The 121,051-nt window shown below is 40.7% G+C and overlaps 1 protein-coding gene, 1 long non-coding RNA gene and 1 pseudogene across 5 annotated transcripts; 2 read left to right on the top strand and 1 right to left on the bottom strand.

The window, feature by feature from the left end:
• Nucleotides 1-5,733: 5,733 nt before the first annotated feature.
• CUL1 (cullin 1) lies at nt 5,734-112,004 on the bottom strand. Of its 4 annotated transcripts, none has more exons than XM_020289679.2 (22): nt 111,987-112,004; nt 76,516-76,816; nt 53,278-53,452; nt 51,070-51,237; nt 47,199-47,249; nt 46,867-46,957; nt 45,815-45,978; nt 41,589-41,751; nt 40,378-40,508; nt 23,644-23,751; nt 23,458-23,564; nt 20,137-20,185; nt 19,610-19,741; nt 18,341-18,458; nt 16,457-16,533; nt 15,737-15,868; nt 13,615-13,707; nt 8,791-8,838; nt 8,629-8,711; nt 7,945-8,050; nt 7,275-7,388; nt 5,734-6,280 (listed from the first exon to the last, which is right to left on the bottom strand). In XM_020289679.2, the coding sequence occupies exons 2-22, from the start codon at nt 76,653-76,655 to the stop codon at nt 6,200-6,202; spliced, it is 2,331 nt and encodes a 776-aa protein (XP_020145268.1). In that variant the 5' UTR covers nt 76,656-76,816; nt 111,987-112,004; the 3' UTR covers nt 5,734-6,199. The 4 variants fall into 4 exon arrangements, with proteins under 4 accessions (XP_020145268.1, XP_012623598.1, XP_020145269.1 ...); XM_012768144.3 differs by lacking the exon at nt 111,987-112,004 and adding an exon at nt 111,360-111,529; XM_020289680.2 differs by lacking the exon at nt 111,987-112,004 and adding an exon at nt 110,490-110,510.
• Nucleotides 16,797-26,541, top strand: LOC105873324 (uncharacterized). The gene is made up of 3 exons (XR_012921047.1): nt 16,797-16,938; nt 26,226-26,316; nt 26,456-26,541. It is a non-coding gene; the product is annotated as an uncharacterized LOC105873324 (long non-coding RNA).
• On the top strand, nt 86,068-86,172 carry LOC142873217 (uncharacterized; annotated as a pseudogene).
• Nucleotides 112,005-121,051: the final 9,047 nt, after the last annotated feature.

Genomic DNA, 121,051 nt, shown 5'->3' with positions numbered 1-121,051 from the left:
CTACTTGGGAGGCTGAGGCAGGAGGATCACTTGAGCCCAGGAGTTGGAGGTTTCTGTAAGCTAGGCTGACACTATGGCACTCTAGCCTGGGCAACAGAGTGAGACTCTTGTCTCAAAAAAAAAAAGAAAAGGACAGGAAAACAAACTCTGAAATTTAACTCCGTTTTGTCTTTGTATGAATCTTGATTTAAGTAATACTGCCTATTAGTATTAATTTGTGTAGTTATAATCATATAAATATTTGTATATTAAATACAAAATTTACCTAATAAGTAGAAGATATCCTTATGTGACTAACACTACCACACAAGCCCTTTACCAAGTAAAGGGCTTGATCTTGCAGACAAGGGTTGGGGTATGTTACAATTAGCTGTGTGACCTTGGAAAAAGTAGTTTAACCTTGAAGTCTCTGTTCTCCATACATAAAATGACAGCGTGAACTAGGTTATATCTAGCTCTTAACTGCATTAGTCTAGATGTAGTTCTTCAGCAATACAACAGTGTGAATTGGGATTCCTTACTTACCTGCAGACGCTCACAGGTACAACCATACTGGAGTTTTATATCTTCTCAAGGGGTTAAAGAAAAAAACCCTGACAAGATATTGGGGAAATGCGGTGCTTGCACATTGTACTCTTCATGACAACGTGCAGTCTGTCTCAGTGGTAACTTTCCAGCACCCTCCCAGATACCCCTGCAACAGCTATAAATCAGTCCACAATGTGTAGTTACTTGGTAGTTACCTTTTCTACAGTTAATTAAAACTATCACTTATAAGTTTATCTAAGTTTCACATTAAATAACTAACTCACCTTGCTTTCCAATTCCATTAACTTTTATAAGACTTTCTCTGGTTTCTATCATATCAGTGCAACTTGTTCTAAAGTTAATTTGCCACTTAATTTTGGCAATGAGGAGACCTTGCCCTAGACTCTACTTCATGTGTTGTTCTTGTAGTCCAATCCACAGTTTAGTGACAGTGCTGTTATAATTTATGTCTCTCAATAACTGTCCCCACTCTCCATACACTTAGCACTTTGTTGTTGACTGGTTCAAGTAGAATAAGAACTCCAGGGCTTGCCCTTGATTACCTTGTGTCCACTTTGGCACTCAGCATGGCCCTGGGCAGAGTGGCAGCCACTGAAGAGTACTTTGATTGTTCGGGTCATTTCTCCTTTCGGTAGCCTAATGTCCTTGTTTAGACATAGGCACATAGAGCCCGTTCATTATCGCCTGTGGGCCTGTTCAGGAAACCCCAAGGGTTACACAGGCCAGTATTGTCTGGGGACATGGCTCATTCCAGCCACAGTTCCTACGCCTTCCCCAGAGGTGAACAGCTGGGAGGTGGGTCCTTAAGTCCAGTGAGCTGCTCAATACGCCAGCGCCCAGCTGCATCAGGAAGACAAAGTACAAGGTGCGCTGACAGAAAGCAGTGATGCTGAGCACCGGCTGCTATGTTCTTAATGCACAGCACACTTTCTTCCATGACTTGAAATGTACTTTTCTAAATGTCCTCTTGGATCACTGCCATGAACACTTAAGATTTTTCTGACCAGAAATACTTGACATATACCTATTTGATATATCCTATACGATAAAGGTCATCTTTAAATCAGATCTGGTCAGCTTTAGTTTTTATTTTTTAGGAGGTTATTGCTCTTGTCACCCAGGCTGGAGTGCAGTGGCCTGATCATAGCTCACTGTATCCTCAAACTCCTGGGCTCCAGTGATCCTCCTGAGTAGCTAGGACTATACACACGTGCCACCTTGCCTAGCTAATTTTTAATTTTGTTGCAGAGACAGGGTCTTGCTATGTTGCCCAGGCTGATCTTGAACTCCTGACCTCAAGCAATCCTGCCTTGGCCTCCCAAAGTGCTGAGATTATAGGTGTGAGCGTTAGCCTTAGATTTAGCGGTGCCTTAGAGTTTTCTTTATTCACAGAATAAAAGAAAGCAGAGCTTGACATTGGCACACAGGTACCACCTCACCCACTAACTGATGCAGGCAAGGTTAAAAGCACCATAAAATAACATTGTTCTGCTTGTCAAGATTCTTTTTTTCATATATATATATATTTTTTATTTCAACTTTCATTAAAAACAAACCAAATCCAGTAACCTTTCCAATGCCTTACTAGAGGGTTGCCTCACAACTGAACCATCATTTCTGGAGGCGAAGATACTTTTCAATCAATCAATAATGTTTTATATAGTAAGTTATAAAAAAATCAATTATAATCACTTACCTGGAAGCTGCTCTTATTTTTCAATACCAGCTGCCTCATCCAGTCTCTTGCCTTTATTGTAGCCAGAGTCCTGACTTTCCACATCTGCCAAAGGTATTTAGCAACTGCTACCAAAAGTCAGTCGTATGTAACAGCTCATGTAATTTAAGCTTATAGATCGATCAAGACAAGGATCTGAATGTAAACATTGTGAAAGGATCCAAGTATTCTATGAAGTCAATGTTACTGGAATTAGTTGGAATGAATGCTTAGTCCCGCAGCCCTCTGTTAGAAACCGGTCCAGTGCGGGCTGTACCTGGATACCTGGTACTCACCTGTTGCGATGAAGCCACCGGTCTGCCACTCTACAGGTGTGCTAACTGGAAAGATGAGATAAGGTATAAAAAATGAACCCAAACGGCCAAGGTGCTGTGATTCCTAAAAAACAGGAAGCTGTCTTCATCAGAAGGGGATTTAATTCAAATATAAACAAAAGGAAGTATGTTTTCCGCCTGGGTGTGGTAAATTTAAATTTCTTTCAAAGGAAAATTAGGTACCAATGTTCAGCAAGGGGCAATTATCTCGAAATGCTCAGTCAGTAAAAAGATCTTAAATTCCAGGTACCTGCTGGTCCTGTAGCTATTGTTCCCTTAGCTGTTATGTGGGGATCTTGCATTCCTGTATTCTAGTGCTCCTGGCTGCTTTCTCACAAAGACAGTGACAGAGACTGGCTGGCAGTCTAGGTCCACACCAGGATCGTGTTTGACAACAGAGTCCAAACCAAGGGAATCTTCTACCCTTCTAGTTGTTGAGAGGAAGGTCCTATCTGACCTTGTCTCCTCCCTAGGTAAGAGGTGCTTCCCTCAGGCCACAGTCCCCAGTGGTACATACTCAGCCTGTTCATCTGCTCAGTGCAAAGCCCAGCTCTGATAAGACCACATCGAGTTTTTCTACAGCCCAGAGGGCAGAATATTGATTTTATAAAAGAGGCAGTTTAAAGTCATTGACAGATTAAAGGGTAAACTTTTGTTGCTGTGATACTTTGTTTCCAACCTTTCCAACCTCCTTGGCCATGATTCCAAGGTAAGCAATATTAAGAGTGGGTGACAGCAGACTGCAAACTCCCGCTGGAGAATTCAGCAGCAAGTATCACTGCCCAAGATGTGTGCTGGCTTTATAAAGAGGCTCCCCTATACTCTCAAAAATGGGTAAAGGCAAGAGTGATTGTCTGGGCACTTCTGAGATTGGATTAGTTTAGTAATACTTGGGCTTAGGTAAGTCTATGTAAAAGTACAGCTGGCAATAGTAACTCAACAAAAAGCCAAACTGCGTATCTTGTCTAAGGAGAAGTAGTAAGAGGGGTTGAGGATGGGAGGACTCCTGGGTTGTAACAGAGCTGCAGTCCTCAGGGCTCAGACTCCTGCAGCAGGGAGTTACTAAGCAGTCCCGAAAACTCACAGAATGTCCCTTTTCCCATTTCCTCCAAGAGACGTGCAGTTAATCTGCACGTGAGGGACGTTTGGGCCTAAATATGACTCAGTGAAACTCAATTCTCTTGGCCTGCTTTTAGAAGCTCAGGACATGATACGGTTGGAGGAATAAAGGCGAGAAAGGTCTGGAGTTGCCTTCTCACACCCATCGACACAGTGGTTTATCTGCAGCGAAGGGGGCGGTACAAGGTAGTGACTTTGCAGATAGGGGGTGAACTGCCGACTGGCCTGTCCCTCGGTGCACCTGTGTGCCACTGTCAATTTCCACAGTCCCGAGTACTTACCTAAGGACATGCTTGCTCCTGGAGGAACTGAAGAGAGACCAGCAAAACCTTGTTAAAATAGTTCCTATCCACGGGACTCACACAGAGGGGTCTGAAAGAGGGCCCATGGTGTTTCTTTGTACATACTTTCCCAGGGGCAGAAAAACGCAAGCAGGAGCTGCACTCCCAGCGGGGCAGTTCTGCAGCCGTCCTGGTCCCTGGGGCCCTGAGGGTGGAGGGAAGCAGGGTCTGGGGAGGGACTCCGCCTGCTTTTCATGCTGGCAGTCTTCACTAAGTCATTTGAAAACGGGGATATACTAAAAAGGTGTGGGAGGCTATTAAGTAAACTTTTTAACCACTTCGGCACAGCGCTCACCGGCCGCGACGCCTCGCCCACAGCCGGCACGCAGTCCGCACGGCACGGTGCGTGCGCTGTGCATTGGCGGCGAATGCGTTTTGCCCTGTGTGATGAGGAAAGCTTGAAAGCACTGAAAGCTTGTTTTACTTTACGGGCAGCTTTAGGAAAATAACCATAATAACTCCTACTAAGGACTAGTTAAAAGGTCACAGATTCGTAGTAACTTATTAGCTGAACGTGCACACTGCCACTGCGGAGATAAAAAAAGCAAAAGCTTTTGCCTGTCGACAAGTCGCCGCTCGCACCTAAGTGGTCAACTCACCTGCTGAGCGCCAGATTGTGCCGCGAAACCCCAGCGCCGCTGCCGGCGTCCGCGACGCCTTCCTCCACTCTGCGGGAGCGTGGACCCCGGCGTAGCTGTGCGCCAAGAGGTTCAGGTATCCACTGTGTGAGACACCGGTGAGGAACTTTTAAGCTTCTGTGAGGAAAATGGAAGCGAACAGGAGCGCCCCAGTGCTGTGAGGGGAAAATTCTCTGCCGGCAGCTCCGGTCTCCTGCCCTTTAACAGGAAATGACTGCAAAGAGGGGCCCAGAAGGGAGTGGCACGCGACCGAGAACAAAGAAAGAAGCCAGGCACAGGAGTGGCGCCCAGGTCCCCAGGACTGGGCGGGACGCGACTCCCCTGGCCTTGGGCCTCCTCTCCTGGGCACAAATTGGGGCAAACACTCCGTTCTCCCAGGAGGAACAACTTTTCTAACAGCCAAGAACACCGGCCAGTCTACCAGTAGGTGCCTGAAAACCCAGAGATCCTCAGCTCTGCCCGGCACAGGGCCACTGTCCCCTAGTGCAGGGAGCTTTGCCAGTAAAGAGCTGATGTTTCACACTGTTGGCTCCTTTTCACAAGCAGCCAGAACCAGAGGGCGTGACGGAGGCTCCACGTCACCTCCTGCCATGCGGCCCTTCGGGAGGGACGCGGGCAGCAGAGCCCGGTAGAGACCAGGACCCCGGCCACCCACCTTCAATCCTAGCTCCGCTCCTAACTCCTGACCCTTCCCCCATCTTGCCTCAGTTTCCCCACCTGTACAAAAGAAGGGGGATACTAGCTGGGTTGTCCGAGGATTAACTCATTTAGTCCTTACAAGTAGTGTGAAACAGAAATCAAAACGTGGTCACGGAACCTCATGCTGTATTCCAGCCGCTGGAGTAAATCTCAGAAATAAGCAGAAGTGTTTTTAAAAAGATTACAAGGGGGCTTAAAATTTTGAGATTGTAAACATTTTTCAATCAAAAGAATGCAGCCCTTTTAAACTACAGGAAGACACTGGGAATATAAATTTGCACAATCATTATATCTTTTATTTACATATAGAAATTAGTAAAACTTAAAACAAAACCAAATGCGACTTGTACAGAAATCCTTTAATTTTCTTTATTTTCACACATTAAAAAATGAAACACACTATACAAATGGTTTTTCATAGCAGATTACACGTGGGTCCATTCAGACTTGCTCTCAAAGTGCTGCCAACATTACAAGTGCTGCCTGAGACGACAGCTGTTAACCAGGTAGCCAATGTATTGATTTAAATGCAGTAGCATGCAGCCCTCAGCGTGGAAGGTTCAATTGCCCTCTGTTCTTAAGTTAGGTTAAATGGCGTTGGTGTCCATATTTACAGACTTGAAATGTATCGATCCTGAGCAGTTCCGATGTAAATCTGAGACCACGTGATGGGAGTCTTGGTCTCAGTTTTAAAAAGGGAGGTCCAAATGGCGGCAGGCTGGCTGCTATGAACTTGAATTGTTTTCATTCTTTACATCATGAACTATTTGCTGCGGGTCACACAGTCAGACCCTTCTAGAAGGGTTAAGCCAAGTAACTGTAGGTGTCCTTTTCACCATCCACTCGCTCCAAATATTCTTTCTCAATTAGAATGTCAATGCATTTCTGGGTGTTATTTTAAAAAAGGAAAAGGCAGTGAAAGGGGAAGAAAAACAGATTATCATCAGAACAGAGACAGGCCACCCTCCCCACAGCTATCCCCCCACTCTTGAGAGCTCAGGGGGAAAGATGCCTGAGACATGTGTTGAGCATGTGGCTTTACCTCTCGGGCACACACCCTGGCAACTGGAGTCACGTGCTGGAGAATCCCTTTGGGCCAGAACCTCTCTGTCTACCACAGTCGACTGCCTCCTCTTCCCAGAGCTGCCATCAGCATGGGAACGAGGTGGTGGACAACCCCTGGGCAGCCATTAGCAAACTGGCACCTGTGCTAAGTGTGACCCCAGGAGCCAAACTGTGGCCTCCTAACTCCTCTGAAGAGTCGCCTGTCAGCCACCACCCTCTGAGGCTCTCCACTGGCTGTGATTTACCCTCGTGCTTCCAGAAAGGAAGGGCCTGCTTATAGTTACTGTTCTAAACTCCAATCAGAAATAAGCCAAATGTCAATTAACAGTAAACTAGATACGCTGTGTGTTCATACAGAATGCCTATATAACAATAAAAATGAACAAACGACTGCTAGATTCTACTACGCAGACTAATCTCCCAAATCTAATGTTGAAAAATTCTTATCAGGCATGGGAGAGCATGCACTCTATAATCCATTTATACACCGTTCAAAGGCAGGCGAACTGCTCTACGGTGCCAGAGGTCATGGGAGAGGCTTTCTGCAGGAGCACAGGTAGTGGCCACGGGGCGGGGGGCCAGTAATGGCTCAGTCCTCGTCTGCGGGTTGATTACACCAGTGTGCTTAGGGTCTGTGCACTATCTCTGTATACACATTTCAATAAAAAGTTAAAATTAAGCCTATTTTCTTTGGTAGAAATCTACTACATATGCACAAGCCAGTTCCCTTCTTCATGATACAGCAATCAATCTACTTTTTGTCCTTACTCCTCTAAAATAAGAATGGAATGTAACTGCTACGTAAGCCTGGTACCTTGATCACTGGGACCCGAGGTTTGAACCTGGACGACAGCTGAGTGAGGACTTCTCCAAGTAACTGCTGGTGTTTCAGAACCTTCCGCATTTTCATGATCCTCACGATGGCCGCCTACACGACAGGCAGAGAAATGCAGTGTGCTCAGAGCCGTAGCAGCTGGCCTTCACAGGTAAGGACAATCAGCGCAAAGGCCACTGAGGTTCTTATTTCTGCGCAGAGAACTACACTTTTGTAGCAGGGAACAAGCATCCTGCAGGTGACGGAGCGAGCAGGGAGCCAATTCTCCCTGTCTACGTCTCCGCTCCAATGTGGCAAATATTAAAATGTTTGGTCTTATGAGCAATTTTAATAATAAGCATTAAAAAATGAGAAAAAATTAAATCTTGAAGGACGTGGAAGCTCCCATCCTCTCCATTAACAACTCTCCTTCACTCATTTTAGTTTGACTTGCCACAATTATATGCTCCCAGCGTTTAGGGCAAGAGGGCTACTCTATTCTGCCTGGAGACGTGAAGGACTGATCCCTTCAGACAAGGCCCTGGCTCCAGGCCACGCCTCTTCTGCCACCACAGCCCCTTGTCACGGAGCAACCACTCGGCAGTCCCCCCGCCACGGCCGTCCCCCAGGAGGGAGGACACACACAGCACAGGCACACGGTGACAGTCACCTGAATCAGTAGTTTTCGATCCTCCTCGATATTTTTGTGTGTGGTTTCTTGTTCCTGCTTCTGTTCCGTTTTCATTGGCACGTTAATGTTAACCCTTAATTTCTTACTGTCAAAAAAGTTGAGGAAACCAGTCACTATTGTTTTAATAGGTAGGCAATAACCGCTGCTTTCTGATTTTCAACCTTTAAGAAGGGCTTTGTATCCCAGACAGATGGTAGAGAACACAGTGCATCTTTCCCCTCTGCGGAATAATTTCTACCGACTCTCTGACAATGTCCCCTAACCAAACACTGGGTCGTTTTATCACAGAGTGGAGTTTCCCATTTTGCCATTAATAGCAACATCTGCATTCCAGGAAATCCAGGTCCTTAACCTGCTTCCCCAAATTTTGTCAAGTGAAATAAAATCAAGACACCTGGACATAAAGGTGCAAACTTTCCAGGTGAGCCATTTAAGCCATTCTTTGTCAAATAAAGAAAAAACCATCAACTCACAGTCCACTGGAGAAATGCCCAGGATCACCAAATGGAACCAAAGGCCAACCTCACACCCTGCAAGCTAGCACCCCTAGTCTTGTGCTGAGTTCCCAACTGCCCTCAGTTTGTGATGATACCACAAACTCACTGCAGGTCCCCGGGGATATGTCTACGGTCTGTGACCATCTATTTAATAAAATTTTCTTACTTTTTATAACCAAGATATAATTTTATTAAGGTATCTGGCTTCAATTCCACCTCATCAACATTTGCATTTTCATCCTCCAAGACCTGTAAGAAAGCAACTGTTACTACACTGTCTCAAGAAAAGGCCTTCTTCTAGTACGACATCAAAAGTACGCAGACCTACCAACAACTTTGACTTCAATAAAATCTGTAGGACTTGTGCCAAAATGTCCTGCAATTAAAGAGAAAAAAAGATTAAGTTAATGGGAAAATGCATTTTCCTTTGCAATAAGAGCCACTAATGGACTATGGGCAACCCCATAGTCCATTTTTCCATAGAAAAACAATAATCACCCAAAATAAGAGGAAAATGAAAGATGTGCTTCCTAACCTAGAGGTTCTCTAAATTCATTTCGTCCCACCCTGACTTCTAACAGTAGAATCAACCCCTTTCTGGTCCAGACCACCCAGTAACAAAAATGGACAATTCTGTTACACTTAAATACAAGTTGAATATCAGTTATCTAAAATGCTTGATGCCAGAAGTATTTGGGATTTTGGAATATTTGCATTATACTTACCAGTTCAGCATCCCTAACCTAAAAAATCTGCAATCTGAATGCTCCAATGAGCATTTTCTTCCAGTGTCATGTTGGCACTTTAAAAAGCTTCAGATTTTGAATTTCCAGATTAGGGATGCTGAACCTTTATTAGAAACCACGCACAACTGATTTCTTCAATTAAACCTACTGGAACCTATTCACTTCTTAAATGCCTGATCGTTCATGTTGGACACTGATCGTTGCAGAAGAAATATTAAAGAGCTTCAGTAGCACTGGAAATAATGTTCTGTTCTTGAACACAATGGAGCTTGGTTGCAGGTACTTTGTCCACTTGGCTTGGGCGCACTCAAGCATACCGTGCAGCCGCTCGTCTGCCAACAGTGGGTGGTCTGAGCACTTCTCAGCCCTCCGGCTTCACAGCTCTACCATGCCATGAACTCCAAAGGGCACCGTCAGTCAGCCGAAGGGCACTCAAAGGCTCGTGGGCTCCTACCAACAATGGACAGGAAGGTCCTGCCTTTGTCGTAACGGGTACCCATTCTGATCCAAGGGTATGTGGTTAAAGCTGGCAGAGTGAGAAGCCTCTACTCTAGTCGCTGGCTCAGAACTCCACAGCAGCAATTCGAATGCTGCCAGCTGCATCTAGGGAAGGGATACCACGAGATGGGGAGGGCCTCACTTCATGGGCCAGGCCTGATGGGCAGCGTATGCCACAGGCAGACAGGAGAGAGCGGCCGTGGCCTCATGAGGCAGTCCTAACACCGAGAGCGAGTCGAGAGGCTGGTGTGCAGTCCTGATCAGAAGCCAAGCAAAGACCAGACAGACACACCTGTCAGCCCCCTGTCCTGCAGGGACCAGTGGGCAAAGCCTTCCCCACGGTCTGAGAGGCAACTAAATCTTCCACCAAATTTTGGTCTCCTTATGCTGAAGTGGTGGAGGGAGGAATGAGAAAAGATGCCTACATACAAAGGAGCAAACTCACCTTGTTATTAGAATTTGAAGATATATTTGGGACTAACTTCAAGACTGATTACAAAATAAAGGACTTTCCTAACTCACATTCTATGAAGCTAGTATTAATCTGACAACAAAACCAGACAAGCATCACAAGAAAACAACAGCTTAATATCCCTTTTGAACATAAATGCAAGACACCTCAAGAAAATACCGAACCCAGCGAGCATATACAAAAGGATTACATATGATGACCAAGTGGGACTCACTCCAAGAATGCAAAGGTAGTTCGACATAGGAAACAAAGCAATGTAGTATACCATATTAGCAGACAAAAAGCAGTTACCTCAACAGAACAGAAAAAGCATTTTGACAAAAAAACAAAAACCCTTTTCATAATTAAAAAAGAAAAAATTCAAAAAACTAAGAATAAAAGGGAAACTCTCCAATCTGACAAAGAGCATCTAGGAAAAGCTCGCAGATGACATCATACTTGACAGTGAGGGACTGAGAGCTTTCCCGCTAAGAGAAGACAAGGATCCAGTCCCCACCACTTCTATACTTCTATTCGATGCTGTACGGCAAGTTCTAGCCAAAGGAATCCGAAAGAAAAAAGAATGAAAAGAAAGAAAAGGCATCCCAAATATGAAAAGAAGTAAAACTATCTGTATTTGTAGATGATATACTTGTATATTTAAAAAAAAAAACCTGAAGAACCCCCCTAAAAAACCATTAGAGCTAATAAATGAGTTTAGCAAGGTAATAGGATACAAAATCAAAATACAGTAAGCTGTATTTCTACAGAGTAGTAATCAGCAACCAGAAAGTGAAATTAACAATTACATTTATAATAGCATCAAAAATAATAAGATAATAATAAAATTTAACCAAAGAAGTTCAAGACTCATACAACACTGAAAACTATAAAACAAAGTTGAGAGAAATTACAGACAACCCAAATAAATGGGAAGACATCCCATGTTCATGGATTGGAAGACTTAACATTGTTAAGATAATAGTCAGCTGGTGAGTTCTCTTTATTAAAAAAATAAAATAAAATAAAAAAAAAACAAAAAAAAAAAAACATTGTTAAGATGATAACACTACCCAAATCGATCTAGAGATTCAATACAATCCCTATCAAAATCTCTATTGTGTTTTTTTGCAGAAATGGGCAAGCTGATCCTGAAATTCATCTGACAATGTAAAGTACCCAGAATAGCCAATACAATCTTGAGAAAAAGGAACCAAGTTGGAAGTTTCAATTTCAAATCTCACTATGAAACAACAGTACTCAAGACTGGATAGTGCTGGCATAAGGACAGACATAAAGATTACTAGGAAATAACTGAGAATCCAGAAATTAAAATAGATTTATGGCCAACTGACTTTTGACAAGGTTGCCAGCACCAACCAACAGGGAAAGAACAATCTTTGTCCTTTAGACTAGGTAACAATTCCTTAGATAGAACACCAAAATCACAAGCAACAAAAGAAAAACCAAAGTGAACGTCATTAAAAGTAAAAATGTGTGTGTATAAAAAAGGAAGTGAAAAGACAATCCATAAAATGGGAGAAAATATTTAAAAACCATCCATCTGATAAGGGTCTACTATATAAAGAATTCTGACAACTCAACAATAAAAAGACAAATAACCCAATCAAAAAATGGGCAAAGAATTTGAGCAGAAATTTCTCCAAAGAAGATATACAAATGACCAAGTATAAGATTCTAAACATCATTAGAATGTTTAAAATTAGAGAAATGCAAATCAATACCACAGTATTACTTCACGCCCACTGGGATGATTATAATTTTATTTCAAAGAGATGGACATGTCTTGTTATGTTGCCCAGGCTGGAGTGCAGTGGCTATTCATAGGTGCGATCTCACTACTGATCATCACAGGAGTTATGTCCTGCTCCATTTTCTGACCTGGGCCAGCAGTTGACCCCTCCTCAGGCAACCTGCTGGTCCCCTGCTCCCAGGAGATCACCACATTGATGCCGAACTTAGTGTGGACACCTGATTGCCACAGAGCACTACAGCCCAGAACTCCCAGGCTCAAGTGATCCTCTCACCTCAGCCTCCAGAGTAGCTGGGACTACAGGCGCAGGCCACCACGCCTGGCAATGACTGCAATTTTTTTAAAAAAGGAAAACAACAAATGTTGGTGAGGATGTGGAGAAATTGGAATCCTCACACACACTGCTGGGGAGAACATGAAATGGTATGACTACTGTGGGACAGTTTGCAGTTTCCTCAACAAGTTAAATACATCGTTGTTACATGACCCAGCAATTCTGCACCAAGGTATAGATCCAGGAAAACTGAAAACATATCCACAGCAGTTTTATTCAGAATAACCAAAAGGCAGAAACAACTAAAATGCCCATCAACCTATGAATGGACAAATGTGGTCCCATCCAGACACTGGAATATTAATCATAAAAAAGAATGAAGTGCGGATACATGCTACAACAAGGATAAACTCGGGAAACAATACACTACTGCAAGAAGGCAGAAACAAAACATCACATGTTATGTGATTTCACTGATATGAAAGGTCCGCTGTAGGCAAATCCATGGTGACAGAGAGTGGATTAATGGTTGTCAGGGCTGGGCTGGGGAGTGGGGGTAAAAGGTCGTTACTACAAATGGGAGCAGGTTTCTTTCTGGGGTGATGAAAGCGTGCTAGAATTGGACAGTGGTGGTGGCTGTGTTAACTTGTGACTATACTAAGAACCACTAAGTTGTACACTTTAAAATGGTGAATTTTTATGTTATATGAAATTTTATGTTATCTGAAATATATCTCAATAAAAATTTGACTAATAAGAAAAATACAGCCGGGTGCGGTGGCTCACGTCTGTAATCCTAGCACTCTGGGAGGCTGAGGCAGGCAGATAGCTCAAGGTCAGGAGTTCAAAACCAGCCTGAGCAAGAGCCAGACCCCGTCTCTACTATAAATAGAAAGAAATTAATTGGCCAACTAATATATATATAGAAAAAATTAGCCGGGCATGGTGGTGCATGCCTGTAGTCCCAGCTACTCGGGAGGCTGAGGCAGCAGGATCGCTTGAGCCCAGGAGTTTAAGGTTGCTGTGAGCCAGGCTGACGCCACGGCACTCACTCTAGCCTGGGCAACAAAGCGAGACTCTGTCTCAAAAAAAAAAAAAAAAAAAAGAAAAAGAAAAATACTACTAAAATTAAGTGAAAATTTAAGTTAAAGAAAAGCCTAGCTGGAAAAGAACTGGTTAAGTGAATGAGAGAAAAGCATGTCATGGTGGATGTGTCACACTGAGTTTTTAAGTTTTTGGTAACATGTACTAAATACCTGGAATAAGAGCATGTTCATATTCATGAGGCAAATATGTATTTCAATCAAAGACACCCATATCCTCTCTCCCCATATCTCCCCTACAATATCCACAAGAACAAGAAAATGGCAACTTGCTATGCTAAAGAAGTTGCAAAATGACACAAATACCATTTTAATCTGCGTGCTGTCAGTCAACTGCTGCACGGTGTAGGCATCTTCCGTGTTGTACTGAAGCAGGATTGCCATCTGGAACGTAGATGCCTTTGAGGCCCCCCATGTAAAAGAAAGAGAAGAAAAATTTAAATGCACAGAAAAAAACTCCCAAAATATATCGCCTATGTTTAAAGAACTTATTTATGAAACAAATTCTTCAAACAGATGCAAGAATGAAGCAGATCTTCATTCATAAAAGGGAATACAAAGTTTAGCAATGCCGTTATGACAAAACATTTTCCCCAAAAGACAAGTCATTTTCTACCTTTTCAAACATTAAAATAATTTGGAATTTTCTTCTAAAATGTATTGTCTATATAAACATACACTATATATGCATCCGCACTCATTTATATAAACACATTCATGCACACGTGGTATATATACAGACACATTAAGCATCAAACTTCAAATTTGTTTTTGCAAACACGTTAAGGGAAATAATCTTTTTCGTACATTATTGATAGAAAACAGCCTGCCTATTGAATTATATTATTAATATATTTGTTTTTTAACCCTAAGTATTTTACTATGGAAGTATGAAAAGTAAAGTATGAAATGGTTTATAGTAAACCACAACTGCTCTAAGGTATCTTTTATTTTTAATACTAGAGAGTACACTACGCACCAGGTAGCACGGGCAGGTTCCTAATCCTCCCCACCCCCACTTCCCGCTTTTTTTCTTTGAGACAGGGTCTTGCTCTGTCACCAGGCTAGAATGCAGTGGTGTAATCATAGCTCACTGCAGCCTTAAACACCTGCTCTCAAGTTATCCTCCTTGTCTTAGCCTCCTGAGTAGCTAGGACTCCAGGAGTGAACCACCACACCTGGCTAATTTTTTAAATTCTTGTAGACACGGGGTCTCACTATGTTGCTCAGACTGCTGCTCTTGAACTCCTGGCCTCAAGCAATCCTCTCACTTTAGCATCCCAAAGTGCTGGGATTACAGGTGTGAACCACCATGACCAGCCTGGTTCAAATTTCTGAGTGTGTGCAGCAATTGAACACCCCGTGAACAATCCCTCCTCACTTCTCCCCTCTTCTCTTACATAATCCACAGGAACAAGCTGTGTGCCAGACCACCACTGTCTGCCTAGGCAGAATCTTGGTTAATGAAAAGAGAACAATGACGCGTGTGCCTGTTTTGGGGCAGACCACAGACAACAGTGCTTCTGGGCCTTCTGTAAAAACACAAGGGCAGGCCGAGCACAATGCTAGTGTTTTATATTGTGCCTTAACACGGCAGACACACCCCATGCAAGGCCTCTGCCTGGTCAAAAATGGGGTACTAAAATTTTAGGTACCATAGTATAAGCAAATGGATTCCTCTGTGTATATCTGGGGATAAATAAAACAAAATTTCAACTGTACAGTAATATACATTCAAGTTGATGAAGGTATTTGGAACCAGCATACCAGAATATTACACATTTTAACTATCTTATCAGAGTAAAATCATTGAAAGTTTAAATTAACATGCAACTTGTGTCTGCAGAACCCATTCTGAAGTTTCTTGACCCTTAAACACAGACTTGTAATTGTTCTCTCAAGCTAACCAGTGAAATCTTCTCAGAGATTAAAATAAGCGATTACTTGTGAGGCCCACCCTCTACTAAAGTTAAAGTAGGAAGAGCCTGGACTTTTTTTTTTTAATCAGATAGCTCTTCAACCAGAGCAGGTTCAGAGAGACTCCTAAGCCTGGACTTTTTAAAGAGAAAAGACCTTCACTGAAATTTTGGGTTGGTCACATATAAGCTAGCATCCAGAAAGAGTCACTTAAATTAAACTGAGCCTCAGGTTTTATCATTTACAAAATGGAAACATGTTTGGTTGCATAATCATTATTATTTAATACTCACTATTGCTGTAAGCACTGAAGGGTATTATTAATGTGAAACTGCTTTGGGTAAGAGCTGCTATCATAATTAAACACGTGTAGCTCCAGCTTCTTAAGCCTGAGCCACCTGAACACTTTTTGTGTGCCGGGCAGGAGCTGTGCCAAACACTAAATCTCTACATTTCATCTTATTTTCATTTAGAATTCAAAGAATATTTTACGATTAAGAGGTGATCTTACCTGCAAAGTATACCTGTTTTTGAAGCAGTTAGTTACCAGCTCTCCTTTCGACAACTGATACAACCACGTCAGTTTGCGGCCGCTGTGCCGGCTGGCGTAGAAGGCGGTGAACCGCTGGTAGCTGCGCTCCAGCTGCGGGGGACAGCACGGCGGCCGTGAATCCCCGCCCGGCCCGCACGGTCCCGCCCCGCGCACAGGACGGGCGAGGGCGGCTCCTCTCCCGTACAGTGCTCTAGAGCACCAGGAGGGGCAACGACAAGAGGCGTCTACGTCGAGAACCCGAGGCACCGCCACGCCGCGCCGCACGCCCGCCCGGGCTCCACCTACGCGCAAACACGCACGCGCTGCGGAGCCGGACACGGACGCCACGGTTCCCCGCCACCCGATGCGGTTCCCCGCCACCCGCTGCGGTTCCCAGCCACACCGCCGCCGGCCGTCCCGGGCTGCCCCGCCACACCCGCAGTTCCCCGCCACACCGCCACGGCCCGGTGCAGAGCGTGCGGGGCGGCCGCCCTTGCCCACAGCCGCTCGCCCTTGCCCACAGCCGCTCGCCCTTGCCCACAGCCGCTCGCCCTTGCCCACAGCCGCTCGCCCTTGCCCACAGCCGCTCGCCCTTGCCCACAGCCGCTCGCCCTTGCCCACAGCCGCTCGCCCTTGCCCACAGCCGCTCGCCCTTGCCCACAGCCGCTCGGCACTGCAGCAGCACGCAGACCGGCTCACCTCGGACGGCAGGGCGAACGTGCACGACTGCTGGAACGGCCACGACCCCGAGCTCAGAACCTGGATGCTGAAGTCCACTGCGGAGGGAAACGCAGGCAGAGTTTAGTGCGCCTCATCGGCTGAAAGGGCAATCATTTCACACCGGCACGGGCTGCTCTTTAGTAAAGGAAAGTACAGTAAATGAGAAAGCCTGCCTGAATATAACATTAAGAATTGAACATACATGGTTTCGACCCATTTTACTCAGTTAAAATTAGTAAAAGGTGGAGGCGCCAGAAATTCTTTCTCTGCGAGAGTGACAGTTTTCCATTTAACTTCCAGCCCAGCATCATGTCGTCACGTGCCTGTTCTGCTGCATCTGCTCCTCGTGTCTGCCACAAAGGACTTCGTCCACTCGCGCCACACCCTGCCTACCACGCACGGCGTCGCGGCCGAACCCATGGAGACTGAAAACCCAGAAGTCAGCAACTGTCCTCATTACGGTTTGTCTATTACTTAGTGCTGTGAAAAGACACGCACTATGTACATGCAGAATCTACTAATTATAACAACTTCATTTTCACAGATAGCTGAGAAGTCCATGGGTAAAACTGTCAAGTTCAACAATGGAGCAGTAATTTTTTTTTTTTTTTTTTTTTTTTTGAGACAGAGTCTCGCTTTGTTGTCCAGGCTAGAGTGAGTGCCGTGGCGTCAGCCTAGCTCACAGCAACCTCAAACTCCTGGGCTCGAGCAATCCTTCTGCCTCAGCCTCCCGAGTAGCTGGGACTACAGGCATGCGCCACCATGCCCGGCTAATTTTTTATATATATATCAGTTGGCCAATTAATTTCTTTCTATTTATAGTAGAGACGGGGTCTCACTCTTGCTCAGGCTGGTTTTGAACTCCTGACCTTGAGCAATCCGCCCGCCTCGGCCTCCCAAGAGCTAGGATTACAGGCGTGAGCCACAGCGCCCGGCCAGTAATTTTTTTTTAAAGACAGAGTCTCACTCTGTTGCCCAGGCTGGAGTGCCGTGGCATCAGTCTAGCTCACAGCAACCTCAAACTCCTGGGCTCAAGCAATCCCGAGTGGCTGGGACTAGAGGCGCTCACCATGATGCCCGACTAATTTTTTGTTTCTACTGTTATTTGGCTGGCTAATTTTTTTTTCTATAGAGACGGGGTCTCGCTCTTGCTCAGGCTGGTCACAAACTCCTCCCCTCAAGAGATCCTCCCACTTTGGCCTCCCAGAGTGCTAGGATTACAGGTGTGAGCCACTGTGCCTGGCATGGAGTAGTATTTTTGATTTAGGAAAAATAACATTAGTCACTTTTCATTTAAAAAGACAAAACTTATATGATGCTGTAGCATAAGTCTGCCCGCCTACCACTACAGCAACACCCTAACATGGGCCCAGCCGCCTCTCCTGGGGAAATGAATTACCTGCGCCAGCCTGCACTAGTCCCCAATGCAAATCTGAAGCCACAGTCTGTATGTGACTCTGTTATCTACATAGGCCAAGTGAGTTTCTTATAATTTAAAAAAAAAAATGCTACAATGGATCATCCAAACTAAGGTTTAAAACAAGATAAAACAAATCCTTGGCCTGTGTGTCGGGCGAACAAGTCAGCCAGCAGAAGAGGAGGGGCTTGGGACCTGGGTACAGGTCAGCTGGACGCCCGGGGCTCTCAGCCAGCAGCAGCACTGACAGGGCTGCCGTGGCGGCCATCTCCTACTGTCACACGGGAGCCAGGAGGAAGACGGTAGGACACCTGGGGAAACGTCCTGCTTCTAAGTCCTTGAATTTCTAACAAAGTATCTGCCATGCTTACTTAATATTCGGTCACTTCTCATTTGCGACAAGAACACTGCCTGTGAAAGCAGCTTATAAACACACAAATACTCACAGTCTAGTGGTTCTGAATTCGTCAGGTGCTTTTTGAATTGCTCATTCAAATCTTTGCTTACACCAATGTCTTGAAACATCCGCTGAAGTTTAGAGGTATACTCAAAACCACAAGCTTGCTGAAATGAACCCAGATAACTGTCTTATTAATTTGTATAAAAATATAAACGCATGCAAGGAAATTTAGACAAATTACAGTACATGACACATCCTTAATTGTACAAAACTACCAGTAAAGCTAATAACATTTAATTATACTTTCTGGCATAACTATGCATGGATTAAAATTAATAAATACACTGTCAAAAATAACACAACTACAAGCTGAACAGTTAAGTCTTCATATACACAACCACCATTATTTGAGCATCAAAGTAAGATATTGCTGACACCATGGTATAATACAAAGATGAAATAATTGGCTCTTATCCTACTACTATGAACTAAACCATGTCCCCTCCCTCTAAAATTCATATGTTGAAGCATGAACCCCCAAGGTGACGGAATTTGGAGATGGTACCTCTGGGAGGTAATTAGGCTTAGATGAGGGCTTGAGGCGGGGCCCTCACTAAGGGACTGGTGTCCTCACATAAGGAGAGACACGAGAGAGATCTGCCCTCCCTCCCTCCGCCAGGTGAGGACACAGCGAGAGGGCAGCTGCTTGCAAACCAGGAACCGAATCAGCTGGCACCTTCATCTTGGAATTCTCAGCCTCCAAAACAGTGAGAATCAATTTTGGTTATTTAAGCCTCCGGTCTATGGTATTTTGTCATCACAGCCCGAGCACACAAAAACACCCATGTAACTAAAATTTGATGTCAAAGTAAAATATGTTCTAAGACGTGTACAAGCCGCCTGGCAAGCCCTGAAATGGCAAAGGAGGCGGAATAAGGAAGAACTGCTCGATAGCAAAGTAACACTGATACCTCCTGCCTTTCTGTAGCTATGGGGATATAGAGAGTTAACCAAGCCCAGAGCCAAGCAAAATATCCAATCAGCTCAAAGCCAACTAAATGTGAATGTGGTCCAAGGCCAAAGGTGTGGGAAACAGGAGACGGGGCCCGGGTGGTGGGCAGAAGGGCCCAAAGAGTGGGGAAGGGCCGGGAGAGCAGAACGCTGGCCACGACAGGTGTCCAGCAGCGGAGCAGCTGAGCTCACACTTTGCAAAGTGCTGCACAAGCTCCTTCGCCCGCTTGGTGACTGGGAGAGATCAAGAACTATTTTAACAATGACCCCAAAGCCGGGGTTTTCCAGAGGAGCCGAAACCCACCTTCAGCTTGGATATCATGCTCGCCTCGGCATCATCGCTTGCGCTGTTCTGATGCACGAGCCTCTTGGCCAGCATCTTCGCGTAGAACTTCTGAAACACGTCCTTGTCCTCTATGTACTTGAAGACGACCATCTGGCCAAGCCGCCAAGAGAACACACGTAATGAACACTCAGGAGCTGACTGTGCAAAGCCCACTGTGGCCAGCCAATCGCCAGGAGCCTCGACTTGTGCTTGGTTTTGGCTTGGCCCTATGCCAACATTTATGATGGCAAAAAACCTGCCCTGGAGTCTAATGTAAATACTTTCATCAATCCCTTTCAATCACATTAAGGTGTACTAGATTTAGTACTAATGAAAAAGAACAAATGCTAAAAGTAATGACTTAGTTAGGGAGTAAAACCATAGATTTTAAATAAAATCAACGATTATTATTTTTTTACATCCCAGATGCCCTATAAAAATAATCTTACAAACAACTTGTGAAATAAACAGCTATTGAAAATGGATGTGATTATGAAGCACCTTACCACTTGATTGAGTGTGTCTTCCAGCTCTGCCTCTTCTGGGTTCTTGGAACTGAAATTTTTAAAAAGGCATCATGTTTTAAAACAAATCGGAAAACATTTAAACAAGCACCACTAAGCCAAATTACCTTATCAGTATGTGGTTCCACGCACTCAAATGATCAGTTCTCTTCAGATCAGTACATGGGGTAAGGGACAGTTAACTTTCCTTACCTATAGCAATTTAGCAATCTCATACTGTAACCCCATCATGGAAGAACAGAAACAATCACTTAGAACATCCAAGATGAAAATCAACAGAAGATATTTACTAAAAGTTTCCAAAAACACCGTGAATGAAGTTTTCCTTTCAGATAATCCACTTAAATCTAAGTAAAGGAACTTTACTTTTGCAATTTTTATCTACATTCTGCTGTAATTTAACTTTAGAAAAAAACAAAAAGACAGCTTCCTTTTAATGGCCTAATAATTTAAGATAATGAAAGTGTTTAAATCACTACTAAAGTGATGCTTTCCATTCAAAGAGGTGTCTTTAACTTAAGAATAGTTGGAGCTGGGCACGGTGGCTCACACCTGTAATCCTAGCACTCTGTGAGGCCGAGGAGGGAGGATTGCTTGAGCTCAGGAGTTCGAGACCAGCCCAAGCAAGAGTGAGACCCCATCTCTAACCATAAATAGAAAGAAATTAACCAAGCAACTAAAAATATAAAAAATTAGCCGGGCACGGTGGCGTGTGCCTGTAGTCCCAGCTACTCAGGAGGCTGAGGCAGGAGGATCACTTGAGCCCAAGAGTCTGAGGTTGCTGTGAGCTAGGTTGATGCCAAGGCACTCTAGCCCAGGCAAGAGAGTGAGACTCTGTCTCAAAAAAACAAAAAAAGAATAGTTGGTTCAGGCCAGGTGTGGTGGCTCATGCCTGTAATCCTAGCACTCTGGGAGGCCAAAGCAGGTGGATAGCTCGAGGTTAGTAGTTCAAAACCAGCCTGAGCAAAAGCGAGACCCTGTCGCTACCAAAAAATAGAAAGAAATTGGACAACTAAAAATATATATAGAAAAAATTAGCCGGGCATGGTGGCGCATGCCTGTAGTCCCAGCTACTCGGGAGGCTGAGGCAGGAGGATTGCTTGAGCCTATGAGTTGGAGGTTGCTGTGAGCTAGGCTGACGCTATGGCACTCTAGCCCGGGCAATAGAGTGAGACTGTGTCTCAAAAAAAAAAAAAAAGAAAAAGAAAAAGAATAGTTGGCTCAGAAAAACCAATCCTATTCTTCCCACTAATAGGTCACAGCTGTTTCTCTTTCCTGGGAACAGTTTAACTTAGGACCTACTAGACTCTCTTCTCTAATACATTTAGACAAGCTTGTTAAAGAGCAGCTTTGGAAATATCTCTGCCAGTCTGTCTGCTTCAGTAGCCCTAATCAATAAGGCCCATATCAACAGACTTGATGAGGGCCATTTACAAAAAGACAAGAGATACAAAGGACACTGTGTGTTTTGTGAAACCAAACTGAAGACCTAACAGAGGATCTCCATATTTACATCACTTAAATTCATCATATTACATAGCCTGAAAACAAATGAAATCAACTCATCAGAGGCATTCCGATTTAAAGTCCCTTTTAATTCCTGTAGAGGATACATTGGAGGATCTGACTAGAATTGCCAAATTATACATTAGACCAGCAGTGCAATAAACAGGGAAAAAAATCAGAAACTCAGTTTCTCACTGGCCTCCAACAAATGGCTTTCTGGCGAAGTTAAAAGCAACAGTTATTGACCTTTATCAAATGTTTTCCCACCATCTACCAAGAAGACCACACAAGTTTTTCCCATACTTGTCTGTTCACAAAGCACATTAGATTTGCTGCTGTGAAGCATTCTTACGTCCCTAGAAAGTGATGCTGTGTTTTGAAGAATTATTCTTTAGTTAACTGATAAATTTGGTTTGCTAATATTTTACTTAAGATTTCTGCACCTCTATTCTTGAGTCTTATTTGTAGTCTGTTTATTCTGGTACGTGTAAGTATTCTCAGTCTTTTTTATATTGGGGTTATGCTAGCCTTAGAGAGCTACTTAAAATATAACTTGTTAATATTAAAACCTGTATAGGCCAGATGCGGTGGCTCACGCCTATAATCCTAGCACTCTGGGAGACCGAGGTGGGAGGATAGCTTGAACTCAGGAGTTCGAGACCAGCCTGAGCAAAAGCAAGACCCCGTTCTCTACTAAAAATAGAAAAATTTAGCCGGGCATGGTGGCGCATGCCTGTAGTCCCAGCTACTCAGGAGGCTGAGGCTGGAGGAACGCCTGAGCCCAGGAGTTTGAGGTTGCTGTGAGCTAGGCTGACGCCACGGCACTCTACCCAGGGCCACAGAATGAGATGCTGTCTCAAACAAAACGAAACCACAAAACTCCCCCCAAAACCAGTATAATTTGGGGACATGGAAAACTATTGCAACAGAAAGCCAGAAGGGAATTATCTTCCTTCATTAAAATCTTTAACACTTGCTGATGTGATACTTGGAATAGTAAAATAAAACTTGAATATTTCTAAAGTGAAAGAAACTGTTACAATGAAAGAGGAGCTCAGAAAACCAAAACAAGCACACAAACAAAAAAATCAGTGAGGACTGAGGAGGGAACTGTATTATAATATATTGCTTCAGCTCTTAATACACAAACTGATTAGGAAATACACTAGTTGAGAAATAAGATGATTAAAAAGTAAAGAATATGAAATAATAAAACAAACTTGATGAACAAAAATAACTTTCAAAAGACAAAGAATAGGCCGGGTGCGGTGGCTCATGCCTGTAATCCTAGCACTCTGGGAGGCCGAGGTGGGCGGATTGCTCGAGGTTGGGAGTTCGAAACCATCCTGAGCGAGACCCCGTCTCTACTAAAAATAGAAAGAAATTAATTGACCAACTAAAAATATATATACAAAAAATTAGCCAGGCATGGTGGTGCATGCCTGTAGTCCCAGGTACTCGGGAGGCTGAGGCAGAAGGATTGCTTGAGCCCAGGAGTTTGAGGTTGCTGTGAGCTAGGCTGACGCCACGGCACTCACTCTAGCCTGGGCAACAAAAGTGAGACTCTGTCTCAAAAAAAATAAAAAATAAAAATAACAAAAGCCCTATAGTATACGGAGAGTCTTCTATTTTAGAAACAGCCAGTAGGAGCTAATACAGATTTTCAACTGGAAAGATGATGTATGCTGTTTGAAAATTTATAATTTAAGGTATGTAAAATGGAAGATAAATTTAAATTCCTTATGTAAAAGCTGAGATTTTAAACAGGCTAAGAAAAAACACACAGTTATCTGATACCTCTTCTTCAGCAAGGAGTCGCAGTACCGGGCCAGCAGCTCAGGGGACTTGCTGGACGACTGGGCCATCTTGGTGACGGCGTTGTTGTTGATGAAGCGACCGCAGGCCTGCGTTGCGCAGAACACAGTTAGAGAAAAGCGCCCCATCCGCCCACACGTGGGGACGTTAGGACAGTGACGCGCCTACCTTATCCAGAGCAGCCACAAAGCCAGCGTCGTTGTTAAATGCAGACATGACCAGGGCGTTGTATTTTTTATGAACATCTAGCACTGTCTGTACATACATTTTGGGGTCCTTAAGTAGGGGAAAGAGAAACAAAAGTTGGTCACTGGGGATTAAATTGTATGTTAATGTATACATTGCTTCATAAAATATTCTAAAAACTATACATACTTCTCCAAAGAAGTTAAAAAAGTAAGATCAAGAAATACTTTTGGTTCTATCACTGAAATACACAAGACATTTTGTTCACGTACATAATAAAAGACAACATATTAGCCACACTCAAATTACTGATTTTTTTTTTTTTTTTTGAGACAGGTTCTCACTCTGTTGCCGGTCTATAATGTAGTGGCGCGATCATGGGTCACCTGGGGCTCCTGTGATCCCCCTGCCTCAGCCTCCTGAGCAGCTGGGACTTTAGGCGCCCACACCACCACGACTGGCTAATTTTTCTATTTTTTGGTAGAGACAGGTCTTGCTATCTCACTCAGGCTGGTCCTTGAACTCCCAGCCTCCAGCAATCCTCGAGCCTTGGCCTCCCCAAGTGCGGGGATGACAGGCGTGAGCCACTGCATCTGACCAAAATTACTGACTTCGAGCTCCTATTACAAGCACTAAAACCTTAACGGGATCATGGAAACAAACTTTTCAGTGTGACAGCTTTGCTTAACCAATTTTTTGTTGTTAAAAGTTCGCTTTCTGGACTTTGTTTCAGCCGGAGAAACCAATCAGCCAGGGAGATTGATGATCAGCCAATAGCTTAGAATGCAGCCGGCCAGGTGATTACGAAAAAACCACATGGAGCTCAGGTGCAAGGAAGAGCAGGGGCTGGGAGGGGGTCCACACGCAGGCAGCAAACCGGAAGGTTCGTGTGGACACCAACGGGGAGTGAGGTGGCGAGGCCGGGCTGACCACATGGGGAGTCCGGCCTCGCGGGGGAGTCCCCAGACAAAGGAACGTGATGGAAATGAAATGGGAAGAGCAGCCCTGCGAGGCTCAGGTAGTGAAAGACAACAGGAATGATGGGAGGCAACGGAGACAGAGCCTTGCGATAAAAAATAGATCTCGGTTGCTGCCGGGTACTCTGCACGCAAGACACTGCCGAGCCCTTCCTGGGGACTGTCACAACGACGCAGTGAGGTGGCACTATTTTAATCCCCATCTGACAGATGAAGACACTGAGCCACAGTTAAGCACCTGGCCGAGGGTAAGTGGTGGCAGAGTGGGGCTGGGCCCGCCAGGCAGCCCGACCTCAAGCTGGGCATCTCCTCATGGCTCTGAAAAGGCAAGTGCAGGTGCCAGGTCACACAGAGGCAACCGAGGCCGAGCCTGGGCTTGGTGGCCCGGGCTCACGGACGGCGGGCGCAGAGAGAGGAAGGTGGTCAAGGAGGAGGGTGTCATGCGTGAGCCAGGAGAGCTCCTGACTGTCCCCTCACCCAGGCAGACTGAGGTTCAGGGGCCTTAAGAGACCTGCTAATGTTTCCAGATCCCTGCCGTGTTAATGTGCAGGATTCAAGCGCCAGAAACCAGAGTCCTCCGAGTTCTAATTATTCTGTATTTTTTGTAACATTTGATTTACTTCTTTTTAAATAATAATGAATAACCAGTAAAAATGAATAATTTTTCTGTAATAGGGTTATACTAAGAGTTTAAGAGGTTTCCTACACAAAATAAATGCAAGATTTACTATTATGAACAAACAAACAGATTGTGGTAAGATTAGAATTTCAATAAGACATACATATGGTCTCTACCCAATATAAACATTTGATAAACTAAACAGGAACTTAATGCAACATAACTGCCAAATAAAAATCACGTAAAATACTGAAAGGTAATACCAGAGACACTTAATATTTTAAAGTTACCATCTTCAAATGTTAAAACACACAGAGCATCAACTGCCCCATCAGACAATCCCCTCTCTGTTTCGGGACAGCTGCTCCAGGTGCAGAGACGCTGCCCTGCCTGCTCTGATGGTCCCGCTCTGAGTGCAGCCGAAAGCACCAGCGGGCCAGCGCACGCCTCACGCCCTGTGAGCTGCTGCTTTTTTTTTTTTTTTTTGAGACAGAGTCTCGCTTTGTTGTCCAGGCTAGAGTGAGTGCCGTGGCGTCAGCCTAGCTCACAGCAACCTCAATCTCCTGGGCTCGAGTGATCCTTCTGCCTCAGCCTCCCGAGTAGCTGGGACTACAGGCATGCGCCACCATGCCCGGCTAATTTTTTATATATATATATCAGTTGGCCAATTGATTTCTTTCTATTTATAGTAGAGACGGGGTCTCGCTCTTGTTCAGGCTGGTTTTGAACTCCTGACCTTGAGCAATCCGCCCGCCTCGGCCTCCCAAGAGCTAGGATTACAGGCGTGAGCCACAGCGCCCGGCCTTGCTGCTTTTTAAACAATGCAAATATCTTTGTTTGACCTAATTTTGGTTTTGACACCGAAATCAACATTGCTTCTGCTGATTTTGACTGCAGGTTGCTTTTTGATTTCATGTCAGATTACTCCACAACATTAGTATTTTCCTCTCATATTCCTTTTGTTACAGTATTTGCAAAGAACTCTAGCCTGCAGTGAGGATCCGAGCACTGGGAAATGCCAGCACACTCTATTCAAATAAGGAGCATTCAGACCTCCTGGTAAGGTTAACAGTATTACAAAGAATTGCATTTCAAAAGTGCCAATTTAAGGACTTATTTTGCTTCCAAAACTTGCAATTTTTGGAACACCAGAGGATTTACAGAAAGTATATTACATATAAAAATGTACTTATTTCAGTTGCAGGAATGGTCCACACTTAGCAGCAGAGGAGCCTCAGACCCACGCGAGCGGCAAGGCCTCACCCACCTGGCAGCCAGCACAGCTGCCCTGCCACAAGTTCTCGTCCAGGTTCCTGAGCATGCCAACCTTGACCTTCAACTCCACGCCATCAGGGAGCCCTGCTCTTGCTTGTGACTTGTCATTGATGGATGTCTTTCAACCAGTAATGTCTCTATATTGACTATAATGTTTCAGAATCATAATACTTTTCCCATTTTCTTGACTTTTTGGACCAATTTTTCTCAGAAGCAGAATTGGAAAAATATAAATTTCTCAAGGAATGCCAGGAAGGAATTCCCATTTGGAAAGACATGTTTCAAGAGCAAAGAAGTCTTCAGACTCCAATTCCAAGATTCCTTCTACTACAGAAGACCCAGACGGGAGTCCGGCTAGTGCAAAGGGAGGGTTTGAACAGAACTCACGAAGGGCAGAGTGCACCAAAACACTGTGCCTGGGAAATTTGAATTTAGCATCTGAGGTCCAGAGAAAAGCCATTTAGAAACCTGGCAAGGGCCAGGCAAAGAGGCACACGCTGGAATAATACAGAAAGAATTTTAAGGGAGGAGGAGTCGGCAGTGTCAAACAGAGAAAAGACATTCAAAACGTGAGTGGACTTAGCAATCAGGAGGCAAGGGACTGTCCTTAAGGGGCAGGGAGAGGCCAGGTTATAAAAGCAACAGACATAAGGGGAGAGAAAAGATCAGCTGGATCAACTGCATGTTTATTCAAGAAAACGAAGAATGGATTTTTGAGGTTTAAAAAAGGGAAGGAAGTAGTAACTTGCCTGATTCCTGACTGTTTACTCGGTGGCACAGGAGAGCCTTTTGCATGTAAGAAATCCGACATCTCTCAGGTTTTGTCTCACTCCCACATGATTTCGATCGTTGCTCTTTCGCCAACAATCAACATACTTATATCTCTAGACCCAACTTCCCCACTGAGCTCGCACAACCTGCCGTTGGACGTCTCATGGGATTCCCAAACTCCGGGACAGAGATGACCCGATCCCCTGCCCCACCAGCCTGCGTCCTCTGGAGCTCTCTCTCTGAACGCCACCACTCAGCCCAGCGGGTCCAGCCAGGCACCCAGGAAGCACAACTCCTCCTTTCCAACATCTATGCCATCAACACAACCTGTCCATTTTTCATGCAATGTTCTATTGTATAAAAATTCAAATACATTCAAAATTAGAAAGAATAATAAAATCTACCCCATGAACTCATCATCCAGCCTCAATAATGATGAAAGTGCAAAACCTGTCCGTTGTGAAGTCTCTTTCTTCTCTCTGTCCCCACATAACAACCCAGTGTCTGGTAGGCCACTATCATAATGGTTTGATCTGAACCACTATAACAAACCTAACTGGTACGCTTACAACAACTCTTCTTCCTTTTAATCCATTTCCACTTGCTAGCAAGCAATTTTTTTCAAATAAAAATTCTGATCTTATCAATTCCATGCTTATTGTAACACCTTTGACTGGTTTCCTCTTGCCTGTAAGATTAAGCCAATAACCAGCATGGCTTTCGGGGGGCCTCCTAAACATCAGCACTGGGTCTTTGGAGTAAAATTTCCACACAAAACAGAGAAGCAAAAGTTTCAGGGAGAAAAAAAATGTAAACCATTAACTGAAGAGAAAAACAGATAATTTGTCTGCATGTAGATGACCCACTTTGACAATTACCTGTGAAAATGTTTAACCCCAGAATGGCTTTCCCTAACACCTAGTGTATTTCTGAGGTTCCCCCTCCACTGGCACTTTGTGTGTGCTCAGGGAATAAATTTTTTTTTTTTTTTTGGAGACAGAGTCTCGCTTTGTTACCCAGGCTAGAGTGAGCGCCGTGGCGTCAGCCTAGCTCACAGCAACCTCAAACTCCTGGGCTCAAGCAATCCTACTGCCTCAGCCTCCCAAGTAGCTGGGACTACAGGCACGCGCCACCATGCTTGGTTAATTTTATATATACATATATATATTAGTATATATATATAATTACATATATATTAGTATATATATGATTACTATATTATAATTAGTATATATATAATTATTAGTATATATATAATTACATATATATTAGTATATATATATATTAGTTGGCCAATTAATTTCTTTCCATTTTTTAGAGTAGAGACAGGGTCTCGCTCAGGCTGGTTTTGAACTCCTGACCTTGAGCAATCCGCCCGCCTCGGCCTCCCAGAGTGCTAGGATTACAAACGTGAGCCACCGCGCCCGGCTGGGAATAAAATTTTGATATTAACTAATAAGATAAAAAAATTGGGAGATAAATATGAGATCTCAAAAATCATTTAGTAATAAAATAGTCTTGCATTTTCTTAATAGGGTTTTTCTTTTCTTTTTTTTTTTTTTGAGACAGAATCTCGCTTTGTCGCCCAGGCTAGAGTGAGTGCCGTGGCGTCTGCCTAGCTCACAGCAACCTCAATCTCCTGGGCTCAAGCAATCCTGCTGCCTCAGCCTCCCGAGTAGCTGGGACTACAGGCATGTGCCACCATGCCCGGCTAATTTTTTCTATATATATGTTAGTTGGCCAATTAATTTCTTTCTATTTATAGTACAGACGGCATCTCGCTCTTGCTCAGGCTGGTTTTGAATTCCTGACCTCGAGCGATCTGCCCGCCCCGGCCTCCCAGAGAGCTAGGATTACAGGCGTGAGCCACCGCGCCCAGCCAATAGGGTTTTTCTATTCCATCATCTAAGCTCTTTCAATAAGCAGAAATCAACAGTTATTCAGATAAGCATGGTTTAAAGTTTAAAATATGGAGACAAAGCCATTATCAATTTCACAAGTGCTTTCTATTCTCATTATTTTAACCCGCCTACCTGCTACTTTTTGCTCCAGCCATTTAATATCTGTCTTGTGATCATGGCTCTTAGTCTTTGACCTCAATAAATCTTCAATCTATCATTACCTCTCAGTTCTGATCAACTACCTACAAAATCCTGGTCCCAGCTATGTGGCTGGTGGGCTTGCGCTCTGACCCTGGGCCTCGTCACACCCTGGCTCTTCTCCTAGTTCTGGCTCATGCCTTCATCTTGCCTTTAGTCCAAGGTAAGCCTGACGTCCTTGTCTGCCCGTTTGGGAATTACCATGTAAATGCCAAGGCTCTGAGTTGACTAGATTTAGGGGCGGAGGGACCAGAGATGAAAATATCAGATTTGATAAGCAGAACTAAGTTAGACTTACCAGGAAGAACTGACCTCTCTGAAGAGGAATGATTACGATTCACCAGAGAGAAGAATGTTTCAGAAAGGAATAATTAAATTAGTTCAGAAATAGGAATAGTGTGTAGGAAGATAAGGAACAGGGCTGTCTATCTCAATAAGGAGAGATGGGGGATGGTGAAATTCATGGGCAGGGACTCTAACTGGCCTTGAACCAATCAGAGGTCACTTCAGAACTTATATAGAAAGGTTTAAACTAGAATTTCATCTGAAGTGAGTATAAAGTCAGATTGTGGTAGGGACATGTTTCCATAAAGGGTTTGCTTGTGAAATGATTAAAGTATTCCCTGCAGTTGAAAGAAGAAGGGTGTAGCTTGGGTCTAAAAATGATAGCCTGGTTATCCTAGAGTCGAAAAGGATAACTGTGTATTTTTTCTTTTAGAGAAAATGATTATTTTCTTTATCCCATGGCAAATAAAATAAATCCAAACTATCCTTGTGTCCCTGAGGTTATATACCTATAATTCACAAATTTAGCTATTTGGCTACTATCTGAACCAATTTATATTTTAAGCATGTACCAGTTCTTTGTGTAAATTTGTTAGTCTGACTTACTTTCCAAAACTGTGCTCTTCCTTTTGTCCTAAAACAACTCCTCTATATTTCTTTTTGCTTTTTAAAAAGTTTTAACATGGAAAATTTTCAAACATGTTCAAAATGAGAAAGAATAGAAAAATCAATCCCCATAAACCATCAGCCAGCTTTAAGGGACAGCTTATGGCTCTATCAGTCCAGGATTTTCTTATCCTATCCTCTTTCTACACTTTAAGATCGTACGGATGTGCATCTCATCTCGTTTGACCAAACCAAGCCAGGTCAGACTCCAAATCTAGGGTCCCCTAGCTAATCTTAGCACTGATTAGATAATTTTCTTCTTACCATACACAGAATGTTTACATTAGCTCTCAGCTGTTTAATCATGCATCTGACTGCAGAAGAGAAAGCAGATCTTGGATGTATAGACTAAACCCAAATCTACCAGAAGTACCCAGTACTGTTAGTCTGTTCACTCTGGGCTAAGTTCATACATAATTGGTTTTCTAATAATTATTTCTAACTCAACTTCTCAATCCAAACCATAGAACTTTTTCATAATTCTGCTAAGGTCCTAGGATCCACTCCTTAGTCTTATTCTGAAAAAATGTGCTTGTCAGAGCTACCTGATTTTATTTCTGCCTATAAAATTCTCCATGTGCCCCTTTTATTTATTTATTTTTTATTTTTTTGAGACAGAGTCTCGCTTTGTTGCCCAGGCTAGAGTGAGTGCCATGGCGTCAGCCTAGCTCACAGCAACCTCAAACTCCTGGGCTCAAGCAATCCTCCTGCCTCAGCCTCCCGAGTAGCTGGGACTACAGGCATGCGCCACCATGCCCGGCTAATTTTTTCTATATATATTAGTTGGCCAATTAATTTGTTTCTATTTATAGTAGAGACGGGGTCTCGCTCTTGCTCAGGGTGGTTTCAAACTCCTGACCTCGAGCAATCCGCCCGCCTCGACCTCCCAGAGTGCTAGGATTACAGGCGTGAGCCACCGCACCCGGCCTTAGTGCCCCTTTTATAAGCACTATCATCCCAATCCTGGAGCCAGCTGCTCTGAGCAGCTCCTGAACATTCCTCCTCTGTTTCAATACAGTTTCTCTCAAAGCTGCAAACAACTTTCACTACTTTGTCCCCAGTCAGTGCCTGTGGCCCAGTACCCCAAGGTTAGACCCAACAGCCCCATAGGCATCAAAGTTCCTACACACCCATCTCTGTTGGATCACATTTCAATGACAGTTGGACTGAGGATAGGAAATCAAGGCATGGTTTCAAAGAGGACTTGGTTCTTTATTGTTAGCCTTTCTGCCTAAAGATAGAGAGTAATGAAACATTCTCTTATAACCTGATTCATATTCATTTATGACACTGTCTTTGTAGAGGAGTACAATAGCTCCCAGATTATTGAGGAATGTGTTAATTAAAAATTCAAAATGGAACCAACTGTATCATCAAGCATTAATTAATAAGTCATCATTATTTGATTCTTCTCCAGAATTTTATTTTGGCATTTTGCTATGAGTTGGTGGTGTCAAGAAAAATTACCAAACCACCCAATGACTTCACATTGTATTTCCTTGTAAGTGTATTTTTGGTCATTCTGTCCACAGTATTAGTGTTTTCTTTAGGAGGAGCCCCTGGAGAACTGACTACCAAGAAAAATTGTTCTTCTGTATCACCAGGTGACTGTCCTTCACGGTACTCCTTACTGGCAATCTCTCTGAGCTGACTGCGAACATTCAGAGGCAAATCCAGGACCCACCTCTGATGGGAGCACTACTTGCACTGCACGCGCTTGGTGCACTAACTTACACTAAGCTGTGTTTGGTGTTTCATTTCCTATCTTGCTGCTCTCTGGTTTATTTCATTTATCCTGTTCCATTTTATGTCTTACGCAAGCAGCTCCAAATCCTTTGGGGGAACAATGGATTAAAACGTAACTACACTGAAACCCTATTCTGTACAAGGCATTGTGCTAAGCTCTGAGGACACAAAGTAGAAAAAGCCACCCCTGCTGGAAGACACTTACACATCTGAAATACAAAGCCTCGAACGTCACAAACAGTCCGATGTGCCATTATTTTGAGGGAGGGATTCCTACCAGTCTAAAGCGATTGGGAAAGGCTTTAGTGGAAGAAAATGGCATCCGAACTGGGTTTTGAAAGACAGGTGGTCAAAAGGTAGAAAAAGGAAGACCTGTGTCTAAGCAGAGACGACAGAAGAACCAGGGCGGTAGAGTGAGGCGTATTCACAGAACGGAGAGAACTCCAGCGCAGACGCGGTCTGCGACCAGGGATAAACCCCAGTTGTGGAAACCGGGTGGTGGCCACGTAGCAGCTGGCTCCTGTGCAGCGCCATCGTCATCGATGGGTCCCTGCTGGGGAAGAGTCCAGGCACTACAGCTCTGAAGAGTACAAACCATGAGGCATGAGCTTTACTCTCAAGGGATTTACCACCTATGGTGGAGTAACAGGAAACGCAGAAGTTATAAACAAATATAAAGTGGTGATGAGGAAGTTTTATCAGTGTCATAAGGACTTAGGATGGAACAGCTGAAGGAGACCTCTTTCTAGAAGGACGATTTGAACTGGCCTGAAGAGCAGGACCGAGCCAAGCAGAAAGCAGAGACGACGGTGTCACAAGTAGAGACAGTGGTGTGATTACAAACAGGGAGGGACTTGGGGCTGGGGGATGATGATACATAATAGTTTCGCTGAAAGATGAAGTTCATGAAATGAGGGCAAATTAGGCCAGATGTGGTGGTTCATGCCTATAATATCAGCACTTTGGGAGGTCGAGGTGGGAGGACTGTTTGAGCCCAGGAGTTCAAGTGCAGCTTGGGCATCATAGAGAGACCCCACCTCTACAAAAAGAAAAATTAGCCAGATGTGGTGGCATGCATCTGGAGTTCCAGCTACTCAGCAGGCGGAGGCAGGGGGATCACTTGAGCCCAGGAGTTTGAGGGTACAATGAGCTGTGATTGCACCAACGCTCTCCACCCTGGGCAACAAAGTGAGATCCATCTCTATAAAAAATTTTTTAACTTAGCTGGACGTGGTGGTGCGTGCCTGTAGTCCCAGCCATCGGGGAGGCTGAGGTGGGAAGACTGCTCGAGCCCAGAAGTGGGCAAATTAGACAAAGATTTTAATTTAGTATAATATTGTGATTTTAAACATCATCATCCAGCCTAAGCAAGAGCAAGAGCGAGACTCCATCTCTACAAAAAATAGAAAAATTATCTGGGCATGGTGGCGCATGCCTGTAGTTCCAGCTACTCAGGAGGCTGAGGCAGGGGGATAGCTTGAGTCCAAGAATTTGAGGATGTAGTGAGCTATGATGATGCTACGGCACTCTAGCCGAGGTGACAGAGAGAGACCCTGTCTCAAAAAAAAAAAAAAAAAAAAAAGAAAAGGAAAAAATCCTTGTAAGGAAGTTTTATTTTGCTTTGTTTAAAACAAAGGATGGGCTGGGCGTGGTGGCTCATGCCTATAATCCTAGCACTCTGGGAGGCCGAGGCGGGCAGATTGTTCGAGGAGTTCGAAACCAGCCTGAGCAAGAGCGAGACCCCGTCTCTACTATAAATAGAAAGAAATTAATTGGCCAACTAATATATATAGAAAAAATTAGCTGGGCATGGTGGTGCATGCCTGTAGTCCCAGCTACTCAGGAGGCTGAGGCAGAAGGATTGCTTGAGCCCAGGAATTTGAGGTTGCTGTGAGCTAGGCTGACGCCACAGCACTCACTCTAGCCTGGGCAACAAAGTGAGACTCTGTCTCAAAAAAAAACCAAAAAACAAACAAACAAAAAAAAAACAACAACAAAGGATGAAGAATGCAGAGTGAACCTGTGAATGTACTGTGTAGTAGTTTTGAAAGATGAAACTGCTAATTATTATGAAGAATGAACAAGAGGGGGAGGAATAAGACCATTTGGGAGGTGAAGCGATGGGGCCCAGATCAAGAAGGTGGCCTTGGGACCAAAGAGAAATGCCCAGAACAGTAAGAGCCAAGGAAAGAGGAACTGCCGCACTTCATTGACTAATCCGAGAGGACGCGGGGGAGACAGCTCACTGCCGAGATGGGGAGACTTGCAGGCTGAGGCCAGGTAGTAACTCAGCAGGAAATGACAACCTATGAGATTACTAATGCTTGACATGTGCAAAGCATGAGGGCAGGGTAGCCCATGCTGCACAGCTGCCACCTCTGTGCTCAGGATGGGAGAAGGAAGAGGTGAGTTTCAGAGTGGACGTGCAGTAGTCACTGAGCTAGGCAGACGAAGTCATGGAGTTTTGGTCTGAGAGAGGAGAAAGGAAAACCATTTTAATTCAGAATTCTTATATCAAGTCTGTTGTAAGAAAGACCTAAATGCTTGCTGAATGAATGAATTGGAATGGAATATCATGCTACTACAGGTGCTCTTTGACTGACTGGGGGTTACATCTTGATAAACTCAACATAAATTGAAAATACTGTAGTCAAACGTGCACTTTTCACCTTACATTTTCAATTTACATAACCCCATTGTTAAGTTGAAGAGTGTAATAAATGCATATTGCTTTTGCACCGTTTTAAGGTTGAAAAATCGTCAAGTTAAACCATGGTAAGTAACTCTGGTAAAGAAAACTAAGAGCCTGGCACACAGCCAGGCAGAGTAGGTATCCAATTCTTTTTTCAGCGACTACACGAAGGTATGTATGGTCTCTGCTTTCAAGACACTCCCCTTAAAAACTTACTAAGTGGATGGGGCCCATCCTGCTATAATCTAATACAGGTTATTCTTCTATAATCGCTTGTCACATTGCCAACTACTGAGCACATCTGTGCCTTGGCCCAACTATTCAAACACGCAAGGTCTTCCCATTTTCTGACTTCAACAATTTAAATGCCATTTAAAGGTCCCGCTTTACAAGCTGCCCCAACCTCTTCCCAGTCCAGCAGTCATGCACCGGGTAACCTCCTATTCCACAGGTTTCTCTCCCATCCTTGGCCGGGCTCTAAACTGGGCTCTTATCCTGTCCTTGAGTATTCTGCTGTGTATGGCCCTCCCGGAGCCCCAGTGCAACAGGCTAGCAGATCCTCCAGCACAGCAGGTGGGCGTGAGCGTCCTCCATCGCCAGGCTCTCTGAGGCTGGAGAGATGCTTCCCACCAACCCGGAATCTTGCAGGACGGGGCGGACCTACTTCCAGTTATGCAGCCTGGACCCCACCCAGCACATACCCCGGGAGGAGCCCGGATGGAGACCTGTGTTCCCGGGGCTGGCAGGGGTGTCCGGCAGCGCACAAGGAACAGCACATCTAAAAATAGCATGTCTCAGTGACACTTCACTCAGGACTGCCAGTTTCCACTTAGGTACAGAGAGGGAGATACCATGAGGGAAATTCCTTGAGCCAGATTTTCAGGAATAGCCTTCAATTTTTAAATTGGCTTTAGCTATGGGAAAAAAAAACACCTTAAGAAAAATTCACAAGTAGGTTTTGACCTACTGAATACAAAATATATTTGAATTACATTATGAATTTGAAACTTGTAACAATTTCGATCTAAGCCAGACATCAGCAGTATAGCTGGTTTCTAACCAAATGAATGGTGTAAATGGAATAACAGAAGGACTAGATAGACAGGAACTGTTCTTATTTGGTCTCTCAAAGTTGTTTATTTTAAATAAAGAACAGTTTGGATGTAACAAAGTATTATATAGTCCAGAGCAACACACGGAACTGAAATACTAAGAAACCTTTTTGCCCTTAAAAACTCATTTACATTCTGCCTTTTGTGGAATTTAATATGCTAATTATAAATGATTCTCATACACTATAATTCAACTCAATTAGGCAAAAAATTTCAAACTTCCAAAAAATTGTGTTCTTATGATAGTTAAATCCCACTCAAAATCATGTATAATAAATGTAATTTTTACTAATTCAAACCACCTTTTTCTTCTGCTTTTTTCATTAACAGTGGGTTATAGAAAACAACAGTTTTCTAATTCTGTGGCTTGAGTTACATTATATTTTAAATTTACCACATGTGATAAAAACTAATACCTATTTAAAATCTACTTTTTTTAGAACCTGTATTTATTTTTTTCTTACAAGTATTTAAGCACCTACTGTGTACCAGGCTGCACAGTGGGTACACATGCTCTTCTTTGAGCTTCTTCAAGTTTTATGGGCTTTCCCATCACTAGCAAACAGAGGTGGCAAGTATGAACCTCGACCAGGGACAGTGTGTGAGAAACCAGTTACATGGCACTGCAAACTTAGCAGTCAACTGAACTTTACAAAGAGAATAAAACTAAAATTCAGGAAAAACTATTACAGAAAATATGAAAAGTGTATTTGCTTTCTTAAACATCTTTCTTCACAACAGTTATTTTGAAAACCAGTTTAGTGAGTTTAATATAAAAATAGTTCTTATGAAAATATTAATTATAATCAATAACAAAAAATTAATGTCTGACTTTTGAAAGTGAAAGCAGATGTAACAGATTTCCTAAGCTATAACTCTTTTTCACTAGGGAAATTATGTTTTGGTTGTATAATTCAGGTTAATCAGTGCCTAACACTTAAGTAATTCAAGTACTTAAAAGCTTAATTTCTAGTAAAATATAACTGCTGGATATGAAATGATTTTTACATAGAAACTGTATTTTTGCTTTAACTGCCCAGGAATAAGTAAATGTCAGATTCAAGACTCACTGACTAAGTGAATCGGGCAGCATTATTCAGTGCCCAAAACCTCAGGCAGCTGACTGTAACCGAAAGAAAGATAAAACAAAGGGCTTGAGAATTATAGTTAGTTATCTCTCCAATTTAGAACCTTTGTTTAGGAAAAGATGGACATTAAAAGTATTATTCCCATCATTTCTAAGAAAATGAGAAAACAACTTATAATGTTTACCTTTTTGGAAGAAGGGGTGGTCTCCACTATGTTGCCCAGGCTGGGCTCAAGTGATCTTCCTGCCTCTGCCTCCCTAGTAGCTGGGACTACAGGGACACGCCACCACATCCGGCTATGATGTTTATTCTTAATCTAACTTTATTTACATAGAACACAAGTGCCCTAAGTAACAGACTTATCACTTAACTCATTTCAAGGGGAATCAAATCATTTCGCTGGCTCTGCTGTCCATAAAGCTAAACTGAGTTTTGAATTAAGAACTGGGAAAACACCTTATATTACTGAAAAGATGTCTCCATCAAGTTGGTCTCTTTTGAATCACAGGTATGTGCACATGTGTGTGTGTGTGTCTAGTATATGTCTATCAGGTCTTTTTAAAAAGGAACATTTAGTCTGCAAATAAGTCATCAAAATGTAAGGATAATTTTAATGAGTTTTTTAAATTAAAAAAATTGTGAATGCTCTTAAGAACAGTAGTCACTTATCTCCAGTAAGAACGGCCTTTATCTAAAAGTCCCCAAACAATAGATGCTGGTGTGGATGTGGAGAGAGAGGAACACTCCTACACTGCTGGTGGGACTGCAAACTAGTTCAACCTCTGTGGAAAGCAATATGGAGATACCTTAAAGCGATACAAGTAGATCTACCATTTGATCCAGCAATTCCACTACTGGGCATCTACCCAAAAGATCAAAAGTCACTTTATGAAAAAGACACCTGCACTCAAATGTTTATAGCAGCATAATTCACAATTACAAAGTTGTGGAAACAACCCAAGTGCCCATCAATACATGAGTGGATTAATAAAATGTGTATATGTATACCATGGAGTACTATTCAGCCTTAAGAAACAATGGTGGCCAGGCCAGTGGCTCACGCCTATAATCCTAGCACTCTGGGAGGCTGAGGCAGGCAGATGGCTCAAGGTCAGGAGTTCGAAACCAGCCTGAGCAAAAGCGAGACCCTGTCTCTACTATAAATAGAAAGAAATTAATTGGCTAACTAATATATATAGAAAAAATTAGCCAGGCATGGTGACGCATGCTGGTAGTCCCAGCTACTTGGGAGGCTGAGGCAGTAGGATTGCTTGAGCCCAGGAGTTTGAGGTTGCTGTGAGCCAGGCTGACGCCACGGCACTCACTCTAGCCTGGGCAACAAAGCGAGACTCTGTCTCCAAAAAAAAAAAAAAAAAAAGGAAACAATGGTGATATAGCACCTCTTGTATTTTCCTGGATAGAGCTGGAACCTATTCTACTAAGTATCTCAAGAATGAAAAAACAAGCACCACATGTATTCACCAGCAAATTGGTATTAACGGATGAACACCTAAGTGGACATATAGGAATAACATTTATTGGGTGTCAGGCAGGTGGGAGGGGGATAGGTATACACAAACATAATGAGTGAGATGTGCAACGTTTGGGGGATGGTCACTCTTGAAGCTCTGACTTGAGTGGGGAGGGAAGGCATGGGCAATATACGTAACCTTAACATTCGCACCCTCATAATATGCTGAATGAAATTAAAAAAAAAGAACAGTAGTCATCACTGCTGAGCACTTATGTGCCCTGATTAAGCACTTGGCATGCCTTATTTATTCACAAAAAGCATATGAAGTAGGAACCATCATTATTTTATTTTTTCCCCCAAAATAAATGACATAGGAGAAGCAGGTCCCAAAGGTGACAGCTGTAAATGGTGGCGCTGGGATCTGAACCTGAGCAGACGGGTCAGGGGTCTGCAGTCAGTCACTGCACTGTAATGACTATATGTCCCAGCACTGGGGACTTCATACTCAAGCTTATTATACCAAAATCTGGAGATCTTTTCCCAAAAACCCTCTACTAAGCCAGTTCCCTCCCATCTTGTGAGCATAAATTAATTGTTTTACAAACTTAAAGGAAAAGCTTTTTTTCATGCCTCTAATAATTCAGATGAGGCAGAGTGTGAGGCAGCAACCCCCATAATTAAACATGGAAAAGAAACCTTCCAAAGGCAGCAGGAAATAAGGATTTTAAAAACATACTGAAGCCGGGCGCGGTGGCTCACGCCTGTAATCCTAGCTCTCTGGGAGGCTGAGATGGGCGGATTGCTCAAGGTCAGGAGTTCGAAACCAGCCTGAGCAAGAGCGAGACCTCGTCTCTACTATAAATAGAAAGAAATTAATTGGCCAACTAATATATATAGAAAAAATTAGCCGGGCATGGTGGCGCATGCCTGTAGTCCCAGCTACTCGGGAGGCTGAGGCAATAGGATTGCTTGAGCCCAGGAGTTTGAGGTTGCTGTGAGCTAGGCTGACGCCACGGCACTCACTCTAGCCTGGGCAACAAGTGAGACTCTGTCTCAAAAAAAAAAAAAACATACTGAAGATGGTATTGTCAAAACTAATTAACATTAAGCATGATAAGGTCAGAAATAAATAAAAGTTTTCTGAATTCAGACATAAGAACTAAATGTGTTTTAGAAGCTTTTCTTCTCCATTACTTCTCCCAAACACTATTAAAATTAAAGTTCACAACAGGAATAAAACTGAAGGCAACTGACCTATGTCTTAGAAACATGTGATGCTTCCTATGTAAAATTATCACCTGAAGTACAGATAACCCAGCAGGAATATTCTATGTAGCTCCTGGGTGGGGGGAGTAGGAGCAAATGTGAACTGCAGGGCCTGGCCAGTGCATGCAGCCTATGATTTCAGCCGCAGGGCACTGCTCAGAGCCAAGTTCCTGAAAGGCAAACCTGTGGACTGTAGGTGGCAGAGCAAAAGCTCCTAGGAGCCTTTTCCTTCTAAAGAAGCATCTTCTCTCTTTTAGTGCAAGGAATGTAACAGTGAGAAGGAAAAGAAACTGTAACAGCCTTAATTCCTAAAAAGTACCAGAAAATAATTTATAGAGGTATTTACTAAACAAAGATATTTGTGAACTTTCTACTTAAGAAGGCCAAGGCCTGGTGAGGTGGTACCTGTCTGAAGTCCCAGCTACTTGGGAGGCTGAGACAGAAGGAATGTTGAAGCCCAGGAATTCAAGATTAACCTGGACAACAAAGTAAGACGCCATCTCTTTAAAAAAAAAAAAAGAATAAAAACCCAAACAAGGGAGAATTCTAGTGAAAATCTTACCATTTGGATTTGTCAATGGAGATGTACAATACAAGCCTGCAGTTCACATGTGAAAATTAAGCCTGTTGATTAAATATTACTTACATTTAAAGCAGCTTCTCCACACTTTTCAATGGCTGCAAGACCCTGGTTATGAATGTGTGTCTCCAGCAGCTTTTTCAATTCTCCTAGGCCATCTTGGATTCTAGATACAAGATTATACATGCGCCCCAAGTCTGAAAGAAGAAGGAGCCACCTTTATGTGTGGAAGAAACTTTGCATAACCATTCCACTAATTATGTATTTATATTGAGATGAAAGATATTCTGAGATAAAATAACCATGTTTTTAGGCCCTAATAATTAAAAGCACTTAATTATCACCAAATATTTTCTATTTAGTAGATGTATATTTTGCTTAAAAAATGAAATTATGCTATTATAAAAGTATATTTTCCCCTTACTATGAGAACCACTAACATAATAGAGAAAAAAAATTTTTTATCAGAAACTACATCTAATGATTTCTAAAATTCTTGCAATAGTATTTATGCCTGACACATAATAGGCACTCAAATATTTGTTTTTTAAAAATGAATACATTTTCATCAAATTAATATTAATTGATCAACACTTATGTGCACATAGGGTAGTAACATTCATCAGGTGTCAGGCAGGTGGGCGGGGAGGAGGGGATGGGTATATTCACACCTAATGAGTGCAGTACGCACCGTCTGGGGGATGGACACGCTTGAAGCTCTGACTCGGGGGACAGGGTGCATCGGGGGAGAGGGGAGGCAAGGGCAATATACGTAACCTAAACATTTGTACCCCCATAATACACTGAAGAAGAAAAGAAATACATTTAAAGGAGAATATAGATATCTTCCTCAATTATACAAATGAGCCACAAAAGGGTCCCCCCATCCTTCACTCCGTATGTGTATGGCATATAGTTAATTTATGAGGGCCAAAGAGGAAAAATCCTAAATCCAAACATTAATCTTTCACTAAGCCCCCAATATGCCCCGGTAAGAAATGAAAGTGGCCAAGGGAAGTAGGAGTGGTATCATTTAATGCTGACACATACAGAACAAGTCACACCCAAATTAAACTGAAAAGATGCTTTTCCCTCCAAGTCACAATGAAATGCTCTGCAGAGGTCTGAAATCAATACACAACAACGTACAGTGTGAGCATCATTTAAAAAATGACTGACGTGGATAAGTAATGCTGTTGACGCAGAGTCCAGAACTTCAACCAATTTTAAAACTGCAGATAATAAGCACCTACATTTCATGAGAGTTAGCGGCTTACCTTCATTTTTGTCAGCATCCAATAAATTCTGAAATTCTGTGTGGAAAATTTCCAAGTGTTTTTCAATGAGGACCTGCTCACATTTCCTTGCTAATTCATCTTGTGTGCTTTCGTGAAGATAAACCTGAACTCTTCGTTGTTCCTCAAGCAGACGAGCCTCAGCCTGGAAAGAATTCATTCAGGTGAATGGTTTTGATTCATGCGTAAAGAATTATTATTATGTGAATAATAGCCAATTAAATTTACAAACCTACTCTAATAAAATATGATTAATGAAAAAAGGGAAGAGGTGTTTGGATTTTAGGGTAAATGACAACCATACTTAAACCACTAATATTTTCCATTTTCTCTGCAATAAATTATCTCCATTTCAAATTCCTCTTTAAGTGTCCTAAAAATAACAGTTCAAATGTTTTTGCATCAATTTTTTCCTTTGGGTAAGTAGTATTTCATCTTTTTAAGATAATATTCCTATCTGATATCCTAATAAACCTATGGATCCTCTCCTGGACACGGACACCAAGTTGCCTACTTTTGGCTGAAACCTACTGAAGAGTCACACAAATATAATATCTGAAATGACCACATGGAAATAATCACTAGCAATTAGACTTTTAAAAAAATTACAGAAAAATATTATAGCCTTCTCTTGCCAATCACTGAATATGTACCTCTGAAATCTACTAGGTTATTTATGCATCTCAATTTCTTACATTTTCCTCTAAGGAAAAGAGGAAAACAAAGATGCAATATACCAGAGCAGCAAAATGAGTAAAAAAAAAGTCAGTATATTTTACAATCCGCCACCAGAAATACATGTGGTGTAAAGTGTCACTGAGGAACCACTAAATTATCAAAGTGAGGAAGAAATTTCACCAATAATCACAAATTATTCATGTGGTATGAATAAAGAAATAAAAACTATGTTTTCTATAAATATTATAAAAATGCCAATATTTTCCAAAATGATTTATAAATTTGGTGTAATTTTAAAGAAATCTGGAAAAATTTCAACTGGAAATAAACATTCAAGAGCCAAAAAACATAAAATGAAAAAATGACTGGATAGGACTTGTACTATAAAGAATTAACAATAATGAGACAACTGTTTAGACCACAGCACAGAAGTTAAAACCTTACTACACGTTCTAAATAGTTAAATGTGAAAAATAAATTTGGAAATATCTCTATGTATCAAAAGGTCAATATCCTTAATACATAATGATCTCCAACAAATCAGTATATATATATCCAAATAAAAACATGAGAAAGGAAAAGGAACAATTCACAAATGAATAGAAAAAATTTGAAGTTATCTAATTTCCAATAAGAAATAGTTAAATTATAGCATATTCAGTTAATGAAATACCATTATCCACTAAAATAAACATAAAATGTGAATACAACAGATAATTAGTGAACAAGTTACCAAAAACCCAAAGCATTATTCCAATTTGGTTTATATACATAATCAGTAATAGCACCCCAGACTTACAGGTTTATGTTACCTGTATTTTCCAAAAAGTCTACAACTAATGTGTAGTTTTGTTTTTCTTATTACAAGGCTATTTTAAAACAATAAGAGACTTTATATGCTTTGACTAAAAAGTTCTAAGTTAAGATCCTGCTACTTCATATCCAGTGTTTTGTTAAGCCTGATAACTCAAGGACTAAAGCGGGTGAAATACAGAACATGCAAACCAAACAGCACCACCTTTTCTGCTTTAACCTGTTTCTTGAAAGAAGATAATCATCTTAGGTGGCAAAACAGACTTTTACTCCTTCCCACGTGGAAGATTAGGCTTAGACACCACAGCTGACTGATCCTCTGAGGAGCTCAACTTTTTACCTCCTTACCTTTCTACAGACCATTCCTGCAGGGCTGAGTGGGCAGGAAGGACAGACAGGCACACCTAGTTGACTAGAAAAATATAGCCACAGGCAGAGGGGCTGCAATAGCTTATTTTATATATTGGTGAAGAAACAAGGTCCTACGTATTGAGCATCATTTGGTTTTAGAATGGACAGCCATTTACATTCTTCATCGATTCCAAGTCAAATAAGTTCCTGGTCATCACTGCACTTGGCAGATAATTATATTAGAATATCACAATTGAATTCAGATGAGTAAATGAAATTAAGCAATTAAAGACTGCCCCACTAATTCCATTAGGATCAGTTCCCAGTCAAAACAAAAAAGGTAATAAGCAAATTAATGAAGTAAAATATATTTTATTTTTAAAGTTCTTAAAAAATGACGTTAGAAACCTAAATAGCCACACAAACTTTTTATAATCCAGATTAGTCTCAATCACATGAGATAGTAAGATATTAAAACACTAACATAGCTTATAGTTGTTCATTCTTCAAAGCCGTCCTTAGACAAGGCAAAATTCTCAAATGCTTCCACTAAAATACTCCCGATAACAGAGAAAAAAGTGAACACAGATGCCCAGGGAATTTGTGTGTCTAGCCTTAACTGGCTAAGGAAAGCAGAATATTTCTTGAAGGTTCATGCTTTATCTCGGCATTGTTCATGAGTTTTGCATTCTATTTCCTGACAAAATGTTTGTTTTATTATAAACATAATTTTCCCCTAAATTACTGAATAATGCTCACCACCTTTATCCTGTGGTTTTGCATCCCCTCAGGCACTTACTAGTGGTTCTGTGTGATGCATATTTGTGGTACCAAACACAGCAGGCTTGCTGGTTGCCACAAACTATTCTAAGCACCTTTTTATAAATAAACAAACAAACAAATAAATGTTAATCTCATTTAAATTTTTTAAAATAAATTGAAGCTCATTTAATCCCCATTATTACCTAGTATTATTATTCCCATTTTACAGATGAGGAAATTGAGGAACAGAAAAATTATGGTCATCCCCTAGTAAATGGTAGAGTGGGGATTTAAAACTAGATTAATAACCCAGTTTGGACACAAGGCAATAGGATAAAGGCAAAATATTCACATGGTTAAATTTCAAATTTATGATTATCAACTCTCTGCATTATGAACTTTCAGAATGTGATGGAAGTCATGTTTGGTATGATACAAGCAGATTCAGGTCAAACTTTTTAAGTCCTCTAGAAAAGAATCCCCAGGATGTAGGAAGGAGACTGTTTCCTTAAAAGCAGGGATCATGCTGGACTGGAATATCCAGGCCACTGGAAATCTTTGCTTCTCAAGTTGCCTTTGGTTTCAGACCTGATCTTAAAAACAGATTTCCCTATTTGGGAGTGCTTATGTATCTCTGCCCTAAAAAGCTGTTTTCCTTGCACCAGAGTACACCACTACCTTCATCAGTGTGGATAAACGAAATGACCACAACCCACTAAGAAGTCCACAACAAGAGCAGGCTCCTATCACTATTATGGTAAGAGGATCCACTTTCATGATGTATGATTTTAAAAGAATCACCACATATAGCAGAGTTCAATAATAGATGTGTTTATGAAAACTACATTGACCAACTAAAAAATGAAAGAACAGGCAATGCTAAGATTCAAAACAGATCATGTTTCAAAAGTTTGTCTGTCAGGCAGCTCTTTGAAACTCTAAGTGAGCTAGTTAGGTTCCAGATCAGCAAACAAAAGTCAATTTAACCCATAAACATACACACAAAGACCTATTACTATTCCAAGTATAAAACTTCTGAACAGTTCCATTTTTGTTAGATTTTGAGATATTAGAAATTTGTCGAGGACTTTCAATTTCAAACTTCTAAGCCCCACTCATAACCACTATCTCCTACAGGCAAATGCATTCAGGATAACACAAACCAGGTAGGACTTTCTCCACGTGGTTGTTACAGCAGAGCTGTTGCTCTTAAGAACTTTCAAGCTGACTATCTTCGTATCCTCAGCATATGGAAAAAATGACTCTGCAGTCTATCCACTTCCCACGTGAGTAGGGAATAAAGGGCAAAGCAAACATCAGACTCAGTGAGACCCAGAATCCCTGGAAATCTACTACTACATCTAGTTCAAGGATCACCCCTGCTGCCTTTTTTTGTAAATAAAGTTTTACTAAAACTCAACCACACTCTTTTGTTTATATAAGCTCCTTGGAGAATCAGAAGCACTTGTACTCACTAAAGACACTATAGGACAGTAATTCACAACCTATGATTTGTGAAGAAAGCTGCAAATGCTAAAAAGAACAACTTGAGTAGCAATGACTGTTTAACTTAAGTCTACTTTAAATACTATATTTAAGCTTACCTTTTTCATATATTCAGTAACTGGGTTCTGCTGCAAGAATTCAGTACTCTCTCTGGTATAAAATCTCTCTGTGTCAGCCAAAAATTGAGACTCAAAGGATTCTTTATACACTGTTAACGTAGGGCCCTTTGCAAATGCATCATCTTCATTCAGCCCCAATTCCACTAGAAATAAATATGAACTATATTTCAATTACCCTATTTTTTGTTATATTTCACAGAATATACTTAAGTGTAGCATTCAGTTTAACCTATGCTTAACAGGTAAAGGTGAAATAGCAGGACATAAGGCAACTGTTATTCACTAGTACTAAAGTTCTCTCTTTCCATAAAGAAAAAAAATCCAAGATGTATAAAAAGCAAGCAATTCTGACCCATGGCCAGGTATGCCTCAAAATTATCATTAAGTTCATTTAGAGAACTTTTATATTTCTAAAAAGAATGACTAATTTTAAATTTTCAAAGAAATACAATGCTATGCAAGTTCTTAAGATACTGTATTACTTTATCAATTTCTCAATCTCAATTTTTTCAAGCTGATATAGATTTCTGGTTATCATTCAGCTCAAGTAATGACACTCTATCATACTGTATATCCAGTAATTCAGTATGAGACCAGAAAATAAAAAAGATGCAAATGTCTATTTAATCGAAGTTTCCTTAAGGCACAAGGATCAAACAACTTTTATGATGGTTAAAATAAAATCACATTGACTTAGGGAGAATTTTAAGTATCTTTATAAATACTAACAATATTCTTGATAATATTAAAATATTTTAAAAATCAATCTGTTAAATGCAGCGGTCCCCAATCTTTCTGGCACCAGGGACCAGTTTCCTGGAAGACAATTCTCCACTGGTCGGGGAGAAGGGGAGTGAGCAACGCGGAGCAGCTGTGAACACAGACGGAGCTTCGTGCACTTTCTCCTGCTGTGTGTAGCCTGGTTCCTAAAAGGCCAATAACTGGCACCATTCCCCCGCCTGGGGCAATGAGTACTGTTTTAACTGCCATTTGATATGAAACTCTGAAAAAATTAAAGGGAAATTATTTACCGTAAGACTGTACAACTCCACTAATCAGCCTTGTATTGATGGTTTCACCGTTTCTTTCCTTTTCAATGAGTTTTAAAACAGCATTTGTTACCTATAGAAATGATATAGAAAAACATTTAAGATGTATAAATCACAGAATGCAACATATATTACTACATATCTGTTAAACATTCAAAGCCATTAAACACCACAAGATGAGAGATACCCTGAGATACTCCAATGGAGTGAGGAAGACAAAGAAATGAAATTGGTAAGGGATTTTAAAAGGCGCGGCGCGCGCATGTGCGCGCGCGCGCACACACACACGCGCGCGCCCTCACACAAATAGGTACCTGTTTATTCAAAGGCCTGAACAGACAATCTCTCCAAGTCACCAATGCAAGCTGGATAAAAAAGAAAAAAGGGAAGTATAAAATGACTATGCTTTTCCGAAGTACTGAAGTCATAAGAAATAACCTAAATCCAAATTCTCTTATCAAAATTTCTGGATTATAACTTGGTCAAAATCTATTAATATTATCATGATGAAATCAAAGAGGCACTATATTAACGACTTCAAGATGCATCAAAGTACAGACAGTTATCAGCTCATATTTTAACAGTTAAGATAAAAAGAAAATTTAGACTTGAGAATAGTCATACCATCTTAAAAGGCAAAAGCAGATTCAATCTATAAATTTGTTTGCTGGATCAAATTTAATTTTTGAACTAACACACTTACTAAAGATAATTTCACTTATTACCCTAGTTTCCTAATGCTCAGTAAAACAAATTATAGACTATAAAAATCTACCAAGTTCTGTATCTTGACTAAATATACTTTAAATGGAAGCAGTTTATTGTACATAAGTTATTCTTATTTCCCATTTTACCTGTGTGTATGAAAGAGATATTTTTAAAGTGAATGTAGAAACATCATATGGCTTACTTTCTATTTCTCTAAACTTCCTATAGGAATTCTATCAGAAAATTAATTACTATAAAATGCTCCCAGAAACAGAAATGTTAGAATTCATACATTAAACTACTAGAAAAAGTGTTCTCAGTTAAAATAAAATTCAAATTTACAACAGTTTAATACATAAATACACACTGTGGAGAAATTCATTTAAACATAAAAGCCAGCAGTCTTCTTTTTCCCAAACGTAACTATAAACACAACTGGGTTTATGTAAGATATATATTTCTGAAAAGATTATATGTAAATTTAATCTTTAGAAAAAATTTTCAAAATGGTATTTAAAGGCCGGGCGTGGTGGCTCATGCCTGTAATCCTAGCACTTTGGGAGGCCGAGGCGGGCGGATTGCTCAAGGTCAGGAGTTCGAAACCAGCCTGAGTGAGCCCCCATCTCTACCAAAAATAGAAATAAATTAATTGACCAACTAAAAATATATATACAAAAAATTAGCCGGGCATGGTGGCGCATGCCTGTAGTCCCAGCTACTCGGGAGGCTGAGGCAGTAGGATCGCTGAGCCCCGGAGATTGAGGTTGCTGTGAGCTAGGCTGACACCACGGCACTCACTCTAGCCTGGGCAACAAAGTAAGACTCTGTCTCAAAAAAATAAATAAATAAATAAAAGGTATTTAAGAAAAAAGAAGAAATTGAGGGAAAGCAATATTTAAGAGAAAAATATTTTTAATCAAGCATAAACAATGTATACTCAAGTTTAACATCAGAATAAAACTTAAGGCCGGGCGCGGTGGCTCACGCCTGTAATCCTAGCTCTCTGGGAGGCTGAGGCGGGCGGATTGCTCGAGGTCGGGAGTTCGAAACCAGCCTGAGCAAGAGCGAGACCCCGTCTCTACTATAAATAGAAAGAAACTAATTGGCCAACTAATATATACAGAAAAAATTAGCCGGGCGTGGTGGCGCATGCCTGTAGTCCCAGCTACTCGGGAGGCTGAGGCAGGAGGATTGCTTGAGCCCAGGAGTGTGAGGTTGCTGTGAGCTAGGCTGACGCCACGGCACTCACTCTAGCCTGGGCAACAAAGCAAGACTCTGTCTCAAAAAAAAAAAAAAAAAAAAAAAAGAATAAAACTTAAGCTTTCATTATTAGTAATTACAATATCCAAAAGGTGTTGGAAGGGAAGAGCCTCATGTTCTAGGAGAAATGTAACCCCTGGGGGGACTGTTTTGAAAATAACTTTTCCCTGTAACAAATTCTTTGTTGCTATTCTTCCCTGACTCTTCAGATCTCTTCAGTGAAAGAGGGAAGCAGTAGTGAAAATGTAAAGCAGGTAGCTATGAACTTCTAACAAAAATATACTATACTTTTTAAAAATAACTTTGTTTCAAACTTTTTTCTAAATTAAGATACCCTTGGACAGACCTCATTTGATTCTAGATGCATTTGTTATTTCAAAGGAATAAAGAAAGAAAAGCCAGGCAAGATGAGAAAGCAGGAACAAAGGTAAGCCAAAAACATTTTTAGAAGAACAGATTTTGGGGGAAAAAAATCTTGCTGAATCACTTTATTATAATAATAATGAAGTTAATTTCTGTCCTCTGGTTGACCTGAAAAGAAACCAACAACTTGCTATAACTTGTAAAAAAGTGAAAGTTCATAATTTGTCATGAAATAATTTTGTGACAAAGCATTACCAATTACTGGAAATTCTGAAAAATACGATCAAGATCATCTGTAAGAACTGTTCCATTGTGTCAACTGATACCCAAGCTTCTAAATGAATTCAACAGGCTCACTGGAATAGCACATATTTCCTCTGTGTGCTGTTCCAGGGTATCTAGGTAGGGGTGCCGATTGGCCTGAAATGTATGGCTGTATGTTATAATTCAAAATAGTGCACTTAAGGATATAGAAAGTATGGGTTTTGAAAGCAGTTTTTTTTTTTAAATAGGAGTTGAATCTTGACAAACATACTCTATAAAGTATCCTTGTTCTTCTTTATTTATGTTTTCTTTAGCTGCTGTTGAAACAGTACAGAAAAAGTTAAAAAACTGTAACGATTTTTAGGAGTGTGTGATGTTATCACGGGGTACACATGGTACTTCAGATCAAGTAGGTTTCTAAAAGGAAATCAACCAAGATGGTGATGATTCCTACACTGACAACTTTATGTCTCAGGAAAGCATTTGCGCATGAAAAAGTGAAAAAGAGAAGGGGAAGTACGTTAGCCATTCCACAACACATGCATACTTCAAAACATCATGTTGTATACATCGTATCATATGTATACAATTTGTGCCGACTAAAAATAAATAAAATGTTGACAAAAGAAAAGGGGACGTACATAAACCTCAAATCAAAAAACTAAGGAAGTTTTGCCAGAACTATGTACTTAAAGTATCATTATGAAGCAATATCTGTTTTGGTACAGAAACTGCTACATAAATGATAAAACTAGTCATGCATCTAAGATACATTATGTTTTTCTTTTAATTAAATTTGTCAAAAGCAAAGCAAAAATATTGCTATACAGCAACACTCTTGGATTTGGAAAAAACCTCATTACATAGAATTTGACATTTTAACAACACTGGTTCAAAAGGGTACTGTGTGTCTATCTGACAGCCTATGAACAGACAGACTGTTCTGTTGTTCTGAGTCCTCATAATTGTTCTAGAATGTTGGGTCTCCAACTGGAGTGTGCAAATGTGTGTGCATCAGAATCACCTGGAGAACTTGTTAAACAGGTTGCTGGGTCCCATTGCCAGAGTTTCCAATTACACAATTTTAGGTTGAGGCCTGAGAATTTGCATTTATAACAAGTTCCCAGGTGACACTGATACTGCAGGTTAGGGGACCATGCTTTGAAAATCAGTGGACCTAAAAAACCTTGGATGACTGAAGAAACATAATGAGTGAAGCAGGGTTTCCCAGACCACAGAAATACACGAGGACCAATCGTTAGGGCTCGAATCTCAGCTAGTGTACATGATTTGCCTGGGACTGCCAGGACTCAGGACTTCCAGTGCTAAAATTCAGGCAGTTCCAGGTAAAACACCATGGTAGGGTTGAATAATTAAAGAAGAAACTTTTAAAAAGTAAACCCAGAAGTGTGCAAGTTGTATCTTAAAACGCCAACTTACCTACACTTCTACTTTACTGCCACAAAATAATTAAGGGCCACTTACTGATGATACAAACGAAATTAGCCTACTGCTCTGAAAACAGCTTAGTATTTGCCTAGATACCCTCATTAAAAATACACATTTAAAAGGTTTTTAAAAACATCTTACTGAGTAGATCTCATATATTCCTTTTCGTCCTTCATCACATTCACGGCGAACCCAATGTCTATTGAGGTAGGCACAAATTCCATTCAGCACTTTGCTTGAAAATCGATAATCTTCCCATTGTTGAGTGTAGAATTTCAGTACACTCTCATCCATCAAATCTTCTCCATCCTAAAAACAAGTTAACTAAAACTTTAAGATAACTAATTTGTCACATAATAAATTAAAGATAAATGTTAATAAAAACAAATCAATTGCATCAGAATGTATTGATGCATATGGTTTTAGAATGGTTTTTTAAATTACTCTGTATTTAAAAACATGCCAATTAATAAATTCTCACAAGAACATAGCAAACATATTTTATCTCAAACTAAGCTAGAGTTTTTTCACAGTATTAAGTATGCATATATATACTCAAAAAAAGTACCCTGAATTTTTAGAATATGAGGATAATTCCCTCTTATTAAGAGATTCACCTCAAAATCTCTATTTTTGATATTTTCCCTTTTAAAAAAATTAACATGTTCTAATAACAATTTAGAGCATGAGGCCAATACTTTTTCCATTTTTAAATGTATCTTCTTCCTTCTTTAAATTACTTAAAAATTATACAAATTTATAGCTTTTTGTGGTGATCTGCTGCATTTTTATAAAAATAAGTACAATGATATACTTCTGCTTTAACAAGACTACATGAAGAAAATGTGCATTTACCAAAATTATTTTTACTGAATTTCCATAACTTAAACCACAAATTTTTATTTGAAGGAAACTAATTTGAAATTTTTTTCTTAGGTATTAATGGTATCCACAAAGTCAGTCCTACCCTTTAAAAACTGAGCACTGGGGGAAGGAGAGGGAGGGGCTCCCTGTGCAGGGGGGCCTGGGGCGAGCCCAGTGCCTCCTCTCTACCTCAGTGTCTTCAAGTGCAAACTAAAAGGTCTTGACAGACCTGAAGCTCCATAAATGCATGGTACGCAATGATCCAACAATCCATGTAACTACCTCATCGTATTTTGACACAACCAAATTTTGGTTCCTTTAAATAATATGAAATGAACTTAAAAATTAAAGCTACTCTGCATGATGCTTTATGACCTTTTAAAAATGCAAAAATATGATTGATGGCATAGCAATGGATACTTTTATACAGCATAAATATACTGTTTCTCACTTTAGTACTAAAGATTAATCACAACATTCACTTTAAAGTGTTGTGAATAAAAATACAAAGGCACACAGGCTGACACCATTTGGGGAACACGAAAATGATACTACATTAGTCACAATTTGTGGTCAACCAACTGCAGTCTGTTAAAATAATGTTTAAGTTTCCAGTTAGCTTGCACAATATATTAAGAAAAATAATTTTGCAGCATGCTGAAATTTTTTTGCATGTTATCTGTATAAATCAAAAACCTTTCAGATCTATACACAGAAGAGTCCCTGTAAATTTCCCAGGGCAGACAGAGGTGTCTTCACTCACACTACACAGTATGTGTAGCACAGACGTAGGAGCCCCTTGCCTATCCTGTGGCTGGATGCAAGGCCTTACACTGCCTTTGTTACAACAGAGGACGAAGACTGAGGAAGAAAAAGGCAGAAGAGGAAGGGAAAGGACTCCATTGCTGCCCAAGTGAAGGCCTGGAGCAAGACAGACCCATGCTCAAAGGAAACGGGTATTCATAGTGAAACCATCCTACTCAAGGGCACAACTTCACAGCAGTTTTGAAGCCTACTTCATGACCATGTGTAAAAAGCAAGATTACATGTGAAAAATGTGATTACCAAAGACTGAGCAACCTTATAATTGTTTATATTGATAGGAAATACCACATTGAGTCCAAAATAAACTATAGGTAATTTGAATATATAACTATTTGCTTTAAATGAAAAGGCTCATTATTTTCTAACAACCAAATACAAATGGTTAATGATTTAAGGAAAGTACTATTATGTTATAACACTATCAAAAATTTCTATTAATAATTTTATTTAAAAAACTGAATATGGTTTATGAAGGTTTTATTTTCATAACAGGTAAAAGACTAAGCAATACCAAAACACCTTCATGCATATTAGTGCCTAAAGCAATGAACAAATAACAGTTTAGGATTGTTTAGCATTTAGGCTAGACCCATTACTTTGCTACTTTTTTCCCCTTTGCATTCTATTATAAATGCTTAGTATATATGTAAAACATCTTACCTTGAGAAGATTTGTCAAGTAATTTTTCAAAAATTCCTTAAGCCGTTTGTACAATTCCAGGCCAACAAACTGAGCTCCTCCAGGCGTCTGGCCCTTTTTGGATTTAGAAGGAGGGACTCCAGCTCCTCGTGCTTGGTTTGACTGGTGTACACTAGTACAGTAGTTATAAACGTGGCTTGGAGAAAGGTTAAGGAAATCAACATCCACCATAGGTGTTAACAGTGATTAATATGAACATACTATATTTCATTATCAGCACATTCCCAATATACCAACCAAAACCTGTTAAAAACTAGAAAGAAAAAAAGATACCATTCATACTATCAATAAAACTAAACGTCAACAAGCCCCATTCACAAGGTGTTCCCTACACCTAGAGAGCAAAAGAGCTAAGAAGGGGAATGAAATGTTCCAGAGGAAGGTTGCCAAGAAAAACTTCAGACCTTTTAGATTACCTAATGTGATTGACCTTGTGGAAATTGTTCCAAAACTGTGCTTTCAGAAGGTATGAAAAGAATTGGCAATCATACAATGGAAAGGTTGCAAATGAAAAAGAAAAAGACGATTATTTACTCCAGGAAAAACAAAAAGCTAAAAATAATTATCATCTATTATGATGCTTAGCTATAGATAACATTTCCAGAAGCACACATTCTAACTACTGAAATAATCAAAACTTTCTTTTGAAATAGATTTAGAAATGGATTTAAATAAAACCACATTTTGCAGATGAAGGATGAAAAGCAGAAATGGCAAGGGAACCAAGTCCTCCTCTGACTATGAAGAGCCACAGACATCTGAAACCGACCAGTCAAGGGCAGCAGCGTCCACACACCACTGAGAAACACGGAGATGCGCACACGACAGCAGGGACAGCCACGGCCCAAAACAGCTGCATCAGCGGGGGAGTGGGAAGGGAATGGGGAGATGAGGACGCGGAAGGCAGAGAACCCCTGTATTGTTATAACCTTCAAATATGATAAGCTTATCTGCATATATTAATACTCGAATAAGATTAATAGAAAGAGACATTGACTCAGAGAAAGAAAGATCAATAAAAGAGAACACACAATATTCTGGTATATTTAAGAATTTACTACACAAAGATACTTCAGTGGGTAAAGATTATTTAATAAATGGCATTTGGTTAAGATATTTCTAAACATTCCATATTCCAAAATATATTACAAATGGATTAAGAATTAAAATATACAAACCCAAACCATTAAACGAAGATGCTTACTTGTTCTCAGGTTGGAGAGGCCCTTTCTAAGCAAGGTCATACAAATACTTAATCTGAAAATTTGCATATATTTAAGTAAAAAAAAACCCTTAAAGAGTTACTACCTTTAATAAATTAAGGTAATTTAAAACAATATGAACAATGAATCTCTACGGAAACATGGGCGAAGTATATCAACAAAAAATTCAAAAAGTAAAGGAAATATATATTGATGGCCAAAAACTTAGTAAGATACTCAATTCAGTAGTAATCAAAGAACTTTATCTGAAAACGATGAATCTTATTAAATGTTTTGATTGCACAGAGAATCACAGATTACAATAAACTATCGTACGCGCATAACTCAATTTTGATGAATCTTACTGCATTCCCACGCTCGTCTCATATTCCACCTACATCCCCCCACCCCAGCTTTTAAGGAAATGAACCATTACAGATTATAACTGAAACACTATGTTCTCCTCTCTAATCCCACTCCTTCCTTTCACCCCAGAAGCAAATGCCCCCATGTTTTGTTATATATCATTCCTATGAATGTTTTTTAAATTTCACTGGGTAACTATACAAAATATATTTTGCATGTTTTACATTTTTAGATTAAACGAATTACAGTATGTACATTTGCTTCTGCCATTTGTTTTTGGTAACATTTGAGATAGCTACAGGTATATAGAATATACCGTATAGTATATATTTACAATAATTTATCAATTCTCTGGTTGATGGACCTTACTAATGATCATTTTAGCAAATACCAATTTTTGATATTTACAAAGCTGCAAAGAATAGGACTAGCATGTCCCCTTGCATACATGTTACATGTACAGGTTTCTTGCAGCATAGTTACCAAATGACAGGAGAGGTACATTTTAATTTTATTACATGTTGCCACATTTGCTCTATAAAGGCTCCACAGCCCCCAGCAGTGCATGAGTTTTCACCACCCACAACCTCACTGTACGCATACTGTGGTTTGCCGTGGTCTTAATATGCAGATCTCTGGTTACCGTGAGACTAAGCACCTTAGAGGTTTATCATTTTCATCTCTTCTGTACATTGTCTGCTCATATCCTTCAGTTTTTTAGAAAACAAGTTTGCTCAGACATTAATGATGGGAATGCCAAATGGTACAAGCACTTTGGAGAACAGTTTGGTAGTTCCTTATGCAAATCATGGTATAGTCATAGAATATTACCCAGCAGTTTAAAAAATAAACTGATACAAAAATCATGAATGAATCTCAAAGCATGCTAAATGCAAAAAAAGCAAGACATATATGATTCCATTTATATGAAGTTCTCAAACAGGCAAAACCTAACCTATGGCGACAGAAATGAGAGGAATAATTTCTTCTGCTTCTTTGAAGGGTGAGGAATGACCAAAGGAGACTTGAGGAAACTTTCTGTATCTTGGTTAGGGTGTTGTTTACACAGCTGTATACATCTGTCAAAAAAAATTCACACCATGTGCTTAAGATGCATACATTTTGCAGTATATAATTTCTGATTTAGAAATCCCCATATTTAAAAAAGGCAAGCATATAATAAGTGTTTCTGCTACAAACTGAAAAAAAAAAAAAGAGTTCTCTTAGACTTGCAGTTTTTTTTGTTTATTATGAAAGCCCATCCTTTATCAATGATACATACTGCAACTATCTTCTTGTTTGTAGCATAATCTTTCTTATGGATATCACTGGATGAAGAGAAATTCTTAGTTTATCATCAAGTTTACCCAAATTTTCTTTTATAGCTTGCGTTTTATTTATAAAATCCTCCCCTCCCAAAATAATAATTATACTGTATTTTCTTTTAAAGATGATTCTCTCATTGAGGTTTCTAATCTTCCTAAACCTAAATATAGTAAGAGAAGGAAAATTTTATTTTTCTCTGCATGGTTCAAAAACCACATAATGAATGGTCCACCCTTTCCTCACTACATGTACTGCTACTTCCAGAAAACTGTACATTTCAACTATATTTTCTAGTTCAGTCTTATTTTTAAAAACTTCCTATTCTGTAATACCCTTTATTTACTTCTAATACAGGTATACCTCAGAGACTTTATGGGTTCAGCTCCAGAGCATTGCAATAAAGTGAACACCACAAAAGGCAAGGCACGAATTTCTTTTCTTTCCCAATGTATATAAAAGTAATGCTTATGTTATACTGTAGTTTATATATAATACCATTGTGTTTTTAAAAGCATATGTCTTAATTAGAAAAATAATTTATTGCTAAAAAGTGCTATCAATCATCTAAGCCTTCAAGGAGTCCCATCTTTTTGCTGGAGGGTCTTAGCTTCAATGCTGACAGCTGCTGGCTGATGAGGGTGGTTGATGATGAAGGCTGGAGTGGCTGTGGCAATTTCTTAGAATAAGACAACCATGAAATTTGTGTCATCAATTGACTCTTCCTTTCTCAAAAGGTTTCCCTGTAGCAAGCAATGCTTTTGGATAGTATTTTACCTACAGGAGAACTTCTCTCAAAAAAATTAGAGTCAATCTTCTCAAACTCTGCCACGGCTTTATTAACCTAGTTTATAGAATATTCTAAATCCTTCGTTGTCATTTCAACAATATTCACAGCATCTTCATCAGGAATATATTCCATCTCCACTCTTTGCTTATCCATAAGAAGCAACCCCTCATTTGTTCAAGTTATGTCATGAGATCACAGTGAGTCAGTCACATCTTCAGGCTCCGCTTCTAATTCTAGTTCTCTTGCTATTTCTACCACATCTGCATTTAGTTCCTTCCTCTACAGAAGTTTTGAGTCCCTCAAAGTCATTCCTGAGGGCTGGAATCAACTTCTCCCAAAATCCTGTTTATGTTGATATTTTGACCTCCTCCCACATATCATGACTGTTTTTAATGGCATCTAGAATAGTAAACCCTTTTCAGAAGGTTTTCAATTTCCTTTGACCAGATCCATCAGAATATTCACTACCTGTGGCAGCTATAGCTTTATAAAACATAGTTCTTAAATAATAAGACCTGAAAGTTGAAAGTACTCCTCGATGCACGGGCTACAGAATGAATGTTGCGTTAGCAGGCATGAAAACATTAATCTCCATTGTACAGCTCCATCAGAGCTCTTGGGTGATTAGGTGCATTGTCAATGAGCAGTAATACTTTCAAAGGAATCTTTCTTCTGAGAAGCAGGTCTCAACGGCAGGCTTAGAATATTCAGTAAACCATGCTGTAAAACAGACGTGTTGTCATCCAGACTTTGTTGTTCCATTAATAGAGCACTAGTAGAGTAGACTTAGCAAAATTCTGAAGGGCCTTGGGATTTTCAGAATGGTAAAGGAGCACTGGCTTCAATTTAAAGTCACCAGCTGCATCAGTCCTAACAAGAGAGTCACCCTGTCCTTTGAAGATTTGAAGTTGGGCACTGACTTCTCCCCTTCTAGCTATGAAAGTCCTAGATGGCATTTTCTACCAATAGAAGGCTCTTTTGTCTACATTGAAAATCTGTTGTTTAGTGTTGCCACCTTCGTCAATGGTCTTAGCTAGATCTTCTGGATAACTTGCTACTTTACGTCATACTTTAATATGGAGATGGTTTCTTTCCTTAAACCGCATAAACCAACCTGTGCTAGCTTCAAACTTTCCTCTGCAACTTCCTCACCTCTCTTCAGCCTTCATAGAATTGAAGAGAGTTAGGGCCTTGCTCTGGATTAGGCTTTAGCTTAAGGGAATGATGTGGCTGGTTTGATCTTCCATCCAAATCACTAAAACTTTCTCCATATAAGCAATAAGGCTGTTTCGCTTTCTTGTTTTCATTTTCTTGTTTCATGGTTCACTTTTAATTTCTTTCAATAACTTTTATTTGCATTGACAGCTTGGCTAATTGTTTAGTGTAAGAGGCCTAGTTTTGGCCTATCTCAGTGTTCGACATGCTTTCCTCACTAAGCTGAATAATTTCTAGGTTTTGATTTAAAGTTAAGAGAAGTGCAATGCTTCCTTTCGCTTGAACACTTTGAAGCCATTGTAGGGTTGTTAACTGGCCTAATTTCGATATTGTTGTGTGACTCAGGGGATAGGGAGGCCCAAGGAGAGGGAGAAAGACAGGAGAATGGCCAGATGGTGGAGTAGTCACAGTGCATACATTCACTGACTAAATTTGCTACCTTAATGTGGGTTCAGTTGATGGCACCCCAAAACAACTGCAATAGTAACATCAAAGATCACTGATCACAGATTACCTTAACAGATAAAAGCCTGTCCCTTCTCCAATGTTGACACAGGGACACACTGGAGAGAGCCAGGCAGTTCTGTTTTTCAAATCTTCTACACTGTTACTGATTTGTCTGTTTATTAATTACTAAGAAATCTGTACTGAAATCCCCCAAACTAGTAATGGTTTTGTCAATTTCTCTTGTAATTCTCTAAAGTATCTGTCACATATTTTGAGGCACTGCTAGTAAGCACACAAATTTGGAATTACATCATTAGGAAGTAACCTGTTTTTTCCTAACAATACTGCCTTAGGAACTTACCGTATCTGATATTAATATGGTTATATCTATCTTTGGGTTAGAATTTCCTGAAATACCTTTGTTCCAGCCCTCTATTTCAATCTTTATGTTTCTATGTCTTGATGTGTCCACTGTAAACTACCACAGCATAATTTGCTTTTTAAAAAAATTGACTATGATAGTCTCTGATGGGTAAGTTTGGTTTTACAATTAAGCTGTTTCCGAGAGATATCTGAATTCATTTCTACCACCCTATTTTGCATAATTTCTATTTTAATTCTTTTTCTGTGCTTCTTGCTTTCTCCCTTTGTCCCATTATAGTTCTTATATGATTTTGGAGTTGTACCTTCTATATTCTTGCAATGGTTACCTTAACAGTTGACATACACATTTGGCCTTTTGCCAATTCTGGAAAATTCTTAGCTATTATCTCTTCAAATATTTCTGCTTCCCTTTCTATTTTCTCCTAGTTCTTATATTACATGTATGTTAGACATTTTCATGTTATCTTCCATGCCATAAAGTCTTCAATTATTTTCCATCACTTATCCTTGTTCAAACTCTAATTTTTCCTGATCTACCACCTGATTAAGTGCTTCTCTTTTAGCTGTGTCAAATTTACAATTTAATGAGTTCATCTTATATTTATAGAATTTATTTCTTTTTAAAATGTCTTGTTTTCCATATTGTTTTGTTCCTTTATATTTTTTATTCTTTTATGTCACTAATCATTTTGAACATACTTACATGCTTTTTCTAAGGATCCTTTTATTTGAAGCTCTTGGGAGTCTAATTCAGCTGCCTGTTATATGCCCTGGACTTTTTCCACAGTGGACTCTCTCCTGCGCTTTGTAACTTTAACTCATTCTCAGTGGGGTTTTCATGTTAAATTCCCAGCTTGGGGAAATCTCAAAATAAGCTGGTAATACAAACTCAAACCCCAAACACACCTAAGGTTACAAATTCTCAAGACAGACTTTCTCCATCCGTTTTACATCCAGGGCTCAGCTTAAATACTTTACTAGTTGCCTCCGTGGGAGAGTAGGTCCATTATTGTTGTTTGTTTTTCAGCTCACCTTTTCACTAGCCTGTATTTAGGGTTTTGAGTGTCCCAGATTTCCATGCAGACGTCAGCCTCCAGCCCCCTTCCCACCAAGCACCAGGCTTTGTCTCCTTTTCAAAGTGCGGCCCCACCTGCCAGCCTGCCTTGCCCAAATCCTCATGCGGTCACACAGAAGCGCACGACGCCTAGTGCCTTGACTTTAGCTCTCTCCATTTTTTCAGATGCCTGGAGAGTTCTCTCACTTCTGTGTGAAGCCAGCTCTCCTTTACACTTTGCTGTGTTTCACCCAGCACCCAGTTCCACGTGCTTGGCTCCAGGATTTTTTAAGTTATCTAGTTCTGCCTGACTTCTGTTCCTTGGCAATATATTACTTTACAGCTATTAAGTTAACAAAGGAGTTTAAGAAACAATTAAACTCAGCAATAGCTAAGGTGCAGGAAAATGAGAGCTTCCACACACTGGAGCCCAGAGCATCATATACCATGACATTTCTGGAGTAAAATTTTAAAATATTTAAAAGCCTTCAAGTGTATTCCGTTTGAAACAATAATTATGTTCATAAACATTTATCATAGGGAAAACATCATGGAAGTACACAAACACTTAACTAGCAAACTAACAGAGCACTGCTCATAATGGCAAAAAATGGTAATAAGCTATTTGTCAAACACAGGGAATTAGTTAAATCCATTGCTGGATCCATGTGAGGATACAGTATGCAGCTTTTAACAACCTCATACGGTATATATACAGTGGTTAAAAACACTGCAATATATTTACCAAATTTCAGCTAAGATATCACAATATTTACTATTACTTTTAAGTATCACTAAGAAAAGAAAATGCTGCCAATTAAAATAACACAATGTATTCTTAGCAGATGGAATTTTTACTTTCACTTACTAAAAGATTACCTGCTTTAGACTTAAACAGATTTAGCATAACAATCTTCTAAGTAAAGAAAAGCTAAATAAATTGGCTAAGCTACTGCTAAAATCTTTTTGTTTTTGTTTTTACATAGAGTCTAACTATGCTGAATCATTATGACTCTTACTAAGGGTGTTTTTGTTCTTTCACATAATACCATCCTCTCTGAGCCACTGTGTTAGCACTTCTACATAGCAGTTTACAAAACTGATTCCAGGATTTTCTTCCAAAATGTTCCCATTCATTTTATAAGTTTGATCCTGCACTTTCTTGACAGCAAAAGGCTTTTTTCTTTAGGGCAGATTCCTCAAATGGTCCTTCAATGGTTTGCTGACAGAAGGAACAAGGTTGCAACCAAATGTGCACAGATGTAGATAATGACAACTGTGTCATCACTGCCACCACTGAACAACTATCGTACCATGCACGAACTTGGGGATGAACTTGAACTGATAAACTGTGGCACATTCATAGAGCTATGTGGAAAGATGTTAAAAAGACATCAATCAGTGAAAACAGCAACTTAGAAAATATCATTTTAGGTCAGGCGCGGTGGCTCATGCCTGTAATCCTAGCTCTCTGGGAGGCCGAGGCGGGCGGATTGCTCAAGGTCAGGAGTTCAAAACCAGCCTGAGCAAGAGCGAGACCCCGTCTCTACTATAAATAGAAAGAAATTAATTGGCCAACTTATATATATATATAAAATTAGTCGGGCATGGTGGCGCATGCCTGTAGTCCCAGCTACTCGGGAGGCTAAGGCAATAGGATCACTTGAGCCCAGGAGTTTGAGGTTGCTGTGAGCTAGGCTGACGCCACGGCACTCACTCTAGCCTGGGCAACAAAGCGAGACTCTGTCTCAAAAAAAAAAAAAAAAATCATTTTAGTATGGTTCCTTTGCACATGCAGATAAAAGATTGTATGTGTGCCCAGCATTAGCAGTAGTTACTTCTGGAGAGCAGGGGTGTTACTTTTAGCCACAGAATCCTTTCTTTCTCAACATATGTTCTTTGTGGAGGAACTGAACAGTGAACAGAACACTGCTTTTCTCCCCACCATTACTTCCTCCTCCAGACAAGCACTCATGCAAAATGCCTAACAGAACAGATTGAAAGGCATTATTTTAATGGAAAGGAGACCCTTAAAAGCTGTTTTAGAGTTTCTACCCAGAGTTTAACTCCACATTCATTCCCAAATTAGTATTACTCCTCACCATTATCCAGGCAGGCATGAAACGTATTAGATGGTTAGGAGATTTCCTGTTTACAAAAATTTAGGTTTTCTTCCAGCAACTTATATCTAAGTTAAAGAGGTGAAATCATGCAAAAGCACTTATAATTACAAGCCAGAGTGCTATGATCCAACCCTCCCCACCCATAGGGGTAAACATTTTTAACTGTTTCTACACTCAGTTCATTTTTCAAGTGGAAATGTACATGTCTTTAAATCGTATGCTTGTGTTGTTCTTTGACTCATCCACCTTTGAGTAAGTTATTGATTTCCTGCAAATAGAAAATATATCTCATTTCCCCAACTCCTACCTCCAATCCGTCTTCATCCTAATAGTTACTGAGAGAGCCTGTATTAGTTACCTTAGAAACTTTGTTAAAATTAAACCATGGTTCCAATTCTACTACCAAAACACATGACCACATTTTTAGCAAATAACTATAAACTCTGGAAAAAATATAAAAACAACTATCTGAAGGTTCTAGAGAACCAAAAGAAGGCATACATTGAAGGGTAGTCTAGTCTTAGAATAAGGGAATGGCACAATCTAGCATTATCGATGTAAGAAACAGAAAAATGAAATCCACTCTCAAAAGAAAAGACAATCAACAGAGACCACTTGGAGACAACTCAATTGTTAATTAGGATACAAGAATTTTCAAGTGACTATCATAGTTACACTCAAAGATATAAAAGGAAAATATGTTCATAACAAATAAAAATTGCAGCAAAAAAGAAAATCATGAAAAAGGACCAAATAAAAATTCTAGAGCTGAAATATACAATCTCTAGAATAAATTTTATTATCTGGCCTTGACAGTAAAATGGAGATAAGAGTCATGGGTCTAAAGACAGACCAACAGAAAAGATAAAAACTGCCAGAAAACCAAAGGGGCAAAAATCTTAAAAGCAGAGAAGGAAAAATTATTATACATGTAACATAGGAAAAGACCACTAACTTCTCATCAAAAACTACAAAAGCCAGAAGACAGTGGATTAACATGTTTAGATGCTGAAAGAAAGAAAAAATCTATCAATCCAAAATTCTATATCCAGTGAAAACATCCTTCAAAAATGAAGGCAAAATAAAGATTTTTTTCAGATGAAACTAAGGGAATTCACATAGTATGACACCTGTATTTTGGGCTGAAGTGAATTGACACTACATGGAATCTTGGATATTTAGGAAGGAATGAAGAGCATTAGAAATAATAAATAGGTAAATATAACAGATTTTTTTTCTTAGTTCTTTAAAATACAAAGGATGGCTTAAGACAAAAATTTATAATATTGTCTTGTGGGTTTTTAATATATATGTAGACGTAATATAATATAGAGGAGGATGATATGGGTAATAAATGGATCTGTACAATTACGATGTTTCTACATCTGTGATTTCATATGATATTAACTAGAAGGAGCATGCTAAGAAAGAAAAAAAAGATGCATATTATATTCCTAGAGCAATCTCTCACTCATACACACACACACTGCAGAAGTATTACTAAAAAGTTAATCGATACATTAAAATGGAATTCTAAAAAATTTCAAATAATCTAAAAGATGGGAGGAAGGCAGGAACAAAGACATTTTTTTTTTTTTTTTTTTTTTTTTTTTTGAGACAGAGTCTCACTTTTGTTGCCCAGGCTAGAGTGAGTGCCGTGGCGTCAGCCTAGCTCACAGCAACCTCAAACTCCTGGGCTCAAGCGATCCTCCTGCCTCAGCCTCCCGAGTAGCTGGGACTACAGGCATGCGCCACCATGCCAGGCTAATTTTTTGTATATATACTTTTAGTTGGTCAATTAATTTCTTTCTATTTTTAGTAGAGACGGGGTCTCGCTCAGGCTGGTTTCGAACTCCCGACCTTGAGCAATCCGCCCGCCTCGGCCTCCCAGAGTGCTAGGATTACAGGCGTGAGCCACCGCGCCCGGCCGAACAAAGACATTTTTTAAAGGGGAGAAAAAATACTAAAATGGTAGGCCTAAAGTCAACCTATTAATAATTATAATAAATGTTAGTGGGCTAAAACTGTAACCAAAAGGCAGAGGTAGTCAGAAGGGACAAAACAGCAAAAACACTTGATATGTTAACAAAAGAGATAATTTAAATATAAAAAACACATGTAGGCTGAAAGCAAATGGATAGGAAAAGACTATCCATCATGCAAACACCAACATAAGAACGACAAAAAACCTGTAACTATCAGACAAAATACCAGATATAAAGAGGGACATTTCATAGTAATAAATGTCAATTTACTAAAAAAACATAATCATAAATGTTTATTATTCTAATAACAGAACTACAAAAGACATGAAACAAAATTTGACAGAATTAAAGGGAGGAGATAATGTCACAATCACAGTATGAGATTTTAACATCCCTGTCTAGCAACTAGACCAAAGGAAAACAATCAAGACATAGATAATCTGATAACAATCAATCACCTTCACTAATAGACAGTTATAATATTCTATACACAGTTGTATACTGGTAAACTGGCTCTCGGGGGGAAAAAAAAGGGGGGGGGAGAGAAGTTCAATCTGCAGCCTTTGCAGATATCTGTGTTATAATATTCCCACCATGGTAGACTGCAAGATACCAAGAGGCCATCACTAAATGGAGAGTTGAGGAGAGACGTGCACAATCATCTCTCGCAACCTGATACGATCCAGACCCAACATTCCAGTGTCTACAGCCAGCAACTACAGAATCCACATTCTTTTCAAGAGTACATGGTATATTTGCCAAGGAAGGCTATTTTCTGGGCCATTAAACAAGTCTGAAAACATTTAAAGGGGCTGAAATCATATAGCTTGTTCTCTGATCAAAATGGAATTATAATTAAGAATCAGTAACAATGAGCTACCAAGGAAATCTAGTATTTTAAACTAAACAACACATTTCTATATAACACAACGGTCAAAGAAGAAATAAGGAAAGTTATAAAATATTTTGAACTAAGTAATAATGAAGATACAACATATCAAACTTTGTGAAATGAAGCTAAAAATCCTTAAAGGAAATTTAAACTTTCAAATACTTACATTGGAAAAGATAACTTAGAATTTAAAATGGTAATAGTCTCCAAATTGATGTACACATTAAATGCAATCCCTACCAGAATCCCAATTAACTTCTTTGTAGAAAATGACAAGCCAATTCCAAAATTCGTATGGAATTTCAAGAGACCCAAAACAATCTTCAAAATGAACAAGGCTGGAGGACTCATACATCAAAATTTCAAAACTTACTATAAAACTATAGTAATTAAGACAGTGAGGTATTGGCATAGGATAAATCAATGCAATAGAATTGAGAATCCAGAAATAAACTGATGTTTGTTTTGTTTGACAAGTGTTTTGAGACCATGCAATGGAGGAAAAATGGTCTTCTTAAGAAATGATGCTGGGAAAACTGGAGAGCCACATGCAAAAAAATTAAGTTGGATGCTTATCTCATATACAAAAATTAACTCCAAAATGGATCAAGGACTTAAGTATCTAAGAGCTAAAACTATAAAACTCTTAGAAGAAAATATAAGAGTAAATCTTTGTAACCTCAAAGTTGGCAAAGGAGTCTTAGATGACACCAAATGCATAAGTACAAAAAAATAAATGAGGGGATTGGGAAAAAAAATGAATTAGACTTTATCAAAATTTAAAACTTTTGTCTGTCAAAGAATACCATTACGAAAATCACGCCTGTAATCTTAGCACTCTGGGAAGCCCAGGTGGGCAGATTGCTCGAGGTCAGAAGTTCAAAACCAGCCTGAGCAAGAGCGAGACCCCGTCTCTACTAAAAATAGAAATAAATTAATTGGCCAACTAATATATATAGAAAAAATTAGCTAGGCATGGTAGCGCATGCCTGTAGTCCCAGCTACTCAGGAGGCTGAGGCAGCAGGATCACTGGAGCCCAAGAATTTGAGGTTGTTGTGAGCTAGGCTGATGCCACGGCACTCACTCTAGCCTGGGCAACAAAGTGAGAGTCTGTCTCAAAAAAATAAATAAATAAAGCGAAAAACCACACAATACGAAAAACATATTTGTAAGTCATATATCTATCTAATAAGGGATTTACACCTAGACTCTAAAAAGAACTCTGACAACTCATTAATAAAAAGACAACCAACTAAAAAATGAGCAAAAGGATCTAAATAGACATCTCTCCATCGAAGATTTACTAATGGCCAATAAACACATGAAAAGATGCTTGACATTACTAGTCACCAGGGAATTGCAAATCAAAACCACAATGAGATAATACTTCATACTCACTAGAATGGCTAGAATCAAAAAGTCAGAAAAGAACAAGTGTTTGCCAGAATGTGAAGAAATTGGAGCCCTCACACATGGATGGTGGGAAAGTAAAATAAGGCAGCCACTTTGGAAAATAGTCTGGCAGTTCTGCAAATGATTATTAAACAGAGTTGCCACCTGACCCAGAAATTACATTCCTAGGTGTCCAAGATTAAAGCAAACATGTCCACATAGAAACTTTTATACAAATGTTTACAGCAGCACTAATCATAATTGGCAAAAGGTAGAAATAACTCAGATGTCTACCAACTGATGAATGGATAAACAAAATGTGGTATATCCATAAAATGGAATATTATTTTACCATAAAAATGCAGTATTGATATATACTACAACATGGATGAAATCTGAAGACATAATGCCAAGCGGAAGAAAACTAGTCACAAAAGACCACATGTATTAGTCTGTTTAGGCTGCCATAACAAAATATCACAGACTAGAGGGCTTGAACAACAGGATTTATTTTCTCACAGTTCTGAAGTCCAAGATTCAAGATGCCATCGGGGTTGGTTTCTGGTAAGGACTCTCTTCTTGGCTTGCAGATGGCTGCCTTCTCGCTGTGTCCTCACATGGCCTTTCCTCTGCATGCATGTGGAGAGAGAGCTCTCTGGTGTCTCTTCCTCTTCTTATAAGGACCCCAATTCTATCAGAGTAAGGCCTCACCCTCATAAGCTCATTTAACCTTAATTATTCTCCCAAGAGCCCCACCTCCAAATATCATCCAAATACACTGGGGTTTAGGGCTTGAAGATATGAATTGGTGGTGGGGGGGGGCTCACACAATTTACTTCATACCATCACATCTATAAAAAATGTTCAAAATAAACAAGTTTATAGGGACAGAAAGTAGATTAGTAGGGGGCATGAGGAAAATGATAGGTGATAGCTAAAGGGTACAGGTTTCTTTTTGAGATGATGAAAATGTTCTAAAATTGAAAGTGATGATGGTCGAACATATCTGTGCATACAGAAAAACTACTGATATGTACACTTTAAATGAATGCATTGTATGCCATGTGAATTATATCTCAAGAAAGCCATTTTTTAAAAAAATTCAATGCAATTCCAATCATAATCAATTTTTATGGCAGAAATTGACAAGCAGAATATAAAATATATAAAGAAATACAAAGGACCTAGAATAGTCAAAATAATACTGGGAAAAAGAACAAAGGTGGAAGACTTAGATTACTGACTTTAAGAGTTTTCATAATGCTACAGTAATTAAGACATTACAAAAAATAAAAACAGTAATCATTTTCCCACATGAACATAGATACTAGAAATAGTTAACAAATCAACTAATATACCACTCCTTAAGGCTCAACCTATCAATGAAACAGAATCCCAGAAATAGAACCATACTTTTGTTGTCATTTAATTTTAACAAAGGCACCAAAGCAACCCACTGAGGAACCCTTTTCAACAATGACACTAGAACAATTGGATATCCACATGGGGGAAAATTAACCTCAAGCTCTACCAGACACCATATAAAAAAGTTAACTCCAGATGGATGGATCATAGGTTTAAATGTAAAAGCCCAAACCATAAAGCCGTAAGAGGGAAACACAAAGTAACTTTGTGATCTAGGCAAATGTTTTCTTAGGTCACAGAAGCAGTAACCGTAAAAGAAAAAGAAAAATCAATGAATTAAGTTTCCTCAAAATAAAAAAATCTACTTACACAAAGACACCATTAAGGAAATGATTAGCAAGGCCTCAGACTTAGAGAAAACATGAGCAAAATATATCTGCCCAAACAGTGGTATCGCAAATATATACAGAACTACAACTAAATAATAAAAAGTATAATATTCCAAAAATGGAAAAAAGGCAGGCAACAGACTTGGACACTTCACAAAAGACAACATACAAATGGTTAACTAGCATACGAGAAGGAGCTTAATGGGGACAAAACGTACACGGCACTCCCAACAGGTGTATACCTTTCAGGGAGTAACAAAGCACCTTTGAAGAGCGGGATGGAGAGTGTCGTGAATGCAGGCTGCGTCAGCAGACAGACAGGAGTCAAAGCACATCTCGCATAGCTCTGACGACACACAGTCTTCACTTTGTTTTATTTTTATCTTAGCTTTAAAGCAACTAAACTATATGGGGAAATGTTATCAGAAAAGGAAAAAGCAGACTCTGAACGTGTATCAGAAGCTGCCTGAGAGAAGTACAGCCACGGGCTCCCCTCACATCTCACGGGAGTAAGGCCCGATGAAAAAGCACTAGGGAATACTCAAGCGCGTCACGGGGTAGGGAGAACTCTCCATGTCCGTGGAGAGACTTATAAATGGACGTATCTCTGAATTACGGGGGCTGCCTTTTTCCTGAAGAGCGAGCCCTGAGGGGCCCTGTGAGGAAGCCACAGGGCAGGAGTCTTCCTCCTGCTCTCCACGATCCGGGCTCATCCTGCTGTTCCCTCACGGGGACCACACTTATCACCTGCTGTCCCAACATGTGCACACATTAAGTGTTAATAAGTCACTTACTTTAGGTGAGTATAAAAACTAAATATGACTAATATTTAAAAGAAACATGGTCACATCTAAAGTTATTCTTAAAGCAAAAAAAAAATTAGAATATGAGAAAAAATTAAATATAGGCATTCAGAGGAAATAAGGACAAAGAAAAAAAACAACAAAAATCAAAACAGGCAATAAAATGGAAGCTTCATTCCGCAGACAATGAGTTAGTTGTTTTAGATTATACCAAGGCAGCCAGAGTCTAACAAACCCACATATTTGACTTTTAAAACTTTGGGGTTCTTTTCCAAAGATCCCCTGGAACAGTTTCTTTGGCAAAAAATCAGATGAGGCTCTGAGCAGACATCTGGGGTCTTTCACTCAGATGTCTGTCTGGGGTGGTGTAAGGTGTAGCGTTGTTTATGCTAAAGAGCCGAGCCTGGTTCAGCCTCCAAAATAGGCCCTACAACTCTTCTGCTGTCGTCCTAGAAACATCGCCTCGTTTGCCAAGGCATGCTTTTCTCCTGGCTGGCAGGGGCGAGTTGCTGTGAAAGGGTCCTGTCCAAGGGGAAGCTGTCTAAGGCAAGGCCACAGGCTGTCATCTTTCGGCAGACACTCACTGGGCACCTGCCCCGCAGCAGGCCTGTGGGTCAGGTCTCCTAGCAGGCCGCCTCCACGGAGCTCACCACGCACTGCTAGCATGGGCTGCACACCACTAATGGGAAACAACATGAGCGTGGGTGAAGCAGCCAGTTTTTTCAACATACTGCACATGCTTTAGAGATAGGGAGATGGCTCAAATGTCTTTGTCACCCCACAGTACCACAACTTATCTCTGAAGTAAACTCATCTGAGAAATCAATTCTTGACTGTTAGTTATTACCAAATTCCAACCATTTTCATTTTCTAAAAGAAAAGCCAATTCAATTAAAGAAGCAAAACCAAACAGAACCATTTTCTACTGCCACTTCTTTCCCAACTACAACTTAAAAAGTGGAAATTTAAAGAACTTCTATTAAAATCATTTGGAAAGACTCTGCACTAAAAGATGTATTAAAAATACAATGCTTCCTCCTATCTTTACATGACAACAAAAGCACCAGCTGTTCAAAACGGCAAAAGTAGCAGGCCCACATACCATGCTGTATAGTCAGTCTGTGGCTAAAAAGAATAAAGTCCTCTCCAGTCTGTGGTTAGATGCATTTCTGAAAAGTAATACCCCATACAAAGCAAATAAATTCACACCTAACAGCATACTTCAAATGAAAATATTACTTGCCATTGATTGTAATGAACTATAAAATTTGTTTTAAAATGTTTGAAATGTTCTGAGTATTTATACAATGAATCAAATTTAAAAGAACAGTACATTTATACCAATTTTTAAAATCACTTATTGAGACAATTATGTAATATAATAATTTCTGTCGGTCCTTGATCTAAGACATATATATAACTTTTCAATCCCCAAAACTATTTTAATAGTACCAGGTCAGTGGTGAAAGGTAGGGAGAATTTTGCAAACTAGGAATTACATTTGCATAAGGAAAACTAATAAACTGTATTTTTAAATACCTGCTCTACACTGAAAATCTAGAAAGCACATAATTAAAAAAAAAAATCTGTAAGCCCACCGCCTAGAGATAGCCACTTGAACAGGGTGTGTGTAAACTTGTTCCAAAGCAGGCAGAGCACTGGTGGCTCGCAGTTCACATACCACTTTGTACCCTGCCTTCGCTTAGCAATATATTATGAGCACCATTACATGTCAATGAACAGTCTTCACTGCATTTTTAATCGCTGTTTATAGTTACATCAAATCCTTAGTGTTGAAGACTGAGGTTGTTTCCCATTGTTTACTATTATTAAAATATGCTGAAGAGCCTTGCGAGTACAATTTTGAATTATTTTCTTAGGACAGAATTAGGTTAAAAAAAAATTGCTGGGCCAAAGTATATATTTATGTTTTTAGACATATATTTCTAAATTTCTTTCCAGAAAGATCATAGTAAACTAACACTTCTGCCTGCACTGCGGGAGCTCAGTCTCCCTCACTCTTGCCAACACTGGCTGTAATCATTTCTTTAACAACAACAAAAAAATCATTTCTTTAAAACTGTTTCAATATGATCAATGACAAAAATCTCATTTTAACTGTTTAGGTTTTTAAGTTATAAGGTTTGACATTTTCCCATATGCTTACTATTTGCATTTCTTCTTTCTGTGAACCAGTTATGTTCTTTAGAGCCCTATTCTAAAAATATGGATAAATATATATGTATATAAATGGTAGTTTACATTTGAAAAATATGAAAAACTCTTATATGTTTAGGTTCATCTGACATAAGCCATGCTTACCAGGTGAGCAAAGTCAGACTCATGTGAGACTCCTAGATAAAGAGTGAAATGTGAAAAATGTCCAGGCACATTTGTAAAGCTAGATGGGTGGTTACTAAAAAATGGACATGCATCATTATTGATCTATTTTGAAAACAATTTGTTGTGCCTTCTGTTTCATCTGCTTTCCTATGAGATTTTGGTTTTCTATAGAGGAATTTTGCAGCAGGCCGGCGAAGCAGGAAGGCTGCCAGCTGACCATGCGCCCTGCAACCCCTAGCTCCTGCAGAATGAAAGGGGCAGAACATACAGACCTGAGCACAGTGGTGGTGGCAGCCGTGACGGGAATGCACAACTGGCAAATGCTGAGTGGCAGCAGGGACCAGCGTGTCCTGGCATGCTGTCCTTGCAAAGCATATGCTGCAGGCTGCCAAGAGCTCAGCAGACTGACTCTGGGTGGAAAAGTGCCCCTACCCCCAGCAATCATGAATCGTATCACAGAACATCAGAACAGAGGGATAAATGTTAATTACGAATATGCTCATGTTATGACTTACTGAGAGATACGCAGCCAAGACTAGGAAACATGAATGAGATCCTTATGGTATGGTACTGGTGGGGAAAAAGAAGACTTTGGAAACAGGCTAAGAAAACAGAATAAACTAATTCAGTTCACAGCATTACAGGGAGAAAACCAGAAACTTCAAAGTTTATGAGAATTCAGGTAGAAAGAAATAAAAGAGAAAAACATCACCACAAAAACTTAAACCGATTCTAAGGGAAGCTAAAATTACGGATCTGAGGTACATGACAACAGTAGAAAAAAATAATTTTGACCTGGAACCAAGGGACAGGTGGGTCTGGGGCCCAGCAAAACAAACAGAAACCTCCAACAGGTAACCTGACATCTTAACTTGCTAGGTTGGACCCCTACACTTTGCTGCATCCCCTTAAATGCCTCTCCTCTAGTCAAAACCCATGTTTGTTTTCTGAGCCAAGCACAGCACCTGAAATATAATGCTATCAAATAAATTGAGGAAGAAATTTCAATACCTAATTCTAGTTCAAAAGGAAGCAAGGACACCTACTATTATTTACCTACCTACATGGAATGTACTCCTATATCTTATAGCAAAAAAAAAAAAAAAGTTGTTGCATTATAACCGTACATATGTAAAACATCACAGACGACTAGAAGTGAAGAGCTGCAAGTGCTAAACTGACAGACAGTGGGGAGAGAGGGATTAAGGCTAAAACTTTAGGGAAAAAAAAAACAGAAACCTTTGGGAAGTGACTGAAAATAAAGTTAATGGAACTAGATCTTCTTGTTTGCAGATACTCTGGGCCTTTTTTTTCCTTTCTCCAAATTACCTTCTCACTTTTGCCATTTTGAATTGAAAAATCAAGAAAAATGTTTATACTATATAATAACACATCTTCCTATTACAGCAACCACAAATGCCAGAGGTTCCTAAAGGCTCTAAGAATATTTATTTTACATCTAGAATTAGGTTGATTTCTCCAGAAACCACATAATGCTTCTCCAGGATAGACAAGGGGTAAAACTCCAGCTGTCAGCTACTAGCCCGAGTCATGGGAAGGAAAAAGATTCCTCCTTTTTTCTCTCACCCAGATTCCTTTCCAACCCATTTCCTTCACCAACTGGTGATGAGGCGTGTCTAATTCTGCACAGTGATACTAGAACAGTGAGAAGCGCTGCCACCTCCTTCTTCCCTGGACCTAAAGCAGCTCCTAATCTGAAACGTAACCTCACAACTGCAAACGTTAGATGTCACAGTGCACAAGCCGCTAGAGGATTGTTTTAAAACGCAATCCAATAAGTGGCTATGTAGGAGATCCAACATACACCAGTAAGAGAACATTTCTTGAAAAACTGCTCCGTTATGCAACCTGGGGCTAGGGTAAAACTAAAGTAATGGTAACATATATATAGGTCCACAAAGTCCTATATCTTAAATGGCTTTAACAAAGTAAAGACGGCTCCAGAAAAATGTGACAGATGACTCAAATTACTTCTAGTTCTTACAATAACCCTGATATTGAAAATGCTCTGAAGGGGGAGTGCGTATAATTATAATAATTAAATTAATAAACATAAGTATACATTCTACTGTTTTGCCTCTATCCTAACATATTGAAGACTTGATCAAAATACTTTTATTTGGAACTTCATAAGGAAAATACAGAAATGTATTACTTTGAGGAATGTGATCCATTCGAATACAATAGCTAAAGGCTGTACAAGTGACTAAAGGCAGCTTCTACCTTCAGACTGCTAAGAATTTTAGCACCAGCATCATCATTTATGACTGGTTGCTATAACAGTGAGGCGAGTTGCTCCAGCTTTTGGACACCTGGTTCCCGACATCAACAGCGGAGGTTCCTACCACCAACTGTCAGGGCTGGGATGACCCTTAAAAGATACGGATGGTTTGCAGCACAATGCCTGACACAAAGGACTCAAACTGTAGCTATTATTTCATAAACAATATCTAAAGTATTAAAAGATACTTTAGACTCAGTTCTTAAATTATAAGATTTATACAATTAAAAAATCAGTAATTTCTGCAAGCATACAGAGTCTCTACTTTCTCATAGTCTTACGAGCAAAAATATTGTATCAGACAAAAGACTAATCTGATTTTGTCAAAAGTGACATATTAAGAAATTCCCTAGAAACAGATTGGCAATGAAATTTCCTTGGTCTCCATGGTAGTATAGTGCTCTCCTGTTTTTCTGCATACCAGAAATCCAACTAAGTGTCTTGTCTTACCACTGGATTCACCATCTTCAGCTCTATTACTTACATACCTAGCAAGCCATAACCTTGTTGGGTAGAATATTAATAATATCCTCTCACTTGGCAAAAACTCTATCTTTCTTAAAAGTGTTCTACATATTGTGACTCGGCAATTCCGCTCCTAGGTATATGCCCTGGAGAAGTGAAAACATACAGCTACATAATGTTCTTAACAGTATTCCTAGTAGCCAAAAGTGCAAATAACCGAAATGTCCACCACCAATAAATGCGTATATAGAATGTAGACTATCCATACAATTCAGTCACAAAAAGGAATGAAATACATATCGATACATGCTACAAAGAGGATAAAGTTTGAAAACATGTTCAGTGAAAGAAGCCAGACCTGGAGGCCATAGTGTATGATTCCATTTGTACAAAATGTCCAGAACAGGCAAATTCACAGAGACAGAAAGTAGATTAGTGGTTGAAAGGGACTGGGGGAAGGGGGAGTGATTGCTAATGGATACAAGATATCTTCTTTTTTTTTGAGACAGAGTCTCACTTTGTTGCCCAGGCTAGAGTGAGTGCCATGGCGTCAGCCTGGCTCACAGCAACCTCAATCTCCGGGCCTCAGTGATCATACTGCCTCAGCCTCCCGAGTAGCTGGGACTACAGGCATGCGCCACCATGCCCGGCTAATTTTTTTGTATATATATTTTTAGTTGGTCAATTAATTTCTTTCTATTTTTGGTAGAGACGGGGTCTCGCTCTTGCTCAGGCTGGTTTCGAACTCCTGACCTTGAGCAATCCGCCCTCCTCGGCCTCCCAAAGTGCTAGGATTACAAGGTATCTTTTGGGGATGATGAAGTGTTTAGAATTAATGGTGATGGCTGCAAAACTCTAATTATATCGAAAACTGCTGCAGTGTATACTTTCCAAAAGGGTGAATTATATCTCAATAAAGCTGTTAATTTTTAAAAGAATGTTCTGTAGGCCAGGTGAGGTAGCTCATGCCTGTAATCCCAGCACTTCGGGAGGCCAAGGTGGGAGGATCACTTGAGGCCAGGAGTTCAAGACCAGCCTGGGCAATGTAGTGGGATCCCATCTCCACAAAAAAAATAAAACAAATTAGCCAGGCATGGTGGCATGCACCTATAGTCCAAGCTACTCAGGAGGGTGAGCGGGAGGATTGCCCGAGCCCAAGAGTGCAAGGTTACAATGAGCTATGATGGAGCCACTATATTCCATCCTAGATGAAACTTTGTCTCTTAAAAAAAAGTGTTCTACATGTAAGTATATATACATATATGAATAATACATGCATATATTAATACATACAATAAATTTAATTTATATAGTTTCATATCTATTTAATGTTAATTTTTTTAGGATCCTAAAATATTAATATATTTGAGGACATGTTGGAATAACGAACCTAGTTTGATAATCACCAATATATACTACAGATTTAAACCTAAAGCTCCAATGAACTAGCAGCAACTTTAAAGTCCTAGAGTCAGCAGCGATCTGCTCCGAGTTAGCTTAGCTCTAATTTCAATTTTATATTTGTATGGAATAAAGAAACTCTACGAATAGAACGGTACTTCTCTGAGCATATGAACCGCAAGAGCGACGCTACACTCTTGTGACCTCTGAGGCATACAGCATAGTCCCTCACCCACGTCACGGACCTGAGTGAGATAAACGAATGAAATGCTTTCTTGATACCGTATCTATAAAACAAGGCCATAATAGCAAAACTTGTGCTCCATGTGCTATCCCCTTTAGATCAACCAGGTCGACAAATTTTCCTATAAGGGGGCAGATAAGAAATATTTTAGGCGTTGTGGACCAGACTGCTTCTAATACAACTACTCAACTCTTTTCCCATAACGCAAAGGCAGCCGTAGACAATATATAAACGAAAGGACAATAAACAAATGGTCCCCTGCTTTAGACCAGCAGCACTGTCCAGCAGAACTTTCCACAATTGACAGAAATATCCTATTATCTGAATATTGAGTACTTGGCAACATAACTACTGCAATTAAGGAACTGAATTTTTGTCCAAAAGAATTTCTTTCTACAAGGATACAAATATTCTATTATCTGACTTCTGAGTACCTGAAATATGGCTACTGTGACTAAGGAACTGAACTTTGAGATTTTAAATGTAAACAGCCACATCTGACTAGTGGCTGTACTGACCCAGCGCTGCATTAGATCACTAACGAGCCAATTTTACTGTGTTCAAAAACTCTGAAGCTTAGACTGAACTCTGATTACATCACAGGACAAACTGCAAAGAAAAAACAGGATGGAAAATTTCTAATAATTCATAGATCATACTAGCAAATAATCAAAATTCTAAGCAAATCAACCTGCGCTCAGGCAGGAGGATACGTGTAGAGCTCCATGTATCTGGACTTCGCCATGCTCTGCCGGGTGTACACCTGCTGAATGCCAGCTCTGAGGTCGTCCCAGATCTGGTCCAGGCCAATCTGCTTCAGGCCATGTGGGTTCTGGCTCCTGGTTGACGACATTGTGAAGGATGTTCTAAAGTCGTCCAGCGCAGCAATCCTTATTCAAAATACAGCTAGTTCTCCATTAGATGAAAATGTACAGTACCATTCCAAAATTATTCACAGCAGCTCAGAAAGGATGTCCTCTAAATGTAGAGAATAAAATCTCATTGCAGGCAAACCTAAAGAAGAAATAAAGGGAATTAATGAATTCTCTTTAACATCATGGAGTAGGCAACAGGGTGACACACACTGATGGAAATATTCAGTCTGTAGGCATTAGCAGGGACCCTCTAATCCAGAGATCATTTCTCTATGTAGAAACACACGTTAATTATACGATCTGTGTATAAAAATATGCTTATTTAGACATTTTGTTCACAATTTGGGGAAGTAAATGAGATCTGGAACACTAGGGATAGGTTGTTAAAGCCTGCAGATTCATGTCTGAATTACGTCACCAAGCAATTCAGTGCATCCCATACCCTCAACAGCATTACAGAGCTCTGTGTAGCCTAAGGCACAGTTAAAGACCTTACTGTAGGGTCATGTTTATAGATTAAGTCTGAACTACTGAAATACTGAAACTAGCATCATCTCTAAATATATATATTCTGAGCTCTGGACTTCATACTTTATGAAGCCACACCACCATTCCTGATCCTGAAAGTATTTCATTTCGTATGTTCAAATAGATACATTCAAATGTGAAATATAAAAATATCTAACATAAGGATTCTCTCAAGTTTTAAGAAACTAACAACTCAGCAACCACTCTGCCAATGTTCCCTACGTAAAGCTCCAATCTGCCCTTCCTTTCACCACCTTAGGAGGATCACACCAACACCCTGCTTGGCAGCAGTGTTCTGGACTGACGGTTTCACCCAACAGCATCGACTATTTAAACCTACCCTCCTTTTCCCCGTCACTTACTTAATTTCTCCTCAAGGAGAAATTACCACTTAAATTCCCCAAACTCACAGTTCAATTAATTCTATCTTGGATAGGCTTTCTCATACTGTTCTACATGCTCTTTTGCTCCTTTTTCTTTTTCCTCTTTTCTGATTTCTACCAGCAACTGAAAAAAACGTCCCCAAAATGCCATTCTCTATCAGTGCTGTCCATCTTAGTAAGTGGCAACACCACATGTCAGAAACCTAGCAATTATTCTGATGCCTCATCTTTCACACTCAAATGCTACTGATTTTAACTTTCAAGGTCATTTCAAATCTATTCACTCACCTCCATTTTTTCCTCTAGTAGTCATTCATCATCACGTCTTGCCCGAACCACTATTTCAGTAGTCTGAACTAGACCCCCATACCTCCCACCCGTGTGTACCATCCCCACATCCATTCTTGACAGTCCAGTGTGAACTTCTCATCCTAAGATGTGGTCATCCTGAGAGCAAAGAGGAGCCGAGTTCGAGTGTGAAGCAGGGAAATCCTTACGATGACATCAGACCCTTCTCTCCCTCTCCATTTGCCTCCTACAACACTGGCCCCTTCACCCCACACAGACTCCTCAGCCCTCGCCTTTCTCCTCCACTCCTGGGGATCTTGGCTTCTACTGCTTCTGCCCGAAGTCTTCCTCCCCTTCTCCACCAAGCTGCCTTCCAGTCACACTTCAGATGAGACTTACCAGAAGTCCCAGAAAAGGTTCAGGTTCACCCATTACAGGGGACTTTCCCTTCTTAACATTTATTCTAGGTCATTATTCTGTGCTCGTTAATTTACTGTAACGCTCTCACTTCACTGATGTGAGAGATCCACAGGCCATCTCATTTACTCTCCGTATTATCTTCTTTCTTTCTTTTTTTTTTTGAGACAGAGTCTCACTCTCTTGCCTGGGCTAGAGTGCCGTGGCATCAGCCTAGCTCACAGCAACCTCAAACTCCTGGGCTCAAGTGATCCTCCTGCCTCAGCCTCCAGAGTAGCTGGGACTACAGGCATGCGCCACTGTGCACAGCTAATTTTTTTTTCTATTTTTAGTTGTTTGGCTAATTTCTTTCTATTTATTGTAGAGGTGGGGTCTCGCTCTTGCTCAGGCTGGTCTTGGACTCCTGAGCTCGAGCAATCTTCCCACCTCAGCCTCCCAGAGTGCTAGGATTACAGGTGTGAGCCACCGCGCCCGGCCAGCTCTCCATATTATCTTGAGAGTCTAGTGCAGAGCCTGGTACCTGGACAGCTCAACAAATGTTTTACATGAATAAATGAAAGAATAAATTAAAGAATTGAAAAGCTGTGAGTTTTTAAAGTATTTAAAAATAATAAAATACCAGTATCATCAAGCATCCGAACCAGTTCAAAATTCCCCTTTAGAATCTCCACAAAATTCTATCTTGTTTCTTCTACACTTTTTCCTTCAAACACTACACTTTAGGCTAAAATTTAATTTCTTGCCATTTCATTTAGTAATGTTTTATATATTAGCCTGATCATTGCAAATGTATATATATCTTAACATAGTGTTTAAATAGGCTTGAGAAGTATAGAACTTTAGTGACCATTTATATTTATTTAACAAATATTTAGTGGGAAACTAACTGCATACCAGGCACTATCCTAGGCCCTGGTTATGTACCATTAATTGTGTACCATTATGTACCATTAAAACCAAAACAGACATGGTCTATTTTCATAATACTATAATTATGGAATAAAGTGTCCTTTCTAAGAAGCTAAGACAGAAAAACTTTTAGCATATATAACCTACTTGTAAACTGGAAACTTTATGTGCCATGCCATTTGTATACCAAAAGCATTTGCTCATGAAAGTCAAATACAGTCACAGAACATTAGAGGTTAACCTTAAAGATAGTTCTGGCCCTTTCTTTTTCAGATAAAGAAACTGATTCAAAGAAGCAATCAAACCTGACAAGATTATAATGCTATGAAGTAGCAGAACCACAGGCCAGGTCTCTGGGTTCTCAAGCCCATACACTCTAGTCTGAACTTCAGGTTATTTTTAAGGTGTTAATAAACAGTGAAACCCTGTAAAAGTCATAAGAAAAACAGACAGATCTACCAATTACCTACTTATTGAACTAAGAAATCCAAACAGCTCCAATTAAGAGCTGACAGTTTTTAAAGAATTAACAAGTCAGTCATGATTGTATCAGTATTGAATCTAGTCAAATATTTCGAAACTTAAGAAAGCTCAATTTTGTTGAAAAGCCTGACTTTTTGAAAACTAAGGTAAACATTAAAAATATCAGAATATAAAGAATAAAGTCAAGATGCCACTTATCCTATAGCCAAGTTAAAATACATCAAATAAAATACTCAATGTGTATTTTTCTCTACAATACCTCCACTCCCCTGTGCATAAGTACACCAAATATGTTCTTTACGTAGTCTCTTCTCTTCTTTGTATATTTCTGATTCCAATTATGAATCTTGCTCTATCAAGACTCACAGATCATCTATGAGATCAAATACAACCTTTTCACGTTAAAATGTCAAGTTTATTTAATTATACACTTTTGGTGTCCCGTTCTACTCATGGCAATTTTGTGCCACAACAGACCTCCGCTTATATTCAGAAGATGCTTAAAAATTAGCAAAATCATCTATTCCTGGTATGTGCTTTGTTCTTCCTTCTCTGCCCATTCCCTTCTTCTAGTTGTCCCTACTGAGCACCCAAAATTCATACACAGTTGATCTGAGATTCTCAAAAATTCACACATCCTTAACTACTTAACTGGCCAAGTTTAAAGAGGATGACCTTGTATTTTTAATACCCCCTAGAGAGACTCACACCGATATATACTTAAAACATTTATAACTAATACAGCAAAGGAACCTAACACTAAGTTTAAAAGAAAATGTTAAAAGCAAGCACATCATGAAAATGACTTAAAGGATAAGTCACAGGCTGACCAGCAACCGCAGACACGCTGGACCCACGCAGGGCTCTACAGAGCAGATGCTGAGACCCAGCGTGGGCACCTGCGAGAGGAAGAGGAGGAAGCAGGACTGGGCAGAGAGGCAGTGAACTGTGATTTGACCCTATGAGGCCAGCACCAACCTGGCAGACAACTGTAACAAGTACTGCCAGAGGGTCTCAAGGGGCCTACAGGCCAGGCCTTTATACTGACTGAGAAGGACACGGCCAGGGCCAAGCTGGCTCTGCACAGAGGCATGAAGGAGCTAACATCCCGGGACCAAGTCCGTCCTTGGAGGGCAGCTGAGTGGGGCCCGTCTGTATCTACCAGACTGCTCCAATGGATACAAGAGGCATGGATGATGGAGTTTTCCAGTTTGGGAATAGGGTGTGGGGGTGAATGTTGAATGCACACGCTTAATCTACTGATGATGCATCACTCAAGTGTTTGGTGAACTGAACTGACTGTAAAAGTGCTTGGAGAGATAAAATAGCATACAGGTGTCCACAAAAGACTGGCTTATCTGTCAATGTTGAATTCCCAGAAATATACCACTTTACAGATGCCCTCCATCTCATAATCAGGCCATCAAAAAAATCAATAATCTTAAGCAGATTTCATAAAAGCTGGACAGTGGTTCAAATGGTTTTTTAGGCAAGGAGTAAAACTATTTTCCTAATAAGTCACATCACATAGCTAGAAAGCTTAAGTGGTCCCCAAAACCTACAGATACTAAAAACAAAAACCAAAAAATATACTTAGGAAATAATTATACCTAAATATATATACCTAATTATATCTAAAATATAATTAGGTAGTTTTCAAAGTACTCTGGTTCACAGGCCCTTGGCATTACAGGATTTACCAGCTGTGGTCATGAACGTACACGCGTCTCAGGATGTGTAACCTGCAGGTTTGCAACGACACAACTTGCAGGCACAGGTCCAAGTAGCCGGCAGACAAGTGGGTGGCCAGAGAGTGAAGTGGTTGACAACTAGGGCAGACACAAGTCCCCTCAGAGCTCAGTGTTCTCTAAGTGGCCCAAACCTCACTCACAAACCCCTTTAGTCCCCAGGAGAAGATTTCATCTTCTTGATGGGAAAGCAAGGCACAAAAGGCAACTAACCAAGGAAAAGAGCCAAGGGCAGAATCAGCTGGACTTTCACACACAAGCCACTGGCTCACAACACATACACACCCCACTATTATACTTCACTTTCATTTCACCCTGGGAAGATAAGATAATGAAATGGAACACAATAGTCAAAATAAACAGGTCTAATTGAAGAAGGGAGGTTGTATATTTAAGAACCTGTCTCACAGAAAAGACAGTTATTCCAAAAGGAAATGAAAGCCAACAGAATCAATATTAAGCTTTCTGACAATTCAAACTATGAACTAACTAAACAGCCTATTTGTCGACATTAAGGGTGCATAAGACTCCTTCATTGAGTAGAAGTGTGAACTAATTAAATGACCCCTAAGAATTCTGAAACACATATCTTCTTTGATATTAGCATTTCAGTTTCATCCATGTATACTGAAAGGTCTTTTGAAAAAGAGCACTTCCAACAGTCTTCCACTAATTGGAACATCTACTGAACTGAACATCAAGGGATTTGGGGAATTACTAGCTTCAGTGAAGTTAAATACTTTACTTTGTTTGCTACAAGACTTCAGAGGCCTTAATAAGTGCACGTCTTATGAATTTCCATCAGAAAAACATAGTATAAAGCATCTCTCCCTCAAGCTTACTTGGCCATAGATTATTTTTTCCTGAACATATTGGACTGGATTGTCAAGAAAATGCTAGTATTTCAAGGAACATGGCTTTTAAACAATGCACCTGTGCTGCCCACCTCCTGACCCCTAGTTCTTCTGGGGTCAACCACACACTGTTCTGCAACTTTTTCACTTAAAAAGGATACACTTCACTTCACTTAATGAAACACACCTCTTTGTTTTGCAAGTTATCCAATTTCCTATTATTCATCAAACTAGTCCCCTACAAAAAGCTTTCAGGTATTTTATTTACTTTTTAACAATTAGAAGTAATACTGCAGCCTTATAAATATTTATTTTTTGCTTGAGTATACATGATAAATACCTGCATGTATCTGATAAATACGACAGACTATGATACCATCTACCAGACAGGAAACACTAGGGGAGGAACAGATTTGTGGGAGGGCAGTTTCCTTTCAGACGTGATGAACCTGGGGTCCCTGTGCGTCACCCAGGCAGCTGGGCACATGGGAGCAAGGCACAGCAGAGAGGGCGGCCCCTGAGTGCTGGCCTCTGACACCCACCACTCGATGCTGGAAACCGCGGTTCCTCAGGGGAATACGGCAAAGGGCTGGGCCCAAACTGAGTCCTGAGTGACATTTAAAAGCAGATGATGCAGAACCCACAGTTTGTAACCACAAAGTTCAAGCCCAAGACAACGAGAAGGAACCCAAGCCTGGAAGCCAAGGGAAGAAAAGGTTGTCTGGGCCTAATGAGGTCACATCAAACTGTATGATCTTGGGTAAATCCTCCTGGGTTTGTGGTGAGCGTTACATGAGGCAACACAGTGTCTGACAAATGCTACTGTTTTCATCGTCATCACGATATCTGAAATTAATCTTCCGGAGGTAGTTTCACATAAGTCACTGGTGACCTTGCAAATGCAGACTGTCTTTAAGTCTGGCTGTGAAGGAGTAAGAAAGCTGGGGATGTGACGCCCCCAAAGGCTCATGCCCTCATTCTCTTTTCGCCTCTAGACAGGGCACAGGACAGGAGCCGGGGCTGGTAAGGGGCGTCTGCACTGGCTGCTTCACAGCGCAACAGTCTGGGTGGGAGGCTTGGTGGCCCCCTGCGACTGACTGTCACAAAACAGAGCTCAGGCCAACGAGAGGCCAAGGCGCTGGGTGGCCTGCTGCACAGAAGTCGGGTCCCCTCAGAAAATGGGTGTCAGGGCAAGTAGAAGACTTAGGGCAGTGCCAGAATGTCCAATTACTTCCTGGTGGCTGGCAGACACTTCCACCACTGCAGGGAGGGGAGGCAGGCAGCGGCCAGCCGAGGGCCTCCAGGAGCCTGCCTCGGGGCCTAAGGCTGCAGACACGCAGGGAGGAGGACGCTGCCCGCTCCAGCCTGCGGGACCTGGTGTGGACAGCAGCAACAGCCACACCCCGAGAGGCTTTCAGGAGTCCGGGTCTTTATGCAAGAGCAAGGAGGTTGAAGGAGCATGCAAAGAGGCCACAGAGGAGTTTCCCACTCATGGATGATCCCAGAGGAGAACTGGGGCGCAGGGGTGTACATGGCCAAGCATTTCTTCACATTTCTAACCAGAACCTTTGTGTATTCCCCTAATGTATCACTCCCCTGGTAATTTCTAGATATATGCAGAAAAGAATATAAATTCCTAAGACTTTTATGAACGTAACTAAATCTCTACTCCAAGGGGGAACCCATAAACTTTAAGGTAACAAAATTACAACCTTTCCTCAATTTTACCTCAAATACTCCAAAAACCCAGGTGTCTGGCAAAAATCCTGGATTTTTGCCTATTAATGCAATCCTGATACTGGCCTCCATTTCTATAAATTAAGACCAAACGCACTTAGCAGACACTGTTGCCGAAGCCAATGTTGACGAGTATTAAAGCAAGATAATTCCAGTTACAGCTGTAACAGGAATGCAAGAGATAGGTACATCAAGAAAAGACCATAGCTGCTTTGGTAAGGTCGACTGCTTTTAGAAAATGTAAAAAGATAAAAATAAAGCACCAACTTAAAATATAGAATCTTCTAAAATTAAAGTCTATGTTAGAGTTAATGAAAATACAGTTGGCCGGGCGCTGTGGCTCACGCCTGTAATCCTAGCTCTTGGGAGGCCGAGGCGGGCGGATTGCTCAAGGTCAGGAGTTCAAAACCAGCCTGAGCAAGAGCGAGACCCCGTCTCTACTATAAATAGAAAGAAATTAATTGGCCAACTGATATATATATATAAAATTAGCCGGGCATGGTGGCGCATGCCTGTAGTCCCAGCTACTCGGGAGGCTGAGGCAGAAGGATCACTCAAGCCCAGGAGTTTGAGGTTGCTGTGAGCTAGGCTGACGCCACGGCACTCACTCTAGCCTGGACAACAAAGTGAGACTCTGTCGCAAAAAAAAAAAAAAAAAAAAAAAAAAAAGAAAATACAGTTAAAATTCACTGTTAAAAATAAAACTAGGTGCCGGGCGCGGTGGCTCATGCCTGTAATCCTAGCACTCTGGGAGGCCGAGGCAGGCAGATTGCTCTAGGTCAGGAGTTCAAAACCAGCCTGAGCAAGAGCAAGACCCTGTCTCTACTATACATAGAAAGAAATTAATTGGCCAACTAATATATAGGAAAAATTAGCCGGGCATGGTGGCACATGCCTGTAGTCCCAGCTACTCGGGAGGCTGAGGCAGGAGGATCGCTTGAGCCCAGGAGTTTGAGGTTGCTGTGAGCTAGGCTGACGCCATGGCACTCACTCTAGCCTGGGCAACAAAGCAAGACTCTGTCTCAAAAAAAAATAAAAAAATAAAAAAATAAAAAAAAATAAAACTAGGCCAGGCATGGTGGCTTCGCCTGTAATCCTAGCACTCTGAAAGGCTGAGGCGGGCGGATTGCTTTAAGTCAGGAGTTCGAAACCAGCCTGAGCAATAGCTGGACCACGTCTCTACTATAAATAGAAAGAAATTAACTAGCCAACTACTATATATAGAAAAAATTAGCCAGGCATGGTGGCGCATGTCTGTAGTCCCAGCTACTCGGGAGGCGGAGGCAGTAGGATTGCTTGAGCCCAGGAGTTTGAGGTTGTTGTGAGCTAGGCTGACGCCATGGCACTCACTCTAGCCTGGGCAACAAAGCGAGACTCTGTCTCAAAAAAAAATAAAATAAAATAAAACTAAGTTTAGCTTTTCTAATTTAGTAATATTACTAATTACTATATTGTTATACTATTACTATACTATAATTAGTATATTATAGTATTATATATTATAGTATACAATATAGTATATACTATTACATATTATAGTATTATATATTGTATATTATAGTATATATTATATACTATAGTATAATTACTATATTACTATTATAATATTAATATTAGTAATATTTAAAATCTGATTAAAATTTAAATGATCCTGGGTATTACTCGATACAGTAATTATTTTGTGACACCTGGTTCAAAGTATGCACAGCATTCTGGCTTTTGCTTCTGTGAGGCACATAAGATGTGAAATGTAAAGTAAAACAGGTTAGACCTAGAGAAACTCTTGCATACATATACCAGAAAATATGCAAACACAAGCATTCACTGCACTGTTTACAAAAGCAAACAACAAAACCCTGGAAACAATCCACACGTCCACCAACAGGAGAACGCACAAATAAAGCAGTAGGGCAGTCACACAACAGACCACACAAAATGAGCCAACTTCAGCCATACACTTAAACATGGATGAATTTCAGGAAGAGTCCTCAGTGAAAAGGGTGAGAGGAATACATACAGTGTATCATGTTTACATGTAAGAATAACTTCTCTGAAAGGACAGAAGGTCAGCACTTCCCCTCATGTGGATGGGAGGCACCCTAACGAACCACAACACCTACCTGGTTAAGGCACCGGCCACCGTGATTTTAGTGTGCTTATGTTTAAAAAACAAAAACAAAATAACCCATACCTGTTAGAGATATATACTTTTGTAGGTAAAATATGACTGACTGCTGGTATTTACTTTAAAATATTACAAGAAAAAAATAGCTGAGAGACAGGTACACTGCAGTTTCTATTTTCCATAATAAATAGCCAACAAAAAACGTGAGAAATCTATAGAACATATGAAGTAAAAACAGAAAGAAAAGCAAAAGAATGGGGGAGGTGGGCAATTCAAGATACTGTCGGGGGTAGGAACGGCAGAAGCGCACAGGAAGCTCCCACAGTACTGGTACTGGAATATTCTACAGCTTAAGCTGGGGAAGTGGGTTCACTAGTGTTTACTGTAGTAGTAAGCTTGCTTAACTTTCATGTGGAACATGTTGTGTTTTATTACCATCTATTTGATAGATACATAAGAAAGCAATTTAGCAGGTTAAAGGTTCTGAATGCCACTTAGAACTGAGACTGGAAAATTCCCAACCTGAGAAATTCTTAAATTCCATAAGAAATTCTTAAATTTCAGTTTTAAATGAATGCAATGCCAGAAAAAGGCTGATGCAGACAACCAGGGTTTGAGGTACACAGCAAAGATTAGGTAAAACTGCTTAGCAAGAAATCTAAAGCCTCAAGCTGTAAACTTTTTATAAAAAGGTCTGTTAAGGATTTTAATAATATACTTCTACAGTTTCATTTTAATAATTTAAGGAGTTAGAAAAACAGGGACAAGCAACAGGATTTGCTGTGGCACCTTCCACTTTGCTTGCACCAGCGCAGCTGCAAAACCCTCTGTATACCTAGACTCCAAACAGCTCCTTCCTCCAGCTCTTCCTTCCTCCTTGCCCCAGGATCTTCTACAGTCCACAAACTCTTGTTCCAAACTGCACTCTCCCTCTGCCTTTCTTCTCACCTTAGTCAAGAGAGGCCTCAGTGCCCTACTCAGAATCCCAGGACTTAGGAAAGCACCACCTTCTCAACGCCCATATACCTGATCCCACCTATGTTCCTCATATCACGTCTATCTCACCCTTCCTCCCCGTTCATTCTAACGACACTTTAAATGAAGGGTCATGCTTAGCCTCCTGACTGGTCTCTCCACTTGCAGACTAACCCCCCTTCTGTATTTCCCAGCCTGGTAAGAGTAGTTGGCTTTGATTCCTCCCTAGCCTCACCCTGAGGTAAAATCAGTTCTATCAATTCTGTCTCCTCCTTATCCCCCTTCTCGTACGCACTGCAGCCACTAGAGTCTAGGCATTATCACCACTCACCTGGGTCACCTACTTTTAAAGCCTCTTCACTGGTCTCATTTTTACCGGTCTCAACCCTCCAATCCACCCTCCATAATGCAGCCCCAGTAAATTTCTAAAATGCAAGCAGGCACTCATTCTGTTAAATGAATGAACCCAGTGACCTCCTATGCTCTACTTTTTGTTTACTCCACACCCATGGCCACCCCCAGACTGCGTACATCAAGTAAAACAGGTCCATGTCAGTTTACAAGTTATATAAGGAAAGGAACCAATATTTACTGTAGGCTGCTATAATGGACTCTGTGCCAATAGGAGTCTTAATACTTTAACTGATTTAATCCTTACAATATCTATATTCTCTGCATGGTACTATCTACATGTCACAAAGGAGGAAACCCAGGCTCAGAGATGTTACCCATCCTGTTTCCTTAGGAAGGTGAGGAGTTCTCATTCCACTAACCTAAGAAGTGTGCTACCAAGGGTCACCTTCAATTTGAGACTACAACTCGGCTTCAGAAAGAACCACTCAAAAAGACAGGTAAAAACTTCATGACAGGCCGGCCGCGGTGGCTCACGCCTGTAATCCTAGCACTCTGGGAGGCCGAGGCGGGCGGATTGCTCAAGATCAGGAGTTCAAAACCAGCCTGAGCAAGAGTGAGACCCCGTCTCTACTATAAATTAAAAAAGAAATAAATTGGCCAACTGTTATATATAGAAAAAATTAGCCGGGCATGGTGGCGCATGCCTGTAGTCCTAGCTTCTCGGGAGGCTGAGGCAGGAGGATTGCTTGAGCCCAGGAGTTTGAGGTTGCTGTGAGCTAGGCTGACGCCACCGTACTCACTCTAGCCTAGGCACCAAAGTGAGACTCTGTCTCAAAAAAAAAAACAAAAAAAACTTCATGACATAAATATATAATGGCAATTCCAAACTGCTACAAATGAACAGGTCGAGGAAGAGCAAGCAAATGTCTGAACTTGAACTTTATTTATACTTACATTCCCAAAACTATTTTAAACTTTCTATTTTATTTGCATCATCATTGATTAATATTTAATTTTAATCATTTTTAATTTTCACCATTTTTTAATTCCAAATAAATTTTAATTTAAAGATGTCAGGACAGAGGCTAGTATCTTGTAAATACAAACCAACAATTTGTGCATTCAGTAATTAGGGTTCTGTTTGTACATCTACAAAGAAGGGCATTTAAAACTTTAGATAAGACCGTTTGACTTCCTTACTGAAATTCAAGGCTTGCAAAATTGGCACTTACTTATGAGGCTTAAATTTATTATCCCCTATCTATATAAAAACTAAGAGAACTCTCAATTCAAACAACTACAATTGACAAGGAGCATAAAAAGTTTTAATAAATAGCCTAAAAAATGGCTTTCTAGAGATACTAAGTTTTCGCTCCACTTAAAGAAAGACATTCAAAATTTTTAAGTCCATGGCTATAAAGTCAGAAGTAAAATAAACACATGCCAAAGGGGAAATGGGTTCTGCTTCTAAAACAACTAATTCAAAGTCAAATTCTCAAGACCTGAATGTTGTATCATAAATGTTTGCATTACCTTGTTTATATCTTTACTTAAAGTTTATAATTAAACATTGGGGGGATTAAAAGACCAGGTTCTGTCAACATAAATTTACCATATGACCCCATCAATTCCACTATTAAGTATCTACCCAAAAAACAATATACATCCAAAGACTTGTACATGAATGTCTACAGCACATGATTTATAATAGCCGAAAAGTGGAACAATCCAAATGTCCATCAACAGATGAATGGATAAGCGAAGCGTGATGCAGCCATATAACAGAATACTATTTGCAATAAAAAATGAAGTACTAATACAGCATGGATGAACCTCAAAAACATTACCCTAAGTGAATGGCAGATGCAAAGACCATATATTTTATAATTTCATTTATTATAAAAAAATGTTCAGAATAGGTAAATCTATAGAGACAGAACCTAGATTAGTGGTTGCCTGAGGGTGGTGATGAGAATGGGGAATGATTGCAGACAGGCACAAGGGATCTTTTTGGGGGTGATAGAATATTCTAAAATTGGATTATGGTGATGGCGGTACAACTCTAACTTTACTAAAAATCACTGAATTATACATTTTAAATGAATGAATTTTACAGTGTGTGAATTATACCTCAATAAAGCTGTTAAGAAATAAAAGAGACTAAAAGCATACTAGCTATAAATCTTGTGAGTCAAGTTCAGTTCATTCACAGAAAGGAATGCATCTCTGCAAGATAACCACATTCTATGTGCATATGGGTCTTGGCATCAGAACTAAAAGCAGTAGTACTGAATATTCTACCAGAAAGAAACTTTGTTTGTTTTTTAAGAGACAGGGTCTTGCTTTTTACCCAGGCTGGAGTGCAGTAGTGTGATCATAGCTCACTACAGCCTGGGGCTACACCACCACACACCACCACGCCTGGCTGATTTTCTTAGTTTTTGTAGATATAGGGTCTCACACTATGTTGCCTAGGCTGGTCTTGAACTCCTGGCCTCAAGTGATCCTCCTGCCTGCCTTGGGTTCCCAAAGTGCTGGGATTACAGGTGTAAGCCAGTGCACCCAACCAGAAAGAAAGTTTTAAGAAGTGTTTAAATAGGTAAGACATTTCCAAGAGGGGTTTATATTCTTCTGCAACAATGTATAAACAGATGAAGATATAAATGTAAAAGTAGCTGAAGGTACTAGAACAGATGTCAGATGGCATGCATTATTTGCCACCTTACTGGAGATACAGACGAAAATGGCAATACCAGTTCAGAAGGGAAAGAAGTCATTCCGGGCTAGATGAGCAAGGCTTTACAAAATGTGTGCTCTGGACCATTTCTCAAAGGATAAATAGGATTTGAACCGTAGTGGAGGAACAGGGAGGGTGTTGTATAAGGAAAAATGAGCATGAGCCAGAAAAACAAACAGCAAGAGGCTCAGCAAAGGGCCTGTACAAGAAGTTCTGAGAGGCGGGTGAGTGGGTTTGCGAAAGAGGATGCAAGGCTTTTCTTCTGTGTGGGTAGCAGAGTTATGGGAGGTTTCAGAGAAGCGAAGTGACACAACCATGTGATTTTAGAAACATCCGTCTAACAGCTCTGTGGGGTTTGCAGAAGAGAGGACACGAGGAAATGCAGTAAATAGAGACCTATCAGAACTGAGATAATGGCTCAACTTAGACCAACAGCAATGGAAAAAGAAAGGCCAGATGGGTGAGACAACACAAAGGAGAAATCATGGTGACCAGCCTGGGTGGATGTGGGTGGCACAGGTGAGCAAAGAACTCAGGATGACCAAGGCTGTCTCCCTAACCTATACCCAACAACTTATCTCTGGATTCCAGGACTTGACAAACACTACATTAAAAATTCAAAACAACTTAGTGGCCGGGCGCGGTGGCTCACGCCTGTAATCCTAGCACTCTGGGAGGCCGAAGCAGGTGGATTGCTCGAGGTCAGGAGTTCGAAACCAGCCTGAGCAAGAGCGAGACCCCGTCTCTACTATAAATAGAAAGAAATTAATTTGCCAACTAATATATATAGAAAAAAAAAAATCAGCCGGGCATGGTGGCGCATGCCTGTAGTCCCAGCTACTCGGGATGCGGAGGCAGTAGGATCGTTTGAGCCCAGGAGTTTGAGGTTGCTGTGAGCTAGGCTGAAGCCACGGCACTTACTCTAGCCTGGGCAATAAAGTGAGACTCTGTCTCAAAAAAACAAAAAAACCTCAAAAAACTTAGCTATTCCTGGTGGAAATGTTCAATGAAACAAGCAGGAATTTGCTGTACCTTTGACCTAGCAATCCACTTCTAGGAATCTATCCTCAAAATAAACCAGCTAAAACTATAGAAGTCATAAAGTTTAGTCACTAAAAAAGACTGGAAATCAACCTAAAATCCATCAACAGGATGACTAAATTATGGCATATCCACAAAATAGAGCATTGTACAAATATGAGAAGGACCTCCACATACTGATAACACAGTGATTTCTTAGAGGAAAAAGCAAGGTACCTTTTGTGTATGAGGGAGGGCAGGAAATACTAACACATAAAAATATTTTTTCTTTACAAAAAGAAAAATTGAGAAGATAAACTGAAAATTAATAAAAATGGTTCCCCTGAGGGGAGAGAGAAAACAGTTTGAGATGGGTGGAAGTGAGATTTCAGTGGAGTCCACGAACAGAACTCAGGGGGACTGTGAACATAGGTGGGGAAAAAAAATGCATCGTTGTTTTCACTAACCTCTGATGGAAATTTGGCAATTCCTTCAATTATGAATTTGGGCAACAGACCACAGTAGTTTTAGCAGTTTCTCTGACTTTGTCAGCAAGAAGTCAGAGATTTTCATTATCCCATAAGGATTACTACCATTTATGCTCATCAATACCTTGGAATTACAGAAGTTACAAAACCTACTCACTAGATCTCAAATGGAAAGTAAGTATGTTAGCACGTGTAATTCTCAGAGGTGGACATGTCTGCTGCACTTGGACACTTTTCATAATTAAAAAAAGCAAAAAGTTACACTGAAAAGGTATAAAAAACATCTTAGAGCCCTATTTGGCCTGTAGGATCTCAAACAATTGTACCCTTTGCTTTAGGTAATTATTTGGCAACAATAGGTATAAATATAAACTCCTAACTACAAAATCTAATGGCAGTTCTAGGTTAAATCATGATATCTAGAAATAACATAAATGTGTGTATATGAAATTCTTTATCACTAAGCTGAACACTCAATTTAAAAATTCTCATGCTGGCAAAACTCCTAGGTTAAAGGCAGCTAGAGAAACAACTCTATTTAAGAAAGTTGAATTAAGAAAAATAGGTAAGTTACGTGAAGAAGCCAGAAACTGGAAGGAAGATGAAGAACTTAATTATAGATATGTTTAATGTGATTTTTTTTAAAAAAACTACCAAAATGAAAATACCCAAGTAGGCAGTTTAAAAATACAGAATTATAGCCCAAAGGAAATCACACCTGAAGAAATAAATTCAGTAACTGGCAAAAAGGTAAAAGTGTTGGTATCAGTGCAGATAAAATTGTCAAATCACGAGGAACTACTGGAGATGAGGACCAAAGCTTGCATTTAAAGTACATGGGGAAAGAGTGTCCCCTACCTCCCATCTCCCCAAAAAAGGAGAGAGAATGCTTGCAGGAGATAGAGAATATATTAGTAAGAGAACCAGAAGGCCAGAAAACAGAAGCCTAAGTAGTACAGTCCATGAAACTTCTAGTCTGACAGTGCCAAGGATCAATCAAGGAAAAGGTCTATTATGAAAAAGCTACTGACTATAATATTAGGTTATTAAGAATGAAATGTCCAAGTTCCTTTAAGTACTAAGTTTGAGAGTCATGGTTTGGCTTGTGATTATCTTTCAAACTTTCTTTATAACAATTTTTGTGAAACCATAGATAAGCTAAAAATTTATGTTATTTTCAAATATGAGTTCCATCATGGAACCAATACAGAGCAGACAGCTCAAAATATCAACAAAGTGTTTGGGAAGGATGTAGCCAATGAATGTACAATGGTTTGAGAAGTTCTGTTCTGGTGATTTTAATCTTGTAAATGAGCCACGTGGGTGACCGAGACCAAGGTGTATAATGATGAACTGAAAGCTGTAGTGGAAGCGGATCCATTTCAACACACACATGAATTAGTAACAAGGTTTGGCGTCACTATTCCAACAATATCGGACCATTTGAAACAAATCAGCAAGGTAAAGAAGCTGAATAGATGGGTTCTACATGAATTAAACAAGCATCAGAAATTGTCTCAAAGCCTGGCTTTCTTTGCTGGCATAACATAAAGGCAAACCGTTTCTATACCGTATAGTTACGTGCAATGAAAAATGGATTCTTTTTGACAACTGCAAGCGTACAGCACGATGGGTGGATAAAGATGAAGTGCCAAAACATAGTCCAAAACCAAATATTCATCAAAAAAAGCTAATGGTGTCTATTTGGTGGTCCAGCACTGGTATTATCCACTACAGCTTCATGAAATCTGGTTGATCGATTACAGTGGATGTCTACGGCAACCAACTGGATGAAATGTTGAGGATGCTTGCAGTAAAACAGCCAAGACTGGTCAATAGAGACAAGCCAATCCTCTTGCAAGATGTGGGGCGCGGTGTCAACGCCATTACAAGATGGCGCCTGTTTCCGGCTTTGCCTAGAGCAGTAAACAAGTTCAGCGCACGCGCAATTGTCGGTTACCCTGTGGCGCAAGCATGCAAATGAAGGATCCTACTATGGACCAATGCTTTGGCGGCTCGACAGCTGAGCGGCCTATCCCAGCTTAGGGGTTGTGCTTCTAGGGTATATAGCAGCCTGCCTGCTGCCGGGCTGGGTCTTCCACATCATGTAAGTCTAAAGGGAACCCCATTAAAGCACTGTCAGAAGAACTCCAGTTGCCGCGTCTTCCTTGCTGGCGAGGCGGGCGCGACAGCAAGACAAACTTCAACCACAGGTCCCAACCATGCTGCTCAAACTACAGAAGCTAGACTTGGAAACTGTCATCTACTATATTCACCAGAGCTTGCACCAACTGACTGCCACTTCTTCCAGGCTTTGGACCACTTCTTCCAAGGAAAAATATTCAATTCTCAGCAAGCTGTGGAAAACACCTTTCAAAATTTCATCACCACTCACTCTCCAGGCTTCTTTGCTGTTGGCATAAACAAGCTACCGTTAAGATGGTATAACTGTGTCCATAGTCAGGCGCATGCTTTAATTGTACTGCTGTCTGTTTGAGATACAGCAAAGTTCTGATTCAAAATCAGACGTTTCATATTTAATGACCTAATGCATGCCAGGAGACATGGCCTTCAAGAATGTAGCTCCAACAAAGTAGAATGCGACAAAACCATGCTGCAGCCAAGTGGAAATGGAAATAACCCACTCAAAACAATGGTGAAAAGAGCATGGCAACTCTGTGTTGCTAACTGATATCTGTTGTCACACGAGGATCCCTCAAGAATAGCTCAGAGAATGGTAATGACTTATTTCCCCATTCACCATTATACAATGACAATAGCCGTGAGACAGGAATGTTCCTTTTAAATGCCACAGCCGGTATACAAGCATAGCTATTATAAACTTACAAATGAACAGACAACTATCATTATCCTTCAAAACTTCTAAAACCATATACCTTATTCAAAAATAGTGTACAACCAATGATAATCATTTGGTGAAAGAGCAGTTTCACCACAAAACGTTTGTGCACATCTCACAGTAGAATGCATGCAAGGGTGAATTCAAAGTCTGGTATAAAATTGACCCTATTCTGCCTCCGTGTGTTCGTGCTTCCCACTGCCCTCTAAAGTGAGTCCTTCCGGTAACTTCGTCAAGATGACCCCTAACTCGGATCACCACTGGATGGCACTGAGAAAAAACTACACCAATCCCTACAGAGAAGAGACAAATACAGAGAATCCCAAACCAGTGAACACTGCTACTCAGATTCACTTGGAAGGTGACATCTGATTCATTCCTTCTATAATGCCAATTCTAATTCTGTTCATTCATATTTAAACTCTCCTTAAAAACTAAACACCAAGGGAGCGTGTGGGGCTGGGGAGATGTTAGTCAAAGGGCATAACATTTCAGTTAGACAGGATGAATAAGCTCCGGAGATCTACTGTACAGCATGGTGACTATAGTTAATAATAACATACTGATTATTAGAAAATTGCTTAAAAACCAAAACAAAACAAAAAAACAAACTGCTAAGAGTACATCTTAAAAGTCTTTACCACAAAAAAGCAAGTATGTGAGGTAACAAATATTTAAGTTGATTTACACAACTTTGCAATGTGCAGTGTGTGTGTATATATATATCAAGACATCATGTTGTATACTATAAATATATACAAATTTTATTTGTCAATTTATACCATAACAACACTGGGGGGGGATTAAACATTAACATCCCAACTTCTCAGAATTGCTATAAATTTTAAGTGACACACCATATGTATTAACAAAATTACCTAGTTTCATGCCTGGTACATAGTAGAAATTCCCTAAATGATAGCTTTCTTCCTTCTAAAAACAATAGCACAGGTAGGTGGATCCCTAAGGACCCATATAATTCACATGACTGTAGTCAGAAAACTATTAAAACCCATTAAATACAAGGACATTTTTAGTATCAATATATCAACTATTAGTCATAATATTTGCAGAGCCTTCTTTAAAAAGAGGCTCACCAGGAGTCCGAGGTTGCTGTGAGCTAGGCTGATGCCACGGCACTCTCTAGCCTGGGCAACAAAGTGAGACCCTGTCTCAAAAAAATAAAAAAGAAGAGGCTCAGTTTTGATTCTTATATTTCACTCATGAAATACATTTGGATTTTATAAAGTAGAAAACATGAGTAAATAAGAAGCTAGTATCTAATATCAAATACTATATTTACTTATTTTCTTTAATTCAAAATTAGACTCTTTTGCTAATTATTACTATTTGAATAATGAATGTTTTAGTAAGTGGGTTTTACATTTATACCAGTTACTATAAAAATAGAAAATGTATCAGTAAGGGTTATTCTTTGTAAACAAAGAATCTGGCCCCTGCCCTGAGATTTGATGGATGTGATCCTTCTGACCCCTGGGCCCTGTGCCGCACCTGGACGTGGGCACTCACTCAGCACTGAACACAGTGCCCTCCCACAACAGGTGCTCCAGAAATATTGGTGAATTAACTACTCCAAATAGTGTGGTAACACATCTGAATCTATGATGATACTTCAAAGAAAACCTCAAAAATGGAACACACACACCAAAAATCCTCATCTCATTAGCATATGGAATTACTACAAAGGAAGGAATAGGCTGGAAAAAGGTGAATTACTAAATGCATGTCATTTTATTTTCTATTGGCCTAGTAACAGACTGAGGAAAATGGGGGAAGGGGTAACAACATTTACATTACGTATAAAATTTAAGAGAAATATAATTACTCAAACAAACTATAAAAACCATAAAACTGATGGTTTAAAAAATTTAAGAAACAAGGCCAAGACCCATCATTCTGAGATAGGATAAGAGCAAATACATTTCAAGCATCACAGCTCAGTTATCTCTATGTCTTTTCCCGCTTTCTAAAAACTAGCAGAGCTTTGAAATTAGCAGACCCTCAAATTTTTACTAAACAGATATAGCAGCCTTCTTGTGATCAATCTTTGTCCTTATCATATAATATATACATGCTAATTTGATCAATTCTCCCAAACACACACATACAATTTTATAATTATGAGAAATCTAAGACATCATTAAGTATAGAACTTACTCCTATAAACATCCGAAGAATTAGTAAACAATTTTTGTTTTCTTAGACTTGGTACCTGAATAGAAGTCCTTTTAAATCCTAAAAATCCATACACAAGCACTAAAAGACTTTTGCTCAATTCATAAATGAATCTTAATTCGTAAACATCTATATTCTTTCTACTTTAATTACTATGTGACTTTCAAGTACGGTGCACAAACATCCCTTGCATAAACTGCTTCGGAAAACTTGCAGAAAGCCATAATCACACTATGTTTAATAGGTCCTATACACAGACTGACTGGTTTGTCCAAGTAAACTAGGTTTTAACTTCTGGGAACTGAATTTCAGTTCTCGGTTTCAGCACAATGCTTTATTCAATGATCTTGATTGAATCACACTTATTCAATGGTCTAGACAGGTACTTGCTCGTATTTTATTTCCTAGCATTTTCATTCACTTTAAGACAAGGAAAAATTCAGGGTGGGGGACCTGAGGCCTTCTGATTTCAAGATTGTTCTTTTTTAAGCATCAAAGGAGGCAATAAAAGTTTCATCTTTCTCTGTTGCACCCCTTTTAATAAAAGGATTTGTTCTGTAAAATTTGGATTCCGTCAAAAAGCAGCACTTACGGACCTAAAGGCCATATGTGGCCTCAAGGCCGAGTGCTCCCCACCTCGAATAGTAAATGGTAACTGGAACTTTTTTAAAAAAGTGAAATAGAAAAAAAGAGCTCACAGGATACAAGAAGTATTAGTCGACACATCTGTTTTCCCAGTTATGTCTGTGTGGGTGCCGAGTTATCCCACAGGAAGGATTTCACCACAGAAACAATTCAGGAGGCACTGACCAACTCACACAGCACCAAGACTATTTCAAATAGCTAATACGTAAATGCACATGGATGTTTGTGGAACTTTAAAATTCTGGCTTCACGACGGGGGCAGATTCCTTAACTTCTATGTCTATATTTCATTATCTATATATATTGGGGATAATAATACTGTAGTTAGTACCTGTTGCACAGGGTGGTTTGGGGAATAAATGAGTCATGGAGATAAAATGCTTAGAAGGATCCCTGACACACAGTAGGCATTTGCTATTTTTGTTAATGTTACTATAAAGGTTTCTAATATCCTTGAAATTCCTTACATAGCACCTAAATATTAAACCGGACATACTTAAGTCAAAATAAAGTAAATTAATGTTGCTTGGAAAATTCCACAACACTTTTCATAACTGATGATACCAGAAGCAGAACTTCCCCAAAATTCCCATCAAAATTTAACTATCAGCAGAAGGGGGGGCAGAGGCTCTTTGCATTCCGACACCCAGGGATCCAGCCTAAGCAGCTGACAAGGTTCCATTTTCTTTGAAATATCATTCTACTTTAAAATTCACTCGAATCTTTCATCAGACCGTGAAACATGTAATAGAATGCTTTAAAATACCAGCCTGAAAAGTGTTGCCCACCTCTCTCACTAGTGAATGGATGAACTTCTGTGATGTCAAAGTTCATGAACTGTGGAAAAGCCACTCCCAGAGCTTTCGCTGCCCATCAGCATCCAAGAAGTTTCTGTCTCAGAAACTACCACACAGCATTTCCAGAATCCAGACTGACACAGATATGCAGATACAAACAGCAAGCCACTGTGCCCTCCTTTGGGATGACCAGGGAAATGTCATCCGGCCACGAGGGTGGAGACCCTGGCGTGCACCCCCTGGGGGAGGACGCACAAAGGCACACTCGTGGCGCGTGCAGGGGACAAGCCCCTCCCTCTCCCGTGGGATGCATGCTTGTTCTCCAGGACTGAATGTTTAAGCAAAGGGAGTTCTTGTTCTACCACAAACGCTGTAACTCTCTTTTAAATGAACTATCTCAACTCAGGTTCCACATCCTATTCAACTAATTGCCGAGTCTCCCTCGTGTGCGGTGAACAGTTTGCCCTGTAGCTGGTGAGTGCGGGGCCTTGTGTGCTCGGTAAGCAGCCTTTGAGAGCCAGCACACCACCAAGCGGACATGAAGCTCTTCATCACCTTAGCGGGTTTTCAAAAGGAAAACCCCTTTTCATTGCTTTGCTTTCCACTAAGCTAAATAATTTAACCCTGAGTTCAAAAATTCTGATCAGCAACTTTCCCCAGCTGAGCAAAACTTTCAAACACACTTCCTATTTCACAACAAATTGGTTCAAAAGGATAAACAGCCCTACCACTCTCTTTATTTGATTTGGAGCTTTCATGGTTTTTGTTTGTTTTGAAGGCAATTTACCGCTCTGTTCACCCTCCTGAAGGAAGTGAGCAAAGTCAAGCGCACCCTCTTGAGCGAGCTGTTCCTGGCGCATGGGCAATGGACCCCGACCCAGGCACCATTCACAGCGAGCTGGCTGTCGCCTACAGGACCACCGGTTCCACCTGTCAGATCTGCACCCCACATTCTACGCACATTTCATACTGCATTTGCTAAAAAGTATTTTGTTGAAAATTTCCTTACTAGCTACAACATTAAGTACTTAGAAATGTAGTATCTTCAGACATTGTGAATATTGGGGAAAGGGTATGAGGTGACAGATATACGCACCAAAGTGTATATTTAAAGTCAAGGATGAGTATTAAGAAAAACAGTCCCTCAATTATTTGAGTATGTCTCCTGAGCTCATAAAAATCTGCCATTTGATTAATAGTTACCTTCAATAAGAGGGGGTATTATTTTTTTGGGGGGGAGTACTTTTTTTTTTTTACTGTCACTCCTACTCTGACTCAAAACAATTTGGTCATATCTATAACAAAGGAAAAAACTTGGTAAACCTGTAACATCGGCTTCATCTTAGATGATGATTCTGAAACAGAGGTAAGCCTCTAGTGGTTTTTGTACTTGTATTTTTGTTTTTTGTGGAGTTTTTGTTGTTGTTGTTCTTGTTGTTATTTGTTTTTTGAGACAGGGTCTCAGTCTGTCATCCAGGCTAGAGTGCCGTGGCATCATCATAGCTCGCTACAACCTCAAACTCCTGGGCTCAAGCAATCCTCCTGCCTCAGCCTCCTAAGTAGCCGGGACTACAGGCACGCACCACTACACCTGATAATTTTTCTACTTGTTGTAGAGACAGGGTCTCGTTTTTGCTAAGGCTGGTCTTGAACTCCTGACCTCAAGCAACCATCCCACCTCAGGATGATTGTGTTAGGCTTATAGGTGTAAGCCACCAGGCCACACCATACTTGTGTTTTTTATTGAAATGCCCCTAGTCAAGACAAGCCTTTCTTTTTAGTTGCAAAATTTTCTAGTGAATTTCCCTCAGGGTCTGTACGACTTGTTTTTGTCACACTAAGAGTAGTGTGCTTTTTTAGGTTACTGTTTAGGGATGGAAGAGACACAAAAGCATCTCTACTATACCATGTGCCATCTTCTCTACAATAATTAAAGCCCACATTTTAAATAAGCATAAAGAACGTCCTACGTTTTAAGATTGCTACTAATTTCTGCCGGTACACTAGTTGTGACTGCAGCAGTACCATAATCTTCACTGTTGAGCTTAAGTGTAGGGTGGGAAGTATCAAAAAAAGTCTATCACTATTCTTGATTTCACATCATTTACTACATTGACTTTTGAATTTTCTCAAGCAAGGCTTTCAGACTTGCGCTTCAAGTAGCTTATTTTGAAAACCATTAATCCATGTTCCCCACTGAAAATATATTTAATGTTTTTAAAAATGTAAAGAACACCAAAATCACAAAATCCAGATTTTCCCCATAGTTTTATGTCATCAAGAACTCATATATAATGAGGTACTTTAGAGGACTTAGACTTCACAAATGTGATTCAATTTTCTAAAATAAAATTTCTTATCAGAGCCCAGGCGGGTGGATCGCTCAAGGTCAGGAGTTCGAAACCAGCCTGAGCAAGAGCAAGACCCCATCTCTACTAAAAATATAAACAAATTAGCTGGACAACTAAAAATATATATAGAAAAAATTAGCCGAGCATGGTGGCGCAGCTACTCGGGAGGCTGAGGCAGGAGGATCGCTTGAGCCCAGGAGTTTGAGGTTGCTGTGAGCTAGGCTGATGCCACAGTACTCACTCTAGTCTGGGCAACAAAGAGAGACTCCCATCTCAAAAATAAATAAAATAAAATAAAACAAAATAAAATAAAATTTCCACAAAGTTCTGCAAATAAATCAACTTCTAAAAAATATAAATGCAATAGAATAAAGAGAAGCATATTTTAGGATTAATTATTTTCAGATCACACACACAACAAAGTATGTGCTTAAACTCACTTTAGTTTGCACTGAATTGTCAATAAAATAAACAAGTCCTCTTCATTTTGGGGGGAAAAATCATCTTTGTAATGTAAACCTATAGTTTTATTCACTGTTACAAGAGAGCTATCAGAATGTTTTTGAAATCACTTTCCCTACAACTATTAAAAGAATAACTTACCTAGTTATATATACACACTCACCTATATATTTACCTAAAAAACAATGTGGACATTTGTCTTACTCAATATCCATACTTTCAAAATGAAACTTTAGTGTAATATATATGGTTTTCTGGTTATAATCTGTGAATTTTTTAATCATCGTTTTCCATAAATCAGCCATATCAATATTAAATGTCAACATTTATAATACAAATACTCAGAACCAACACTCAGCTACTTTCACGTGAGAAGTGCAGCAGAGCCAGTTTTAAAAAAAGTTGGTATTGTACACATAGCTAGACTTTCAGTGGGGCTTTTTAAGCTTATGGGGATGAGATAGGATGTTTATGTTAAAGGGCTGATAAAGACAGAGAGCAGAGCCCACTCCACCAAATCATGGTGACTCAAATGCCTGCCCTGGGGGACTGCAGCCTGGGAGGTGGGACAAATCCCACTTGGCACTAGCATAGAAGCACAGCCTGAAGCTGGTAACAGCAGGGCCAAAAGGGGAGGAATGAATAAGAGCATTCTGAAGAGAAACTAGTAAGATTTGGTAGATCACTATATAAGGACGAGAGAGGAAAATCAAGGTTTAAATCAAGGTTTTAAGCCTGTGTCTCAGAAGAAGTAAAGAAGTGGGATGTGATCTGGCGAGCAGGAACAGAGTCCAGCTGGGGCACGCTGATCCCTCTTGGAAGTAAGGGCAGGTCAGCCAAGTGGAACAGCCCTGAAGGTGGTCAGCAGGCCTGACAGGATCACAGCTGGAAGCTGCTGAAGACTGATTAGCCTAAATAAAACCAAAAACCCCAAAGCAAAACAAACTGGAACGGAGGATCAAGTCATATTCTTCTGAATGCTCAAGAAGAGTAAGAAAAGGAGGTAAGATATAACTAGAACAGCAAGTGCTCTCCACAGAACCCTAGCACCAAGAGACTATCTAAGAAAAAAAAAATAGTAACCTGGTCCAAGTCTGGAAAATGGGTACATGTCATACCCACAAAATGCCCTAGAGAACAGACCTGCTTACATTTCCCAAACTAACCTGACCTGAGGCATCATGAGAACAGTGTCCATACTCTGAAAACCACTGAACTAGAAATGCAGGAGGTCTACTCTAATAAATCAGGAAAGAATTAAGAGAGCTTTAAAGAGGAAAAGTAAAGTAGTACTGAGATGCTTTTAAAAGAAAAAAAGGAATTTGAAATCTCTTTGTAGTTAGTGTTACAAACCACTCTTTTCTAAGTTTAGAAAAAGTCAATATATGTATGACACCATTTCTCAAATGTGAATGGCATAAACTCTGATTTTGTTGATTCTAAGTAGTAATTATGGATTAATGCTGATCCAATAAGCTTTTAGCAAAATTTTTAGATACTTCTTGTAATAGGATTTAGAAAAGGGCTAAAGTGAAACAAAAATTACTTCTCGACAACTAAACCTATACCCATATTCACTGGAATCCTGGCCTCTATCGCACTTCCAACACTGTGCTACCAGACGCTAATCAGTGCTCCACAAAAGACAGAAAAAAAACACGCACATTGATTTACTACATACCAAATCTCTATTAAGGCACAAAATTTTCCATATTCTATGATTTCAAAATCAGTATATGTTCTACAAAACATGTTCTTTAGTATGTTGGGGTGTTTTCTTCCTTCAAAGGCTATTATTAAATTAAGGGTGCACCTATATATATGTGTGTACATACCCTATAAGAGGTATCTCCCTAGAGGAGAGGCGGTGCACGTTAACATTTTAAAGGCCCTTCAATATGCAACCCAGCATTTCATAAATTTATTTATTCACAGATCTTTCCCCCAAACTACATGTTACAGAATAAAGATGGGCAAATATTACCCTAAATAAATAAAAAAAAATCCTGAAAATGCAGTAACAGAGCGGTAAAGCAGAGCTCCTTTCCTATAAAAACCATAATGACAAAAACAAACATAAGTTTAAAAACGTCAAAAGTGATCACACATGATATGCTTCACCAGAAAAGCCCCAGCTAAACTGTAGACATAAGAAACCAAACAAACAAAAATGCAATTCTGTCGCAGGGCAAAGTCCCCTATTGCACAGAATGTGTACAAAGGTATCGCTGAAGAGTTAACTCTAGGCAAATTGCTCAATCTGCAAAGTGAGTCTTCAGCATCCCTAAGCCCTTTCCCTTCTGCGTCCTCTGGGTCCCTTGTTGGTAGCACCTACTCTCTACACCCGGTGCCCATGTAGCCTTTCGTCAACATACCAAACAGAAGACACCCTAACCGCAGCAGTCTCTATTCGATGACTGATGTAACGCACTCATTCCTGCGCTGTGCCAAAGTCTACCTTCAACCAGGATGGCATAAGTAGATTTCTGTCCAGCCTGAGGCACTTGCAAGCAGCAGAAAGCTGAGGGCAAGCAGTTACTAAGCCATAAAACATGTTCAGCACAGTCTTCACCATGTGCTAAGTGCTGAAGCAAGTTGAGTATCCCTCATCTGAAATGCGGGTACGCAAGTGTTTCAGATTTGGGATTTTTTCAGATTTTGAAATATTTGAGGTATCTTGGAGATGGAACCCAAGTCTAAATGCAAAATTAATGCGTTTCAAATACACCTTGAACACACAGCCTGAGTGTAATTTTATTTCTCCCTTGAGGACACTAAATAGCGTTGTATGCCTGTGTTTTAACTGTGACCTGTCACATGAGGTGAGGTGTGGAATTTTCCACTTGTTGTGTCATGTTGACGATCAAAAAGTTTTGGATTTTGGAGCACCTTTGAGTTTCAAATTAGGGATCTTCTGCCTGTACTAAGTATAATTACTGCATGTATGATGAAACTGCAGGTAAATCTTTTAAATCTTTAAGATGGGAGAAGTCAGAAGAAATCACTCTAGACTTTTTTCCTTTTCCACCCTCTCCCAAACGAGTCTCCCAAGCTCCCAAAGACAAGCTTGGGGTTGAGAGCAGAGGAAATTGCCTGGTTGCTACTATTCCTGGGATTCCACCTGGGATGGAAGAGTCTGGTCCATGGTTTATCAGGCTTGTCCAGGATTCCAAACCTTTCCTTTCAGTCTGACACAAGCAGGCCTCTTTCCAACCCTGAGGAAGGGAAATCTGAACTCTCTTGCCTTTTCCCCATTCTGACTTTCGGGTGCCTATCAGGAGTACAAATATTTTAGTTAATATACAATTAATTTCTACGCAGGAAAGGCATCTTCCTTCCTGGCTTTGGTGACACATTTCTGGGTATGTATTTTCTCATAATTCCTACAGTATTCCTAATTCATGCCTTTAGAATACATTCCTTAAATATCCAATAGCAACCTTTCAATTTCCCAAGCTAGAGCACAAATTGTACCAAAATAATTTACTTTTTCTAATTTTCAGCAAATTTATATTCCTAAGCATAATGATATTAAGTTTAAACATTCAATCTAAAATGCACCTACTATCACTAGGAGTTGTGAACTAAGCAAAAAAGGATATGAAGTTCACAATTATCACTGAGAAAAGGAAACTTCCACACTGAAGACAGTTCATCAGTATCTAATCTACTGTTATCAGTAAATATGATCAAATATCAAAATGTAAATGAGTTTCATGAGATTAAGAAAGGAGGGCATGAAACAAGTGGACCTCAAGCATTTGAAGGACTAAGTTGTAAGGAAATGAACCGAAGATGAGACTGGCAAAGGAGAACCCGACCCCTGGAAATACAGCACACCAAAGTTAAATATTTAACCCTACGCACCAACACACCTGGAAAGCAAAGCAAACACTGAGTGATTTCAGCCTAAAACTAAGCAGAAACAGCTTCCTTGCCAGTAGCACCCCTGCTTGTACTGTCTTAAGATTTCTTGTTTTTATAAATCGATACACTGTACTATAAATACATGTGTATCATCAAAGTTGGAGGAAAAAAACACCAGAAAGAATAAACTAAAACTCACAATTCCACTGCTCTGAGATAATCATTATTAACATCTTGGTTTATTAACTTTTTAAAAAACACATATACTCACACAACCAAAAAATACTTTAGATATTACATATGTTGTTTTATAGTATGTTTTTGTCATTTCTTATTAAATACTCATTATAGTACGGAAATGCAAGGATTTATCTAAAGGATGCTGAAATCATCATCCTTAATAACAGCAAAATAATGAAAACAAATGCTCAGTAACAGAGCATTCATTAAACAACGGCACATCCAGGACAGAATAATCATTCTTTATATTTTGTTAGACTAAATCTTTAGAAGTGGAATAGCTATTGCAAAGTACATACACATTTTGTAAGCTCCTGTTACCTATTTTGATTTTGAAAAATATTACACCCTTTCTAGCAATGTATGAGTAGGCTCATTATTTCTCCATACCCTCAGCAGAAGTGGCTTATTTTTTAATCTACGCCAAAACTTTTAAAAACAGTATCTCACTGATTTGCATTTCTGGGAGTACCTCTTTACCATCTTTTCCATGGAGGGAGGGTTCTCTCTTTTTTTTTTTTTTTTTTTTACACTCTCTCTTTTTATAGTAAGGAAAACTTATTGCTTGGAAGTTGCAATATTTTTCTTAGTTTTCCACTTTTAACTCTGTTTATGAAATTAACACACAAAAGTTTTATTATTCTGAAGTAGTCAAACACATCTTTTATTTTATAGCTCTTACTTTTGGTGTTAAGAGAGGTTTTCTCCATCCTGAGGTCACCATGCTACTATCTTTTGGTTCTTAAACTTTTTATTAAAAAATATTTAAAAGCACGTTTACCCCTGGCAAAATTACAACCATTTTTACTACTTATTTTTTCGCCAATGAATACACTTCATACATATTTTAAGTGGCTGCACTCATTTCATACAATCTGTTTCCTAAAGTATTTTTTGACAAAGGCCTTTAAAAAAATTGCAGCTTGTTAGATTTGAGCAGTCTTGAATAGTTTCACGAATTTGTGCAAGGCCAATGAGTCATAACATCACACCCAATTTAACAACAGCCCCAAAGTTCCAGAACTGTTCATGTCTATGCTATCAGTGCCCAATTATTCTCTTTCCATGTTACTAAAAGACCAGGAAGAATAAGCTCATTCTTGGTAGTCAATCACAGTTCTGCACAATTAATTCTGTCATAACTATCAATTATCAGATAGCAATCCTTAAAGTATTTTTATTTTAATCTCTTCTAGTCTTCTACCTTCAAATAAATCAGTAAAACACTTAGGGATCATTTGGTCAAAAGCTCAAACCCTGTAATTACTCTGTACGTTCTAACTCTGGGCCTCACCACTTTATCAGACGTTCCTACTCCTAGATTCTGTAAGGTGGGTTAACCCTGGTACCTAAACAGAGGGCCCCGTAAAGATTTCCAGTGGGAGGATGTACACGAATGCTGACAAGTGCAGTGTTCGAGGCACTGGGAAAAGATGCACATGACATCGCCCCTGTCCTAAAGGAAAGGAGGTCGGTTTACCAGGAGGAACCACCAACTATAATTAACAGCTTAAGCGGTATGAAAGTTGACACAGGCAGGACGTCACCAGGGAAGGCTCCTAACCCAGACCTGGATGTCAGGCCCAGCTTTCCAGAGATGGCAATGCCTGAGCGGTCAGGTAACAAAAAGGAGAAAAAGAAGAGACATGAAATTCTGGAAACGGAACTGCAATCATGTCAAAGCATGGAGTAGGAGCCAGAGACAGCAGAACTGTGCACCTATTTGGCCCAAGTTTTCCAAGGGAAAAAAAATTTAAATGAGGCTGGGCGCGGTGGCTCACGCCTGTAATCCTAGCACTTTGGGAGGCCGAGGCGGGCGGATTGCTCAAGGTCAGGAGTTCGAAACCAGCCTGAGCGAGACCCCGTCTCTACTAAAAATAGAAAGAAATTAATTGACCAACTAAAAATATATATACAAAAAATTAGCCGGGCATAGTGGCACATGCCTGTAGTCCTAGCTACTCGGGAGGCTGAGACAGTAGGATCGCTGAGCCCAGGAGACTGAGGTTGCTGTGAGCCAGGCTGACGCCACGGCACTCACTCTAGCCTGGGCAACAAAGTGAGACTCTGTCTCAAAAAAAAAAAAAAAAAAATTTAAATGACTATCAAACTTAGGCTTTACAAGTCTGGTTTTCAAGCATGAATATGATACATTATGCTTTATAAGATAGTTTTTCCAAATACCATCAATGTTAAAAGCAGTGGCATTCTCATGGAATCTACAGACTTTAAGGACCTAAAGAAATCTGAAACAGTGGTCAACTAAAAACCAACTCATTTTATAAATGAGGAAATATGGGCCCAGCAAAGATAAGCTTGAACTAGACTCCATGTATTCTCTCCCAAGCAAAATAGTCTATACCTAAACAAAATAAATGAGTAAATCAATGTCTCAGTTTTTTTCTAAGCTAGAAAATACCTCTGTGTGTAAAAAAATTCAAAAGTCATTAAGTGTTACAACAGTTCTGTTTACAGTGTGCATTACTAAATGTACATATTATAAACAAGAAGCTTAAAGTCCTCAGTAATAAAACAAACTTAAGGGTTTTATCCAAATTTGATTTAGTTTTCACTTAATGCTCATTTCTTGGTTTTGAAACAAAACAAAAGAAAGACACCTTAAACCAGGCGTCCTCAAACTACGGCCCACGGGCCACATGCGGGAGTTTTTGCCCATTTGGTTTTTTACTTCAAAATAAGATATGTGCAGTGTGCACAGAAATTTGTTCATAGTTTTTTTTAAACTATAGTCTGGCCCTCCAACCATCTGAGGGACAGCGAACTGGGCCCTGTTTAAAAAGTTTAAGGACCCCTGCCTTAAACTACCAAATATTTTTTTAAACGAGGAAACTGAGACATGGCCCTCAAAATTGGCCTTTTTCTCCAGACATACCTAAAAGACAAGTTCAAAATGAAGCCAATGGTCTTCAAAAGACATTTTATTCCAGATCGACTCAATTGCTGACAGTAGAAAGTCCATGGCTTTGGGACCTACCAAGGAATAAAAACAGAAACACAGCCGGGCATGGAGGCTATAATCCTAGCTATTTGGAAGGCCAAGGTGGGAGGATCACCTGAGGCCAGGAGTTCAAGATTGGCCTGGGCAACATAGGAGAACTCACCTCTACTAAAAATACAAAAGCTAGCCAGGTGTGGTGCACGGTGTTGTCTGTAGTTCCAGCTACTCTGGAGGACTGCTTGAGCCAGAAATTTGAGGTTGCAGTGAACTATGATGCCACCACTGCACTCTAGCCCAGGCAACAGAGAAAGACCCTGTCCCCAAAAGAAAAAACACCACAAGAACACATTCCTAAGGATAAGGTTTGGTGCCCTAATTTTTTAAATCTGAAGAATGGCAAGTAACAACTCCTCAATTTAAAGTATATACATTTTAATTCCCCATGCTGAAAGGCATACTATCCATACCTCTGGGTATACTGGGAGTGACATTCTGATAAAAGGTCCTCAATGACCCCAAATGGTCTCTCCCATAAAGACTTCCCATCAGACTCTCCTGTCACCAATGGCTTGCTTCATCTTCACAATAGGAAAGAGCCTCCACTACCAAACAACTTCATGTCAAAGGCAAGGCTGCCATAGTTAAGCTGGGGAAAAAAACCAATTTTGTTTCCCAAAAAGCAAACACAAAAAGTTTAAAAATCCACACCTTAAAACTAGTTTTGAAGGGAAAAAAGCTAATTGAAGTTTTCACAAGTTGTTTTCTCGCCACTTTCCTGGATTTCCACAGTTGAAGAAAAACCGAGCATCCCACTGTTAGGGCACAGTGCTAGATACCAGATTGCGGGGGTGGGGAGAATGGCCGGAGCAGGGCAGGGATAGAAGAAAGGGGAGTAGAAAAAGAAGAATGAGATGACAAATTTTCCTTTCAAGAAGTGTGTAATAATAACACAGCTTGCATTCTTAACCATAGTCAGTACAGGAACTATGTTTTCTGCAGCCAAAATCAGGGCAAGCAGTCAAACATTAGGTTTAAGTTAGAATTATTCCAGAAAACTCATTCATTCAAAAAAATCAACTGAGGTACCACCATGATCAAGTTCTATGTTACTTTGGGGATGCAAAAATAAATAAGGACTATCCCTGCCCTCAAGGAATTCAGTCTAAATGTATGGGAAATAAAGCTGCATTGACGAGACTAACTTAATTACAGCTAGAAGGAAAAATTGGTTAAGAAGTCTAATGAACTATAATATCTTACCTAAGGAAATGGTGCAGAATCCACTGGGGCATGCATTTGTCCCTGTCTTCTGATGTGGTATGCTGCGTTAGGAATGGGGGCATGCCTGCAAGGACCTGAGCTTGCCGCTCTCAGAAAGGGAGACTGGCTTTTATACATTAGTGGGACACTCTAGTATATCTAAAGTTGGTTTGGTTTTTAGCAAAATAGTTTTTAAAAGATGAGGCTAATGAGAAAAAAAAAATAAGTTTAACATATTTAGAAAGCAATTCAGTCATTTCTCTCAAGCTTAATGAGCACCCTCCTGAAACCTCCAAAAATGGGCATAATAGAGTTAAAGCAAGCCAGTCTTTGTGTTTGCATGCTTTGGAATTTGAAATGCGATGCAACTACTTCGACTTACCATGGAAAGCAATAAAAAGAACTTTCAAGTAAAAATTTTTCTAACATCCAAAAACCTTTTTAAACAAAGAAAAATCTCATATCCAAATATTTTTTTAAATGATGGTTTTACATTTTAAATATCACATATTTTGCTACATAATACGTTAACTATACAGGATTTCTGAAAATCGGGTCCATTTTCGGGTGCAGAACTAAATGAAGCGTTAAACTTAAAACTCCACACAATCTGTAGGGCGCCAAGATATACTTAGGTCCTAGAAACTCATGGCTTAAAGTAAAAATGAATTTAGTTCCTCTTCTGCCACCCCATTAAGCGCATTTCAAAAAGTGTGACCATTTACCCCACACATAACTTTTGACTATTTTAATGTTACTACCGGAAAGAGCAATTACACAGAGCAAATAAACACTTGAGTAAGTTGACTGCAATTCAGTATTTGCGCACTTACCACTAACCCCTACTAGGAACTAAAAGCAACAACAGTGACCCAATCGGAAAAGAGAATCCTCTTTTTGGCAAAGCTAGCTAGAAAGAAAAGCCTTAACTTTGGGGATTAATTTCAAGGAGTGTTTACAAGCATTCCTCACTTTCTTAATTACCTTACGTCTACACTACACGACTACACGACATTACACAGGTGGCAGAAAGAGTGGGTTTTCGGGCTACTCACGCCTTGGGAATAAAGGCGCGCGCGCCCCAAGCCTGGGGACCCCCATCCCCGCTGCCTGGGCGGGCGCCGGTTACCTCCGGGGTCCGGGCGCGCGCTCCCGTCGAGGCCCGGGCCGGAGGCGCGCCGAGGCCGCGGCGCAGGGCCCGGCCCGACTCTCGAGCGCTCGGCGGGCGCCGGGGGGCTCTGTCCCGCTCGGCCGCCGCACTCGCATCCCTGCGCGCCTGCCCCGGCCCGCTCCTCCAAGAGAACGGGGCAAAAAGGGCCACTGTTACCCAATAATAGCGCCCTGCACCGTCGCAACAATGCAGGCGGGGAACCCGAGCGAGAGCCGCGGCAGGGAACCGGAAAGCGAGAGCCCGGCTCGGCGGCTCGTCCGGCGCGCGAGCCCCGGGCTCACGGGAGAGCACGAGTCCGGCCGAAAGCGGCGCCCAGGGGAGAAGCGTGATCTGAAGGGGGCGAGGGAGAGAAGGGCACGAGTCCCGGCGTCCCGCGGGGGTCGCCGCACGAGGCGAGGCGAGGCGTGGACGCCCGAGCCGCCCAGGGCCACACGCCGGCCCGGCCTCCGCGGGCCAAGCCCGGTCACCGACGGGAAAGAGGCCGGCGCCGCCAGGCCGCCACCCCGGGCGCGATGAATCGGGCTTTTTCCCAGTGCGCAGTCCAGGCCTGGCCGCTCCGAGCCCGCGTCCGGGGCTGCGGCCCAGCCAGGCCCAAGCCGGCCGGGGTGACTCAGGGCGGGCGCCGCTCGCTCCCCTCTCGCCCCAGCGTCCTCCGCCCACGAGTCCCCTGGCCCGGCCGCCATTCCGCCCGGCCGCGGCTCGGCGGCTCAGGCCTCGCCCGGCGCCTGAGCCTGGCCGCCGCGGCCCCAGTCACTGCGACACCGCGGCTCGGGGCCGGGCCTGCTCCGCCGCCGCCTCCCCTCGGCCCCGGCGGCCGCCGACACTCACCCGCATCTCCCTGGTGCCTCAAAGGCTCCGGCAACGTCTCCGCCTGGTTGCTGGGCCCGGGCCCCGGCGAAAGCCCCGTCCCGCCAAGGTCTGGCTGCGTCCCTCAGCCACCGGGGCTGCCCCGCCTGGAGCTGCGTGCGACACGGAGCCCGCCTCCTCCTCCTCCCCTGCCGCCCGGCCCTCCTCCCGCCGCCGCCGCCTGCACCACGCAACCTCCGCCCTCTCGCCTTCCCTCCGCGGCTCCCCGCCCTCCCGGCCTCACCGGCTCCGGCGGCCGCGGGGGAGAAGCTGTTGGGGGAGGGCCGGAACGCACCGCCATCGGCGTCCGGGGCGGGGGAGCCGGGAAACCGTCGCCGCCATCGCCCCGCAAGACCGAGGCGCGGGAGGGGCCCGGAAACCTCCCTCCAGCCGTGGCCCACAGCCCCGGGGGTCGCCCCCTAAGTGGCCGAGGCCGCCGCTCGCGGGGGGCATTTCTACCTGCAAGCCCACGGCCCCCGACCCCTAAACCCCCGAGTCATCCCCGGCCCGGCGCCCCGGATCCTCCGCCGGGTTTTACAGCCTCCCTTGCTTCGGGGCCGCCTCTGAAGACCCGTTCCCGCCACTTCGGACCTCGCGGGCAGGGCTGACCTTCTCAGGTGGGGGACGCCAGCTTCTGGAGAAACTGCCCGAAGCACCCCGAGGAGAGGGGCTCTCGCCTCCCCCCTGCCCCTCCCCTGCGCGCACACGCCCCCCTGGGCGGCATGGAACTCGGCTGCACCCAGCTGCGGCCTCCGGACTGGGAGAGGAGCCGCAGTCAGACGCGGGCAGGTGGACCCGCAAATCCGCGCAGACCTCAGAGAAACGAGTAGTTGAGTCTCGACCCCCTTTACCCTGCAGGCCAGGCCTTAGGCATCAGCTCCTGAAAGCCTGAGCCCATCTGCACGTCTCTCTGATTTTAAATCATTTCTAAAATAAAACCAAACTGGGCTTCCCTCTCCTAACCCTTTAACCAACTCATGTTTGGCAAATATTGGCAAAGATTCACTTTTTACCCTCGCCTTGGTAAGGACAAATCAAGAATAGAAGACTTTGATTACTTCTAGGATGGCATGAGGTGTGACTATGAAAAAGTGCTGTTTTCGTGTGTAGTCTGAAGTCATCTCATTCCTTTGAAATTAATCGTCAGAATTGGACATTTGGAATATTCAAATTAAATAAAAATTTTGGCAGCGCAAATAGCCACTCATTTCTGAGGTGACGAGGCTGGAGAAAGGGGGCAAGTGCCCCCACACCTAGCAAGAGCTGGCTGTTTAACAGCATGGCTCACAACAGGCAGTGGCTGATTCCACGCACAAGCAAGGAGGGATTTCAGATTATCTTGTCATCTGGGCAAAAGATGTGATGAATGTGACTTCCTGTTTTCTCCCAACTAAACACTACAAGAATCTATTACCACTGGGGGCAGAAAGGCTCTACCAGAGCAGAGGGCCACCCAGGAGTCCACTCTCAGAGGGAACATCCCACTGGCATATGTGGCTTCCTGTTGAAATGTCGTTTTTTGTCAACATTTTTAAAGTATCTCTAGAAGTATTATGTTTGTATATACTCATCACCAAAATATACAATCCTTAAATTTGTGTAAAGGTGGGGGAGGGAGGTGAAAAATTCTTGGTTTATAGCCTACATTTTTTTTTTTTTCTGAGACAGAGTCTCACTCTGTTGCCCAGGCTAGAGTGAGTGCCATGGGGTCAGCCTAGCTCACAGCAACCTCAATCTCCTGGGCTCAAGTGATCTTGCTGCCTCAGCCTCCCAAGTAGCTGGGACTACAGGCATGCGCCACCATGCCCGACTAATTTTTTCTATATAGATATATTTTTTAGTTGGTCAATTAATTTCTTTCTATTTTTAGTAGAGACGGGGTCTCGCTTAGGCTGGTTTCAAACTCCTGACCTCAAGCAATCCGCCTGCCTCAGCCTCCCAGAGTGCTAGGATTACAGGTGTGAGCCACCACGCCCAGCCTATATCCTACACTTTTAAATAACCTAGTCAAAAGAAAACTTAGATGTATTTAACAACTTTTTTTGTAGGAACATGTAAGGTTGGCCATGCTTCCCACTGTACATAGATAGCTTTTAAAAAATATCCTAATTTCTTCCTCTTACTGGAATGCGTGGGTTCCTCAGACAACAACTTATCTCCATTTTCCTTAGGCTATCTTCTTCAGTCTCTTCACAGCTGAACATAGGAGCTGCGTGGGTCAACTTTCCCTGTTTTTCCTTAATAGAAGTATGTAGTCCACCTGCACTACCCTCCCACTTCTCACTGCCTCCATTCCTGGTTCTTAACTCCCTTGTTTCTTTACTCTCCACCTGTCTGCACAATCATTCTTAGCAGCTAGACTATTCCATCGACTTTTGGACCTACTTCACAACCAGATTGCACCTACTCTGGGCAGATAACCTTGCCTCCTACTTAACAGGTCAAGGCCACCTTTTCTCTATTTCAAAACATCCTTCTTCCATCTTTGTCCCCTATTTCAGCAAAATTGATGTCCCTCTCAGATGACCCAAAGTTTAGAGGGAGAATTAATTTGATAGATGTCAGAACCAAAATTCAAAATAGTCTCAAAAGACTAGAATATTAGGTGAAAATCAATAAAATAAAACTTTACAAGTCTAAAACAACATGATATACTAGTTGGAAAAGCCCAAGCTTTAGATTTAGTCAGAGCTTGGTTAATATTCAGACTCAAATTATTATATTTTGCTCTAGTTAAGTGAACTGTTAATTGAACAGTTAATCGAACAGTATTGTTAAAAATACCTACCTCCTAAAGTGTGGTGAAGAGTAAATTCCTTTATACCTCTAGCATAATTCCTGGAACCCTCACCAAGTGTTAGTTTCCTCCCTTTCTTCATCTTCCACAAAGTGGAGGCCCACTGACTTCTCTATTACTATTTATAACTCTCGAATTTTCCATGCCATACAGGCGTGAAAACAAACTGAGAATCCTGCCCCATTCACTTTGTATTCCAGAAATGTCACCATCCTAGAGAAATCTTTTGTCTATTTTGGGATAGCCTGTGGGGACAGCATTATCATCATTACACCCATTTTCCAATGGAAAAAACCTAAGCCTCGGACATAGTAGGTGATTTGCATCAAATCACTCAGCTTGGTCACTGATTTAATCTTAATCCAGTGACTCCCAAGTCTCTGTATGTCCTCTACTTTACTACGGTGTTTTCCCAGACCTGGATTGGTCCTTTAACCTTCTATAATAAATGGTTTTCCTGGTTCTGGTCTTTTCTCTGTCCTTTCACCTTTTCACCGTAGTGACTGACAGCAAGTTGTTCCTTCTACACCGATACCTTCATCATTGTATCTTTGTCCTTCAAATTTTAATGGCTCTGTACTGTTTATAGGGACTAGTCCAAACTCTGACCTACCACTTAGGGTTTACCATATCTTGTCCTAACTCACTTTTTAAATTCATTTCCAGCCACTTCCCAAAAAAACACTCAACTCCATCCAGTCCTGTTGGTTCTACTCACGGGCCCACGAATACCAGCTTTGAATCACCATTTCTGAAATGTTTGCTTCCATTTGTTCCCTTAATAGATAGGTTCCCTCCTCCTTTCCTACACCGCCATATCATGCTTACTTTTCAAGATCCAGCTCATATCCCCTCCCTGGAACCCCACCTTGCACACCTTCTACCCAGGCTTTTGTGATCTCTCTCGGATTGCCAACTTCTCACACGTGCCTTTAAACGGGGTGATCTGTGCCTTGGGATTGGGGACTATTTCTTAAGTTCACCAGCCCCCTCGCATTGTGTCTGAAGAACATCGAAGCAGAGGCAAAGCATTTTTGCTTATTACTCAAATGAAAGGGCACTGTGTCACTTGACTGGCCATATGAACTGTTATTTCTAAGGCAGTTTAGAAACTAGCCATTGAGTGCAAGGAAATTGATTTAACAGGATGGCTCCCAAACTTGACTTTGTTTCAGAATCACCTGGGGACTTAACTAGTAATTCCAGGGGCCCTCTTCCAGATCTACTGAATCAAAATTGGGTAGGAAGGAGCAGGAGGGAATTTGAAACTGCCAGGGTTTATATCCTGGCTTTACTATTTGTTATCTGGGTAACTTTGAGCAAGTTAATTAACCTCTCTGTGCCTCAGTTTCTTCATCTATGAAATGGAGATAATAATAGTATCTCATATGGTGTTATAGTAAATGAAATAATAAGCATTACCTATGATGATGGTGATGATGATAATGACTCATAATTACCCAGGGCCAGTCTAGTGACCTGAGTTTGGGAACCATCGATTTAATGAACCACTCCCACCCCTTCTCTTATTAAAGTTTCCAATGTCATGACCTTAAGACTTCTGGTATTAAGTGTTATGATATATCCTAATAAATCTTGTTTTGAAATAGTGTAATTATTTTAAGAGGAGCCAAGTAAATCAGATTCTTCAGTTAAATGTATTTAATCCAAATCATGAAATATACATTATTCATATTTTGAAAAATTAATTCCTCTTAGAAACATAACCACACATATGCTGTAACTACACAGAGTAATTCAGCCAGGTTAGTATTCAAAGAAGGCAGGGAAGAGATGAACTAATATCATGATTTCTTCTGCTTCAGACAAAGAGCCAAAAATGCTTTTTGAAGAGGCATGTTTTTAAATCTTCTACTTTAATTCATTAGAAAAAATGTCATAGCTCATTTTGGTCCATTACATACTAAATAAACAAGATTTTAATGATATTTACAGGTAACTAAATATAAAATATGAAGCAGAAATTTTCTTACCAAAGTCACAAACTGAATGGGGAACACAGGATTGGTAGATCCCACCTTCTCAACTCTTATATTTGCTTATCCAACAAATACACAAAGGCCTTTTTTTTTTTTTTTTTGATAACAGGGTCTTATTCTGTTGCTCAGGCTGGAGTTTAGTGGCATCATCGTAGCTCATTGCAACCTCAAACTCCTGGGCTCAAGTGATTCTCCTGCCTCAGCCTCCCCAGTTAGTAGCTGGAACTACAGGTGTGTACCATCATGCCCTAATTTTTTCTGTTTTTTATAGAGATTGTAGAGACAGGGTCTCACTCTTACTCAAGCTGGTCTTGAACTCCTGACCTCAAGCAATCCTCCTGCCTCCCTGAGTGCCAGGATTACAGGTGTGAGCCACCACACCCAGCCCAGACTGTTGTATTTCTAACTCATCTTCCCCCTCAGCGGCCCCCTCCAAATGTCTGAAGCACTCCAGAGCCACCCGATCTAAGGGGAAGAGTGAGGGGGAGGAAGTTGGGTCGGAAAGAGGTAATGGTCTTAATTGCAGCTAAAATAACCTACGTTTGAAATTTTTTCAAAAAAAATATGACTGCATGAACATATCTCGAGGGCCCCAGCGAGGTGTTGGAAGACCTCGTGCAGGCGGGCAGAGCTGCAGCTGAAGTTTCACTACCTTCCAGGGTATCGGCCTCCATTCTCTCTTCAGCCCGGCTCTCCCACACTCCAGGCCTCGGTTTCTAGCTGCTTAACAGACCCCTTTCCTTGAACTTCCCTCATATTTCAAACCACATGGCCTCCAACAAAGACCCCATTCCTTCCTCTTCCCCTGACCCATCATACACCTTCTCCTTTGTTTTGTGTGGCAGATACTGGCATCACCATCCACCCAGTCATTCAAGTTAGAAGCCTAGCACGCCAGGAGGCCAAGGTGGGCAGATTGCTCAAGGTCAGGAGTTCAAAACCAGCCTGAGCAAGAGTAAGACCCCGTCTCTAGTAAAAATAGAAACAAATTAATTGGACCACTAAAAATATATAGAAAAAATCAGCCGGGCATGGGGGCGCATGCCTGTAGTCCCAGCTTCTCAGGAGGCTGAGGCAGGAGGATCGCCTGAGCCTAGGAGTTTGAGGTTGATGTGAGCTAGGCTGACACCAGGGCACTCTAGCCTGAGCAACAGAGCAAGACTCTGTCAAAAAAAACAAAACAAAACAAGTTAGAAGCCTCAGTTGCTTTTTATCCTACCTTCCCTTCCCCCTCCATATCATTTGTTTATGAAATCCGATCAAGCTCAGAGCTGTATCAGCTTGCCTTTGGACTGTTGTGATGGCCACCTGGCTGGTCTCCTTGCCTCTGGTCTCTCCTCTAATCCATCCTCCACACAGCCATGGAATGACCTTTCTAAAATATGGCAATGAGGCAGGGCGAGGTGGTTCACACCTGTAATCCTAGCACTCTGGGAGACCGAGGTGGGCGGATTGCTCAAGGTCAGGAGTTCGAAACCAGCCTGAGCGAGACTCCGTCTCTACTATAAAAAAATGGAAAGATCACGCCTGTAATCCTAGCTCTTGGGAGGCCGAGGCGGGCGGATTGCTCAAGGTCAGGAGTTCAAAACCAGCCTGAGCAAGAGCGAGACCCCGTCTCTACTATAAAAATAGAAAGAAATTAATTGGCCAACTGATATATATATAAAAAAAAAAAAAAAAATTAGCCGGGCATGGTGGCGCATGCCTGTAGTCCCAGCTACCCGGGAGGCTGAGGCAGAAGGATCACTCGAGCCCAGGAGTTTGAGGTTGCTGTGAGCTAGGACGCCACGGCACTCACTCTAGCCTGGGCAACAAAGCGAGACTCTGTCTCAAAAAAAAAAAAAAAAAAAAAAAAAAAAAAAAAAATGGAAAGAAATTAATTGGCCAACTAATATATACATATATATATATATATATATATATATATATTAGCTAGGCATGGTGGCGTGTGCCTGTAGTCCCAGCTACTTGGGAGGCTGAGGCAGGAGGACTGCTTGAGCCCAGGAGTTTGAGGTTGCTGTGAGCTAGGCTGATGCCACGGCACTCACTATAGCCTGGGCAACAAAGCAAGACTCTGTCTCAAAAAAAATATATATGGCAATGAGTTTCTCACAAAGCAAGATAGCATGCACTGTGGAGCTAGATCACCCAGGTTTACATCTTGGCTCTACTGCTAACTAGCTGTTTGACCTTGGGCAAGTTGTTTCACCTGTGTTTGCCTCAGTTTCCTCACCTATAAAATGGGAATAGAATACATGTCATGGATGATCTTAAGAAATAAATTATAGTGTTTCATGCTGTTGGATATTTGACACATAGTAAGCATTAGTAGATTATTATCACTATTATATAGCTCTTCTGCCAAAAACTTTTACTGATGTCACAAACCTGAACAATAGTAATCTTTACAGTGAGATGTTAGTCTCTCTTCCCAGTTTCCATTCTGGCTGTCTCTTCCTTGACAACTGGCTGATGCTCCCCAGGCAGTTTGGATACCCCAGGTATTCTCCAGGTAGACTCCAGGTAGTCTCCTTCATTGGGAATGTCCCCCTTCCTTTTTTTTTTTTTTTTTTTTGAGACAGAGTCTCACTTTGTTGTCCAGGCTAGAGTGAGTGCCGTGGCGTTAGCCTAGCTCACAGCAACCTCAAACTCCTGGGCTCAAGCGATCCTTCTGCCTCAGCCTTCCAAGTAGCTGGGACTACAGGTATGCGCCACCATGCCCAGCTAATTTTTTCTATATATATTAGTTGGCCAATTAATTTCTTTCTATTTATAGTAGAGATGAGCTCTTGCTCAGGCTGGTTTCGAACTCCTGACCTTGAGCAATCTGCCCGCCCACCTCGGCCTCCCAGAGTGCTAGGATTACAGGTGTGAGCCCTTCCTTTTACTTCCTCAAGAAATCTTAATCATCCCCCAGGTCTCTAATCTTCTCTCCAAAGTTTCCTCAACTTCTTCTTTACCTTACTGTGTCCTGGTGTTTTTCTAATAAACATTGGGCAAAAGACCTCTGACAAACTCCCCCTCACCCTGAACTTTCTTTTTCAATTGCCAAAAATAGGGTTTAAGTTTTGGAGCCACTATTCTGTGTGCATGCACTCGTAATACTTGCAAAGTATATCTTGGATTATTCCAAGTTTTTATTGGCATAAAATGGAGAGAACATTGTAGTCATGAATGATGAAGTGTGTTTTCCAGGTCATATCACATTCGGGCCAGGAAAAACCTTATAGCCCATCAACGCCATTTGTTTATATGATATATTTTTAAAGAACAGCTATATAGTATTTGGAGAATGTGCACAGAGAACTTAGGAAATTTCAGTGACCTTAGATCTTGGTTTTCTTGGTCCATAAGGTCAGTTGCTTTTGATTCAGTATTCACTTTGGGGACAGAAAAATAAAGCTAAAAGAGCCTGTAGTCTGGAGTCCCCAACTAACAAATGACCCAAAAGGATATTTTACTGCCATTTTATGGATAAAGTTATTTTTACCCCAATTAATTTTTCTGTGGGATGGCAAATGAAGAGACTCCATTAGGATTTGCATAATGTCTCTGATCATTTTTTTAAGAACATGTGTTTATTTCAGAGTTGGAATCTGGATTAATATCTCCTGGCTAGTTCTGCTGACAGAGTCAGTTCAGAAACCAAACTCTCATTGTACAACAAGAGCTACATATTATTTTTGCTGATAATGTCCCAGAAACCGGGTCAGTGCTATCACTGGCCCTATCTCAGTAGCAAGCCCCAAGGTCATAGACCAACTTTTAGCTTCTCTTAGCATGCCATCAGCCTTCAAGTCTGTTTCTGTGAGCTAAACAGTTAATCAAGAGAGAAATACCGTGATGAGAACAAGAATTACAAATATTCCCCTTGCATAACTTGGTAGGATAGCAAGAGATACAAGATAGGTGGGAAATTGGCAACTAAATAGCCAAGAGAAACACTCAAATTTTCCTCCCAGTTGGGAAGCTGGTCCATCTTTTCATTCCCTGGTCAATGATATTTTCTTGTATTTTTCCCTCTTCCCTTCCCACAGCTCTAACCTTTCACCAGAATGTTATAACCGGGTAAATATCCAGCAGTCTAGTCCCTAGTTCTTAAAAGACTGCTGGCTTAATTGCCTTTAAATTAGGACACACTACTTGGACAGCGCAAGAGGATTTACATTCTTCCAGGTACCTACATTCTGAAGGTACCTGGAAGAAACCTTCAGAATGTAGGTACCTGAAGAAACTGGCAATGGAATAAAATTTGCTTTGAGCCACAGACACTCAGGACACTTAAGTTTTCCTGATACAGTAAGGTGAGGAGATGCAAAGAGTGCATTTAAAACTCTAATGGTGGCTGGGCACGGTGGCTCACTCCTGTAATCCTAGCACTCTGGGACGCTGAGGCAGGTGGATTGCTCAAGGTCAGGAGTTGGAAACCAGCCTGAGCAAGAGCGAGACCATGTCTCTACTAAAAAAAAAAAATTGAAAGAAATTAATTGGCCAACTAAAAATATATAGAAAAAATTAGCCGGGCATGGTGGTGCATGCCTGTAGTCCCAGCTACTCAGGAGGCTGAGGCAGCAGGATTGCTTGAGCCCAGGAGTTTGAGGTTGCTGTGAGCTAGGCTGACGCCACAGCACTCTAGGCCAGGCAACAGAGTGAGACTCTGTCTCAAAAAAAAAAAAAAAAAAAAAATCCTAAAACTCTAATGGTCAAAATAAAGTGATTTTTTTAAAATCCTGCAGTACGCACAGGTTTGAAAATAGAGTCAAGCATTTGCTGAGGTGTGTTCTTAAGTAAACACTTCATAAACCACTTGCTAACTGACCTACTTTTTTTCTTCCCTGCAGTGAAAAAGCTGCACTGTAGCTCAGCCGGGAGCTGAG

Source organism: Microcebus murinus, chromosome 9, assembly GCF_040939455.1.
Source record: "Microcebus murinus isolate Inina chromosome 9, M.murinus_Inina_mat1.0, whole genome shotgun sequence".
NCBI lineage: Eukaryota > Metazoa > Chordata > Mammalia > Primates > Cheirogaleidae > Microcebus > Microcebus murinus.
This window is presented reverse-complemented; position numbering and strand designations above follow the sequence as displayed.

Coding starts and splice junctions, on each gene's coding strand:
- CUL1 (XM_020289679.2), bottom strand. CDS start 76,655: ATGTCGTCAACCAGGAGCCAGAACCCACATGGCCTGAAGCAGATTGGC. Junction 53,453..76,515: donor AGATACATGGAGCTCTACAC/GTATCCTCCTGC, acceptor CCTTTCTCCAAG/CCACGTTTATAACTACTGTA. Junction 46,958..47,198: donor TCAGGCCTTTGAATAAACAG/GTACCTATTTGT, acceptor TCATTTCTATAG/GTAACAAATGCTGTTTTAAA.